Genomic DNA, 144179 nt, shown 5'->3' on the forward strand with positions numbered 1-144179 from the left:
CCACGGAGAACAGCCGAGCTCCATCCTCTTTGGAACCCCCTTCAGGTAGTTGAAGGCTGCTATCAAATCCTCCCTCACTCTTCTCTTCTGCAGACTAAACAAGCCCAGTTCCCTCAGCTTCTCCTCGTAAGTCATGTGCCCCAGCCCCCGATCATTTTCGTTGCCCTCTGCTGGACTCTCTCCAATTTTTCGACATCCTTTCTTTAGCGGGGAGCCCAAAACTGGACGCAATACTCCTGATGTGACCTCGTCAGTGCCGAATAGAGGGGAATAATCCCTTCCCTCGATCTACTGGCAATGCTCCTACTAATGCAGCCCAATATGCCGTTAGCCTTCTTGGCAACAAGGACAAACTGCTGACTCATATCCAGCTTCTCATCCACTGTAATCCCCAGATCCTTTTCTGCAGAACTGCCGCTTAGCCAGTCAGTCCCCAGCCTGTAGCGGTGCATGGGATTCTTCTGTCCTAAGTGCAGGACTCTGCAATTGTCCTTGTTGAACCTCATCAGATTTCTTTTAGCCCAATCCTCCAATTTGTCTAGGTCTCTCTGGACCCTATTCCTACCCTCCAGCATATCTACCTCTCCCCCCAGCTTAGTGTCATCTGCGAACTTGCTGAGGGTGCAATCTATCCCATCATCCAGATCATTAATAAAGATGTTTAACAAAACTAGCCACAGGATCGACCCCTGCGGGACTCCGTTTGATACGGGCTGCCAACTAGACATTGAGCTGTTAATCACTACACACTGAGCCCGACAATCTAGCCAGCTTTCTATCCACCTTATAGTCCATTCATCCAATCCATACTTTTTTAACTTGCTGGCAAGAATACTGTGGGAGACCGTACAAAAGTTTTGCTAAAGTCAAGATATATCACATCCACTGCTTTCCCCATATCCACAGAGCCAGTTCTCTCATCATAGAAGGCAATCAGGTTGGTCAGGCATGACTTGCCCTTGGTGAATCCGTGTTGACTGTTTCTGATCACCTTCCTCTCCTCCAAGTGCTTCAAAATGGTTTCCTTGAGGACCTGCTCCATGATTTTTCCAGGAACTGAGGTGAGGCTGACCAGTCTGTTGTTTTCCAGGTTCTCCTTCTTCCCTTTTTTAAATATGGGCTCTATATTTGCCTTTTTCCAGTCGTCCAGGACCTCCCCCAACCACCATGAGTTTTCAAAGATAATGGCCAATGGCTCTGCAATCACATCAGCCAATTCCCTCAGCACCCTCGGTGCTACTAACCACTCTTTCACTGACTTTACATAAGTCACATACCTCTCAGTAGCCTCCATTTTCAGACGAGTTTAGCTTCACCTTATCAGGCCCTCAGCCCCCACACCTGTGGCGATTTTTTCAGAACTGCTCAGCGTCCAACATGCCAAGCTGTTTTGAAAATCTATCCACAACGGTGGTGCTGAACATTTCTGAAAATACCGGCCTGCGGTTCAATTGAAGCACATGTAATGTGGCTACAGTAATCCCTGCCTTTAATTGAAACGTTAAAAACAAACTGCGAGAAAGGCGGCAGTACGAACCATCGCAATGCCAGAAAACACCAATACGTTTGACGGTGCAGCTTTAGTTCACAGACTTTTATGGGAAAGGGTTTTTATTTATAGTACCAGCCACACACAGAAATTAAAGGACAGATGAAAGGCAATACACAAATAGATAAGGACACAATGCTTCCTCTGTGTGTATGTGTACACAAACTCAATTTTAAGGTGAATTAACATAGATTTTTAGATCCTGGAATGCAGCTAGACAGCATAGAACACTGGTGGCATGGGGGGATACAAAATTATCTTAAAGTTCACCGTGCACTTCCCTAATCCTTCAGCAGCTTTGAACATGCCAAGCACCTGTGCCATGTTAGAATCGCCTCAGGGCTGCCCTAACATAGCCTAGGTTGCAATTTATATTTGCATATGCAAATCAAGGACTCAATCCTCCAGACCTTATTCATATAAAACTTCAATGAGAGCTTTATGTGTATAAGTACTTTCTGGATCAGGCCCCGGTTACACAAGCACAAATTTAAAATGTTGGCCCCTGAGAGAAGCTGAGATGCAATCTGGTCTGGTACATGATCGGACAAGACTAGGATCCAGGAACTCCTGAGTTCAGTCTGAACCCAGCCATGGTTAATTTGCATTGAATTTCCCAGCTCAGGTCAGTTGGATTCATATGATTAAATAAGGGAAAGCTATCTGGGTTTGGAAGAGCATTTAATTTGCACCTAACAGTAAATCTGCCTGTCAACACGAGTTTCAACAACCACAAAAAAATTAAATGTAACAATGTCAAAAGTTCCAAGTAAAACATTTAATTGTAACCCTATGTTTTCAAAATAATTATGATTGTTTTCACACAAAAAGAGAGTACAAAGTAAAATCTGAAGCGAGTCATTCATACGTTAACTCCCTTTGTACTGCACTTACTCTAAATAGCAGCAAGTGTTGGAGTTTATGCAGTAAATCACCCAGCCTTGAATAAGTACTGCAACTCTGGGGAGAAATGTATTGCTATTATTTTTAACCGGCACAGCCTGCTTGGATTAGGATTTTGGGGATGAAATAGCTGGACAAGAGGGAATTGTGGCAGGGGGGAGGGGGAACCAAATATAGAGTTTTTCCAGCAGAGGGGAAAAGGGGATCTCCCTGGCTTTACTGCTACCCGAGCTTGCTCTAACAATTACATTGAATGTATCATTCAGAAATCACCCTGTGAAATTGCATTCTCAAGAGGGAATTTCCGTTCCCCTATAAAGTAAGCAATGACATAAAATCAGATGGGTTCCTAGGAGGTTAAAATTAAGGAACTGGCATTGGTTCTTTGGAAGATTATGATAATCTTGGTTCAAATCTGGTTTAGGTTACTGAAATGATTTTTGTGGGTTGACCTCAATCCCAAAGAGATGACTGTTTATATTACAAATCCTCTGCCACCTCCACCTCTTTACTCTGCTTGAAAAGTACAAAGACTATATTATCTTTTCACCCCATGACAAGAAGCAAAGACATTAATACATTGGTGTCAAAGGCTGAGAGGTGCTGAGAACCTGCAGGTCCTATTGATGTGAATGGGGGATCTGAAGATGTTCCACACATAGTTTTGGACTTAGATGTTTAGGCCAAAATTTGCAGGAATAGCCACTGATCTGAGGTCCCACAGAGGTTCTGTATGGCCAATTTGATACCCCTTAAGGCTACCTTTCAACCTCTGTCCTTCACTAGTGACTAGTCCAGGGTTTATGGGTCTGGTGTTGGCCTCAAGCTAGCAGATTCCATCCTTTAGCTCTACTAGTAGAAGATCATACCAAAGAGCCCATGTTCAGTCCTGGAAGAAGACGGAAAGAGGGACATCAGCGCATAAAAATCTCAATGTGTTTTACAAACATTAGTGGAGTGACCACTGGAATATGCCAATGAATAGATAAGTATAATTTTACCCATGTTAGAGGTGAGAATTCCTGTGTATAGCAAGAGTTCAACATCATACAGATCACACGTTAGCAAGTAGTCCCATGTGCTTAAAGTTAGGCACATGCTCAAGTATCTTGCCAAACCAGGGCGATAGTGAGGTTGTAATTGAGTTGGGAATAGAACCTAGGAGTCATGTGTCTTAGTCCCCAGTGCTAACCACTAGAGCATATATTATGGGGAAAAAAACAAAAACAAATTAGCTGCATTGTCCCCCCGGTGCTCCACCATCACAGAACAAGAAGACACAAAGACATCAGTCCTGCTAGTATCTAGATTCTACTCAGATTGGAACTATGTAAATAAGACAGAGAGTATCATAAAAAATGACGCTGTCATGAGAAGAACTCCCCCTGAGTATGGCTCTCTCTTTTGGAAAGAGGAGTGAAGACTTACAAGCCCAACTCAATCTAGACAAGATAGCCCTCATTTTAAACGATGTCCTTATATGATTAGTAGTGTTACAGTAGCACCTAACTGCCATCAGGGTTCCACTGTGCTAAGCATGGTACATACACATAGTAAGAGACATCCCTCGGCCTGAAAAGATTAAAATCCAAATAGACCAGATAGACAAAGGGTAGGAGAGGAAACAGAAGCAAAGTGATTTGGCCAAGGTCACGTAGCAGAGATAGAAATAAAACCTAGGGTTCTCAAGTCCTACTCCAGTGACAAGACTGTATCTCACATAATATCAATCTTCTCCATTTTTGTACCAAAGGAAAGAAGATCTGTAGAACTGCAGCAAATGACGTGCAATGACATCTGAGCTATCCTTCCACAATGGAGCAATCTTGAATGCTGAGCGATTTTTAGCTTACCGTGGATTGTTGTTTGTTTGTTTGTTTGTTTTTAAAAAAAAGACAAAACACAACAATGTGGGAAGGATTTTGTCAAGAGCATTAGAATTTAGAGGGCCTCGTTTGGTATATTGTTCAATATTGTGAAATCCATTAAACAGCCTGCATGTTGTCATAGGCTCAATAATTCCCATCCTCACCCCACCCCTTTTCTGCAGTCTAGCAGGTTATCAGCTTGCCATGCTCTGTGCTTTAGATTCAGTCATTGCTGGCACGCAAGGAAAGCCTGCAGCAACCAAGCAGGGCATTCCTTCAATCTGTATTTAACAGTTAATTGCAAACCTGTTCCTTGAAGTACTGCCACAATTCCTTGCTTCACTGCAAAGTCTTTGATATCAACCTACTGCTTTTGGAAAGATTACAACTTGTGCACTTGGATACTTCTGGTCAGATGTGCACAAGAACATCAAGTATGAAAGTAAAATTGCTTTTTGAGCCATATGCAACCCCAACAAACCTCTCAATTGGCATGTTAGATATGCTTTAAACCAGTACAGACCTGTCCTGGAGCCCACTCAGCACAACTGAAATTTCCAGGGGAAAGAGATGGCTTTCTGAAAAATGGGCCAGATATTGATGTAAATTGGCATAACTCCACTTACTTCAATGGAGTTACACTGATTTACATCAGCTGAGGATCTGGCCCAAAAAATCTCAAATCCAAATTCTTACCTCAGTTACAGTGATATACATCCAGAATAACTCCATAGAAAATCATTCATTTATATCAGTGTGACAGAGAAAGGAATCTGATGCTCAATATCTGGTGTCTTAGTTTTTTTGAAGAACCTGGGTAAAGTGATTTAAACACATTTCACACATTGGAGATTTTTGGTGCTCCACACCCAGAAATGTTACTCCCAACTAGAGCTGGACAACGTTTCTTGGATGAATAGTTCATTCACTGAAACATGCAGTTTTGTCTCAACCAAAAGCATCCTCAGATTTGACTGCTTGGTGTGAAAAGAGGATAAAAACACTCCAAAATGAAACAAAATGTTTTCTTTCAAGGCAAACGAAACATTTTGTTCTACCCAAAATGATTTGTTTTCTATTTTTGTTGTTGCTATTGTGGCGATGGTGAGAAAACCAAAAAAAAAAAAAGTTCTGTTTTGAGTTGACATTAAATGATTCTTTTCTGGATTTTTCAGTTTGTCTACCAAACCAATAAATTAATTCTTTGCTCATTTCTAATCCCAACCCCACATAAAGCATACTCAAAAGTTCTGTGCCTATGGGATCTAAAAGAGATTGGGGGGAAAGGAACCCTCCCCTCTCCCTAAAATCTGGTGGCTTGGTGGAGAGTCAGTTTGTAGCTATTCCATTGCCACTGTTATAGTCTACAGGTTTTACCCATAGGCTGTAGCAGAGGCTGAGAACCCTGCATGCACGCTAAGGCCAAGTTTAGCCTTGTGGTCACTGCAGGCCCACTAGCTTCTACCTCAGCCCCCTTAGCAACATCACACTGGAAAGCTCTTCTCCATTCTACCGTGGAGAGACACACAATGTTGCTCTGTGCTTACACACTCAAGGATTTTCAGAGTTCTATGTATGATTTTCAATCCACCGTCAGCCCCGCCCTGAGCATCAGACCCACGGTGTTTTGGTTTGGCCATTATAAAGTTACACATTTCAGAGCCTTATCTTGAGCCAAATGTTCTTGGTGATCTCTCTTTTTGACCCCTGATTTTATTAGGTATGATATTGTGTCTTCTCCAGGAGTGATTCTGCACTGCTGACTCCACCTACCAGGAAATCTCAGGGAGTATTATAATGAAATAGTGATACTTTGCAGTACACAGTGTAACAACCATAAATTGGTTATCACCAGAGATTGAACCTGTGCCTTCAGAGGGAATAACAGGAGCTGCTACAGCTGTAGCTAAAGGAGAAGATCCCCTAGGTGGTAGCTGTAGCAGACTTATAACTACAAATGTGTGAATTCAGTTCAGTGGCCAACCCCTGCCCCCTGCAAAATTCATTTCAGATTGACGCAAAACAAACATTTTCTGAGTTTTCTGGTAAGAAGAAAAATTGAAAACACTTCATTTAGAGTTGAACAAAACATTTTGTTTGACCCAAAATGGAACATAGTTTGAGATATTTTAACCTTATTAAAAAAATATTTTTGAAGCAAAATTCCAAATGGAAAGACATTTAATTGTCATTTTTTTCAGAATTTTTTCCCAACTGAAACAATTTGGTAAATTCAACATAAATTTGTGAAATGTTTCAATTCACTCAAATCTACATTTCTTAGGAAAACAAAATTTCTGGCCAAAAGTTTTCCCCCAGCACTATTTATAAACTCTGTGGATCAAGCACAGAGGGTTGATGCATAATACACATCGGACAGTGGCTTAATGACATGTTCAAATGAAGTAGCTCAAACTAATGCTCAAGCACTCATGAATTAAGACACACAACACCCCAGTGAGGTAAAGTAGTATTGTCCATATTTTAGAGCTAGGGAAAGGTACAGAGGCACAGAAAGGTAATATGACTTGGGTTCTATATTCCATTAAATGTATATATACACAAAACTGTTCTTCAGCATAGACATTCAAATGCATATGAATTAGTTAGAACAGCTATCCAGTGGTTTCTTTGTAGCTTATTATTGTTCTTCCATTTTTACATAGTATTTATTGTCCGGGATTTATACATATTTTCACAATCAAAGATCACATGTTTTAGAGTTGTCAATCTAGTTAATTATTGACCCATTCAAGCTTTCCTTTTTTTGGAAGAGGAGGTTGAGGATCTTAGAGGCAGACAATTCTGACCGTATCTGGTTTTCAGATATCCTGTCAATCTTATCTCAGACCTGGGTATGGTACAGAAATTGCACTGCATGTCTGTGAATAAAGACTATTTGTCTGTGTTGATTCTTTTAGATCTGCCATCTGATTTTGATATCACAAACCACAAGGATTGGGTTACAAGTTTGTAATCCCTAGCAGGGTTTGACAATGCTTCTTCAGTGTAACCTCACTCCATTTTACCTGAGAGAACCCAGAAGTAATGGGCATTTACTTGTCTGTCCGTACAGTCTGCTACGAGGTTCCAACTTGTTGCCTCTCCTATCCAACATTATATGACACACTAGCAAGAGTTAGTGAGGAAAAGTCATGGATACTTTGGTGCCTTCATTGTGCTCATGGTGCACAGATATATTTCTCCCCTTGTCAAGCATGGCTAGTGAAATTAAGTGATTTACCGATGTCTAAGTTAGATTCGGGCTTAGATTAGGGCCTGTTGGCTGAGACTCAACCCACAGAAGAATGAATTAATACAAGCAGGTTATAGGAGAATCAACTGGAAGGACTGCTGGAATGCCCCTGCCATATGTTAGTCACCTTCTTCACCAACAGGGGCAAGATGACAGATCCGTGTAGTTGATAGTGGGTGTTTGTTTTAATATTCATGATTCATAGATTTTAAGGCCAGAAGAGGCCATTAGGATCATCTAGTCTGACCTCCTGCATAACACAGGCCAAAGAATCTCACCCAGCAGTGTCTGCATCAAGCCCATCACTCCTGTTTGAACTATGGCATATATTTTAGAAAGACATCCAGTCTTGATGTAAATACTGCAAGTGGTGGAGAATCCACCATGTCCCTAGGTAGATTGTTCCAGTGGCTAATTATTACCTACACTTTAAAATTTGCATCTGAACCCTACTCTGACTTCAGCTTCCAACCATTGGACCTCAGTGTCTTTTTCTGCGAGATTAAAGAGTCGTCTCGTATCAGAAATCGCTTCCCGACGTAGGCATTTGCAGGTGGTGATCAAATCACCTCTTTACCTTCACTTGGATAAACTAAGTAGATGGAGCTTCTTTAGTCACTCACAGATCTTCCACACTTTGAATCATTCTTGTAGTAGCTCTTTCCGATTTTTCAACATCCTTTTTGAACTGTGGGGACCAGAACTGGAAATAATAATCCAGCATTGGTCTCACCAATGCCACCGACAGAGGAAACAGCACCACCAGACGCCTCCTTAACATTCCTCTGCTTATGCAGCCAAGGATCATTTTTACTGCACTGGAAGCTCCAGTTCGGCTGCTTCTCTACAATGACCGCTAAGTCCTTTTCAGTGTCCTGCTTTCCAGGATATAGTCTCCCATCTTGTGATATTGACCTACATTCTTCATTCCTCAGGGATTGCATTTCTCCTTGTTAAAACACCTGTTGTCCAAATGAGCCCAGCTTACAAAGTGATACAGATCAGTCTGCATCACTGACGTCTCCCCATCATTGTTTATCACACCATTCATTTTTGTGTCCTCTGCAAATTTGACCAGATGATGTAATGTTTTTCCCCAGATCATTGATAATGGTATTTAATGGCATTGGGCTGAGAACAGACTTCTGTGGGACTCCACGAGAAACACCTCCAAGGGATGACGATTCCCCATTTACAATTGCTTTTTGAGATCCGTCAGCTAACCAGTACTGTCCAATTAAAACATGGGCTGCATTGATTATGTATAACACTTCCATGATTTTGACTGGGATCGATGTCAGCTTAGCTGATCTATGGTTTCCCCAAAAAGTTCTGCTTCACCTTTTTAAAATATTGGAACATTAGCTTGCTCCCCTCCCCAGGCCCTCTGGAACTTTTCCAATGTTCCAAGATTTGTTAAAAATCAACATTAATAGTTCAGAGAGCTCCTTGGCCACTTTTTTTTCTTTTTTAATATCCACGGGTGCAAATTATCTGGTCCTGAAGATTTCAATATGTCTAACTTTAACAGTGCTTGTTTAACATCCTCCCTAGTTACTAATGAAAAAGAAAGTATTTCATCATCACCGTAAGGTACGAATACATCACCCTGTTTCTTTGTGAATACAGAATACTTTGAATATTATTGTTTTTTCTTCATCGTGACTAATGGCTAGTAGCCTACCTATACCATTACTAGGATTTCATTTTTCCTGATATATTTAAAGAATGCCTTCTTCTTGTCTTTAACTCTGCAGTCCATAGATTTCTCACTGATACCTTTAGCTTCCCTAGCTAACTCTCTGTAATGTCTAATTGACAATTTATACTCATGGCTTCCGCATTTTTCCATTTGGTATTTCTATTATTATTATTTTATTGATGCCTTCACCTCTGCTCTTAACCAGGATGGATTTTTAACCAAAAAAACCTTATCTGAGATCCTCAAATATTACTGATCTATTTGGGTTATCGATACATTGTGAAGAATCTCTGGATAGTGAAATCTCTGGAACAGGCCCTTAACTGTTGTAAATTGACATATTTAGAGTTACAGGAACTGTTACACCAGCTGAGGAAATAAAGTAATCTTTGATTATAACATATCAGATAAGCATCTAGGATTTGGACAGATGCTTTTGAAAAGTCAAAGGAACTAATAAATAACCCAACACACTGCTTGTTCTGTACACAGATATTTTAATTCCAGTTAAACCATTTTTCCCCGGTGCTCAGGGCTGAATTTATATGAATAGTGATACTCACTGCATTGCGAGAAAAGAGTAATATTTCTTCCCTGCTTCTTATTCTCATGGATGAAACCACAATTGGAGTAACACCAAAGAATGTTTCCACAGGACCGCATGCACATTCATCATGTTAAAGACTTCAAACAATTACCCAATTTTATAATTAAGTACATGTAAGAGAGGGACCTGCATCAAAACTTTGGAGCTCAATAACCCCAAACTTTAGGGGTGGTGGAAATATGAAACTGGATCCACATCAAAAATGTACAAACTGCATCATTTTAGCTTTATAAGGGGCAGAACCTAAAGCCCAGAACCAAATCCAACCGAAACTTTGTGGTGTTCAAATTCCATGTCCAAATGTTGTGGCTTGGGCCATTTAGGGAATTCATAAATAAGAGGGTGGATATTATAGTTAAAGGAATTATGTCTTTGACTATAATGAAAGCAGGTTTGTTGCAAGGTTACCTCTGAGATCAATAAGACTACAGCAAACCAACTTACCTATTGTGGATTTGGAAGTTTGATTCAGAATTGATTGCTCTTGGATTTGCCTTCTGTCCAGGAAAGACTGTGGCTAATGGAGAAGAGAGAGAAAAAGATAATGAAAATATTACGGAAAATGGAGCAGAGAGTGGGCAGAGGGAAAACAAACAGAAAGGCTGAGCGGAAAACAGCAGAAGGGAGTAAAAATATGTAATGAAAAATTAGATTCATACTATATACCTTATACAAGGACCTGAACTGTATCTGACCCTAACTTTAGGATGTTGGACTGGAATCCCTAAGAGAGATAATATTTTTTTTTCAGATGAATCTCCCCGATAAGTTTAATTTTAGTAAAAAAAAAAAAAAGATTTTGTAACTGCAAAAAATGACTTCATGAAATTAGTGCATCACTGAACTCAGAGAGTTCTGAGAACATCATCTGTGTGGCTGTTTCTGCACCGCTTCATAACTCATTGTGGTCGCCTTAGCTATATTTTCTAAACTGGCCTCTGTACCTGGGTGCCTTCATTTTGCGGGGGTTCAAACTGAGATATTGAAGCCTGAATTTTCAAGAGCGGCTGGCCACCGATTTGGGGTCTCTCAGGCTTTAGGTGGCTGACTTGAGACACCCTCAAGATATAGCAAATTGGCCACCCAAAAATTGAGGCACCTACGTTTGAAAATGTTGGACACAAAGGACCGAGCTCTGCTCCCAACTAAGTAACTTAAAAATTTGCTACTGATGCCATTTTAATTCCAATGTCTGTCTCCGACTCTGTTTTCGCATAGTATGTGTGTCATTAGTGTATACCAGGCAAGAGGTATCTTCCATTACACTTCACTAAAGAATGGATTGTTTCCACACTGTGATGGACTTTCCAATTTTCCACATCAGGACCTTATTCTCTTTATTGCCTAGTTGACCATACAAAGTCACAAACACATTTATTTCTTTTTTTCTAGCAATTAGTTTTTCAATATGTGGGCAGATGTTACTTCTTAGCTGTAGCCTAAATATATGCGCTTCTATGTGCCGTAATATGTAATAGATCATGTTCCACATACAATTTTAAATGACTTCAAGACTTGAATCATAATAAGGGTTCAAGAGTTAACATTTCTTTCATCCACAGATTATATCTGAACATTTCTAACAATCTGGTTAAGTTGTATGAAAAGCAGAGAAATGGACATGAAACATGCTCCAGATTTTGCTTCTCATCTTCCTCAACACCAGAGGGGACGGGGACCTCAACAACAAAATGTCCCTCTCTCTCTTTTTGCTTTAACACCAGGAATAAATTTCTATAGACCAAAATGGCTGGCAGCCGGTTATAAAATGTTACAAGTGTTCTTGTTAGGCACCTGTAAAATGCCATATAGGAGATCTTAATCTTTGATCTTTTCCTAACTTTCATATAATCAGCCCCACCGTTCATTCAATGAACCCCAATTCTTTGATCTCACAATTTTTATAGCTTCCTAGTATAGTTAGACTGCGTCTACACTTGGAGCTGGGGTTGTGATTCCCTCTTGAGTAGCATACTCGTGCTCGCTTGCATTGAGCCAGTGTGCTAAAACCGGAAATGAAGCCCTGATAGTACATGCAGCATGGGCTAGCCACCCAGCATACAATCCCATTCAGATCCCGTCAGTACGAACTCAGGGCGGCTAGCCTGTTTTGCCTCTCCCTGCTGCTTGTGCTACCAAAGCCACCCTTCTATTTTTATCATGCTTGTGTGGGTTCGTCTGCTTGAACTGGGGATCACACCCCCCAGCTCCAAGTGTAGATGTAGCCTGAGATGCTCATATAATCAGATCCTTCAGTGATAAGCATGGTATAAAAACCTATATAAAATAGAATAGTTAAAAAAAATCTCTCGGTCTAAAACGTTGTTCATTTAAAAGAAATGGCTGCATTGACAATAAGATGTCATTCCTGATCATCACTTTCCAGTAGTTGCCACTGAAAAGTCAATAGTTACCACATAGTGATATCTCCTAATTTAAGAATGGGGAAAATTGTGATCTGCCATATGCCACTGTGGGCCCAAACTTCACCCATGAGTTGGGAAGGAAAAGGGAGGGGCTTGAACCAGGGGCAGAGAGGGAGAACTTCAACTCCCTAGAAGCACTGGAAGAGCTCAGGCAGATGCTGATTAATGTCAAACTGACCCAAAAAGAAATATTTTCTGACAGGAAATTTTAGGGGAACTTTTGTTCCAACGTTGGGCCTTTTTGTCCTGATTCACACCGAAAACAAATGTGGAAATAGTGGAATTTCCAATGGGATTGCCAATTTTTGCTCCCCTCTGCTAAACACCAACCTTGGTGGGAGCCCCTAGGCCCTACTGTCATATAAATAAAAACATTTTCGGTGGTGCATGCAATTTTCAAACAGCCACAACCATTTTTTTTTCACCATCCCATTCAGGTTTTTGTCAATGTCAAGTGTCAAGTTCCAGTTGTTAGCTCTTTCAGCTGCACACCACTCTGAAAAGTGAAGTTAGCATTTCTAAAAATAGGAAATAAATATTTTCCCACCCTCATGGAACTCAAAGCAGGCTGAAAGAGTTTGTTCACACTTTTTGGGTGGGGGCAGGGGAAGGCAGGTGAAGTCACCTTCAAAGAATGATTGAACAGGTGAATTTTTCATAAAGTTCCAAGCATATGAAAAAGTGGCTGAGATGGAAACCATTTTGCAGCTGTAACAACATTGGTCACTACCAGGCAACTGGTATAATGGGAGAGATGGAGCCTGATTCTTGTCTCACAACAGTGTGACTCAGTCAGTTTTACTGGAGCTACTTTGGACTGACAGAAGTTGTGCCAGGAAAAATCAGGTGGGAATTCCTGGACACTATTTCCATTGTCTTTCAATGGGCATTGGGTACCAAATTGCCCTTTGTGCCTTTGAAGGCTCCCCTTTAATCCCACTTTGTCTCAATTTTCCCTTTTTTTGTAAAATGGGAATAATTAGGCTGACCTACCTCCCAGGGATGATTCCAATGTCTGTAGAGAGCTTGGACGATGAAAAGCAATGTAATTCTTTTTATTCTAAACTTGTCTAGGACCTATCACCAAGTGATCTTAACACGTTTCACAAGCATTATCTGAGCCCTAACACCCACCACCACACACTCTCGTGAGCTAGGCTTCGTTGCTATATGCCCATCTTACAGCTATATATTTCTTGGTAAGTACTATCTTTGTGACTCCCTTGAGAGGAATGATTTTTAATCCACCCTCTGTAATTTAAGGAAACAAGTTAAAAACAACTGAATGTCGGTATGTCTGAAACGTAGGGCCACATTTTGTTCCCAGTTACACCAGAGAAGCATATTTGAAACGAATTGAGTAGCTTCAGCTTTACACTGGTCTGAGATCAGAATGGGGCCCCTGAGGTTGAATGCCAACCTGCCACTGGATAAATAGAATTTCTTCATAATGTTGCTCCACTGATTGGAAAGGCTGCTGGTTAATGACCTTTCATTACAAACTTCCTTTTTTGGCACAGCCTAGCCATTAGGCCCCAGCCATGCTTCACGACCCCTGGCTGTCTCCTTGCTGGCTTTGATCAGAACTTTGTTCACTGACACACATCTAATAACCAGGAGTGGCACCAACTAAACTATCAAAGTCCTGATTTATGACTCGCCTCATATCCTAGGCCAAACAGGGGATGTAATTAGCTATGCTACCAGCTAGCAGTTTGACCTGACCGCCCATTTAGAAGCATTGGGGAAGGGGGAATAAAAAATAAAGTTACCAAAATTACAGTTTCTTCTGTTGAAAAAAAAAAGCGAGAGCCCTCTCACGGTAGTAGCACTTTCTAATAAGAGTGTCAAGTAAACCGAAGCTCAGATTTGCTCTCACACACTTTCGCGGTATAGAGACCATCGCCCATCCCGGAGGCAACTGAATTGATTGTTATTATTACAGCAGCACATAGCGTCTCCAGAGGAGACCGAGGCCCCATTGTGCTAGGCACTGTGCATGCACATAGGGAAGAGACATTTACATTGTAAGATGCCCCAAAGATTTTACCATCTAAATCCACAAAGCAGGAAGAGGGAGGAGAGGAAAGAGACATGCCTGAGGAGGCCAGAGCGCCTAGTTCCTAGTCTAGTCCTACCCACTAGGCTACCTCCCAAGTGACAGGCCTGTACCAAGCGCACCAATTCCTGACATGCAAAAGGAAACTGTTGAATGTATCTTAACTTCCAATAATCCAATTTAGTGAGTAGAAATAGGGAAGGGGAGCCAGCAGCATTAAACAGTCTGCTCATCATCAGGTGCTCCATGGACCATCATACCTGGCGTGGTTACCCGGCAGCAGAGCTGAGCAGTACGACAGGTTTGAAATAAAAATCTTACAAACCATCATGCCAAACTAATTGAACACTGTGGCCCAGTTCCTTAAAGGTACTTTGGCATCTACGTTCACCACCTAGGCACCCCTGACATTGTCAGAGGCACCCACGGGTCCCCTCGGAGCCTACGTTTCTGCCATTTGGCATTGCAAAGCCTCCAAACTGATGCTGCTGCCCCATGGCTAATGAGCTACTCAGAGGACCCAAAGTGGGATTCTCAAAATTGGTTTCTCATCAGCAAGGCCTGATCGCTTAAGCAAGCTCAGGGCATTTTCTAACCCCTGTTGCCTGCCAGCCCCCCACATCAGGAGGGCTGGAGACAGGCCACTGATGGTGCTGTGTAGCCCCCTTGCACCTCACCTCTGAGCACGAGACAGAGGCATGGCTTTGGCTGCTAGGGCATGGGTACATACACGACTGATCTGGCCTAGGTGCAGAACTCTCAGTTAGGGTTTGCATCTGAAGATCCCAAGTAGAGGGAGGTGCCTAGTTCTGGCCTGTCAGCCAGGTGCAGCAGGTCAGCCAATCAGGAGCCAAAGCCTCTCTCCACAGCTAGCTTAGGTGGCTCCCTGTTCAGTTGGCTGGCTGTGGAAATCCCTTCCTTAGGTACCTACCTCTCCCCAGGCATGGTACATGGAGCCGGGGCGCCTAGCTCAGTGCCCTAAATTCCATGGGGTGACAGACTGCAGAGGCTTGGACATTGCAACACTAGCAGAGCAATAGCCGAGTGCCTTTAAGGATCTGGACCTCCTTGCCTTAATTTAGCAGCACATGATTCTTGCACAATTAAGGGCTAGTCTATACTAGAAGCACTCCATCAGCTCAGCTGCACCACGGTAGCACGTCTGGTGAAGATGCTCTGTGTCGACGGGAAAACTCTCCCATCGGCATAGTAAATCCACCTCCATGAGAGGCAGTAGCTAAATCAGCAGGAGAAGATGTCAGCTGTCCACATCAGCGCTTAGGTCACTGTAAATTACATCACTCAGCGAGCTGGCTTATTCACACTCCTGAGCGACCTACATTATACCAAAGTAAGTGGTAAGTGTAGACCTGGTCTTACTTCACAGCCTGTCCATCAGACAGGTAAGAAATGAAAACAACAGCCATGTGTATCAACATACTCAGAAATGCAGGTCATAATTATCATTGCAGCTGTACAGCCAGCTAATGGGGAATCCTTGAGGGTTTCTCCCCTGGGAAGTTCTAAAATCATCTAATTTGAAAACACTGATATGTTAGATACTTTGAGGTATCTAAGTTTGCATTCCTTTTTATAAAAATATCTATTCACATTTTACAGAGTTTTTTTGAAGAAATATTTTAAAGGTGAAATATCATTTGTAGAGCAGGTTTGAAAAGTTCTGAATTTTGAAAAAAAAAACAATGTAAATGTCAATATTTGAAATTTAAATTCAAATCAAAATACTCATTAAAATTTAGGTTAAAAATGTCCTTCCATCATTTGCAGGTAAATTTTCAAAAACAGTCTCTAATTTTCAGCATCCAGCCTGCATTCTATAACAGAGATAAGGAGCGACCGTAAAGTTCAGATCTGAACTTCTCCATCACATGATGGCATCTTGATCTGGGGTTCTGGATTGGGCCCATCTCTGTAAAATTATTTTTAGCATAACTCTAACTAAATGTTTGAAAATTCACCATTTTCATAAAATCAGCAAGCAACTGCATCTCTCTGAATTGTTGTACAAGGCAATTTGTGTTAATATCAAGACCGTGCTGTAACATTGGATGAAATGTTCTGGACTCCACGAGGTGGTAATCTCCTCTTCTTTTACTCCACAAGAGGGTAAACTGTGAGATTTTGACTGTGTTAGAACTGATCAGGAGAGTCAAACCTAGCTATTTGCCCTCTGGGCCCTAATTACCCACCAGTTCCAACTCAGCTGAAACTGATTACACAGACAAACCAGAGGCATGTGCATCTTAATAGAAAAGTGTTAACAGGGAGAATCTGATGATGTAGCTTGCAGAGGTGAGGCAAAAGTTATTCTATATGTGGGCACTTGTAAAGGTCTAGTATTTCAGCATGTGGTTGACTTCAAATGTTTTCTCATATCAGCATTTTTATATCTGTTTTCCACCCATCTCCGTGAAATGTCCTTTGAAGGTTAAATGTTATCAATATTCTTTAGCCTTTGGGCCTTATTTACAGTTACTCTGTTCCTGTGCTTGGGGCAGGGACTGTGGGCAGGTGGGAGGAAAGCAAAATTGACTTTAAGCCTCCTTTGAACTTCCTAAGTTCTGGGGTCAGACCTCAGGGCTGCTCTAACATACTATCTGATTCCTATACAGAGCATTCTGTCAATGCCCTGACACCAGGGGCTAGGAGCAGGGCTCACAGACTCCTTCTGACAATTCTTCATTATCTGGGGATGCCCGCTGCACAGGGAATAGTCTCAAGGGTCCATTTCCACCCCCTTTAAGGCCCTCGACACTGCAAGAATGGCTTAATCAGATATTGGTGTAACTGACAATTGGGCCCTTCATTTGGATTGTACTACACACACTGGTGTAGGACAGGATCCGGCTGGCTTTTGTGAATGCTTTATTTGGATTTTAAATCACAACAATCCCTGCAACAAGAAAATTTTCAACCTAAAACTGGTCCTGCTCATTGTCTGAGAAATCTGTGGGAAAAGACAGTACCAAACCTCTACAAGGTTCTCCTTGCTGCATTTTCTCTTCCTCTTCTCCTCAAGGAGGAATGTCATGGAGTGGACTGACCCTCAGGGAGATGGGCTCAGACCCACCCATGTCTAATTATCTTTCCTAGCAGATGGTTTTGGCCTTGAGTCAGCTGACCAGGATCACCTGATAGTAGCCTGTGCTAGTCAGTGGCCAGACTAATGATCACAATGGCCCCTTCTGAGCTTAGAGTCTATGAAACTATGAATAAGGAAGGAAGGAAGGAAAGAAATGACCAAATAACCAAAGAGAGTGAAAACCATAGAGGAGGCTTGCCAATTCATAGCCGCCAGAGACAAGATATTCTATGCTACTGGAGTCAGAGGATGGGGAGGCTGTGACTGCCAGAGAGAAGAAGTGCAGGAGGAATTCTACACAGCTAAAAGCATCCGGTCATTGCAAATGCAGAAAACATCTCTGAAGATCCAGCTGGCCAAATGGAATGGAGAAGTGACCAGGACATTCTGGAGGATGTTCACTCAATCCAACCTACAAGGTTACCAAGTATGACATAAAAAGACCTTCAAGCATCCAAAGAAGACAGACAATCCTTGTCAGGGATTCTACACTAGGAAAAATGAAGAGAATGTTCTGCAAGGGACAGGCAAATAAGAAGATGGTGCAGTTTTCCCAGACCCAAGACTGAGATGTGACTGCAACGTTGGATAGGTTTCTGAAGTTGGCAGGCAAGAGTTGGCACTAACAATAGTGCTTCATGTCATACATCACAGATTATAGATGATTTTCAGGAAACTCAGAAGAGTACTGAAGGAAAGGAATGGCCAAGTGATCATCATGAAGATCTTTCCTGTCCCACAAGTGAAGAAAGACGGAAGGGGGAAGATTTTGGAAGTGAACTGGTGACTAGAAAAGTGGTGTAAAGTAGCGAGGGTTTTGTTTTGTGGAACACTGGGCCATGTCCTATAGGGAGAGGGAAGCTGTATAGTTTGGATTCCCTCCATTCCCAGTAGAAGGGAAATCAGCTTCCCCAGGACAGGCTGGCTAGATTATTCAAGAGGGTATTAAATGAACAACAAACAGAGGGATTAAAAGGGGGAACAAATGAGCACTTATTTACCACAAAATCAAGATGCTGAGAACAAAATTTTCACGGCAACAAAGGGAAATTCCTCTCCACTAATGGTAGGCGCCTGAGTAACAAACAAGAGGAACTGGAACTACTCATTTATGAGTACAGATTTGACCTAGTTGATATTATTTAAACCTGGTGGGAAGTTTCAATTGATTGGAATGTTAAAATCACTAGTTATAACCTGTTCAAGAAGGATCAAGTAGGCAAAAGGGATGGGGAGGTGGCATACTATGCTAAAAATGGTATTATCTGTTTTGGAGTCACAGACAACTCAGAGGCAAATGGTCTTGAATGCTTATGGTTCAGTGTTCTAGCACACAAAGCACAGGATGGTGTATTAGTTGATGTCTGCTATAGACAGCCAAATTGCACTAGAGAAGATAATGACCTGCTTCTTAAGCACTTATCTATGTGTAGGAGAAAACTGTGTCATCATGTGAGACTTCCATCTATCCTTAGTCTTCTGGAAGACATCTGACTAGGTATTGCATAACATTTTGATTAAGAAACTAGAATGATATAAAATCAACACGGTACACATTAAATGGATTAAAAACTGGCTAATAGGACTCAAAATATAATTGTAAACGGGGAATCATCATCAAGGTATGTTGCTACTGGACATCCCGCGGGGATTGATTCTTGGCCATATGCCTTATGTTATTGAATATATTTATCAATAACCTGGAGAAAAAAAACTAAATCATTACTAGTAAAGCCTGCAGGTGACACAAGGGTTGGCAGAGTGGTAAATAACAAAAAGGACAGGTCACTGATATAGAGAAATATGGATCAATTAGTAAACTGGGCACAATCAACTGTATACCCTTCCATATAGCCAAATATAAGATCATACCTCTAGGAACAAAGAAGGACGCTCATACTTATTCTGGGAAGCAGTGACTCTGGAAAAAGTCTTGGGGGTCATGGTATATAATCAGCTGGACATGAACACCCAGTGCGACACTGTGGTCAAAAGGACTAATTCAAACCTTAGATTATAAACAGGGACATAGTGAGAAGGTGGGAGCAGAGAGGTGATTTTATGTTGGTATCTGGCACTGGACTAGAATTCTGTGTTCAGTGCTGGTGTCCACACTTCAAGAAGGATGTTGAGAAACCAGAGAGGGTTAAGAGAAGGGCCATGAGAATGAGTAAACAATTGGAAAACAGGCCTTATAATGAGAGATTCAAAGAGGTCAAGCTATTTAGCTTTTCTGTAAGTTCCTTCATGGGGAACTTGACAATAAAAGGCAAAAGTTTAACAAGATCCAGGGGCTCGGAGTTGAAGCCAGATAGTTTCAGACTAGAAATAAGGTGCAATTTTTTTTAACACTGAGGAACATCTTACCAAAGATTGTGGTGGATTCTCCATCACTGGCAATTTTTCAATCTATGAGAGACACTTCAGTTCAACCACAGCTATTGGACACGAAGCAGGAATTAATTCAAAGAAGTCCTATGTCCTGTGGTAACCAGGTGACCATATTAGATGATTGGTCTTAATATCTGTAAATAGTTTCTTACAGCAAAAGGCCAATTCCTGAATGAGCTTGAAGGCCGAACTATCCTCACTCCTCTAGTTATGTTCCCTCCAGCTCAATTTTGACACTCTGTTGGGACACAGGTACTGGTCCTGTAATTTAGTCATCAACGCTTTTGGCTAGCATCTTGTTCAAATATTACAAGAAATGTATCTTTAAATGCACACTCTTTCACATGAAAAACAGGCCTTTGGCTTAGCAAAAACTAGGGCAACATGATGTAAAAGAATCTCACACCACAGATGATGGTGTATATTAGGAAGTAACTCGTTGCACCACATAATAAAACCACAGTAAACAACTCACTATTTATGGTGAGGTTCTAGCTAAAGGAATGTGACCTTTTTATTGTCAAGACTTGTAGGCAAAAAAACTGCAATGATTTTAAATGTAAAATGTGGCCATTACACAAAATCAATGAAACTAAAAAGTAGCCCATTTTAAAATGAATTAAAGGTTTTTTTAAAAATATACAATGTATAATTATCCTGTGGAATTTGTTGCCACAGGTTGTTACTGAGGTAAATATCTTAGATTTGAGAAAAGATTAGACACCCATTTGAATAAGACTAGAAACTGTAATTATATTGCTAGGATGAAATTGACAGTCTATTGAATTTTCATGTTTCAGGTTGTAAGCTAATCATTAATTAAAGCCAGGCAGATATTTCCCCCCTATTGGCATAAGATGGCACAACTGGCCAGGTATATTCTGTGGGGTGAATGAGGATGTGCTCCTTCCTCTGAGACCTGTTATAGGCCCCCTGCCGCTTGGTCTGCTCTGGCATGGCAATTCCGTAAATCCTAACATGGCAGACACTAGCATGCTGGTCACAGCTTTATTTACATTAGGAGCTAAGAAGGTCCTGTGCTTCTTTGCTTTTAATGGCTGATTTCAAAGGACTTTGGACCAGGCCCTAAATGCTGAGTGTAGAACACCTTGAGAAAATAGCTTTAAAGCAAAAACACACCGCAACAGAAACAAGGGGGCGGCCTCCACTGCCTCAGAATCAAAACCCTGAGACTACGGTGTGAAGAAGCTGCCTTCTATGAAAAAGGTAACCAGTTCCGAGCCTGACTTATTTCTGTTTCAGGAGGCACTGAGTTTCTCTGCTCATAATCCTCTAATCAAAAAGAACAGGAGGACTTGTGGCACCTTAGAGACTAACAAATTTATTAGAGCATAAGCTTTCGTGGGCTACAGCTCACTTCATCGGATGCATGAAGTGGGCTGTAGCCCACAAAAACTTATGCTCTAATAAATGTGTTAGTCCTTAAGGTGGCACAAGTCCTCCTGTTCTTTTTGCGGATACAGACTAACACGGCTGCTACTCTGAGTCCTCTAATCGTATCTTACATCTAATTTTAGCACTCATGCTTTTCTGCTTTACTGTTCATAATTTTTCTGAGTTTTGTGTGCTGCTTTGCCTGCTCTTTAAGTTGAGGCAGTATGAAAATGGCATAGTTTAATAATCAATCATTTGCCGGAGCCAAAGGCATTCTTGAAATAAACCATCAGTCAGGAAGCAGTACCTACAGTAGAGATAGAGGCAATCGTTTGACCGATATTTTCCTGAAGAAACATGGGGTTTGGTTAAAAAAAAAAAAGTGTGAGAAAATTGTCAGTGTTGAGAATTTTCTGATTTTCAGTGGGAAAATTCAAAATTTAATGTTGCATTTTGAATTGCCTTTTCAAAACGTCAGAAGTTACCATTTTTTACAAATCTCATCTGAAATTTTTCTGACCTTTTCATCCTTTGATATTTTGACTTTTTGTCGCATTTCGGGGAGACAAATGCCAATTTTCTAGCTGGAAATTCTGGTTTCTAAACAGCTCGAGTATTTAGGGAACGAAGCAACTTTTCTAAGACCAAGTATCAGGAAAAGAAGCAGAAAGGTCTTTGCCACAAATCAAGGTTTAATAAAACAATAATATACCTGCAGCCACAGATCTCAAAGTGGTTTACAAAGGAGGTAACTATCATTGTCCCATTTTACAAATAAGGAATTTGAGGCACCGAAAGGGGATGACCCAGCAGGCCAGCTCAAGGAAAAGAACTTATTTTTCCTGTGTCACATGCTAGAGCTTTATCCACACTGCCTCCCTAGATACATTGTCAAAGGAGCTCTGCACCTGTGACTGGGCCCAGATTTGGCCAATACATTTTAGGTGCTTAGGTCTTTTGAAAACCCTGCCCCTAACCTGGTATAGGACATGTACCCTCCTGCTTCCTGGATTGACACCTGCTCTAAGAGAAGTCTTCCTCCTTCAGTGGCCTTGAGCGCTAGTGAGAATTAGGTCCAGCTTCTGCAAAGTATTAAATTGTGTCCCACCGTTGCCTGAACTAACTCCAGGGGATCAAAAATGCTAAGACCAGATTCTGATCTCATATCACCTTTATACTAATGTAACTCAGTGGAGTTATACCTCTGGGACTGAGAGCAGTAATTGCCCTTATTTCAATCAAAGAAAATGCTGATTTAAAAATATATATAGACGGTAATGAGGGGGGAAATGTGGTGAAATAAAGCTGAGAGGGACTGATCTTGCCAACAGAGAATACTTATCAAGATGGAGAATAAAGAACCTTTCCTCTTTTCGTTGTGTTCCAGACTAGCCTAAGAGGGAGAGGCAATCTCTTTGGTGTTATTAAAATCCTGCCTCAGCTGGAAGCCATTTGATGCGTGTGAAGATGTGATTATCCTTATGAAGCAGAGATACCATAGCAGTGGTCAGACTGGGGCTAAGTGCTGAGTCAGCTGCTCCACTGAATTTGACAGTTGCATGGATTGCAAACATCCAATCCACACATCTTTACAGCTATCAGTCTGGATGCTGTGGGCAAGAAAGACGTTGCAGGGATTAGCAAGTGCACGAGGCTGATATATTAAACAGTATGGAAACTTCACAGTTCAGGTGAATTCCCCTGCTTTTGTGAATCTCTTAGAACAGAGCGATTTTCCTCAGTCTGTAGCTTTATTAGGATTAGTATCCTAACAGCACCTACAGCCAACCAAGAATAGGAACCCATTTAGCTAAGTGCTATGCAAATATAACCCCTGGTGAGCAAGTGTTACAGGTCTCCCTCTAGGCTGATCCACAGAGGGTAGGTGTTGTTTCAGTCCTTCGAGCTGCAATAGCTCATTCTGGTAGTTCCCCAGTTCAGTCCCTGGTGAGTCAGCTAAAAGGCTAGCTATCGCACAGATACATAGTCCCTGCCCCAAAGAGATTGCAATCTAAACAGACAAAGAGAGTATTAGGCTAATTTCACAGATGGGAAACTGAAACACAGAGATGAAGACTATCTGCATAGGGAAGTTGTACCAGTTTAACTTAATGTTTTGAAACCAATATAGTTACACCAGGGAAAACCCCTGCGTGGACATTTAATTCAGTTTAAAAGTGACTTATTTCAGTTTAATTTAAACCTGTTCCTGATCGATTTAAACTAAACTGGAAAAATCCACTCTTATGCGGAAATAAGACTATCCACATGGGGGTTAGCACTGGTTTAACTGTATGCATTAAATTCACACCTTAGGTTATAATAGTTTGATTTTTTTTCTCATGCAGATAAGGCCTAAGTGACTTGCCCAAGGTCACACAAGAAATCCGGGGAAAAACTAGGAACTGAAACTAAATCTCTTGCGTCTCAATTCAGTGTCTTAACAACAAGGCCATGCATGTATGAACATACTCTGGGCTGGGGGGCTCAGGAACAAGGGAGGAATGTGGAAGTTGCAACTCTGGGGCAGGGGGCAGAGACTGGTATATGTACCCTAAGGTGTGGGAGCTAGGGAGGAGGGCAGATCCATGCCTAGGGAGAAAGCAGAGTCTGGTGCACACATCCCCTGAGCATGCACCACTGGGAGTTGTGTTGCTGCGTACACTCTAGGATATGGGAAATGGGAGTCTGGGTAGTTTTGAGATGTTCACGGAGTCATGTGGACATTCACACTCTCTTTTGCACCAATGCTTCCCTGTACTCTTTGGCCAGCTTACTCCTGAAAACCGAAACATGGATCTGCAGAAAGACAGATGCAAAAGCCACCGTCACCTACTACTTTTCATCTCTTGATCCAATCTACTGTACCGTGCATCTCTTCAGTGACGGAGCTGGATTAAGTCTCCATGACAGAACGTCAGGAATGCAGATTTACTCCAACTTGTTAAAACAGTGGCACGCATCCCAAAGAAGACAAGGAAACTTTCCTGAGATTATCTGCTAGCATTCTCTTCCACTCTAAAATGTATCTGTCCGATTATTGTATGACTAATGTGAACATCAGCTTCCACACTTTAACAGACCTGCATATATATATCTGCCTGTTCTGTGTGTCCCTTAGATGGGTGGAAAAGAAGAGCAACTCAAATTAAGCCAATGGACTTATACTCAGGTAAAATTTGTGTGAGATCAGAATCTGGTGCATATTTGGATTCACTATGCATGAACTTTAAGTTCATATGAAGGTTTGCAGAAAGGCTGTTTGTACAAATTTTTCTAGTCACATACGAACAAGGGTACTAGTGAGAGAACTGATGAGCTTTGTCTCCCGCTAATCAAGCCCTCATCCCTTCCTCTTATGCCGGAGAGTGTAGGTAATAGAGCTGGTCAGGGAAACTTTGACAAAACCCTGCACGCCAACCTAAGTTCTCCTTCTCTCCTGCACAGACAGGTGTGTGGGACAGGACATGCTGTGGACCAAAGTTTAAATCCAAGAGTCTCAGCTCTGGATGTATGGTTAAGCTCACACAGAAATAGGGGTAGTGTGACCAGATAGCAAGTGTGAAAAATCAGGACACCTTTTTTTTCCTGGGGAGGGGAAGAGTTCTATGTGTAAGACAAAGCCCCTAATATCGGGATGTCTGGTCATCCTAAATAGGGGTCACACTTACAGTTTGAATCCAGACCCCAGATTCAATTTGCCCAAAGTCCAATCAGTTTTGAGAGATTGGTCCCGGCCCATCTACAAGACGTAATTATTTTGTTTCAACTATTTTATTTATTTATTTAACTAAATCTAACAGTTATTCACCTTTTTTATCTCCATGATGCAAGTTTTTTTTGTTGTTTTATTTTAACCTGTGCTACATAATACATTTCTTTAGGAGAGTGACAGATTATTTTGTCACTGAGAACAAGTGAAACCTTTCATGATAAAATAAAACACAATGAAATAAAATAAACCTAGCTGTTAGTATTCGTTCATATTCCATTAAAACAAAAAGAAGAAATCACAGTTCATAATTTTAGTGTCCAACATATTTTAGAATCTATTAGAACTTCAGTGGACTTTCCAGAAATACTGGACCTGATTCTCATTTACACCAGTACAAGTCATTAGTGACTTTAGTGAAGTCATTAGGCCTGATTCTCTTGTCCCTTAAATGGGTTTAAATCAGGAGAAACGCCACTGCAATCAATGGAATTATGCAAAACCAGTCTGCGTTGGAGGAGAACCAAGCCCACTGACTCTGCATGGCTGCATAGTACGCAGCAGTGACAGCTTTGAACAAATTTAAGAGGGTTGATACTGAGCAGAAGTGATTATTTTGGGCATAGGATAAATTGGAAAACGAGCTCTTCCAAATACTATGCACACTTTCCAGCTACTGTACTCTGGTAGGTGATGTGAATTTTCACCATTAATTATAAATCACTTCAGGAGAACAGGTTGGAGGTATTGTGGTGGGGGTGTTAATTATTCCTTCGATCATTGTGGAGTAATTAGTAGGTTTTTAGTGGGATGGCCCTGATGTAGTGAACATACTAAAATGCAGTCCGGTGGCCTTAAATGCAATGCACAGATGAAAGCCGATATAGAGGAGAGATTTGCTGCAAAATGCAGTAACTGCTCTCAGTTCAACTGTACAGTCTTTAATTCACTTTTATTTTCTTTAAAATTCCTCTTTGCACATCTATAAAGCCATGCAGAATGCATGTACATTAAAATACTTTTGTGGCAAGGTATGGGGTGAGCTTTTTTCTTTTCTAAGATCAACCCTTCCTCAGTGACTCTATGGGAAAATAGGCAGCAAGCGACACCGGGTGGGTTTTTCCAAAGCACGTAGGGTTGGCCCAACTCTGCTCCCACTGAAACCAACGGAAGCAGAGATAGACCAACACTAAGGACTTTTGAAAATCCCACCAGAGTACCAGAAATGATGGCTGACCTTGAAGCATTCACTAGAAAGGTGAGCAGACATAAGAAGTCCTGCCCAGATGGGTATATGTGGTTAGGATGGAGTCCTGGCCCTAACTCTTTGTGCAAAGCTGTACCGGGAAGGGAAGAGCCATGTACATCCTTTGTGCTGCGAATGCCTTAGAGGGCAGCAAGGGATTCCCCGCTCTGACAGCTTCCCCCCCGAAGAGATCTGTGGAAGACAGAAGCTCAGTTTTGCAAAGGATTTCAAGTTTTTCAAATCCGGATTCATTCTGAATTGGAGCCAAAAAGGGAAAACTTCAAAATTCTCCATGAAGGGAAATTCCCAGGGGAAAAAATAGTTTCCAGTCACTCAAGACATTTGAGGTTTCTTAGCTTGCATTGTATTATATATAATATAATGCACAATTAAAAAAAAAATTAACAAAAACTTGTTTCAAAACAAATAAGTGAAACAGGCTGTTTTAACATTAATGGGGCTACATTTTCTGTTTCTTTCTAAACAAAATTCCACCAAAATCTACCCAGGTTCATGTTGCATTTTGATTTCAGCAGAACTGCATAGGCCAACAGAATATGGTTCCATCAAAGTTTCTCTGACCAGCATCATTATGTGTACTTTCAGGCATAAAGGGAAGGAATGAGGGGCTGATTAGTTATAGCCAGAGTGTCATGCACTCTGGTGATGCTCAACCAGCAGAGAAGTCCCACAATTTAGAGATACCCTGGGGCAGCTCTAAATTATACAGGGGGCTATTGTGGTCTCCAGCCAGCTGAGAATCAGGACAGTGGAAAGGTGACTTAGAGCCTTTCTATCCACTCCCCATGTCTTGTATTGAGTGCAACTTGACTTGACCTGGGGATCTGGCTCAAGATTTCTCAAATGCATTTCTCTCAAATACAGTCCTTAAAAATCAAAGGTATTAACAGGTAGAACTAGTTAAAGTAATTAACTCATTTGAATGTGATCTTGAGGAACTAGTGAGCATTGTGGGCGGCTATGTCAGCAACGAAAGGGAGGTAACTGAGGTTGGGAGGGGTCTGTGAGTGCATTTGGTTAAATGGTAAGACACATAACATAAAGTTGATTTGAATGTTCATGCTTCTTTGGCAGGTGATTTCCTTGATTTTTAATGACTAGGGCTGTGAGGAAATGCACTCATGCAAATTTAACCCTCAATGAACAAAAAACGTATTCATATGAGAACTTCCCTGCTTTCATTGTTTTGAATACGAAGCAAGGAGTGACAGGGGATTAGGTTTAAAATCAGGATACCCGCTGTCCTTTGAGAGAACTTCTGAACTCCACTGTTGCAGCCTTCCTTCTGCAGACCTGTCCACATCTGTCCGTAGGGCGCGTGGGAATTAATTATAGCCATGGGAGATATAGGAAGTAGTTGAGTCAAATGGAAGGGGTGATGGACAGGCTTTTATCCAGGCTGAAAATGTAAAAAATGTGACATGTGAAACATGGATAATGGCTCTTTTCTCCCTGCCCCCGCCCCAGGCCCCTACATGCTTTACCATGTCCATCCCCATCATATGCACCCCCGGGACCCATTTGTAATGAGCTGCATAACTCACCCATTGCTTTGCCACTCAAATGTGGCCACTCAGAAGGCACAGTGATAAAACAGTTATATAACATCATCAAACCATCATGTAGTCCCACACGTTAGAGACCAGCGTGTCAAAGAGCTCAGCACCCAATATACACCCAACACATTGACGACTTTTGCAAATCTGGCAGTGTTATACCCCCACACCACTGCATGCACATTTGGCATGGATGTGTATAAATATACACATACAAGTGCACACACATACATTATTGCATAATAATCTGCCTCTGTGTGTATGTAACTGGTCAGATTTGTATGTAACAATGTGCGTGTATGTGTATATAAATATATGTATACATACTCATTACTGCATGTAGATTTGAAGCAAAATATCAATGCGATTGACATATTTGTTCACATCCATTTTGTTTACCAGAAACACTAACTTAAAAGGAAAGATTATTTTCTTTTTCAATGACAAAGCAGCAACAGAAGCTGAGAGGTTTAAGAAAACATACAAATGTGCCATCTAATAGTCCATCAACTAGCCCTTGTCACACAGACAAACCTTTTATCTCTCTCTCCCAGATTCTAATCAGGGGTACAGTCTGCATGCTTCTTGTGTTACTGCAGCAACCAATCCAGCTGGGATTCTCTGTGCCCTGGGAAATAAACTCATTTTGACCCAAATGAAACATTTCAGTGTCTTGTTTTACCTTTTCACATTAACAAACTGGCTTTTATTTGGTATTCAAGTCAACAAAGGTGCATTTCTCTTGAAGGCAGAATGTGTATGCTCTATGGGGGAATTTCTTTAATTGTATTAAGACAGAGAGGCTGATCCTAGAAGACGTGATGATATGTCATAAAAGAAGACATGTTAGCGTGCAGTGTGATAGAGAATATGACATTTAACAGAGAACTCGGTGGAAGAGGACTCAGATATTGGACCCCATTGATGGGATTAACACAAAGAGGAAGAAGAGGGGAGTTTTACTGATAAAAGCAGTGACTTCGGGAAATGCGATCACAGGACTAACTTTATGACTTTTCGTTGTACTTAAATAACCAACTGACATTCACTGAACACTTAGTTTAGAAGAGGAGGGAAAGCTCCAGTTTTTCATTGCTTCTGTTGTATTTAAACACCTAGATTCAAAGAATTACAATGTCTATTGATATTTTCCATGATCATCAATATATGCCCATAATGCTGTAAGAGAAACTCTTAGTTCGAATTCAGTGCTCGTTTCATTGTGGTTGAATAACTGTAAGTTAGAGCGGAATTTGGCTGTACATGTTAGGCACAGTTTCCTGGGTTTACATTCATTACTTACCACCACAATATAAGATTAAAAAGGGAGGAACAAATAAATAATTTGTTAAACTGAATATTGAATTCTAAAAATATAGATAACTGATATTCCATGTAATCATGGATGCAATAACATATCCAGATATTCATGGATACAAATAACAAGCAAGCACGCCCAAACCCTCAGTCCGAACATCTAAAACTATGGAGGGGGGAGGGGGGCCAAAAAAAAAAGAAAGAAAAAAAGCACATCTGTGAAATTCTTTCACCAAAATCTTCCCATGCCTGCTGCACTATTTTCAAATAGCCAATTGAAGGAGGGCAACAAGTATCCACAGTCTCTCAGAGATTAGTTGAGACAGGCATCGTGGATGTCTGCCACTAAATCATAGCAAAGCTCAAGTATTCTTAAAACACACACACACACACACACACACACACTATGCCAAGCAACTGAATTCAGTTGCCCATAGTTTCCAGGAGAGACCGTCAACAAAGCATGTCTAGCTCATGGTCTCTCGCCAGTTGTAGGTTTATGTATTTGGCCTGACTTCCCAGCATGTCTTGCCCCAAGCCCAGGACTTGACTGTCCTGAGAAAGTACATTTCCTAGCAAACCTGCTCCCCTGGATCTCAGAAAGAGACTATCTGGGAACTATTCAGTTTATTCCCAATTCAAAACTGATGAGCCCGCCCCCCCCCCCCCCCCCAAATCATGAGAATGACTCTAAAAATATACAAATTTGGGGTTATTTTTATTTGCCTGCTGGCATTTGAGCTTTTAGGGTGCACTCAGGTCACATTTTCAAGCTCTTCTTTGCAACCAAAGGGGGCTAGAAACTTACTTAAAAGAGAGAGAGAGAGAGACAGACAGACAGACAGACAGACAGAAAGTTGAGATTCTCATATAATCACATGACTCCAGGAAATGGGTCTTTACCTTCTCTCTTGCTATTGAGAAGAGAGAGGAGTCCTAGTCCACTCTCCTTATGGAACTCAGGGTCAACAGAATGGGCCTTATTAAATTCCAGACTGGTTCCCCTCTGTAACCACAACCTTTTTCCAATAGAGATGGATGAGGCAAATGGGGATCATGAAAGGAAGGATTGTCAAGCGGTTAGGGCACGAGCTGGTGACATGGGTTCCAGTCCCTACTCTACCACCTTGGGCAAGTCACTGGGGCACCAAGGCCCAGATCCAATCATTACAATTTAGGAGCCTAAGTGGCTTTGAGGATCTGAGCCTTAATTTCTCTGTGTCTCAGTTCCCCATCTGTAACCCGGGATAATTCCTACCTCACAAGGGTGTTCTGAGCGTGAAACAGGGAAAAAGTTTGTGTGGTGATTATGTATTATGGCAATGAGGGCCATGTCAGTGAGTACTTAAGAGAGATAAGTAGTGTTGGCCAAGTAGCCTTCCCTCACAGTTCTTATGGGGTCTACACACCCCATTGCAGAGGAATGGATGCACACGCCCAAATTCCCAGTTGGTTCTCTTCTCTCCAACAGGCCAAATCGAAACCCTAGAACCAAACAGGCCTGAGCGTGGCATCGTTTTGAAACACGGGTTCAAAAAATTGTGCAACTTGGACCTATCCTCTGATGTCCCAGTGAAACAAAACTCTTGCTTTGCTTGATTTTACCCTTGCTTCCAGGGCTGGATGTTAGAGGGCCATGAAGCTCTGGCTGCTCCAGAAAAAAAAAAACAATCGGAAAAAATCATCCTGTCTGTTATTTTCTATTATACATAAACTCAAAGATGAACGTGATGTGGCAGAGACATGGAAATGGCTCTGCCTCTGCCATGCCAAAACATTGGACAAGGAAACTAAAAGCTGTCTAACTAAAAATGCCAACTCTGTGCATAATATGAATTATATTTAATAATATATTTTAAATTATGGTTTGAAGAGGAGGGGGCAGAACGGAGTTCATGGATTTGCCTCCCTCCCCCCTTTTAAGTATGTCGAAGAGGGTGGTTTTTTTCATGTGAATCATTATTATTATTAGAAATAATTCAGTGCCTTAGCCCATAAAAGAAATCCTCTTCTGATCAGGGCTTGCGCCTTGAATGAGTAAATAAATAGCATCCGTTTGATGTCACAAACGTGGCAGCCGCATGTTTATTTCTTCACTTTGAAATAAAAAATAAAATAAGAGCAGCTACTCTCCCCCCGCACCCCCCACCCCCGCTTCCTGAGGTTTGTGTTGCTGTGAAATAAACAGATGCTGCTGGCGGGGAGAGGGGGAGAGGAATGTGAACACTCTGAATGTTTAAAATAATCCCAGTTGCTGTGATTAGCAAGCATAACAAAAGAGGGGTGATAAGGAAATAGAAGGCATCAGAAATGACTGGGTTTGTTTTTGTTTTGTGTTTTCTACTGTAAAATGTCTGACATTGCCAAAAAAAAATGAAAAAATAGAACCTGCCCTTGAAAACAGACATCTGTTTTCAGTGCCTTTGAGACTTCGAGCATGAAATGGAGGAACCATATAAGAAAAGAACCTAGCAAAGAGTTTTACCCCCTACCCTCAAAACATGGAAAGCTACAACAAAGTCAAAGCAAAATAACAAACATGAGCACTAGCAGCCATTTTATGGACCATGGTTCTTTTTTTCTTTTTTAAATGAAAATTTTCTGTGAATTAACACATGAACCTCAAGTTTCAAACATGAGCCCTGGAGTAGCGTATTAAAATCCCCCATCTGGACTCCCAGATCAGCACTCGGGAACAGAAATGCTTGTTTCCTGCATCTAAATACTCATGTGAGCATCCACATGTAGAATTTGTATTATTTATTTCATTGTTATTTGACAAGAACCGACAACATCCACAGCCCTATACAAGAAACAAAGTCCAGACAATCGAGTCTACAACTCAAGAGGACTATAATCCAGAGTTAAACTTTACTGACTGCAAAGTAATTATACTGATTCACATCCAATGAAGGGCATCTGACCCAAAGAGACCAAGTTCGACAAATGTATCCACTTATCCCCCTGGTACTAAGTGATCTCAACTCCTGGGGAGCCAATGGGAGTTCAGGACGCTTAGCACTTGGCAGGATTGGGCCCTGAGAGCGCATGAAAGCACCTGATGATTTGGACAGATGGAGAGATGAATTGAACCTGATTCTCAAGTTATCCTCAGGTCAGGATGGGCAATGGTAGTGCAAGTTTCCTCTCCAAAGTGCCTCATCTCTGGAAGGGCTATGTCTGAGAAGGAGAGAGAAGTAGCCTGGGGAGGCGGGGGGGGGGGGGCGGGGGGGAGGGGGGAGAGTGCTGGTCTGGGACTCAGGAGACCTGGAATCTATTCCTGGCTGTACTTGTGGCTGCTTGTGCAAATCGCTTTACCTTGCTGTGCCTCAGTTTCCCCATCTGTAAAATGGATGACATGCTGACCTCCTTTGTAAAGCACTTTGAGATCTACTGATGAAAAGTACTGTATATCAGTTTGGTGTTATTAATCTCTATACACATTCAGTCCTTGGCCTCTCAGCTGAGGCTGGCAACAAGCATGCTGCGTCAATTCTTAAGAGAGATTTTTGTGAGGTGGACATCTGACCACGAACAGTGAGGACTTTGTGTCATGCTGATGTGCAGCAGATTTGGAATGAAGAGATAGGGAGTAAAAAGGTGCCATATCCCACGGCCAGTCCCCATTTCTCTTTATGTGGTTAATTACATATGCCCAGGTCACACATTCAACCACCAGTTCGAGTCCGTGGGCCTTCAGGGCGCTCAGCAGCTTGCAAGATCGTGCAAGTCATTCATCCCCTCTCCCCCTCTCTGGCCCAATGGCTCTTTAAGTATTTATCCACAATGGAAGAGTCATCGGGCCAGAAAGTGAGAGGATAAATGTAGTCCAGTGGTCAGGGCACCCGCCTGGGAGGTGGGAAAACCCAGGATCCAGTCCCCTTGCTCCAATCACTCTCTCGTAATTTATCCACAGTGGAACAGCTCCCACAAGAGAGGCTGAAGAAACCCCACATCAGAACATCCCATCGCACCTCTTCCTCCTCTGGCTGTTTCCTGGGGAGAGAGGCAGGCACCTATCTCATTCCAGCAAGAAACACTTTAGGAGCCTAAGCTATCTGACTCTCAGCGACGGGTTCTGATTCGTGGATCGCTAAACTGACATAGGCATGTAAGTCCGGGACGCAGCTATCTATTGGGGGGGGGGGGGGGGGGCCTTAGCACACACCCCTCTGGTGGCCTCTCCCATTAGCTAGCTTGGGCAGCTCCCCGCCCAGCATGCTGGCCTTTGTGGATCACATTCTAAGGCACCATATCTCTCCATTCATTGTATGGGGAGCCTAGGAGCCTAACGCAGGCTTTGCAGATGGCAGGGTTGTTTCTGTGCCTTTCTAGGCACCCCAAAGTTAGGCACCATGACACTCAGTGTTGCAGTTCCTAAGTCCCTCTGTGGATCTGGGCCTTATTGTTCATGGCTCATTTAATCCTTAGTCTCTTATTATTTATTTGTATTGCAGTAGTGCCCAGCGGCTCCAATTAGGCTTGTGATCTAAAGAGACAAGAAAGACAAAATGTAACAGAGGAAATGACTTGCCCAGCCTTGCATAGCTGAGAACAGAACACGGATTTCCTGACTGTAAAGCCAATTCCCCTATCCATTAAACCACGCTGCCTCCTGTGTGGAATTGACAAGCTTATCAATCAGGGTCATTTGTGCTGGTGATATATATATATATATATATATATATATATATATATATATATATATATATATATATATATATATATATATATATATATATATATATATTAATGTGGCCACGTGGCCACAGGGAACTACCAAATTTCTTTCACCAAACAGCCCTCAAATGGTGACAACTTTCAGCAGTTAGCAACCAGGATCTAAGCTGGTGATATCGAAGCAAAAGGCTCAGAAATGGTTCTCTGTGTGTTAGAAAAGTGCTACCTAGTCCTGCTGAAGTTGTCAGCATTTCCATGTAAGCCCTTATTTTTAGCAGTTTGTAACTCAGCTATAACATCAGAGATCTCATTGGGGAACCACCTCTCCCCACACACTCACACACACCCTGCTGCCCATGGTTACCTACATAATAGACACAAGCGTCTGAGACTTAAAGATAAATGCAAATCGTGTGTTCAGATCATGAAAAATAACTTGGGTCTGGGGAGAGGAGGAGGAGGTGGTGGTGGAAGGCCTTAATTGATTCCTCCTCATTTTGAAGTGGAAGGCACTTAAATCTCATAGCTGTCTTCTGGGAGAGTTTGAATGAAACAGAAGGAGTGGGGTGCTGAGGAATGTGGAGGGTGGGGGGTCTGCTGCTTTACCTAACTGTTCATATTTTTCATCATACACGATAAATAATATAAAAATATATTACCAGATATATAGTCACCAGTATGTATGACTCATGTTTCATGAGTATGATTCTCTTTGAATACCCATAGATTTTGGGCCAGATCCTCAGCTGGTGTAAATTGACTTCAGTAGCAATATACTGATTTACACCATGTGAGGATCTGGTCCAGTTTGTGTCTCCATGGATCAATGGCCAGGACTAAGCTGTGAGTTTGTATCATACTACATACCCTTCCCTACTGTTAGAACTCATTTTACACTTTTTTATAGTAAACACAGCATTGGAAACGTATCAAGAAGCAAAAAGCTATCTAATTTTTGTCCTTAAAAGCTTTGATATATTTTAAAAGGCTTTCATGTGTTTAAAATTTGCTAAGAAGCTAAGGTTTTGGCACATGAATAATTGTTTTAAAGTGGAACAGTCTCTTTAATAAGAAACCTACCTCAAGCAAGTACTTTAGGGTTAGAAGACTGGGCTACAAAGGAATTTGGTATGCCTTATTCACCTTTTCAGACTCAAACACTGGAGCCAGGATTGAAAACCAGGTATTTCAGGTGTCTGCATTTAAAAGACTTTGTTTATGTTAAGGCTTAGGTCACCTTAACAGGTATGTTTTAATGAAAACATTACCTCTCAATGACCTTTGGGGTTTGAAGGTGAAAATGCAGTCACTGGAAAAAGGAATCCTAATTGTCATGGATGAAATCTTCAGCATTAAAGACATTGTTTCTCATCCTTGCAATGTCTTGCTGCGGTACCCAAATACACTCACACTACAGAGCAGAGGACAAAGTGGACTCTGATGGCTGTAAGTGAACTGAAAAAACACAGGGTTTCAACATGTTAAAAATTAAAGCCCTTCCAAATCTTTTCAGCGGGCATTCAAGACAGGCCTACAAAAGCAATTCTAAATCCTTTACTATACAAACCAAACACTTTGCCAACATGGCTCAAATGGGAGAAGGATCTGTGCTGGTATCAGTGTCCTATAGGACATTAATTGGTTAATGGCAATTTATTCCCAGCTACTCAAAGAATAATATCTAGTCATTATAGCAAACTAAAGTAAAGTGAACTAGCAAGAGCACACTTTATGTAGCATAGTCATTATAAATTGTCTGGGCATCTGGGACAAAGGTTCTTTATGACAGATATTAAATCTATTCAGTCGTTTATTCGTAACATATTTGTGGCTTCAAAAAGAAAGGACAAAAGAAAAAGTTTTCCTAAGGTTGTTGCATTAACAAAACTGACAGATCTTGTACGTTTTCAATAAGTCGTTTGAAGCAAGCTACATTTTGCAAACCGTGTTAAGTTCACTTGTCACTGGAATGTCATCAACAAGACATTCATTGCCGTTCCAACTGGATCTTTTATGTATAATTGCCATATGCAGTGCTGAAATCTAAAACTTGGGGGGGGGGGGACAGAGGGGAGGGAAGAGAGGGCGGATGGGACCTGTCAAATTCCTAAGTTCAGGTCAAGACAAAATGAAAAAAGCTTACGTTTCAACATCACCATTTTACTCTAGTTTAGAAACATGAAATACATCATATTCATGCTCAATTCTTGCAGAGGATAAACATAAAAAATAGCATTGTGGGTCCTTCTCATGTTACTTACTTAACTAATGGGATTCACCACCACAGGGCTTTTGACACACAATGGAAAACTTGTGTGGCTGGTGGGTGTCCAGGCTGGAAAGGAGGTGGGCATTGAGGGAAAAAAATCTTCTGAACTATCCTGGAGTGTATCAATACCAATTTTAAACATCTAAATGCTGCCTTGAGCCTCCAAATACAGGGTTTGGGCACCCAGTTGTGGCTTCCACATCTGAAAGATTCTCAATATCATTATTTTGATAAGTAGTAACTTGGGTAGGAAATGTTATAGGGCTGGACAACATGATTTGAAAGTTCTGTAACCATCTTTTATGATGCAAGGGGAAAGAGTTATTTGCTTTTGGCTGAAGAACAACAAAAGCATGCTCTTAAAAAGCATGCTAATAATATGTAATATTACATATATTTGGCTGGTAAAGTGCATCATAAATGGCTTTCATGTAGCATTCAGAACAAAAGTTATGAGGAAGAAAGCCCAAGTGCTTGGCAAAATATGCAATTAGCTACCTCCATAAAGCAGGATTAGAGATCAAATTGCTATCCTTTCAAGATTAAAGAGATGTCAAAAAAAAATAATTACCTGCAATAGAAAAGGTTATTGAGTTTATGGTGGAACTCATCACATGACACATGCACTACACAGCCCAGCAGTTACAAGAAAAGAGAGAAGAAAACAGCAATGGATTTGAGTATGTACTAAATTAGGCCCTGAACCTGCAATTGACTGCATCTGCATAGGCAGACCCCTGGGCCCACATGCACCCTTACTAATGACAAAGGGGTTCTGCCCACAGTAAGTGCTTGTCCAGACAGAGTTCGTGCATGGCAAACTGGAGTGTAAATCTACAGCACTCCAGCATGCCGCGCACTAACTAGCCGTGCAAACCCTGCTACTATGCACTAAAAGTTGTGTGGTGAGCTCTGACATACTGGTGTTTCAACCAGCCCTAGGTCAGAGCGCACTACGGAAGTTTTAGTGCATGATGTGAACAGCCAGTTAGTGCTTGGCAGGCTAGTGAGAGGTGGATTCACACCCCGGCTTGCCATCCACTAACTCTCCATATAGACAGGTGTCAAGGGTATGTCGACACCACTAATCAAGGTGAGATTTAGGCTAGCGAGATAACAATAGCCCTGAAGATACAGCAGAATGGATCCTCGTTCAGGTCTACAACCCAAGTACGGACTCACGGTCACAGAGCTTACCTAGACAGCTAGCCCATGCGGCCATATTTTCACTCCTATTGTTTCCCACGCTAGGTGGATTAAAGCTAGTGCAGGTATGCCTACTTGTGCTACAATTACACTTTAATTTGCAGTGCAGATGTACCCTCAGTCACGAATGCACTAGATTCGTAACTGAAGGCCTAATCCAATTCCTACTAAAGTCGACTTCCAAGCTCCTATTGACTTCAGTGGGAGTCAGGATGGGCTCTAAGCACAAAGACCTACTCCATTGACTGCCATGGGATCAGAACGAGGACCTAAACTCTTGGGGGGCAGATCCTGAGGTAGCATAAATTGTCCTAGTTCCACTGAAACCAATGCAGCTCTGACTATTTACACCACTTGGACAGCCTGATTTAAAAACCAAGTATTCATGCTGAGTTAGCATCCAAATGAATGTGAGCCTTCCACTGGTCCCACTGAAGTCAGTGGATGGAGAAGGCATGGATGCGTTTTCCACTGGTGTCAACGGGAGTAGCATTCAGCCCTTAATCAGATCATGGGAAAAACAGATACATGAACTCATCTGAGAAAAGGAGGACTTGTGGCACCTTAGAGACTAACCAATTTATTTGAGCATAAGCTTTCGTGAGCTACAGCTCACTTCATCGGTTGCATTCATCCACTGAATGCATCCGATGAAGTGAGCTGTAGCTCACGAAAGCTTATGCTCAAATAAATTTGTTAGTCTCTAAGGTGCCACGAGTACTCCTTTTCTCTTTGCGAATACAGACTAACACGGCTGCTGCTCTGAAACATGAACTCATCTGTATTTAAAAGAAAATAAATAATGGGTCCATATCATTGCCTAGGAAAAGTTACCGATCCATTTTTACTTTCCTTTTATATCTAATGATTGCTACAGTGCATAGGAAAAGTTTAGTAGATACCATAAAATAACATTCACATCTCCTACTTGTTTTATCAACTACATATAAAAGCTGAGAAACATAGAAAAATGATACAGAGACTTGTATTCCAAAAACCTCTGCCAAATGAGGATCCTGCCTAGATCAAGCAAAGGCTGATGTCTGACAAATTTCATTTAAAAGGAGATTTACAAACTTGATGTAACTTTGACAAGTTGTACTTCGTAACTTGGCAAAGGGTAAGTTTTTAAAAAAGATACAGACACATAGATATAAATATTATATGTTGTATTGTGGGTGTAAAATTTTATTGCACTGGAAACTTCTTAAAAGGGATAATTTGTCTCATCTTGTCTCTTGCAAATGCCTATTTAAAAATAGAGAATTTATTGGCACCTATTGTTAGCTGGTTTGTTACCTTATGCCTGGCCAAAATATTTTAACACTTCACTATAGTCACTAATCTGTTTACTAAGTGCAGTGTGAAAATAACTACACAACTTACCAAAATCAAAAACGTAGTTTATGGCAGCTTCATCATGCAGTTTGAAGAAAACTAAGCACATAGGAAGCCGAATTCTGCAATGACTTACAGCCTCACCTTACAGCTGAACCTGATCGTTATATGTTTTTTCTGAATAAATATAGTTAATTATCTTAAATATCTCTGCCACAAGGCTTACCTGCCCTGTAGCACTCCCTTCTGGCCAAGCCTGGCACTCCAGGTGCTCCCTGCCCTGGTTTCCTTCTTCCTAGGATTTTCCTTCTCTTCCAGGCGGGTCACATGGCTCAGCCCTCCAGCTGTGTCACCCTGAGTTCAATCCCCTCACAGGGTAACAAAAGTCCAAACAAAATTCCCACTTAGGCTCTTCTTCAGTCCACACTTCAGAGTTAACTTTTAACCTCTGGATCTTGTAAGCCCTGACTCCCAGGCTCCTTCCCTGAAGTCCTCTGGCACATCACAGCCCCTCTGGGCTACCTTTATTTTCTATGACCTTGACATAGAGCACTGACTCCCAGGCTCCTTCCCTGGAAGCCCCTCACAGTCTCCTGCAGACCCTCATTCAGGGCCTTCCACAGAAAACTGAGTTTTCTCAGCTCTTTTTAAAGAAATCGCCCAGCTGCTCAAGACCAGTTGGGGAGGGTGGATCTAGCACAGGTGTGGCACAGGTGTGGTTAAGCCCAGCTACCCTTAAAGGGCCAACCAACCTGTGCCCATCTCACTTTCATTTGCTTGGTTGATGTTTCTCTAACCTTCTCTTTTGTTGCTTGATTATAGGACTAATCCAAAACCCAGTGAGTTCAATCAGTCTTTCCATTGAATTTACTAGGCATTTGGTAGGAAGGAACTTGAGCCCTGATCCAGAAAAGCACAGAAGTGCCTGCTTAATTGTAAATTAATCATGTGAATAGTTCTATGTGATTCAGTGCTTCACGTCACTTAATGAACTGAGGGAAGGTTTTCAGATAATACAGTGATGAGAGCAGTATAAGAACCTGTATAGAATAGAATGGAATAGAATTTGTCAGACTGAGGCCAGTGACCGGCCTGATCTAGCTGAGGTTTTTTCCATCAAAGGTCAGAACTCTTGCGTTCTCACTTAGGCACTCCGATTTGAAAAATGTTGGCCTTAAACTCTGGGGTTCAGTTTACCCATGCGTGAAACGGGGGATAAAAACACTTTGCTAACTTCACAGGGTCTTGTAAGGTTTAATTAATGTGCAAAATGCAATCTAAGACCTTCAGAAAAAGGGTAAACCTTTCACAAATGAAGTGACTTAGGAGCTAATGGATATGTCTATACTGCAAAGAAAAATCTACAACGCCAAGTCTCAGAGCCCAGGTCAACTGACTTGAGCTCATGGGGCTGCGGCTTCAGGGTTAAAAATAGCAGTGTAGACATTCCTGCTCCGGCTGAAGCCCAGGCTCGGAAACCCAGTGATGGGGGAATCATAGAATCATAGAATCATAGAATATCAGGGTTGGAAGGGACCCCAGAAGGTCATCTAGTCCAACCCCCTGCTCGAAGCAGGACCAAGTCCCAGTTAAATCATCCCAGCCAGGGCTTTGTCAAGCCTGACATTAAAAACCTCTAAGGAAGGAGATTCTACCACCTCCCTAGGTAACGCATTCCAGTGTTTCACCACCCTCTTAGTGAAAAAGTTTTTCCTAATATCCAATCTAAACCTCCCCCATTGCAACTTGAGACCATTACTCCTCGTTCTGTCATCTGCTACCATTGAGAACAGTCTAGAGCCATCCTCTTTGGAACCCCCCTTCAGGTAGTTGAAAGCAGCTATCAAATCCCCCCTCATTCTTCTCTTCTGCAGACTAAACAATCCCAGCTCCCTCAGCCTCTCCTCATAAGTCATGTGCTCTAGACCCCTAATCATTTTTGTTGCCCTTCGCTGGACTCTCTCCAATTTATCCACATCCTTCTTGTAGTGTGGGGCCCAAAACTGGACACAGTACTCCAGATGAGGCCTCACCAGTGTCGAATAGAGGGGAACGATCACGTCCCTCGATCTGCTCGCTATGCCCCTACTTATACGTCCCAAAATGCCATTGGCCTTCTTGGCAACAAGGGCACATTGCTGACTCATATCCAGCTTCTCGTCCACTGTCACCCCTAGGTCCTTTTCCGCAGAACTGCTGCCTAGCCATTCGGTCCCTAGTCTGTAGCGGTGCATTGGGAGGGTCTTGGAGCCCCATCTCCAGCCTGAGCAGAAACATCTACACTGTTATTTTTAGCCCCGCAGCCTGACCCCATGAGCCCAAGTCAATTGACAGGGCTCTCAAACTCAGCCCAGTGGGTTTTTCTTTGCAGTATAGACATACCCAGAATTCCAACAATGGGATTTGGGCTTTTAAGGTACTTAGGAATTTTTGCAAATGTTACCCAAAGTATCCATAAAAACCCAAATCATTCTTATCCTATACACATTATATTGACTTACTCAGCAGGCTGCTTATTATTTTCACTATTTCACTTAAATATATTATTATTTTTGTTAGACCTCTTTTGAAATTCAGAATTTCCATCCCACAGGAAATTCCAAGACTCCAAAATTTAGTTTCATCCTGAATCAGGACAGAAAGTAGAAATCTTGGAATTTTTTGCAAAAAGAAAGATTCTGGAAAAAAACTGTTTCAAACTTATTGAAATGTTTCATTTTGTGGCAAAATTTTTGACCAGGTCTAATTATTGCTATCCTATATCCGTCTAGAACATCGCTTATTAAAGATCCAACCCCAAACCTAATGAAGTCAGTGTAAGGGCTCCCACTGACTTCCTTTGAGAGGAAGGATACTGTAGTTTGGGAACTGGAGCAGGACTCAGGAGTTGAATATTTTTGCTCTAGTACAGACTTCTTCTGTGATCTTGGGCAAATCACTTAACATCTCCTTGCCACAGTTCCCCATCTGTAAAATAATTGGGGCAATAATACTGCCATTTCTCATCTTGGCTGTTCACACAATAAGATCTTTGTAGTAGGACTGTCTATAAACATGTGTATAAACAGTACCTCGCAGAATAGGGCCCGGATCCCAGTTTGTCCTTCTAGGAGCAACCATAACACAAATATTAAATTCACAGCCATCACTTGGCCAAAGGATGAATCCAATCCTAATGAAACAAAAGAATTAGAAATACACTCGTTACTTACACATCTCGTACAATGCAACCATCATGCTACCACCAAAGTCAACTAACTATTCACAACAATGACGCCGCAAAACTAACCGAAAACTTTATCTAGCCCCAATAATCATACTCTCCACCACTCTTCAGGGGAAAGAATGGGCAATATAAAAGGGGGGGGGGAGTGGAGTCATTAACCTATTCTAATAATAAATCCTTATCGCCTGCTCTATGCATTCCAGCTTTTCTAAAATCTCCACACTCTATATTTAAATATCTGCATCCTATGCACTTTGCCAATTAACTACTGATATTAACAGCTCAACACTCTCTCTTAATACACGACACCACTGAGTTTCATGAGAGAGAAGCTTGACCAGGAGAGGTCATTGCTAAGGAAGCACACTTTTCTCCTTTATAACTCAGGAAGCAGTAAGCTAGTCAAGTAGCAGAGCAATTGACCTAGGCAGTATATCAAGGCTAAATAGACACAGAGTAAATTATAGAAATGTTGGCTAGACAAGCTACTAACTGTCCCTTTAGCAGCCCATAATGTCGGTAATTCTATTAGCATTATTGCCTATTATGCAATACGATGCCCATATAAAATCCCGCTTTTTTAGTTATTATAAAATGTGTAGCCCTGCCGTTTATTTCTATTTAAAGGATGCCATTTGTTTTATGCTTAAGAAGAACTGAGCACTGGTTTCAAAGGAGATCAGGGACCCAGTCCTTTCTGCCACGCCTCACTGACTTCAATAGTAGATTTGGATGCAGGACTGGATCCCAAATATGTTATTTTGTGGTTCAATCCCGGTCAACGTGATCAGCTCAGTTCAGACATAATGTTACACTTGGGGAAAGAGTTGTTAGTATCTATCCTGGCTGTAACCACAGGGTGGGGCTTTTTCTCCCTCTGTGTCTGTGCAGTGCCTAGAACATCATGGCCTCTCAGTACTACTGTCATACAAATAATAGATAATAATGAGGCTAATTTGGGAGGGGGCTGAAGCTAGAGCCCAGATTCTTCCTGATTGATTCAGCACTGTGAGTGATCAAGTCAGCACTGGCACATGGAGAATTTCCCTTAATATATCTACTCTCTGCTCACACCGTGGCATTCTTTTTCCTGGTACGTCGGATATAGCAGGCAAGCTCCGAGCAAGCCCTGAATATAGGATGTGGAGTGTCATAAACATACAGCTAAGGGTAGCATAAAATCCCTCCTTTACCTATAAAGGGTTCAGAAGCTCAGATAACCTGGTTGGCACCTGACCAAAAGGACCAATAAGGGGAGAAGATACTTTCAAATCTGTGGGGGAAGGTTTTTGTTTTGGGCTTTTGTTCTCTCTGGAGACAGAGAGACCAAGCAAGTAATCCAACTCCTACTGAATGGTACATCTAAAATCAGAAATAGTAAGTAATAGCAAGGAAATGCGTTAGAGTATCTTTTGTTTTAGCTTGTGAATTTTCCCTATGCTAAGAGGAAGGTTTATTCCTGTTTTTTTTTTGTAACTTTAAAGTTTTGCCTAGAGGGGAATCCTCTGTGTTTTAAATCTTATTACCCTGTAAAATTATCTTCCATCCGGATTTTACAGAGGTGTTTCTTTTACTTTTTTTTTCTTCATAATAAAAGTTTTGTTTTTAAGAATCTGATTGGAGTTTTTAGTGTCCTAAAAACCCAAGGGTCTAGTCTGTGCTCACCGTGTTTACTCTCAAGCCTCCCCAGGAAAGGGGGTGAAGGGGCTTGGGGGGATATTTTGGGGAAACAGGAACTCCAAGTGGTCCTTTTCCTAAATCTTTGTCTAACTCACTTGGTGGTGTCAGCAATACCATTCCAAGGACAAGGAAGAATTTGTGCCTTGGGTAAGTTTTTAACCTAAGCTGGAAGAAATAAGCTTAGGGGGTCTTTCATGCGGGTCCCCACATCTGTACCCTAGAGTTCAGAGTGGGGAGGGAACCCTGACATGGAGTAAGTGGTATTTCACAGGGCATTTGGCCAGTGTGGCGTAACTGTGTGCCAGATTTAGTCTTCAGGAGGAAGAGTGCTAATTAAGGAACCAAATCAGGCCTACCTCTTCTTAACTTACGAGTGGTATAACTGCTGCTAATGGCACAAACACAACCTCTATTGTTTAGACCCTGACTAGGCAAAATATTTACACACCCATCTGACTTTAACTGACATGCTTAACTTTATGTATGAGCAGACGTCAATAGGAATTTAGCAAGTGCTTACAGTAAATAATAACAGTACCCTTAGACAGCGGTGGTCCAATGCACCCAATGTCCATGACCTCAATGTACAGCTTTATTCCAAGCATCTAAGAGCTCCACAGGGTTATGACTGATCTGGTGCAACCAGATTATTCATGGGCAACCGCGCGGCTGCCACCAGTCCATGAGCAGCTAGTGTCTTCGCCTAGCCTTAACTCTGATCTTCAGAGCCCGACGTGCAAAGACTTTGTCTCTGAGGCAGGTTACATGACTGAAAAAGGGCAGCGGTAGTGGCCAGTGATGACTCCAGTCCTCCCGATGCCAGCTCTCAATGATACATCCCTATTACTGATAAATTCAACCCACCTTATAACCTGTGGTCGCTGCTGGCAATGCATATGTAATGCCTCCAGCCTTCTGATGTCTTGTCTAAGCAATGTCCATGTCTCAGATCCACATAAGAGAGCATGCAGGTTTGACAAATGCATACATTGTATCAATATTGAGAAGACAAAAGTTCTCTATCAACCTGCTTCAGGCCTAGCACATGACCTACCACAAAACACCATCAAGGGTCAGATTTTGGAGACAGTTGGGCACTTTTGCTACCTTGGTAGCCAACTTTCTCAAAATGCAAAAATCAACAGTGATATCCAGCACAGGATCCAGTGCGCAAGTGCTTCCTTTGGGAAATTGCTTGGACACGTTTTCCCAGACCATGACCGCAGCAGGACACCAAGTGAGCTGTAGCTCACGAAAGCTTATGCTCAGATAAATTGGTTAGTCTCTAAGGTGCCACTAGTACTCCTTTTCTTTTTGCGAATACAGACTAACACGGCTGCTACTCTGAAACCTATAAGACAATTGTTGTTCCAATACTCCTCTGTGGATGCAAAACCTGGGTGACCTATCGACAGCACCTCAAGAGTCTGGAGAGGTACCACTAACGATGCCTCTGGAAGATCCTTTGCATCAAGTGGCAAGATCACCGCACTAATGCCATCATCCTCGCTGAAGCCAATATCACTAACACTGAAGCAATGACCATCCTGTACCAACTTCATTGGGTTGGACATTGTGTGCAGATGCCAGACTCTTGCCTCCCAAAACAAGTCCTCTACTCTCAGCTCACCCATGGTCAGAGGAAACGCCACAAAGAGACACTGAAAGCGTATCTTAAGAAAACCGATGTGGACATCACAAGCTGGGAAGAGCAAGCCACCAACCAACCCCAGTGGCACCATTTCCTCTTTCAGGCTGTGGCCCACTTTGAGGAGAAGCGCCTTGCCCTCGAAGCTGAAAAGAGAGAGAGGAGAAAGGAAAAAGAAATAACTTTCTCCCAGCAGGCCGCTGGCCTGCCACAAAATGTCTGTACCTGTGGGCAGATTTGCGGTTCCAGGATCGGACTCCTGAGTCATCTCAGGACCCATATGTAAATCTATGGTAGAGATCAGCCTCGAATCGAGGGATCGCCAATCAATCACATTTGTACATAGATTCATATGCTTAAAGTAAAGCACATGTTAAAATATTTTTCAGAATCAGGGGCTTAATTTCTTAAAGCATCACCATGAGAATTTTGCAGGGAGGTTGGTGTAATGACAGAAAAACAGTGACGCCAATCAAATTCTGAAATTTAGCAAAAACAATTGGGTGACCTTTAATGTTCAAAACAATTTTCTATAATTGTGTTGATGTTTCCGGCTTCAGAGTTAATATTTTGTAGAGCTATTTGCTGTTGCTTGAGCATTTGGCAAGTAATAGCCAAGAGCAGTGGATAACCTTAAGCACGTAGCTGCAGAGTTGCAGTGGCAAAAGGGAAATCGGATGGCAGAATTATCCATCTTCTGCCAGTTTTTGAAACACTGACTCTTCACTGGGCCAAATATTTTTAGATATTTTGTGACCTGAGCACGGAGCACGGATATGGGAACTGAATCCTAATCCCAGACCTGACATTACGCTTTCTGTGGCTTTGGGAAATTTACTTAACCTCTCTGCCTCTCTTTGCTCATTTGGAAAACAGAGATAATAATACTTAACTCATAATAATACTGTCTTGAACAGGTGCTCTAAGGATTAGCTATATAATGCCTATAAATCTCTTTGAAGATGAAAAAATTGTCATAAAAGTGCTAAGTAGTATTATTAATTAAATGATCGTGGAGTTTGGTGTAAGGGAGTAATTGCTCATAACTTCTAAAAATATACCCTGGAGAATGCATTGCCTATTCCGTGTGTGAATCATGTAACCCTAGGTGAATTGGTCAGCAATGGAAATTCTATATGTATATATTCAAATGTCCCAAAGTCTGTGAACACAAAACATATGGACGTGTTCATCTTGAGGTGGCTCATACATAAATATGTGTCTGAGAGTACCTAATTTATTCACACTCATTGGGTGTTATGTGCAAAAGTACATAAGTACTGGTGCACATATAATTCTGGCAATTTGGGCCACAGCTGTTAAATTAATATGGGAAAATTCCAGTGGACTTCACTTATTATTGAATGGAAAGAAAGAAAGAAAGAAAGAAAGAAAGAAAGAAAGAAAGAAAGAAAGAAAGAAAGAAAGAACTTCCATAAACAAAATTATATTTTTGCATTCTGCATATAGCTATACAGGAGAACATGTCGCTATATAAATATTTTGCACTACAAACTGGGTTGTTTTTAATAAGGACGGTCGACAGATAGTGTCTTTTTCCATATTTAGGGATTTCAGCTGGTCAAGCTCAGAAATCTATTTAGTTCTTCTATACCATCCCCGTAGTATTCCAACACTGTAGTAGCTGAGCACCTCATGGACAGAAATGGCCTTAGTTCCTTAGCTGTTGTAAACAGGCGTAAGTCTCTGGCTCTCGATGCAACTAAGCCAATTTGCACGAGAGGAGGCCCAAAGTATTTGTCTATAGAACACCCCCAGGGTGGAGGGGAGTATAATCCCCATTTTACAGATCAGGAGTGAATCCTCAAAGCATTAAGTGCTCAAAGTCACACGGGAAGTCTGTTTCAGAAGCAGGAACAGAACCCGAGTCTCCTGAGTTCCAGATGAGAAGTGCACAAAAATTAAAATGAAAATAATAATAACAACTGATCCCCAAAACTGTTTGGTTTCTCTTCAAGTGGAGGGTAAAACCTTGGGCTCTGCTTTATTTTTATGCAAGTTAGGTCACCCGCCCCCTAGGAAGGGTCCCAGTACGGAGCCTAATCCAAAGCGCCTGATGTGAATGGAAGCCTTTGGATCAATGAGCTTTGGACCTGACCCCTGGTGGTGTTGAGTGCCCTCCTCTGCCCTTGACTTCCACGTGATCTGGGAAAGCTGAGCACCTTGCAGGGGAGGTTGCGCTCCTCACAGGATGCAGCCCAAGGATATTTGTAATTATATGTTTCGCACAGTGGGTTTTGAAACTTTGCCTGTGTTAATTAAATGCCCTGAAAGATCCTCCCTGATCTTTATGCTACAGCACCCCAGCCATACCAACCTCCCCAACTATGATTTATTAGTAAACACACTATTCATTAAAATTTGCTTTATTATTTAGTAATGTTAACCTGAACTATGGAGTGTTTGCACTCCTTCACACGGGGAAACTGCACAAATGTTAATTAAGTTTCCTCACAACGAACACCTGTGAAGGAGGTAAAGTTTCTTATAAACCTCATTTGAATAAAAAATTTAATCAAAAAATATTTGTTGGGTTCTCCCCTCCTTTTCTTTTCCTTGAAGGCACAGAGTGATGAAACAACCGCGATCAATATTATGAAATTAGAATGCAATTATTGCTTTAAGTAAAACAAAGCTCAGCCTCACACAAAAGGTGTGGAAACTCAAATTGCTAAATGATCCCATCTCAGTCACGCTCTCCAGTGTTTTTTTGGCAAAGCCATGCTGTGAATTATTATGGGAAAATTAGAAGACATGTCCCGTCCCATGCGGTTGCCATGTAAATATATGATTCGTAATTAGGTAATAACACTGGAAGAAGCTTAAGTTACACCACACATGAGTAATTACAGTCCCGGTAAGCATGCCATTTTGAATTGTAAAAATAGGAAAATGATGCCTTTTGTTTAAGATATGACTATTTGCAAGAGTTCTGCCAGACCTGTCTTGTTTAATCATGTTAGCTCAACAGATACCGTCTTTTAACTAGGCCCTTTCAGAGACTGAAATTCAATGCATTCTCACCAGTAAACCAGTAGCACTATTACCCAGTTAGTGTTAATATTCTTGAATGAACTCTGTGCTGTCTCATTAGTTATAAGGAACATGTTTCAAATACACACAAGGCTGCTTATTTATTGAATATTAATATTAGCCCAATTATTGTTATGTGCGTTAAAGTCCTAGAGGATCCAACTCAAATGAGGGCCTGTCTTGCTAGGTGCTGTAGACATACATAGTAAACAACAGTCTTCATCATCAGCGTCATCATTTTACAGAACTGAGACACTGAGATTAAATGATTAAGTGAGTTGTCTAAGGTCACACAGAGAATCTGTGGTGGAGATTGGAATTAAACCTAGCTATTCTGAGTCCCAGTCCAGTACCTTAAACCCGTGACCATCCTTTGTCTCAGAACAGCTCAGGTTTGTCACTGATTCATTTAGAAAACTTCCAAGGCCATTAGTGGGCAAAAGCTATCCATCAATGACATCACAGCATCTCATTGTCAAGGACAGGTCATGGGTACCCAGACCTAGTGGTCAGAGCCAGAGTCCACAGTCAGGAGTCAAGAGTCAGATGAGTCAAGATAGCAGGAGATTAGAAGCAGGAGACAAACCAGAGATCAGAACCATAAGTCAGAGATAAAGAGCCATGCCAGGTCAGGTCAGGACACCAGGAAGTCAAGCTTGGGATGGGGAGCGAGAACAGGAGGCATAATTTCTCAGCTTAAGTAGGGCCAGTGGGCCAATCAGCTGCTCTGGGACTCCACCACTGGGACGTTGGGACAGAGCCTCAAACTGGTGCTGGACTTCATTGCTTCTTGGTCAGCAGTTATCAGCACGCTGCCAAGTGGAAGGTTGAAGCATGGCTGCTCTTGTGGACCTGGGTTCAAGGCCCATGGGTCATGAAACTTGTGGTCTAGATAATACTTAGTCCTGCCATGAGTGCGGGGACTGGACTAGATGATCTCTCGAGGTCCCTTCCAATTCTATGATTTGTTCTCTTGCGGCTGTTTAGTCTGATCTGTGCAGAGCTAGATCACAAATAGATATGACATAGGAATGTATAGACTCCTGCTGAAGATTTGGCATGAAGCGTTGGGCCCCTTTTCAGTCATTTTGTGTCCATCTTTCTCAAAGTGTTTACAAACTTTGTTGATAGTTCCTCTCCATTCAGATCTGTCCTTTGCTGTGTCTTTGAAATGATCAATATTTACGCCCCATGAGATAAGATTCTACGTAACAGTGTCTGTGCAGCATTTATGTTTACCACTGTACCTGCACTTTCCAAGTTTCAGCTCACCATAGAGGGCTTCTTTTTGTGAGTTTGTCATCACTCATTCTGATAACGTGACCTGTCCATGTATGCTGAGCTTTGACAATCATTTCTTCAACGCTAGTTGTTTTTGCTATTTCTGGGATGTTAATATTTGACACTGTATTGTCAGCAGACTCCCCGAATAGACAGAAGGCAGTTCTTGTGAAATTTTTCAAGTTGCTTGATGCGTCTGTGGTAAACTGTTCAAGTTTCACACGATAGAAAAGGGACGCTAGCACTGTTGCATTGTATATCATCCGTTTTGTTGACAGTTTGATGGAATGCTGGTTGAGTAGCCTATGGCAAAATCTTCTGAAAGCCCGGCTTGCCTTTTTATTCTGTTTGATATTTCTTGATCCAGGAACCAGTGCATGAGATGGTACTACCAAGCAGAGGTGAAAGTGAGCCGATACGGGCTGGTACAGCATACCGGTAAGAAGCAGCTGCCCCAGGGCCGGCAATTTAAAAGGGGCCGGGCTTCTGACCACTGCTACCGCGGCAGCGACCGGAGCCCTGGGCCCTTTTAAATCCCCTCAGCCATGTCCCTTCTTCCCAAGGCCCTGCCCCTTCTGCCCGAGGCCTTGCCCCTTCTGGGGGCCGGAGCTGGCCCCTGTACCGGTAAGAATTTATTATTACTTTCACCCCTGCTGCCGAGGTATGTAAAGTGATTAATGTTCTTTAGTTTTGTATCATCTGTGGTGATGTTTGGCTCAATGGTAGTTGTTGATGGTGCTGGTTGGAAGAGGACTTCAGTTTTTCCCAGGCAGATGGTAATTCCAACCTGATTAGTTGCCTCTGAGAACCAGTCCAGGATAAGTAGTAAGTCACTTTCATTTTGACTAAGCAGAGCAAAATCATCCGCAAAAAGAGCTTCACACAGGAGTTCCCCAAGGACTTTTATCTTTGCAGTAATCCCTCAGAGATAAGAGCTTTTCATCAACTCTGTACCCTATGTAGATGTCCTTTGGAAGGTTGTCAGTTGCATAACTCAAAACAGCTGAAGAAAAGACCAAGAGACCAAAGAAGAGACCATTTACAAAACTTTCACAGCCTTTATTGGGTATCTGCTGTGTGGAATGATGAGAAAATAGGGACCTGGACAGAAAGGGGGGTCACCCATTTGACCCTTGTATTGTGCAGCAGAAAACAACTGTTGGGAAAAGAATGCTAGACAAGAATAGAAAGAATGATGCCCAATATTCACAATAAAATCTGCATAATATTTAATTTTATTTATATATTTATTTGGATATTTTTAATTTGACTATCCTCCCCTCCTGATCTTCAGACAAAATATACAACCCAGTGAGAACCATCTTATACATTGAATCAATAGCCAAAGTGAAAACCAGCCTAGCTTATCCAACCACCCACAGACTCTTCCCTTTTCCACACTCAGCCTTTCCTGCCAGGAAAAACATTGTGGGGAGGGGGGGAAGGTGCTTAAGGTCAACAAATGTGGGATCCAACAGACTAATGGGGAACTAAATCTTAGAGTGGATGACCCTTCGCTGGGCCTAACCTGCCTCCCAATTAAATCTGGGGGCTGTTAGCTGAACCTATTCAGTAGAGCTCTGCAATCATGGTATCCAGCAAGAAGAGACCTGGTTTCTGAGTTACCCAGGGCACAAATTGTTTTAGACCTTGTAAACTAAAACAAATACTTTGGATTGCACCCAAAAATGAGCCAGTGCAGATTATGGAGGTCAGGTAGAGTATGTTTCCTGTAGGAGACACTGATAAATGAGGCAGTTGCGTTCTGCACAAAGTTAAGTTTCTGTGTGGTCCTCAAGAATATCTCCATAGAGCATACATTGAGTTCATCCACTCTGGAGGTCTCAGATTATAAAGCCAGAAGGGACCATTGTGATCATCTTGTCCAACCTCCTACATAACACAGCCCATAGAACTTCCAACCATTAATTCTTCTTTGAACAAGAGCATACGTTTTAGAAAAAACATCCAGTCTTGAATTTAAAATTTCCAGCGATGGAGCATTCACCAGAAGGCTTGGAAAGATGTTCCATTGGTTAATTACCATCTCTGTTAAAAAATAAATGCTTTATTGCCAGTCTGAATTTGTCTAGCTTTCACCTACAGCCATTGGATCATGTTATATCATTATCTGCTCGACTGAAGCTCTCTGTTAACAAACTTCTGTTCCCCAGATAGGTACTTACAGGCTGTGATAAAGTCACCTCTTAACCTTCTCTTTGTTAACCTAAACAGATCAAGCCCCTTGAATCTATCACTTTAGGGCAGGGGTAATCAATTATTTTTTATCAAGGTCCAAATTTCGTGGTCAAAGTAGAGGCAAGGTCCAAACTCCAGTGAAAATAATACAAAAATAATAACAATCATGATAATAATAAGTAAATAAAAAGATGTCACAGTCCATTCAAAAGCATCTGGGGGTCCGGAGTTGGCCTGCGAGCCGCTTATTGACTACCCCCGCTGTATGGTATGTTTTTTAATCCTTTAATCATTCTCATGGCTGACTAAACTGTGTATAAAGATGTTTACATCTGAGAGGAAAACTCAGAACCTACAAGCAGTACTAAGCACTCTTAGCTACCTTCACACACACCTGCCGCCCTATATGAGCTAACCTTTATTTGTCCACTCTTCAAACATCCCCAGTAGGGAATAGCCTAAATTGGTTCCGCTGGCTGAAGGCAATAACCACTGACTGCAGAGGGACAGAAGAAAAAGAAAGTAATAGAAGGGAAGAAGGAAGAAAGATAGGGAGGAAAGTGTTTTGCAAACTCCCTATTATTGCTCTCTTTCTCCCTCTCACTTAGTTTCCAGCTGCTGTTGGGTATTTTTGCTGCTTTATCTTATTTTGTCCTTCATTTTCTTCTCTGTGGCCATTCAGTCTGAGATTAGCTAACTTTATGATCTCTGTCCCAAGCCTGTGTTATGTTCTGACCATTATAGCATGGCCAAGATGTACAGCAGGGTTAAATTGAACCAAATTTCACCAATTTCCATCCAAAATTAAGGGGGGATATGTGGACATCCCAACAGACCTGCTAAAAGAAACATGTCAGGTTTGCATAGTGTTAAGAGAGAGACCCACCCAGAACTAATGAGATGCCGAGCCTCAAGTGAGTTGTAAATTATTCACACATCACAACAGAGTGGAATACACTGTACTGTTGCTCAATGCTGTCTTCTCCATTCACATAGCAAGCGTGCACAAATGATGCAAGTTTCTTCTTTGCAGCCTATTCTTCTTGCTCCCAGAAGACTGAAAACAGGTTTACTGAAGAAGTCACTCAAGCACGGGGTTGAGAGGAAAGTTTCAGAATAAGAACTCGTGTGAGTTCAAGAACCACAAAGCATCCACTTGAATTTCTGGTCCTGATATTGTGGTAAGCAACTAAGATCAAGGTTCCATTGTGCTAGGTGCTGTACATACACATAGTAAAACAGTCCCTGCCCTGCTAACAGAATGGTTAACGTTTATTAAACAAAGAATAGTTGCCAGGAGACTAGAGAGCTCCAAACAACAGTATAGTGATCTCCCAGACAACTCTCCATCACTTCAGAAGCAATTCTAAACACAGCTCTGTGTGGAGACTGCAGCTTGTTGGGAAACGTTTTTTTAAATAAAAAATGCTGATTTGTGAAAACCGAAACTGGTCGCGAATCAGGGTCAGTTCGGCTAAATCTCCTGACCTGAAAAAATGTTGGGGGTGGGGGGGTTCCATATGGTTGAAACATTTTGTTTTCACACTCTTGAAACTAAAAATTCTGGTGTTCCAATTCTAAATGACTTTCGGTTCTGGAAATTTAAGCTAATGAGACTAAAGGTTTTTAAAAGAAAACAGGGTCAAAATCAAAATGAAACATTCCTAAATTTATGAAACAAAACTTTTTGGTTGACCCGAGCTGAATTTTTTTTCCATTTTTTCAGTTGGCAATCTGGTTTTTGGAGATTTTGACTTTTTCTCCCAATTCAAGATGAGAAAAAAAAATTAACTCTTGAAAATAGTCAAGGGACTAGAAAACTGATTCCTACCCAGGTCTGGCTGAGGCTAGTTAATTAAGCCAAAAAGTAAGCTAGAACATTAGGTGGAACCAAAATCACATTTCAAGAGTTGCAGGCTCTTCTAGCCAAAAGAAATACGGCAAGTCAACAATGACTTGAGATTATCCCCTCTGAACACACTGTGAAAGAAGTAACCCATGAGTGAGAGAATTATCATACTGTGTAGCGCTCACATCTGAACCAAGAGCAAATTTCATTCATTCCTGAAACCAAATCCAAATGGAAGGCTTGGTTCTCCAGCATCTTATATTTTGACTAGTCATTTACACCTGTGCAAGTTGTGTATAAACTACTATTCTTCGGAATTGGCAGTGTTTTCGTTATCCGCTTTGCATAGGTGTAAAAGACCATACAACATGGAAGGCAGCTGGGGAATCTGTTTCGGAGATTAAAACAAATTGGCTCTACTCTTTTTCTCTCTTTGTTTTCATGCCCCTCTGCACATCCTGAATCCCACTGGTATGAATGAAGTCTCACAAGCAAATCATAACTGTTCCTTCGATATCCACAGACTGATTTTCAAGCTGGATCACTGCAATGCATTCTACCTGGAACCACTCTTAAAGATCACCTGGAAACCCTAGTTGGAACGTAATGGTGTTCCTCATCTCTGAATTAAAATTCTGTAGCAGAGTCATTAGGACTAGGAACTCCATTGATGCAGCAGAAAGAGGGTCTTCCCTGACTTTCCAACTTTCTCCAGCTTTCCTTGTTTATACAGTACCTACTACAGAGGGTCTCTGGTCCTTAATTGGAGCTGCTAGGCACCACCCCCATATAAATAATAGGTGGAGCTGGTAGCACCACCTACGATTAAAGTTGCCCTATACTTCCCGTTAAAAGAGCCTGTTTTCAGTTGCTTATAATTTTGTCAAACTTTAATTATTTGGCATGAAATTTTGTATGTTGGGTGTCTGCCTATGGCTCTTTTTTGGCGGGCGGGGATGGGGGGGAGAAGGAATTGAGCCATTCCCAGGAATCTGAAGGTGGATTTAAAAATGCCAACTAGAAAAATTGGTCCAACTGGTAGAAGAATTTTGATGACACAGGTTTCCCTTGGAATTCCAGAACAAAAGGCCAAAAAGTCCAGGCAATGTCAGAGCAAATCATTTTGGCTTGTCATTTTGAAACAACTTTTTGTTTTGTTTTGTTTTTTCATTTTGTACACTTAAGGTGCTGGAGCCCTGTGGGGAAAAAATGTATGTGATCATTTAACCAAAGACTGTAACGCATACACCATTTAATGGGGCACAGGCAAACTGAATAAGGGCATTTCCTAACTTTTGAGTGCTTGACTTTGCAACCTTAATAATGTTCTTTTCACGTAGTTTTGTGTATAATAATAAGATTCAGTGGCAATGGCGGTAAGATTTTCAAAAGTGCTCAGCATTGGCCTGACTGAACTCAACGGGAGTTTTAAAATTGTTGTAAATGGGAGCAGAAACAGAGCCGGGCCTATGTTTAAAATCCCTTGCTAGGCACCTTACGGAAAGGCTTTGATCCAACATTGTCTGAAGCCAGTGAGAGTCCTTCCAATTTCTTCAGTGGACGTTGGGGAAAAAATACCTCTCTAACTTCATAAATAATTCAATTAGTGATATTTGTGTTACATAGGAACTTTAGTGACTAGCCAAATCTGGTACTTAACAGAGATGGTGTTTCACTCCAGGTTAAACTAAATTGTAGTGGTAACCGTTCGCTGAAGACGTCCACGCAGTGTGCAGCAGCAGTCAAAAACACAAATGGGATGTTAGGAATCATTAAAAAAGGGATAGAACAATAAGATGGAGAATATCTTATTGCCCTTATATAAATCCATGGCACGCCCACATCTTGAATACTGCGTACAGATGTGGTCCCCTCATCTCAAAAAAGATATACTGGCATTAGAAAAGGTTCAGAAAAGGGCAACTAAAATGATTAGGGGTTTGGAACGAGTCCCATATGAGGAGAGATTGAAGAGGCTAGGACTTTTCAGCTTGGAAACGAGGAGACTAAGGGGGGATATGATAGAGGTCTATAAAATCATGAGTGGTGTGGAGAAAGTGAATAAGGAAAAGTTATTTACTTGTTCCCATAATATAAGAACTGGGAGCCACCAAATGAAATTAATAGGTAGCAGGTTTAAAACAAATAAAAGGAAGTTCTTCTTCAGTCAGTGCACAGTCAACCTGTGGAACTCCTTGCCTGAGGAGGTTGTGAAGGCTAGGACTATAACAGGGTTTAAAAGAGAACTGGATAAATTCATGGAGGTTAAGTCCATTAATGGCTATTAGCCAGGATGGGTAAGGAATGGTATCCCTAGCCTCTGTTTGTCAGAGGGTGGAGATGGATGGCAGGGGAGAGCTCACTAGATCTTTACCTGTTAGGTTCACTCCCTCTGGGGCACCTGGCATTGGCCACTGTCGGTAGACAGGATACTGGGCTGGATGGACCTTTGGTCTGACCCAGTATGGCCATTCTTATATTCTTATGTTCTTAACCTTGGGGTCAGGTTAACGGCATGGGAAGGCCTATTTGAAGTAGTCTGTTCTGCAGGCTTTGCTGTGTAACCCTTTTGCCTGGTGGTGTTCGGGGCAAGAAAGACCAGCTTCAATTTTCTACTGGTTCCTTGTGAAAACTTAAACAGCACCAGCTTACCAAGAAACTATATATGCCATCCTGGGTGCCCTTGATAGGCAATACTTCCCCACTTGCGAGAACGGAGTTCAGGGGGTTAAAACAAGGAGCACTTTGTGGAAGGGGGAGGAAAGAGGAGACAACAGAATGAGGTTGTAAAAGCCAGCAATTAATAAATTAACAATGCCTGTGAAGACCCACCCCCCAGGAGTCTTAGCAACAGTACCAGCCTCAGTGTGCCCCTTGCAGTAGAGAGTGACTAATGCATTCTAGCAATTTCCCAGCTCTCCACTCACAGTTTGTTGTCCAGCGTCGGTGGTATCCAGGGGTGCTGGAACAATGTGTATAGTGGGTGTGCTGAGAGCCATTGAACCAAACTGTAAAACCCTTTATATAATGGAAACCACTTCAAGCCAGGAGGTGCTGCAGAACCCCCCCACGGCCCCCACATAGTTCCAGCACCTATGGTGGTATCCAAGAATTCTGCCAAGTCAGCCTCCAGTCTCTAAGGGAAGTGCTGTCTGGGCTGTTCCAGGGGCTCTACCGCCTGACCCAACTGAGGTGATTTCAGCTTTGATTGCTGATAGGGAGGCCCGCACCAGAGTCTTTCAGGTAGGCTGATGCTCTCTGCTTCTTCAGCCAGAGCCAACTCAGTGCCATTGTCTGCCTTAGCACTGCCTTTGCATTTTTGCCATCTCAAAGCCACTTCTGCTCAGCTCTGTCCACTACCTGGAAGTCATAGATGCCGACTCAGTGGGTGTTCTGGGGCTGGAGAACCCACTAGAAAAAAAAAAGTGGGTGCTCAGCACCCACTGGCCACAGCTGTTCATGGGTGCTTACAATCAGCTGTTTGGTGGCTCAGGGAGAGGTTTGGGGGATGGTGGAGAGCAGTGGCCTCAGGGACCTAGTGGAGCAGGGGCAGGAAGAGTCAGAGCAAGAATAGGGCCTTGGGGGAGTGGTGGAGCAAGGGCAGGGCCTTAGGGGAGGGGGCAGGAAGAGGCAGAGTGAAGGCAGGGCCTTGGGAAAGGGGCAGAGCATCCCTGGAGAAAAATAAAAGTCAGTGCTTATGTGGAAGCTACCTCTATTCACGTCTTCAAAGAGAAATCAGTGGTTTAAGGGACAGAGCCCTTAGAACCAAAGAAATGCTCCCCGCAGAATCCAGCCTCTCTATTCAGGCATGTTTACAGATACCACTACCCAACTCTGCCACAACACAGTCTCAGTCAGGGGGACACCACCCCCAAGACATATTTGGTACAGTCCTCTTATCCTTTTATTTCGCAACAGGGTTAATAGCATTTTGTTGCCCCCAAACTCAAAACTTAACTGCATGTTAACCAAAATGCTTCAAACCATCACAAAACTGAAATGCGAATGAGGCCTAGCCCATTCCGTCATTTCCCCTTGTTACCAGGACATGCTGGTAGAGATCTCTCTCACCAGCGGACACAGGCACTGACTTCCCCTCTTTCCCCTGGGTGCTCCACCCCCTGACTGCCCCCAGCCCCGCCCCCACTCCACCCCTTCCATGAGGCCCTGCCCCTGCCCCGCCCCCAGACCCAGAGCACCCACGGAGTCGGCGCCTATGCCAGTGGAGCCCCTGTCCATCTGGAGTTATCAAGCAGCTCTGAGCTGCTCTTCTCCCTGCTCACCAACAGCGAGCTCACTGCTTTCTTGAGTTTCCGGCCAGGGGGCTTACAGTTGTAATAATCTGATTTTTCTTAGGTTCAGTTTCCCAAAGGAGCATATGGCCAGCTGATTGGTGAAGTGCATTGACACAGAGTTTAATAGTTCTTGGTATAAAATAAATCACACTTGCAAACTGAGATTAATGGTTGGAATAAAAACAAATCCATTTGACTAGTCATCATACGTGAGGCATGGATCAGCTTTCATGTCACACTCCCCATCAGTACCCGGCTTTTGCAAACTTGGATTAAGGGTTGGAATAAAAACAAATCCATTTGACTAGTCATCATATGGATGCACGGATCAGCGTTCACGTCATGCTCCCCATCAGTATACGGCTTGGGCCGGGGAAGCTAATGATCCAACCAGCGGACCAAATTCGGTGCTGAATCCTGGTCACCGGAGGCATGTTGCTCATATGTGAAGGAGAATCGTCATATGACGGCCGCTGAAATCAGCCTGGGCCCTATCCAAAGCTTGTTGGAATCGGAAAAGAATCTCTTTTACTTTGGAAATGTCATCTTACAAAGGCTTGTCTCCTTGCACAGCAGTATCTGGTAATAAACACCAACATTTGACTAACCATTTAATAAATGGTAAAGAAATGGAAGACTTGAGCATCTGACCTCAGTCGTGTTTGACTGTTTAGATATATACTGAGAAAGGAGGAAAGGAAAGAGTGGGATATTTTATCATTCATTCTATTCAATGTTGTCTTTGTTGAATACAAGTGAAATTTGCGGTGGTGTAGAGGATCAGCACAAGTAATATTGTTATTATTATTTGTATGGCAGTAGCAATTAGAAGCCTGATCCGATATTGGGGTCCCCGGTGCGCTAGGCAATACACAAACACATACGAAGAAACAGACTCCGCTTCAAAGAATTCACAATCTAAATGGACAACACAGACAAAAGGGTCCCCATTATTCCCAGCTGGGCAAACGATGCATAGAGAGAAAAAGCATCTGATCCTGTTCCCATTGAACTCAGTCACAAAACTGTCATTGACTTTAACGTCACAGGATCAAGCCCCGAGTGACCTGTGCAAGGTCACAGAAGGAATCTGTGGCAGAACCGGAAACTGAACCCAGATCAGAAACCAGTGCCCTAAATTGTAAGCCCATCCAGGCATGGAATGGGACTTAGTGACACAAAAGCTTTCTCCATGGAAATTGAATTTCACCCAAATAGTGTTTTACACTCTGGACTTGTCTAGTCAAACATTTAGTTCACGGCAAGTTGGGTTGTGAATCTACCCCGCACTAGCCTGCCGCAGACTAATTGTCCACATGGGTCCTGTTGTTGTGCATTAACACTTCGTTAATGCACTTTGATCTAGTCCCATTTCAAAGAGTTGTATTTGGAGCACAGTCTGCATATTTCTAACAAATAGGAGATGCCTTGATGTCCACATTTCACTGCTTCCGTTGTTCTTTGCTGATGCACATTGTTTTAACCACTTCTGTCCTTCGTTCTCCCTGATTCCTTTTATAATCTTCAAATCAGGTGTCTATACTTACCAAGGCATTGCATAGTCCATTGTTAGATTTTCATTGCATTATAAATATGTATTCATGGCTGCTTTGTATCTTCAGCGTGTTGCATAATAAATCCTCTTCCGAGCTTCTTCCTTTATAGGATAATTTTTAAACAATCTTTATTAAAATGCACATACAGGGAATATTGATACCTTGAATTTTAAAAGGCCACCAACTGTATGGCACAGTAAACTCTATGTGCAATTCATATTATTTTGGGGTGGGATTTAAAAGCAACTGCAGATATTCCCATTGAGCAATCTCTTAGGCAGCTTTAAAAATCTCAGTTCTGGGGTCTAACTACCTGTTTATCATATTATGTGCTTACGTATCAATTCGTTGCACCACAGAGAATTATGGGTGAAAACTGTGACCTCAAAATCCAAAGAAACGTCTCCAAATCAGACCCTGAACTGTGAATCAAAATGCTGCTTAAAGTAAGGAAGAAACTTCCTAGTGAATTTACTTAAATTACTACATATGGAATGAAAACACAATCAAGTCAGAGGCTGAATACTGAAAACCTCATATGACCTTCTTCCGGTACTGATTGTTTCTAGCCATTCGATATATAGGAAGGGCTGTCTTATAAAGAAAAGGAGTACTTGTGGCACCTTAGAGACTAACAAATTTATTTGAGCATAAGCCTTCGTGAGCTACAGCTCATGCATCCGATGAAGTGAGCTGTAGCTCACGAAAGCTTACGTTCAAATAAACTTGTTAGTCTCTAAGGTGCCACAAGTCCTCCTTTTCTTTTTGCAAATACAGACTAACACGGCTGCTGCTCTGAAACCTGTCTTATAAAGGTTTGTCTAGTGAAATGGTAGTTTCATATAGGAAAAACAGGCACAAATCAGGCCAAGGATTGTCTTTTCATTGTGTGTTCAGTGCCTAGTATACTGGGCGGCTTGATCCCTGAATAGTCCTTAGCCTAGGGGGAGCCCCAATCGTTGACTGAGATCTCTATGCATTGCTGAACTACACGTTTTATTATTGCATGTATAAAAATACTTTTAAAATGTTTGATTCGCAAAAGAGAAAAAAGGAACAGCTGCAGTCATCTTCCCATCATTCTCACCTCGTGTCTCTTTTTAACTTGGCAAATCTCTTTTGGAACAGGCCAAAAAAACCATAGGTGCCTGAAATCTACGCAAATGCGTCTACTCTTGTTATAACGCAGCTCCCCTGGCAAAACAACTGTGTACAGTGCAGCTGTGTTTGGGAAGCCCCGGTGCTCCTTCAGGCACCAGATCCCTATGCTTTTGTAGATGCAGCCCCAGCGTTTCAGTGTCACTCACCCCTATGCAGGAGTCGTTTTCACGTCTGCATTCTTTGTTGCCGATCCAGTTTTCTTTCTACAGGGAAAGACGCGCTTTGTAGTTCTGGGGGCGGGAGAAGGAGCTGTCCCAAGCGTGAGATGATGGGTCATTTTAACTACTCGACTGCAATATTTTCATCCATTCCAGGCCTAGGGGTAAATGCAAAAGAACACTGGGTCTCTAGTCCTTACCCAACCTGGAGTCAATGGGAATTTTGCCCAGGTAAGGGTGTGGCGAACAGAATGTTGGAAATCATTAAGAAAGGGATAGCTAATGAGATGGAAAATATCATATTGCCTCTGTATAAATCCATGGTGCGCCCACATCTTGAATACTGTGTGCAGAGGTGGTCGCCCCATCTCAAAAAAGATATATTGGAATTGGAAAAGGTTCAGAAAAGGGCAACAAAAATGATTAGGCATATGGAGCATCTGCCATATGAGGAGAGATTAATAAGACTGGGACTTTTCAGCTTGGAAAAAAGATGACTAAGGGAGGATATGACAGAGGTCTATAAAATCATGACTGCTGTGGAGAAAGTGAATAAGGAAGTGTTATTTACTCCTTCTCATAACACAAGAACTAGGGGTCACCATTAATAGGCAGCAGATTTAAAACAAACAAAAGGAAGTATTCACACAACGCACAGTCAACCTGTGGAACTCCTTGCCGGAGGATGTTGTGAAGGCCAAGACTATAACAGGGTTCAAATAAATGCCTAAATAATGCATACTTTGCAGTGGGGCTATATAGTTCAAAGTGCAGTTCTGCTTTGAGAAGTGGCTCTGTAAAAATGTCATTGTAGGGGTCCTCGTTGATTGTCTCTCACTGAATTCCACATCAAATGTACTCAGTTTAAAAGTAAAAAGATTCTGTTTCTGGACTTGTCACAGACTTCCTGTATGACCTTGGGCATGTCACATAATTTTCCTTCATCTTAGACTCACCCTCCCCAAACATGGAAATAATAATGCTTTCTTTCTCCCATGCTTTGTCTAGTCTATTTAGATATTCGCTGACCTGAAGAGATTACAATCTCTTGTTTGCACAAGACCCAGAACAGTGGAGCCCTAGTCTCAGTTAGGTGTGATTGCAATATAAATGATAATAATAAGGAACAGTCAGGTATTTAGGGGTCTAAATGACGTACAAATTGCAAAAAGGGGGAGATTTGTTTTTGGAAGTCTGGATCTTACGTTTCAGCAGATCTCAGTCTCACTCAAAAGGCCAAAAGAAAAGGAGGACTTGTGGCACCTTAGAGACTAACCAATTTATTTGAGCATGAGCTTTCGTGAGCTACAGCTCACTTCAGCTCACGAAAGCTCATGCTCAAATAAATTGGTTAGTCTCTAAGGTGCCACAAGTACTCCTTTTCTTTTTGCGAATACAGACTAACACAGCTGTTACTCTGAAACCTGTCAAAAGGCCAAGGCATTAAACGACATGGAACTCAATCGATCCAGCTTGGAAGGATAAAAGACTGACGCTTCCCTGCTGGGATCTGAACCTGTGTTTCTAGGGAGTATAGATATCTCACAAGAGCTGTTTAGAATATTAAGCCAACACCTCCAGCTGTCATTTAATTGATTAAAGACTACGTTTTAGTTAAAAAAAAACCTCTATCACAGGACCATTGCGACAGAAGGTTGTGTTCAAATAAAATCTCAAACCACCTGGATTTATGAAGCTCAAAATGTGCATGTTGAATCACATCTTTAAACGGAGAACACGTTTCATGAAGGCAGCTCCCGTACATCCCGACCGGACTCCAAGAGCAAATCATGAAGTCAGCTTTACCCACAAGCTCATCCTTCCACCCTACTGATGTTTAGAGACCAAAATGAGTGTGAGCCTGAAGACAGTTTTTAAAGCGGGGGAGGAGAGTGGGGAATAGCAAGGCAGGGCTGAAAATCAAGTCCTAAAGCTCTCATGGCATTTTGACAAGAGCAGGGATTTGTCCTCCCAACACTGTCGATCACAGTTTTGCCCAGCATCCGCCACCCCAAAGGTGGTGGCATTACTGTGTGGCTATCTCTGTACAGCACCTGAAGTGCTTTGCTATGAAAGATACTACGCAAACGCACAATATTAATCAGTGGCCTTTAAAACCATGCAACATCCCTCCGTGCCACTCATCTCAGTAAAGAAAAACTCTTGTGAATTATTAAATTTTTTTTGGCATCATGTCTTTCATTGCTACTGCCCACTCCTCTTGTCTCATGGCAGACACTGCTGTCACTACGCCAATTACCAGCATTCATTTAGTCTTCCTCTGTGACCCAATGGACTCCTTGTTCTCCTTCTTTTGACAGTCTTAGAAGGCTCCAGCCAGAGTGGCCGCTAGCTACTGACCCCTCCACAGACAACCTTATTATGGTAATTACATGACTGGAAGCAGCAGAGACCCGGGGGAGTGGGGGGGGGAGACAATTACACCTGTCCCTGTCCAATTCAGCCAGGGTTTGAATTACTTGGATGGGTCAGGGATGGCAGTGTGCTCAGGTGAACAAAAACTTTTACTCTATTCTTATGGCCTTTGGAGACAGACATTCCTAATTACGCTTGTCATTAGGACATAATAAGCCCAATTTCTTTAAATGGCATCTTTCTTCATCAAGGAAATTGATGCTCCGTATTATCGAACAACACCACTGTACAGCCCATATATGTAGGGGAAGGAAAGGTTATTTGGGGTTTCCTCTCTAGTTGGTTATGCCCTGATTTGCCGTTGTAACTTTTTTTATGTGACTGCATTTCTAATTGCGAGCAACGAAGGCTACTGTTTTGGATAAGTGCTATTTGGTTTTTTAATCGAGTTTTGATGAATTAACTGTTGTATTTTAAGTCCAACACTTTTTTGGGAAGCTGGTCATCCAATACAGCAAGATATACAATGCTAATTGACATATAAAGGCAATGAGCTTCACAAATGGGTCTTCTAGGTCTAAATTTAAACACTTAAATAGGTGGCTTCATTTTCAAAAGCACTAAGCAGTCATTGACATGAATGGGAAATACTCTGGGGGCTCAGCACTTTTGAAAATGAGACCACTAAATATCTACTTGCCCGTTGGCCTGTACCCACCTGGTGGCTCTTGTCTTATACTTAGATTGCAAGCTCTTTGGGGCATGGACTGACTTTATATTCTGTGTCGTACAACGCCGAGCACAATGGGGTTCCGGCTCATGATTAGGGCTTCTAGGCAGAGCCGGTGCAAGGATGTTTTGCGCCCTAAGTGAAACTTCCACCTTGAGCCCGCTCTCCCCAAGCCCTGCAGCAGCTCCCCGCCTCCCGCCCTTGCCCTGAGGTGCCCCCCTGCGGTAGCTATGCACCCCCCCTCCGCCCTGAGGCACCCCCCCCGGTGGCAGCTCCCCGCCGTCCCCTCCCTCCCCCCTCGGCCCGGGGAGCTGTGCGGCAATTCCCCACCGCCCCCTCCCTCGGCCCGGGGAGCCATGTGCGGCAGCTCCCTACCCCAGCTCACCTCTGCTCCACCTCCTCCCCGAGCACGCCACTGCTTCCCCCAGGCTTGCGGCGCCAATCAGCTGTTCGGCGCGCAAACCTGGGAGGGAGAGAAGCACAGCGGGGTGGCGTGCTCAGGGGAGGAGGCGGAGCAGAGGTGAGCTGGGGCGGGGAGCAGTTCTCCTGTCCGCCGCCCACCCCGTTACTTGCTGAAGGCGGCCCTCCCCGCCTTCCCCCGCCCCAGCTCACCTCTGCTCCTCCGCCTCTCCAGAGCCCACTTTTGGCCGCCCCCAAACACTTGGCGCCCTAGGCGACCGCCTAGTTCGCCTAGTGGTTGCACCGGCCCTGCTTCTAGGGGCTACAACGATACAAATAATAAATAATCATATAATACAATTTTAGGCCCTCATTTGAAACCCTGGGCCAGAGTATCTATCTATGTGGTGCAAAATTCTAATCAACCTCATTTAAGGAGGCAAGAGAAAAACGGTTTTATAGATTTAGGTAGAATGCACCTGTAGGCACACACACACACACACACACACCCCTCCCCATATGTGTATTATATAATATTATCGATGGGTAAATTCTAACTATTTTCATTTCTCTTTTCAGCATCATTTATAGAATTGAGTGAATAATATGCAAACAATAGAGCTGGTTAAAAACAAGGAAAACAACTTTACATTTTCGCAAAAAAAAAAGAAAAAAAAGGGAGGTTCAAAATGGATCTGTTTTCCATTGCTTGCAATTTTTCTATAATATTTTTAATCCAAATGATCAGAATTGAGTTTGAAATGATTGAATGGTTTTTTTTTTGCTTACTGAAAATCATTTTATCTTACTTTACAGTTTCAGAGAAGAAACAAAAAGTAATTAATGATTTTGAAAATAATTTTGATAAACAATTTGAAAAAATGATAAAAATATGGAAAACTTGTGATTTTTTTTCCCCCAACAGTTTCATTTGGGGGGGGGAGGGACCATTTTTCAATGAAAAATCTTTTCATTCAAAAGTTTTCACCCAACTCTAGGAAAGAGTAATGTATTCAGTGAATTTTATCTTTCTTCCCCTCTCCCCCCATTCAGCAGTTGTTCATAAACAGAATTCAAATTTCTCATGGTTATTTATTTGAGATTATCCATAACTTTCTTCATTTGGTCAGTAAAACTAGTGTAACAGTCCATTTGAATATTCACAGTTTGCATTCTGCTGGTGCAAGCGGTTGTATTTACCACCATGATGCCCCTTGTCATCAGAGTGGGATGGTGCAGGGATCTTCATCTCCAGTAGCCCTTGTTGACCTGGCAATAGCCTGTCTCTGTCTGCCTCTTTCATGGCCTAGCCCTCCAACCAGTTGACCTTTCAGTTCTGTTCCCTTCTGGGATAACCAAAGTTCAGTTAAACAACCAAATAAAACATCCAAGCAAATTGTGCTTCTGGCCTTCTTGGGCTATTCATGCTGCTTCCCTCAGCTGGTCACAGATTCTATCTTTCCTCTGGTATTTTTCTGCCCTCCCCAAGCTACTTTCTGCCTGCAGGACTTTGTGATGCTTCACACAGCTCCTGCTTATTGTAGAACTGTTCTCCAGGCTCTTCTCCCTGCTCACTCTGAGCTGCCTTTTCTCCTGGTTAGCCTTTGCCAAACCCTTCCCAGAGAAACCCTTCCCACCTCCTCTCTCATGCGTTCTCCACTACTGAGCACTCCACTCCATTCATGTAGCCATCTATGATCCCCTAGCACCGGGCCGTGAGTAATTACAATTAAGTGTCCCTATTCCATCAGATTCAGCTGGGGGATGATAGCTACCAGGTCACATGCAAGGCTGAGCCCCGCTTGCCTGAGAGATCCAGCCAGCCTGTGACAGCTGGGCTATTTAAAAAGGAACATGATATTGTTTCCTATTTTCTGATTGGTTGATTTATGTAACTGTGCAACACGGACCTGAAGTTGCTCATGGTATAAGGACTTGAACAGAAAAGAATAGAGCAAACTGTGTATTGGAGTTAGGTAGCTACGTCACATGGTATTGTGTCTGTTCTGGAATCTGACTGATAAATGTAACTAGCGAAGGTAGTCCGAAGTGTGGTCGGTCAACGTTACCACTGAGTGTACAATTTACAGATCTCAGTCATTATGACTAATATAAGGATAAAGGAATGCAAACACACAAGTCTATTGCCTACGGGCTCGCTTTAAAGCCATCGCTGATCAAATGTTATGTAACTTATGTCATCTTTCTGACTTCAGTAGGACTATTTAGGTAAGTAAAGTTATGGGTCCTTAAGTGCTTTGCAGGATCAGGGCCTGTATCTGTAAATACTTCCTGACAGTGAGAGCAGTTGGCCCATGAAATAATATGCCAAGATTCCTAGTAAAAGACCCAGCATTTGGCACATTTAAAACCAACCAGAACAAAACACAAGTAATTCTGCAACAGGGATCAAACCTACAAAGGCTGCGAGGTGGACATTCTCTATTTGATCTTTCTATCTGCAGGTCCTAGCAACTCAATTCTGGCTTCATTTGCCAATCCAGATTGCCCACACTGAAGTCAGTGGAGCTCCTTGAGGTTTATATAAAATCAGATTCTGGCCCATTGACACCATGATTCTCTGTTTTCCGTGAAACTATGTGTGTTTTATTTTATGTAAATTAATTATGCACCCACCTTGCACTTTATATTAGTAACCCTATGTAACACAGCTCCACTTTAAAAAGTATCTTTATTTAAAAACAAACAAAACCCTAACCCTAACCCAAACAAAACAAAACAATAAGCAAGACATATTTGACCTGGACCTTCAAAGTTATGGGGTTCTGCATGGGCACAAGGGTCTTCCAGACCTTTATTCTACTAAGTAATTGATGGAGAGAGAGAGTGAGAGAGATTGCACACTTTCATACCACCCCCACCAGGCCCCTGACTCCAGAGGCTGCAAAGGAAGCTGATATAAGGGAAATTTCCCGGACAGGGGGATATGGAAAATTTTTGTTCTCTTTGGATATCTGGAACAGTAGCTAGAGTATAGAGCAGGGGGGACCAGACAATCTTAATTCAGCAAATGCTTTACCAGTAAATTACTGGAGCATGTTCTTAAGTCACTCTCATGTGACAGTATCTGTCATCCTGCCTCTATTCCTGGTGGACTCATCACCCTAATATCTAGCTACCATATACACAATTAGGAGGGCACAGTAGATGGGCCAGATCCAGAGTATATTCCTCTCAAATCCATGGATTTCATTTGGATTTACACAGGTGCTGCTGAGATCAGAATCTAGCTGTGTGTGTATGTGAAAATGGATACAACTCTCCTGTAGGGTTGGACCCTATTCCTGGAGGTTCATCACGACATAATCTTTAATTAAGATTAATCTGTAAATTTTGGAGACTCCAGGACAATCCTGGAGGGTTGGCTATCCTACATCTCCTGCCCATTTAAAGCAGCTTGCTCAATGGGATTAAGGGATTATGTTTTATGGTAATTTTCCAGAAGCAATGTTGCTGGGTGGTTGTGCTGTGGAAAGGCTAGTGCTTAGTAAGTGTAAAATGAAGTCTGTGGGCAGTATGAATGCAAAATTATTGTGCCAGAGTCAGAGTATAAAACTAGAGTAATACCATTACAGTCAATGGAGCTACTCTGGATTTACACCCATGCAAATGACAGCAGAATTTGACCTACTAAATTTAAATTGTTGCTGGATTCCCCAGACTTACTTCTTAGAATGTCATCACCATGGTGAGGTAGAGTACGTCTACACTGCAAAGAAAAACCTATGGCACTGAGCCTCAGAGCCCGGATCAATTGATTTGGGCCCATGGGGCTTGGGCAGCAGGGCTAAAAATGTCAGTGTAGACTTCCCACTCAGGCTGGAACCCAGGCTCTGAAACCTGATGAGGTGGGAGAGTCTTGAAGCCCAGGCTCCAGCCCGAACGGGAACATCTACATGGCTATTTTTAGCCCCGGGAGCCTGAGTCAGTGTGGATGGGGCCCCAACAAGAGCTGAATTAAAACAGAACAGAACTGACATAGGCTATGTCAGTACGTCCTGTTCTGTTTTAATTTAGCTCATGTTGGGGGCTCTGCCCACATTTTCTGCATAGAAGCCTCTCCCACATTGGGTGGGAAGTTTCCTCTGTCGCTGGCAGCTGCACGGTTCAGTATTATCTACCCCCAAAGGCTCAGAATGTATGAGTCACCACCTCCTTCTGCTGCCGCACCTTTCTGAGCCTTGCCCCCCTGTGATCTAGCCTGGAACCTGGGAGACATGGATTCAATTCCCCTCCCTACCACAGACATCCTGTATGATCTTGGAAGATTCACTTAGTCTCCCTGGCCCAGATCTTCTGGGGTATTTATGTACCTAACTCATTGATTTGACTCTCTATCTGTAAAACTGGGATAATAGCCACTGCCCTATTTCACAGGGGTCTTGAGAGGGTAAATCACAAGAGACAGTGAGGCATTCTGCTATTATGGTGACAGGGGCCATATTTGTATCTTAAATAAACTGGTAATCCCATTCCAGTAGCTCTTCGTTCTCTCACAGAGGTAATATCTTTCATTGGACCAATTCCTGTTGGTGAGAGAAGCAAGCTTTCCAGTTTACACAGAGCTCTTCTTCAGGAGATTTTTAAAAATAATATGTTTGGGGTTCCTTTTGTTTGCCTTCTGGTTTCTGAGCTTTGGGTCAAAGCTTCAAGCTTCTCTCTGCAAATACAAAGGCTAGAAACTTACATTTAAAAAGAATACAAGCTGAGATTCTCACAAAAATCACAGGATTCCAGGAGCTCAGTCTTTAAGGAAAACATCAAATATTATGAGAGGTGGTCTCATTGCAGAAAGTGCCTTTGCTCCCAACCCTGGGCACCTATTCAAGGTCTCAGCTAAATATTGACTACTAGTGCCTCCTGAGTGCTAGGAAGAGGCTAGCTACACACTCAGCAGCAGAGCTAGTCAAGAATTTTTCATCAAAATGGTTTTTTTGTCAGAAAATGCCAATGCATCAGAAGAACACTTTTTACAAGAGGGTGCAATCCCAGACAAGTCAATAACCTGGTGGCCAGGGCACTCACATGGAATGTGGAAGGCCCAGGTTCAAGTCTGCAGTCTGTCTGATTCAGAGCAAGGGCTTGAACTTGGGCCTTTTACAACCCACAGGTGTGTCCTAACCAGTGAGTTTACTAGCAATTCTGGGGGGAAAGGGATGTCTCTCAATCTCTGCTGTTGGAGCTCTTCCACTTGGTATAAAGAATTAAGTAGTTTTGGGGCCAGAGAGACACTGTCTCTATAGCCAGGACAGTCACCTGTGATCCAATTTCAATTCCATGCTCCAATGACTATTTCATTATTAGAATAGCAGAGACTGACCCAGCCTCGACCCAACAACAGCCAGTGGTCAAGGTGCACACCTAAGATATGAGAGAACAGCAGACAGAGCTCTGACCCTGGCTTTTCCACATCCCATATGAGCGCCCGAATCACCAAACTGTTCATTCCTGTGTGTGCATGCGTAAAACTTCACATGGTCTCGGTTTCATCCCATTGCGTAATGTGAAAAGTTTTGAAATCTCCAAAAGTTTCATGTGATGGGAAAACCATTTCCCACTCAGCTCTCCGCCATGACCTTAAGGATACGTAACCAGCTTGGTCAGAGAAGCTCTGCTGTGTTGTACCCCTGTGGCACTGTGGAGAAAGCATGCCACACCTTTCCCCAGCAGAAGTAATGTATGATCCACACCACTGCTGCCTTGAGCATTTTGCCTGCCTCTGTCATACAAGCAGAATGGCTCAGAGCACCTCTACTTGACTGCTAAAACTCCATGCCTTCAGAGAGGAACAATGGCACAACGTGGCCCTTAGCTTGCAAAGCATAAGCTAGTAACGTTCATACCTCGTTTACAGGTATTTTTCTAATACCCTCCCCCGCAGAATAATGTGATTACAATGTTCCAAGAGGTATTTGTGATTGCATTATGTCTTGCTCATGTCTCAGATGGTGAGAGAACTGTGAATCGAAGCTGAATGTAGTGAATGTTCTCTTCCTCGCTGCAAAGCCTAAGTTGAACGTGTTCCCTATCGTTAATAGTTTGCGGCGCCAAGGGAAACATTTTCTACTCAGAGTTGAGCAGGACATGCTTTTCAGAGTGATTTCGCCTGGGTTTGATCTAAGCACATGCATGCTAGACTTAGCTCTCTACTGACATGGAGACGCAAGTGCAATCAGTGACTTACACAGGATTGGAATTTTGGTTTCCTGGCATTGCCTTTGACATCTTCCTGTTCCCTTTTCCTTCCCCATCCCCTGGGCTTTACTCCTGGAGATCCCTTAGGACCAAGTGGTCTTGAAAGGTGAGCCTAGCCAAAGGCCCTTCTTTTATTCAGCTACTCTGCAATATGAAGGAACCCAAAGACAGGTTTTACAGCCCACCCAGACAAATGAGAGTGATTCAGCCTACGCTGTTCCCTTAACGACTGTCCAGATCCAGTTACTACCTGGGATAACTTGTTCCATGGAAAGTTTTATAGAGACTGTTTATGCAACAACAATTCTGAATGCACCTGACCTAGCTCCTTTTGACATACCAATACGTACTTACCTACTTCACACAGGAGCTACTTACCTACCTCAAGGGAGTTATGATGACTGGTCAATTCAATAAGGTTTGTAGAGTGTTTTGAAGATGAAACAACCTGCTTCCTGTAAGTGCTAAGTATCATTATTTGACTACCCTGAGTCACACTTTCATCAAAGAAATAAAGACACTATGGCAAAGAGCTTTCATGAGTCTATTGTAAAAAAAACTTTTGCAAAACTATCTTAAACATACCCAAATCATGATTATAAGTACTTTCTGGAATTCTGTCAGATAAGTTTCACAGTGAGGCTCACGAGAATTCCCCTTTGGGCAATGCTGAGACAATGATATTCACCTTATAATTTTCCCTTCGGCTGCCTACTGGTTTTGCTTGTGACAATAATGGGGTTCAGATAATCTTTGTCTCCTCCTAACTAGTATCAGTCCATTACTCAACACACTATGCGGATCGGTTTCATTTGTTGTACCATGTAGCATGCAATATCTTCCAGTCATTTAAAAAATGACAACATGTCAACAACCAGAAAACTACATTTTCTTCTCTGCAGGGTAATAACTCCTAATGCACACAGATTAAAAAACATCCTCACTGCGGACAGGCACTTCAGAGCTACTGAAAAATTGGCAATTTTAAGCTTTTTAAAGACCACCCAATTAACCCACTTGGTACTGCCCTCCGTAAATCTTTTTAATAACATGACATGATTAAGGTATTCCCTGCGTTTTGATCTATGAAGATTTATGAAAAGTTACTCAGAAACACCTGTGTGGAAAAAAAATCCCCAATCCATCACTGTCTTCTCTTTGCCCACGAGCAATTCTCTTCAGCTGAACTAATGGCACAATGTCAGGTGAGAGCCGTATCTTCACACCGCAGAACTATTTTGCCTTTGGGAATAGAAGGATTTTTTTTATGCCTAGTTGTTACCTTTGTGGCAATGTATTTCTGCAACAGATGACGTTCTGAAGGCAAGAAGTGAGTCCACCAGTAAAGTGCATTTTGGTTAAAGAATTTCCTCCTGTTCATTTTCTGATTGATTACCCTTTGTACTTGCAGATTGGGGCCTTCCTCCCTAAGAGCTCAAAGGACTTTGCAGGTGATCACAAAAAGCAGCCTCAGACCATCCTTGCAAAGTCAGGGAGTATTACTAGACCCATTTTACAGGTGGGAACAGAGGCCACATTTGTCTAGAGTGTCTTCTAATTTTGTGTGCTTCCATTTTGGAAGTCCCATGTTAAGTCCCAAAGAGCTCAAACCCCTTAGGGTTTGTCTTCCCTGTAGAGATAACCTGAACTCTTACCTGGGTGTTGTCTCTAGCCCCCCTCCCATCCACATGTGATTTTGGTGAGTGTATGTTATGAGTCCCTTCCTCTGCTGATCCCCAGAAGATATGGGTTATTATAACCCCTATCTACACCATATTGCCTCTTTAGCTCACGTTTTAACCACTCAGGCTTTTAGCTCTGGAGGTCCCCAGTTCAGTCCCCGATGTGTCAGCTAAGTTAGCAGCCATCTCATGCATACACACACAAAACCCCGCTAGCCCAAGTATGGTGGTGTTTTACACCTGGCTGGCTAGGAGGGTGGGTTAGAGCCCTGTTCTGCTTTCACTCAGGCTGGTAAGCTGCCCACTTTGTAGTGATGATTCAGGCTAAATCACCAAAATGCCAATAGTCCTCCAGTGCCTTCCAACCATTTCCCCCCATGTGCCCAGAAGGACAGACAAGTTCTCCCACAATTCACTGGGAAGGACTCGTAGAGTGGCTCAGTCAACTGCAGCGCGAAGAATAATGGGATATGCCCCCAGAAGTCCTAGCAACACACACAAGCAAGCGCTGCACCAGTGAGGATACAATAACTTGAATATGGCTTTGCAGAGTGGCAGCTCACACCGGGTCTAGCTTAACTGGGCTCTGATCACCCAGACTTACCCTGCAGTGAAGACATACCCTTTCTAAAAATCAGTGCCCATTATTGAAAATGCACATTCAAGTCACATGGCCAAAGTCATGCAGAAAAATCTGTACCAAAGCCTAGAACAGAAGCTAGGTAACCTGAGTCCTGGCCCTATTCTTGAACCACAGGACCGTCAATACCCACATATACATCTCCCCAAATACAGTATCCGTGCAACAAGTGCATTATAATTTACCATGTGTGTACAGATTAAATATTATCAGAGCAGCTACTCACAGTCATTTCTGAAGTTTCCAGTGCATGAGGGTTGAGTAGTACAACTCTATTCCAGTCATGAGCTGGCAGAAATGACTAAACAGTTACAGAGGAATATAAGAATCTCCACACACACAGACTAAATGGTCCTTCAAATCAGCAGTTTGTCTCTAACAGTGATCAGGACAGATATTTTAAAGAAAGGTTAAAAACACCCATATCTAATTATACAACAAGGCACCATTTAAGAAGATGTCTTCTACACTCCAGGTGGTGGCCTGAAATAAAAGGATTGATAGCCTGTAACTGAGTGAACTCACCAGCCAATGTGTTCCCTCCTGGCCAAGCATTATGTTGCAGTGACCCTGCCTCAGTTTCCCCTGCCTCAGTTTCCCCTGCCTGATGACTGTTTGGCGCTGCAACAGTCAGTTTCTTCTCACAACTCTAGCTCTCTGTCCAGGTGGGTCATAATCTCTCTGCTTGTGGGGTATTAAAGAGACTCACAGGCCAAAAGTCCCACGACCCTGTATCGGGTCATCAGCCCCTATCCCAGCCTTGGTTCTACAGCCCTTTCCCCTTCTTCCTCAAGGAGGCTTTCCTATGCCCCTTTGCTAGGGGTAACAGGGAAACCCAGGCCCACCCACACTTGGTTCCAGATCAGGGCCCCTGTATGAAGATGCTGGAATCAATCTCTCCCAACCCCTTACTGATTCCCCGACCTGCTTCCTACCATGGACCTCCTGCTGCTATTGCTCAGACTCAGGTTCGGAGGCTGGGATCCTCCCCTTCTGGTAGCCTGGATTGTACCTCATAACTTTACCTAATCTCAAGAAGACTAATGATGCCCAGGGTAGTAACAGTATCACCATTTTACAGACTGAGACACTGAGGCAGGGAGTGATTAAGGCCTACATTTTCAAACCTGACTATCTAACCATCTATCCAGTTCTAACCTGTTCTAAATCAATATTTAGGCACCAAGACAAGTGGACTGAGTTTTATTTCACTGGCAGCTGCAAGTGTCTGGCATCTTTTGATCACTTATTGATAGAGTCAGTTGGTATTTTTTTAATTTGAATTTGACAAACAATTTCTTCCATTATTTGTCTAATCCCCCATTGCACGCACTGAAAAATGAAGCCTCAAGCCTCTCTATATTTCTTATTTCAGTTGAATGGGTTTGCCCAACCCTTCCATGGAACAGAAGAATGAAGAGAGAAATCCCAGTAACCTAGAGAAGTCCTAGCAATCAACTCAAAGATTCATAAAGTCACTGGACAGAAACCAAATCATGCAAGCTGACACAGTCCAGGGGTAAGGAAGAACAGGGCTGTCAAACTGTGTTATCCGATTGCAAAAATAGGTTTGCAAATGCCCACAAAATGACAGCAACGCCATGCTAAAAGAATAAATGCCCATGCAGATGGCAAGATAGCTGCCTAACAAGACATTCATCAGCACACAGAATGTCATGTTGGTGCAGATTAGTAGCAGGTCTATAGCTGAAAGAACTGTGTACAGTCATGGTTATGGTGCACGTAATTGCAAGCGTGTATCTGCATGCAGTTTTGCACCTGGATCATTGCACCTCCCTTTTTGGGACTAGCCTTAAACATCTAATTGAAGCACATACAAGAAGGGAGTAGCTGTTTTACAACGAATCTAAAATGAAGGCATCTCTACACAAATCAGTGAGCTCTGGCAGGCCTGCAGGAAGGAAATGAGGAGGGAAAATATGCTGGTGAGCAGGGAAGGGCAACACTTGTTCTGCTACAGAAAGAAATGGCCTCAAAGCTCGTGGGCTACATGAGATGGCTCACATGGGATGGACATTGAACAAGAAGCATAACATAGTAGTCAAGATTAGGGATGGACGAGCCAGTTAGGATGAAAATCCAGTCTACAGTTTTGACCAGACCTCATGCTGAGTCTTTCTCCTTTGTTTTTCTACAGTTAAAACTAAAACTAACTAACTACTAACTAAAGCCCTTTGAATTACTTATTTTCTCCATCATTTCCTGCAGCTCTTCTTGGTCTGCCCCAGGCCAGAACTGGAGGTGGTAAAATGCTAAAAGAGAGACCGCTAGGATGCAAGTCCGATCCAAATTCTGTAAGAAAAAGTAATTAATAGATTTTAAAGCCAGAAGGGGCCATGATGAACTAATCTAAACTTCTGCATAGAACTGGTCCTAGAATTCCATCTAGTGATTCCTGCATCAAACCCACTAGCTTGTGTTTGAATTCACTGGCAATCATACAGAAACCCCCTCCCCCCTTCCCCAACATGGGTCATCAGCTGTACTTGAACTCAAAAACACACACACACACACACACACACACACATTCTTTTCAAATATTCTTCTGATTGCTAAGAACATGAGACAGAATGAAACCCACAAAACCATAAGATGGGCACTTTAATTAAATGCAACCTGCTTTGGACTACAACATCCCCCTTTTGCTACAGTGGCTCACTGTATAAGCTCTTTTCTGATCTTGAACAGCTGGGTCTTAAAAATGGGGGGCGGGGGGAAGACTGTGAGAGCTGAAAAAGGTTTGAAAGCAACAACCCTATTCTCCGAGGAACCAAGTGTCAGTGGACTGACTAAGTCTCATAATGGGTATGAGTACGTGCCATTGATCACAGACAATCACAGTAAATTTCCCTTAGCAATATCCAGCAGACCAAACGGTGATCAGTGATAACTGAGCCCCAAGGGATTTACTTGCAGCCCATTCAAGACTAAAGCTGCCCTCAAAGGAAGGGTTAGTCTGGTTTGCCTGAGGAAATTAAATACATTGTTTATGGAATTAGCAGGAATCCACATTAGTCCATATTTTCCAGAGACTTTTGTGACAATAGTTCAATAGCAGGCTTTAAGATAATGTGTATCATGTGGCCTGATTTTCCTCTCACACTGAAGTAACTTCAATGACATTAATGAGTGACTCCTGATTTACAGCAGTGTAAGTTAGAGGAGAACCAAGCCCATGGTGTCCAAAATATCATCTTCAGAACAGCTAGATGCATGCAACAGTCGTGTCCCAGGCTCTGTGTCTTGGTTATATGTGACACAATAACAGCTCTTAGCATCCTGTGATGTTCAGCTTTATAACTTCCAAGTACCTCTACAAGTGCTAGAATAGTTCCTGAAACAGTTACTCGCTTATGACTTCGGTAAGAATTTCCCCTGAGTAAGGAACAAGGAGAACTCTCAAGGTTTGATTCAGTCTAATTGTAATTATTTATGTAGTCCCAGTGTCCTTTACGGATATCAAATGAGACAAGGGGTAAAAGTTTTACAAGCACCTATATGATTTAGGAACCTGAGTCCCACTGACTTTCATTAATGAACACTTTTGCAAAAAAACCCAAACAACCCAAAAACCCTCACATCAAGTATATGTATATGAATGAAAGGGGTTGTGGTTTTCCAGTTGAAATATTTCATTGTGCAGCTGAAAAGTTTTCAATTTGGGGGTGTTTGGATTTTCAACAACAAGTCAAAATTTCCCATAGAAAATAAACTCTTTTAAGGAAAAAAATTGTTTCGTTGAAAAGCTAATTTCTGACAGAAAAATTGCATCCAGCCCTAATTAGAGCTTCTGCATGCCTGTCTTCAGCCTCATGCTTAATCCACTAGCCCAGACTTCCCAAATTCTGGTTTGTGGACTGTGGACCATCTGTAGAGTGCCAGTTAGTCACATGACGTTGGCTTCTCCTCCTTGTTTTCAGCTTCCAAATTGCATTAAAAGAAGGTAAAAATTCATTAATATGTTCTTAATGTAGCTTTCTATTTTGCTGCCCCAGGGATGTAATGGGACCACAAATGGGAGAGGAGCTAGGGTGTGATTGTGTTTGGGAAGGAGATTGATCTACACAACTGAGCACGGAAGAGAGGCATTCGTGGGACAAAAGCCAAGTCACGAGTGATTTTGGGTGCTTAACTTGAGATACCTTAAAGGGACCCTGATTTTCAGAAAGTGACCTCTAAAAATCAAGCCCCTTTAAAGTATCTCAAGTTGGGCACCCAAAATCACTCGTGACTTGGCTTTCGCCCCACGGATGCCTCTTCTCCCAGGCCTGATTGTGCGGATCAACTTCTGAGGCACCCAAAATTCCCCACCCGCTTTTGAGCATCCTGGCTGTCCTCTCCAGAAAGATGTGCTCGATGCTGTGTCAAAGCCCGAGGACCCTTTCACTAGAGCACCCGGCCTCCCCGAACAGATGCAGAAAACATCCCTGATTGTCATTAGCGAAAATGCTGCAGCTAGCTCCTTCCCTGCTTTCCACATCACTGGAGCAGTAATCTGACCTTTTCTTTTTGGTACCTCTCTTAAGAATACACACTGTGGAGCAAATCACGTCCACCTATTATATAAAGGAGAAGGGATGTAGCTAATTAAGAACAAGGCAATGCAAACTTTTTTTCCTGAGCCCTCCGGAGGAATTCCCAGGTGTGCTGAGGAAGATATGCTTGGAAAAAAAAGAAAAGAACTGTTCTGCAGTCAATCTAACAGCACTAGGTCTCCTTTCATGAATTGATTTACCCACTAGGTGACATATTGGCAATTTTCTGTTACCTTCCCAGTGATACGACTAAGTAGATGAAGCTTAAAGGCAGGTCAGATAAAAAGGGTTTAATCTAACAAAGGCAGCCTGAATTTCACATGTCAGGGAAGATGATTTAACAGGGACTAGCAGGTTAAGTGTGATACTGTATCAGGATGGAGAGTCCCTAATTAATATTATGCTGCAGAAATGTTTACTAGAAAACTGAATGACAGAAAGAGCCTGATTCTCCACTCATCGAGCTGGCAGTGTACCCAAGGAAGCAGGAGCGGAGGCATGGCTTAGCTGTGTCGAGTACAACCCCCCATGAAACCAGTACTAGCTTGTAGCATAGGTGTAACTTGAGAGACAGTCCAAGCCCCAGCAAGTATGCAGTGTAAATGGACAAACGGTAGGAAGGGAAACCGACATTAAGTGACTTGCTCAAGGTCATACAACACTGGTGCCCCTTCTGCAAAGCACACGAGCACATATTGAAAATACGTACATAATTAGATACTTTGCTGAATGAGGTCCTAAATCAGCAGGAATTTCTTCAGCTTCTGTGGTGTAAAACCAGTGTAACTGAGAGAAGACTCAGGCCTGATGACTTGTTTGTGAAGCAAAAGACAGTACTGCAGGAAGTTTTATGAATATACCAGGCCAGAGAGATCTGTGAGAAATGCCATTCAGGGAGTTCATTGCAATTGTTTTGTTTGATGAAGTCTGAAAAAATGTTTTGGAATGCGCAGTAATATTGCAGGAAAATGACACAAGACTAAAATGTGTTTTAAAACCTATCAATGAGAAGCCCTAAGAAACAGCTGCTGCTTTTTCTTCTTCTTGAATCTGGTTAGAAATTTTCAGATTTGTGATGTTAGATTTTCTTTTTTTGCAGTAGTCACTCTTTTCTCACCAGCTCTTGTTATTATTATGACTTTGCAACACAAAATGGATTGTCACCTGAACACTGTAGGGTGGGATGGAGCCAGGGACCGGGATGGCCCAGATTGTGTTCTCTCTCTCTCTCTCACCAAGACTTTAAATCTCTTCTTTCTTTTCTTGTTGTTTTCCTTGATCTTTAAAATAAAGTCAAGTACATGGTTATTCTTTGCCTACTGGGGAAAAAAAAGTCAATACACTACCAGCATAAGCATTAGCTTTCAAATGCATGATTGCTCTGCTTACACATTCATCCTTCCATGAGGTAGTGTGGTCTAGAGGTTAGGACACCAGCATGGCGACTCAGGTGACCTGGGTTCTAATTCTGCCTCTACCACTGATGTGATGCCTGACCCTGAGTGAGTCTGCTTGCCTTCCTTCTATTCAGACTGCTGGCTTGCTGGGGCATGGGCTGTCTCTCAGCCTACGTCTACACTGTAAGCCAGGGGTGTAATTCCCCGGCTTGTGTTCACGTACCTCACGCTGGCTCTGATCGAGCTAGCACAAGTATAAATAGCAGGACAGTTGTGAATGGGCGGCGCCTGAACCGCCGGCTTGGGGGAGGCTAGCCCACAGCCCCGCCCCTTCTGCCCAAGGCCCCGCCCCTTCCTCCCCCCCGCCAGAGCCCCGCCACCATGACCGCTGGCGCTAGGCCCCTCGGTGCACCGGGAGGATGGGCGGCGTGCCAGGCCGTAGCCGTAGAGCAGAAGCAGAGGGCCTGGGGGCGGAGCATGGGCGGGGCCATGCCTGGCTGTTTGGGGAGGCACGGCCACTTCCAGCCTCTGGTGCCCACTGCCCATGCAGCCGTGGTAGCACAGTGCTGGGTCTGGACCCACCGGTTTCGGGAGGGTTTGTACTCCGCACAGCTAAGCCATGCCGCTGCTACCTGGGTGACTGTGGCTACACCGCTGTTCATCGAGTGAGTGGAAGTATGTGTACCCGAGCAGGGGACTCACCTTCCTAGCGTGTAGTGTAGACATACATCGCCTCAGGCCCAGAGCCGCAAAGGTATTTAGGCACCGAATTCCCATTAGGGGCCTCGCTGCCCAGGTGTACTGCTGCTAGGGCAATGCTGGGACTGTAACACCACGGCTGCCAGTAATCTTGAATGACCTGATCCGGGCTGAAAATGCAGCTACTCATCTGGGGCCCGAAGCGGTGGATCCTGAAATGTGCCGGGCACCCACTTCAGAGCACTGCGCGCCCGCAGCTGCCGCTGACTCACGCTGAGGCTGCTCAACACCCTCCTAGGAACATTTATGGGGGAAAAAAATCCGCAGAAGGCTCTTGATTAATGATCAGCATTACTCAATCGTTGAACCCATCTTGTCAGCCCTTCCCACTGTGCCTTGCAGGAGGAATAAAACTTCCAATGTGCCTGGAGCTAACGGCAAAGGGAAAACCACACACAGACCAAGCTGCTGACGAGAGCTAAAACCTGCCATTGAGCTCAGCATCTCTGAGTTCTAGAAATACATGCCTGGCTTCTGGCCACTCTCTAGTCCTGGGATTAAAAATCAACCGGAGGCTTTATTTTTGGACCGTGACTAGGGATTTGGTAGGGACGTCCTTTGCGAGGGTCACTTCCGGGTTCTCGTGTTGGTGATGTCCTCCGTCTGAACAACTGACTCACTCGGAGTGTTTCCCTTCATCTCTGTGTGCAATTTACTTCCAATGCTGCGTTCTGGAATGATACAGCAAAGTGATGTGCCCCCAAGCAGGTCATGAGTCATGGCTGATGTTTAGTTTAAATCTAGTTTTGCATTTCTTTAAGGGAGCGCTGAGTGCCTGCATCGTAAATTAAGTTCATTGATCTTAAGCATGAGAAAAAGAACCATGAGACAGACACACAAATCCCTCTGTGTATCTCTCTGGATACCTGGGTTCAACCTCTGATTCAGGTCCTGAGCATTAAGAGAAATATGCTCTTGGGGTTAGCTGCACTGGACTGTCATATTGGGTCAATCTCTGGCTCTTTCACAGGTTTGTTGTCTGAATTTGAGTAAATCTCTTTAATTTCTCGAGGCTGGTCTACATTGAAAACTTACACTGGCTTAGCTATATCTCTCAGGAGTGTGAAAAATCCACCCCCCTGAGTGACACAGCTGTCCTGACCTAATCCCCAGTGTAGACAGCACTATACTGACGGAAGAATTCTTCCATCGACCTGGCTACCACCTCTCAGGGAGGTGGATTAACTACAGTGACAGGAGAACCCCTCCCATCACCGTAGTGAATGTCTATACTGAAGTACTACAGCAATGCAGCTGCAATGTTTTAAGTGTAGACTTAGCCTCAGTTCCCCTGTCTGTAAAATGGGGATACTAATACTCCCTTTCTCCTGCAACTTCATCTGTCTTGTCTCTTTATAATGCAAACTCTTCAGGGTAGAGACAGTCTCTTTTTCTTTGTAGATACAGCACCCAGCACAGGGCCTGTCTTCAAATCACTATAGGGGAGGAAGCTTAGCCAGTAGATACCTGCACTGTTCTTGGATCTAATTAGTGCTAATAGACCCTCGATTTCATGGGCACCAGACTCACTCCTACGAATTCGAAGCACACACACACACACAGGGATGACGATCAGGGATTCTAACATTCCTGGCCTGACATTTCATTCTGTTTCAATTGCCACAATGTTCTCTCTAAACTAGGAGGCAATTGAGACTTTCAGGGTTATTTTAATGAAATTAATGTAATGAATTTCATGGAGCCTGCTGATTATTGGCTGTGCCATTTAAGCACATGAGCCAATGAAAAATTCTAATGGGAAGCCCATGACAGCCCAAGCAAACCTACACTCTCCCTACAGCCTAAGCTGGGACTGGAGAAAACTTTTCTGTGAAAACTGGTTTTCAATTGAATATTGGGGTTTTTAACTAAATGAAAGTTTTCGCAAAAAGTGTTTGCTTTCTCGGACAAAATGGAAACCCCCTAATTGAAAAGTTTGTGGTCCAAAACTGAAAACTTTTTGGTCGAAAGCCAGTTTTCAACAGGAAGATTTGGCGTTCTGTTTTTTTGATGAAAAATCAACATGTTCCAAGGAACAGAAATCCAACCAGCTCTACCCTTCAATCCAACCAATCAGAACGTATGTCACAAAGAGGGAACCTTCTATGAACTACTCACCTTTGCAAGGCTCCGTCAGAAGGAAACACCCCACCGCATTGTTCCTTTTAAAACCCTCACCCTGCAAAAGGGAAAGGGTGGTCTTTTTAAAAAATCCACCATGCAAAGAGAAGGGGAAGAGGAAGCCCTTTGAAGGTGAGGAGAGAACGTCATCTAGTTCTGCTTCTATGAGCCCTCCCTACCCTTTGTGCCCAACACAAAAGAACAGTTGCAAGCCCACTTCCCCCTCTACCAGACACAGAAGTTCTAAGAGTTATATGTAAAGAGAACGTGGCTTTCCAGCATTCAGCACAGTCAGGGCAGAAGCCCACATTCATGGATATTTTTGCTTCCAGGGGATACGTGGAAGGTGCTTGCACCAACAAGAAATTGACCCAGTTGCTAACGCACTCTAGTAAGTCCATGGCCACACAGGTCTTCCTAATTATCTGTCAGGGACAACAGGCCTTGAACACAGCTCTACAAGACTCTTGAGTAGTGGCACGTTCCAACCCATCTCCCAGTGACCTGGTAGCAGGGACCAGCATAGAAGCTGAACTCTGACAGAGGTCTCAAGTCCTGGGCTCTGATTGGTGGAACACTGGGCCCTGACTCATTCCCAGCTCTTATTTAAATGAAGCACAAGAACAGGAAGTTGTCCATGCAATGGGGTTCCCCTGTTTTGGACTGCTTCGCCTGCAATACTTGCTCCTACTGCCTGACTGGTCTCCTGGCAACCTGACGCCTGACACTTGACTCTCAGTTTGCCTCTGGCCTGTCTCAGACCCTGACCTCCTGGTATCTGACCTGGCCTGACTCCTCGTCTGACCACGAGGTCAGACTGCGCATGTCCCAGTGGTGACATTATCAGTACACTGTATGGCTTGATGCTTGGATCTTGGATTCCAAGTTCTTGAGTCGGGAAAGCATTTCTATTCAGGAAAGGACTTAAGAACCTGCTTAACTTAAAGCACAGGCAAAAGTGTCACTGAAGTCAAGAAAAAGAATACTTGTGGCACCTTAGAGACTAACAAATTTATTTGAGCATAAGCTTTCGTGAGCTACAGCTCACTTCATCGGATGCATTCAGTGGACAGAACAGGAATGGAGTCTTAGAACTTAGTAAGTAATCTAGCGAGATATGCGTTAGATTCTGATTTCTTTAAATGGCTGAGAGAATAAGCTGTGCTAAATGGAATGGATATTCCTGTTTTTGTGTCTTTTTGTAACTTAAGGTTTTGCCTAGAGGGATTCTCTGTGTTTTGAATCTAATTACCCTGTAAGGTATTTATCATCCTGATTTTACAGAGGTGATTCTTTTTACTTTTTTTTCTATTAAAATTCTTCTTTTAAGAAACTGATTGGTTTTTCATTGTTCTTAAGATCCAAGGGTTTGGGTCTGTGTTCACTTATGCAAATTGGTGAGGATTTTTATCAAACCTTCCCCAGGAAAGGGGGTGTAAGATTTGGGAGGATTTTGGGGGGAAAGACGTTTCCAAATGGACTTGTTCCCAGTAACCGGTGTTAGACGTTTGGTGGTGGCAGCGAAAGTCCAAGGGCCAAAGGTAAAATAGTTTGTACCTTGGGGAAGTTTTAACCTAAGCTGGTAAAAGTAAGCATAGGAGGTTTTCATGCAGGTCCCCACATCTGTACCCTAGAGTTCAGAGTGGGGAAGGAACCTTCCACTGAATGCATCCGATGAAGTGAGCTGTAGCTCATGAAAGCTTATGCTCAAATAAATTTGTTAGTCTCTAAGGTGCCACAAGTCCTCCTTTTTTTTTTGCAAATACAGACTAACATGGCTGCTACTCTGAAAACTGAAGTCAAGGACATTCTTAAGCTCTTTCTTGCATCAGTATGGACTTAAATGCATGCTTAAGTGCCTTTCTGATTTAGGGCCTTAAAGCACAGGTCCCACTAGTTGAGCTAAAGAAGAATCTTTGTAAGCGGCTGGGGCAAATTATTTACAAAGGGCACCTTATCCAACGTGCTGAGCCCTTCTTTGCAAAATATCAAAGAGCAGATTTCTGTTGTTAAAATGTTTTGCAGTGCCCAATAAGCTCAAGCACTGACCTTTGTCCAACTGACCAGATGTGACCTCTGGGGCCTGTGGTTTGCCAGAGGATGACAAAGAGATGACAGGCAATGTGTCTGCCAACTGGTGGTTGACTTTCCCCATGCATGGAGTCCCCTTTTGCAGTGGCCTGGCTCATGCAACAGCTGAGACTCAAACAAAGAATTCTTGTGGCCTGCCTGCTGACTTGCCTCCTGACAGAGCTGGTAGAATTAGGTTTGTCTCACCTGGAGGACGCTCTCTGCATGTATTAAAGTGGGGACACGTGAATGTGCTCAGGGCTGACTCATTTGGCAAATGGGAACGCTTTTGTGTGAGTTGCAGCTAGTCTGCTGAGCTGTGTAGCTACCTGTCACAACAGGCTGGAAGGGATACACAGCTCTGGCATACTCTGTGCATACACCCCTCCCCCCCTCCCCCTCCCCCAAAAATCATCACCCTAAAATTCCAGCACTCTGTGAAGGGAGACATTGGGTATGTCTACATGGCACTCGAGAAGTGAGATTTGAGAATGTGTAGTCATTAGCTAGCTCATTAAAAATAGCAGAGAAGTCACAGTGGCTAGCCACTCAAGTCCAAGCCTGCCTGGGACCCTGGATACATACTTGAGTGGCTAGCTCATGCTGCCACAGCTTCATCGCTAATTACCACTACCTCAGTTATGCCCATGTGCGCTGCAATCACACCTCCCAATTGCAGCACAGACATATCCATTGTACCTGTTCAAATGCACTGTCTACATTCATTGCCTTGGAAAGCTTTGCAGGAGGATCTAAATCCAGCTTCAATTGTTGTGGGTTGAATTTTGCACCTGTAGTTAATTGTGGGCACAAAAATTAATAGTCAAACTTCGAAGTACCTGATTTACAAGCACAAACAGGTAGATGGATATCCCATGAGAGAGGAGTCAGTTAGCAAAGCAGTCTCACTTCCCCCCTTGGTACAAACCAGATCTGGTTTATTAACCTAACTGTAAAAGCCCTAGTTTGGACAGAATGGTGGGGGAATGGTAAAATGCTTTCGCTTTTGGTAGTTTGTTATGTTGATTAACAATCAAAGGGCACTTAAGAGCTAATTTGTTAGTCTCTAAGGTGCCACAAGTCCTCCTTTTCTTTTTGCGGATACAGACTAACACGGCTGCTACTCTGAAACCTCTTTTATAATGGCATTTTGAAAGAGCAGCTAGAACAATGGATTGCCTCTGATTTTAGGAGAACACCTATCAACCTACGTAAATATTTGTACCCACAATTTATGACTGGTGCAAAAATGCAAGTGAAAAATTGCCCCCTGCAAAAATGGAGTCTGGTGAAGAAAATCTGCCTCTCTATGTCCTCTTCACTCTTCTACACATCCACTGTCTGTTGATTTCAGAGAATTAGGGAATCAATAGCTTTGCAAGCATCAGCGTTAGCAATATGGTTTAATAAAAAGTTCTGACATTCTTTCCCGTAATCATTAGCTGTGGCGCTTTGCTTTTCATCACCAATCAAAAAAGAATTTTGGACGAGCAACCTGTTTTCAGTGTCAAACATTTGACCCTTCATGGCTAGATACCTAGTTATGTCCCCTTTCATCAATGCAAAAAAAAAAAAGAAAAAAAAACACCCTCCTTCTCCAGTGTCACTTTACTTTAAACACTAAACCAGTGAAAAAGTTGTCTTTAGAGTATATAACACCAAGTTTTGGCATTAATAGAATGTGAGATATTCCCAAACAAGGAAAACACTTACTTACATTTCCACTAATGGCAGACAAAAGTCTGTTCCTTTGCTGTTAATTATTTTCCCAGACTGCCAGCCAAATGAATGTGGGAGTGGAGGTGATTACACAGGACCACAGGTTGCAAAGGGTTAAGCATCCATCAAATCTCATGTAAAGAGAGGGCCAGGCTGTGGCTTGTCTGATTCTACCATACAGAGGAGTAATAGAAGCTGCAGGTAGCAGCAGCCTATTCAGAGCTGCTAATGACATGATGCAGCCCTGTGCAGGTTGTCAGCAGCAGGGACTGAAGCTAGAATCTCTGGATCTAAATGCACAAGCTGCTACTCCCTGAGCTCTAAGATCCAACCCTACTAGCAGTCTGTTGCAGGGTCATCATCCTCTAGTGTGGCCCACCCACCACTAGAGGGAGACAAAGTACCACAAAGAGTGGGTGTGACTTACACATATACCCTAGCTGGCAACGTTTTTTCTTGCATAGGTAGATGGGGAGTTGGCAGGCGAGGAAAGTAATTGGAGCCAGATACAGGGCTGGTGCTGATTATTCACCCTCTCCAAAGCAACAGGGAGATCCAGGAAGCCAATGGCGACTTTGAGCCACAATCTGGTTCTTGGTCCGCTCCTGGCACAGAACCAAATGCACTGCCCCGTCCTCAGGGTAAAACCATAACTGAGCCCCATTTATTCAGATGCCACTGTTTGAACACAGAAATAAAGTGACTTTTCTAATGTTTTAGGCCTGCTTCCATCAATGCAAGCTTAACTCTGCCCTCTTTGGGCGATAGCCCAAGATGCCAGTCACTCACAGACTAGCTCTCTGCCATGACAGATGCTCCTTCAGAATGAAGCACTTGAAGATATCGCTTAGAGCCCAATGAGGAACAGCAATTTTTCAAGACAACCCATGTGGACTAGAGGGTACTTTGAAAAATGGTCCGTTAAACAGTAAGCGACTCTCAAATTTAATTGTGTCAGAACTACTTTGAAGGAGCTTGATTTTCAGAGGGTGGATGCTCACCACTTTCCCAACATCAGGCCCTATTGAGCTGTCTCAAGTTGGCCCCACCAAAAATTGTGGTACCCAAAAACACATAGGACCCAGTCAATTTTCGGAGCATAACTGCACTTTAAAATACTAATAACTAGATCTGTTTAAAATGCTGGAGATGAGATCCAAAGCTGCATGAAACTCGCTTAGGTTTGGGTTTATTTTTAGACTCAGAACTAAGGTTAGGTTAATCAAATCTGCAGAGTGTTAACTTTTGGAGCCCAGTTTCAGGGGGCAATCTGGTTTCGCATCAAAACCACGCACAATTTGTGGTTTCACATAGTTATGACAGGAGATGGTTTCTTGACAGAGATTTGCTTTCATTTTTGGGACTAAAGCCAAAGTTCATGACAGTCTGACCCCTAAGAAAGAAAGCCCTATAGTTTTGTGAGGCTTTGCCTTATAACATATCCAGGACTGCCCTTAAAGAAATGTCTGGCTTTATTAGGGAAAATCTTCCTGAGAAAAGTTGGTTTATTTCTTGCCATGTTCACGCACCATTCCTGTTACGGAATGTCAGCAATGTTGCCCCAAGCAAACTGACATAACAATAAATGTATCCACTGGAATATTAAACAGTAAAAGGGCTCACGGTGGCAAAGGGACTGATCGTTTCTGCCTTGTGACTCGGTTGTCAAATCTGTTTGGTCCATTTTTTTTTCAAGTGCATTTTGTTGCATGTTTTGTGCTGAGATTTATGACAATTAGTAGTTGAATCTGTAATTAGCAAGTGGTAACAGATGGGCAGATATATCCAGTTCTGATGACACCTCTGACAGATTGACTTCTTCTCCAAAAATACCTGTGAAGCTTCGTGTTTTAACTGTAACCATTCTTAGACAAAGTCTTGGCAAGCCTGTCTTGGTGGGGGGGAAGTAGTGCGGGGGGAGGCAGCTCTGAAGGAACAAGTTCTCACAAGCATGACAAGACCCATGTATAACCATTTGGCTTTGCAATTAAAAACATGTTCTGTCTTCCTCCGCATCATTGAGGAAAATGTCTAAATAACATTCCCTCTGAACATTTTTCCTTCTGAATTCAAATGAACTGTGAGGTTCAAGTTTCTATCAGTCGGTTGGTTGTTTTTTCCTTTCTCCCCAGAGAGGCATTTCAGGGGTTTTGCATCTGTAAAGGGCATTGTGTTAACCATTCACTGCATAGTGCAGGTAGGGGAATTACCGCCTAATCTGTTTTGAATCAGATTCCTTATGATCTTTTACTTGCTGCTATAAACTGGCTCTGAAGTCACCTTGACTTGTCAATTCACCTATCCACGTTCAGATGGCAGCACCTTCCAGCGTCACTGGGCTACATAAATGCGCTCTCTCTCTCTCTCTCTCATTCCTTTTGCAAATCCTCAGTGGTTGTTTTGAGGTTTCATCATTTTAAAGCAAAGACCAGAAGATTGCTGACCTGGCTTTTTCTATTCTGACCCCTTAACCTTGTCTCTTTCTATGTCTTGCTATTCCAATCTCTCCCCTTCTCTAGCCCACACTGTCCCTCCAGACAATCTAGCCGCAGCAGTTGCAAGAACCCTCCCATCTGCCTGGAAGAGGCTACCTGTGTGTCTTTCTCTGTGAAATCATCTTTCCTTGCCTGCCATTATTTATCTAGGGTCTTACACAGCACTCACCTCCAGAGCAGCTGAGCACATCACAGTCATCAGCGGATTTTATCCTCACAACACTGCCTTGTAATAGGGAGGTGTTATACCCACTTTAGAAATGGGGAACTAAAACACAGGATAGATAGTGTCATGCTCAAAGTCATTAAGGGAGTCTATGGCTGAGCCCAGGTCTCCTGACTCCCAAGTCACTGCCTCATCCACAAAACCATCCGTAGCTTTCTCTACCTCTGCTCTGATTTGTTATTTCAATTTGTTTCCTGGTTTGGGATGCAGTTTGTCTGAAGGCTCTCACACAAAATAAAGCTGTGGTGTATTGTTCTCTGAGAAGGATAAATCAATGATGCTAAGTGCGTTGAGATGTTACCGGGCATACAAAGTCTCAGGCTGTGAGAGAATTTGGATCTAATTTTAATTGTTAGAGCAGAAGGAGGAGTAAAAATAACAATTCAATGGTTTATGAAAAGCAGAGGGAGTGGTGATGGGAATTCAGCAGGAGGCACTGTGCCCACTGTGCCCACTGAAGCAGCACCAAATTTAAACCTCAGCATGGTGCTAGGCAGAACCGTGCTGCTAAGGGTGCCAACTTGGACGCGATGCAGAATCCACCCCCTAATCGCTAGTGGTCCTCAAAGGCTCCTTGACACGTGTAAGGAGGTGGGCGCTGATACTGTGGTCAAATTCCAATTGCATTCTGCCTACGTAAGCAAATATAATAGAATCTGTAGAAAATTCCATTAAAAAAAAAAAACACAGCGAAAACAGGTTTTTGTTGGAATTGAGGGGCGAATCCTGCCTACTTTAACTATGGAAGTGGTCCATTTTTTGAATGGGGGCCTAATCCTGCAGCAAAATTCCCATCTCTCTGCTGAGTGAAGGTAGGACCAGGCCCTTAGAGAGTTGTTTGCAACCCAAACATTACAGCATTCTGTTAATATATGAGAACCAGAACTGGAAACTGACTAGCCATCAAAGTGAAACTGACTAATCTATTTTAAAAGTGAAAACAAATAGCAAACAAACAGTTTTCAAGGTGACAAAGTATATTTTAAAAAATCTCAGATTTTGAACCATCAAAGGTGTTAGGAATAATAACAGATTTGAAGGTTTAAACCTGAACAGATTGTCTCAACACGTTGCCAGTTGTGTGGCAGCATGTTCTGCTGGAGCTCGGCTGTTCTCAGTGGTGGCAGATGACAGAACAAGGAGTAAGGGTCTCAAATTGCAGTGGGGGAGGTCTAGATTGGATATTAAGAAACACCATTTCACTAGGAGGGTGGTGAAGCACTGGAATGGGTTCCCTAAGGAGGTGGTGGAATCTTCATCGTTAGAGGTTTTTAAGGCCCAGCTTGACAAAGCCCTGCCTGGGATGATTTAGTTGGGGTTGGTCCTGCTTTGAGCAGGGGGTTGGACTAGATGACCTCCTGAGGTCCCTTCCAACTCTAATCTTCTATGATTCTATGACTCTGTGATAAAGTAGTAGACTGGGAGTCAACAGGCTTGGAGTCCAGTCCTAGCTCTGTCATTGACCTACTGCATGAACTTGGGCAACTCACTTCCTCAATCTGCCTTGTCTGGTTAGACCAGGGCTGGGCAAACTTTTTGGCCCAAGGCCCACATCAGGGTGCAAAACGGTATGGAGGGCCGGGTAGGGAAGGCTGTGCCTTCCCAAAGAGCCTGGCCCCCGCCCCCTATCTGCCCCCTCCCACTTCCTGCCCTGACTGCCCCCCTCCGAACCACCCCCCAGCCAACTCCTCCCCCCGCTCCTTATCCCCGACTGCCTCCTCCCGGGACCCTAGCCCATAACTGCCCCCAGGGACATCTAACACCCCCATCTAACACCCCCACCCATTCCCCATCCCCTGCCCCCCCCAGAACCTCAGCCCCATCCAACCGCCCCCTGCTCCCTGTCCCCTGACTGCCCCCCAGGATCCCCTGCCCCTTACCCAACCCCCCACCCCCTTACCATGATGCTCAGAGCAGCATGTCTGGCAACCGTACCGCCAGGCCAGAGCTAGACACGCTGCCGCTCTGCGCTGCAGGAGCGCACAGCCCCGCTGCCCAGAGTGCTGCCCATGCGGCGGTGTGGCTGCGGGGCAGAGGGGACAGCAGGGGAGGGGCGGGGACAAGGTTCCCCGGCCAGGAGCTCAAGGACGAGGCAGGACGGTCCTGCGGGCCAGATGTGGCCCGCGGGCCGTACTTTGCCCACCTCTGGGTTAGACTATCAGCACTGTTGGGCAGGGGGTGTTGTACAGTAGCTACCACAGTGGGGCCCCGATCTCAGTTGAGACCCGTAGGTGCTACTTCCACAATATAAATAACAGTCAGTACAAAATAAATGGACGATATTTTTTTAAATAGATACCCAAAGAAAGGCACGATCCTAAATCCATATTTAAGCCTCAGTTTGAAGAGTGAGCAGGTCCTGTTCATGTCAGAAGGTGTTCGTAACTTCTGAAAATAAGGCCACTTATTTAGGTGCCTCAGTATGGATTTAGCACTAGGGCCAAGATCCTCAAAGGGGTTTAGGTACCCAACGCCCACTGATTTCAATAGGAGTTAGGAGCCTAAGTCCCTTTGACGATCCAAACCAGGAGCCTAATGGTAAGCACCCATCTTTGACAATCTTAGCCTTAACGCTTGTTTGAAAACGATCTTTAGAAGGGGAGTTAGCAGAAATATTTAGCAGTAGCTTCTATATAATCAGCACTGAAAAAAAAAACAAAACCCATAACACTTTGGTAATATGAAGTATCTGCCTTAAAGCCATGCGAGCACATACAGTCAGAGCTAAGCCTAAAATACAATTGTGCTTTGATATCTCACCGTGGTCGGGCCATTATATGACATTACTGATATGCTATGTTACCCAGCTAACGCACCACTACTGTGCATTCCTTACTCAACAGACTGGACTGGAAATACGGTGTACATTTTTAAGGGTGCTAGTAATTAACCACTGGAACAATTTACCAAGGAGCAGGGGGGATTTTTAAACCGAGATTGGATGTTCTTCTCAAAGGTCTGCTCTCGGAATTATTCTGGGGAAGTTTTATGGCCTGTGTTATACAGGAAGTCAGATTACTAGATGATCACAGTGGTCCCTACAGTGGCCTTGGAATCCATGTCACCCTACCTATTTATTACCACATCATAGTAAAGTATTTTAAAAAATAATAAAATACAATGTAACTCTTTTTTTTTTTTTGCAAAGCATATTCTTTCACAGAAACAAAAACCACCGGTTGGTTGAAGCAGTTGTTTGCAAGATGGCTAGATTAAATTAATTAGTTAATGTTTGTAAAGTACTTTGAAGATTAAAAACACCATATAAGTGCTATGTATTGTATTTATTTTTATTAGTATACATAGTGAAGGTAGACAGCCAAATAGGTAAAAGGATACGGGCAGGCAGATAAAAATAATTATAATACTTAGCATTTATATATGGCTTTACATCACCAAAGTGATTTACAAACATTCACTAATTAACAGAGTTAAGCAGACAGAAAATAGATACGTTTAGAGTAAGTAGGAGGTAGATTAATAGATAGGAACAAATTCTGCCTTTGGAGATACACACATCACTCTCACTGAAGTTAATGGGGATCACACTCAGGTATATGAGAGCAGAATTTGGTTCACACATATCTTTAAAGGGATGTTACTTACACCTCTGATAATTTAAATGGAGCAATTACTTTGCCTGTTTCTTCACAATCACTATATGTTCCCATAAGCAAACTCCCATGCAGGAAAAGAAAGGAATATGAGAAGTCAGAATGAATGAGCTGAAGATGTGAACACCTAGCATTCCATATGAGGGATGGCTGTGTGACCCAGTATCTCTAAAGTATGGGACGAGAGCTGCGTGACTGTAGGATTTTTCAGTACGTTGGCAATTCTGAAAAATCAGGAGGAAAAAATTCATTCGATGGTTTTCATTTTTTCATCCAACCACCAAAATCCAAAAATTGTTTTCAGTTAAAAAAAATGTAGGACTTTGGTAAACATTTTTGGGTTACCGAAAAATTATTATTATTATTATTAATTTATTTTTGTACCAAAAGCAAAAAACCTTATGATTTTGATGTCTGGGTTTCTTTCAGTGAAAAATCTTCTCAAAACGTAAATTTTTCAATGATAATTTTGACTAAAAGACCTCTTTTTTTTTTACTAATTGCTTTTCAACGAAAAAAAAAATCTAACTATCTTTAGCTCTACAGAAAGATTTCATTCTTTGTGTGTCATGTCTTTTCAGATTGTAAACTCTTGCATGGGCAGTGACTGTCTCTTACTGTGTGTGTGTATCCAGTGGGATGCCTGACATTGGTAGGTCCTACCATAATACAAATAACAAATACTAATCATATGTATAGAATGCGGTAAGGCATAAGACAGAGTTGAATAACAGCAGGCAGGCTGAGGAAATAATATATAATATTGTGTCAGAGAGGATGCAGTGCGAACGTGGGAATATGATATTAAAGACACTGCTTCTGAAATTACTTTGCCTGTGACATTGCTGTGCCTACCACACATGGGTGTTGTGAGGATTAATTAATACATGCATAAGGCCGTGAGAACTTCTGAGGGAAGATGCCGTATGTACGCAAAGCACTGTTGTCATTCCACAGGGGTTGCGATACACCTATGCCTGTTGCAGCATGGGCTGCCCATGATGGACAGTGCTGCAACAAGGACCCCGTGCAAAATAGGTAAGGGGCCCCCTTCCCAATTCCAAAATCTGCCCCCCTTTCAGTTCCCCCACAGCCCCAATCCAGCCTCCCCATCCCCTAGCTTGGCTGCTCTCCAGCCCCTCCTACGGCCCTCATCCAGCCCCACAGCTCCTGCTTAGCTCTCCCATAGCCCCAGTCCAGCCCTCCTGTCCCTCCAGTTCCCCCCATGATCCCCTCACTCCCCTCCAATTCTGATCCAGCCCCCCCCAGTTCTCCCTTAACCCCCCACCAGCCTTTTTAGCTCCCCTCCGCCCCCCCCCCCACTTCCTTAACCCACCCCCAGTCCCATTTCAGGCCCCTACAAGCCCTCCCCCAGATCCCCCCTCAGTCCCCTCCAGTTCCACTCCAATTTCCTCCCACACTCTCCCCATCTCTCCAAGTTGAATCCAGACCCCCCCGCTCTGCTTCAATCCCCTTCCCCTGCCCTCAACAGCTCCAATCCAGCCCCCAGGCTCAACCCTGTTGGCCTCCAGCCTCCTTCCCCCACCCCCCAGCTCTGATCTATTCCCCAGCTTCCCCTCTCCCCTCCCAGGCAAAGTTGTCAGTGTTTTCACCTTGCGCTCAGTCTCCGGGCCCCTGCTCCCCCCACATGCCACAGAACTGCAATCCCCCCATGTCTTCTCCGTGTGTCCTTGCCAGCTGCTCAGGCCCAGGGCCTGGGGTCACCCCAGCCAAACAGGCCCCTCATCCCAGTCATCCCGTGCCCTGGTGGGGACGGTGGGCAGCCACCCTGCTCTCCCCTAGTCAGGTCTCTGCTCTGGCACACTGCAGCTCAACTTCTGCCAGGCTGGCAGTGGCACGAAGGGGTAGATGCCTTGTGGCTAAATCCAAGCACTCCCATGGTAGCAGTGCCAGAAGGAATAGCCCTCCACCCCGATCTCCAGACAGCTGGAGGGAATTCGTATATACCGTCCGGGTACATCTCCAGACAATGGCTATACACTCTTGGATGGCTGGGTCCTATCCACAGTACCAGTGAGGACACAAGCCTCTTCTATCTCCAGAGAGAGGATGGTACGCCCTCCCATTTCTCTCCAGACTACCAGGTTCGATATCAAAATCGTTCTCTGGTTACACCCCCATCACCTTGAGGGCCTTGGCGCGACTGCACCCCTTGCACCATTGTAGTTATGCCCCTGTGGACGGGGTGACACCACACTCGCTGTGCAGGTCTGTCTTCCGCATGAGTGAGCGTCGGGTTTGGGTGCTGCTGATGCGGTCGGCTGGGAGCCTGCCCGCCCGTGCTGCCGCACCGTCAGCCCTTCCCTCCAGCGTCGCTCTCACTCTCCCATCTCTCTGATTGCAGTTGCCCAGAGACAATCCACCTTCCAACGCGGAGCTCTTTTCCATGGCGTCCCTCTGCCTGCGGACTCCCCATCGTTTACAGGGACATATTTCCTACTGCCCACGACTACTGAGAGCCTTTGTTCATTCAGGTCTGTAACTCACTTTGAGAGCCTCAGATGAAAGGGGCTAGAGCCAGGTATGTGCTTATTATGAGCCCTATTCATGACTAGTTATAGCTGGGTGAAATGTCCAGCTTGCACTGCAAATAGTCTCCGTGCTTGGGGAGCAGGGAGTAGCAGGGGGCAAAGAGGAGGCAGCGGGGTAGGACAGCTCCCCTTGTGGTTTTGGACTGATTTAACTCAAATCTCTGAGGGCTAGATGGTGCCTGGAGGCCCAGCCCGGGACAAGGGGTGGCGTACTTGAGGCACAATTACTTCCCCGGCCCCAGCTGCTGCAGGACAATAGCAATCAGCTGCTGGATGATACCATCAGCAAATTTTAACACTCATCTACCCTGCTTTGGCTCAGCTGCACTGGACCATGTGTTGGAAGAGTCCAGGGTCCAGGCCACCTGCTGCAGGGCCTCACAGCCCAGCTTATTCCTGCATCTCTAGGGTGCGGCGTAAGTGCGGAGTCCAAGACGCAACCTACCAGAAATGGTGGGAGGTCAGACACTGAGATAACAGCAATGTTCACGGTGTAACCCCTGTGACAGAGGGAGAGAGAGAGAGCTCAGTTTATTAACCCCTTCACAAAACCCAACCCCTCCAGCTTCACCAACTCCTGCTTAAGAAAAGCTGTGCTTTTTGGTTTCATTGGTTTTGTGCAGTGCGCCTGTATCATTACAACCTCCACTGGCCCCACTGTGGAATGCACTATAATTACACTGTTGTGTTTTTCTAGCATTGTGACAGCACACATAAGAACATAAGAATGGCCACATTGGGTCAGACCAAAGGTCCATCTAGCCCAATATCCTGTCTTCCAACAGTGGCCAATGCCAGGTGCCCCAGAGGGAATGAACAGAACAGGTAATTATCAAGTGATCCATTCCTTGTCGCCCATTCCCAGCCTCTCGCAAACGGAGGCTAAGGACACCATGCCTGCCCATCCTGGCTAATGGCCATTGATGGACCTACCTCTATGAACTTATCTAGTTCTTTTTTGATCCCTGTTACAGTCTTGGCCTTCACAACATCCCCTGACAAGGAGTTCCACAGGTTGACTGTGCATTGTGTGAAAAAATACTTCCTTTTGTTTGTTTTAAAACTTCTGCCTATTAATTTAATTTGGTGATCCCTAGTTCTTGCATTATGAGAAGGAGTAAATAACACTTCCTTATTCACTTTCTCCACACCAGTCTTGATTTTATAGACCTCTATCATATCCCCCCTTAGTCATCTCTTTTCCAGGCTGAAAAGTCCACGTCTTATTAATCTCTCCTCATATGGAAGCTGTTCCGTACCCCTGATCATTTTTCTGAACCTTTTCCAATTCCAATATGTCTTTTTGAGATGGGGCGACCAGATCCGCACACAGTATTCAAGATGTGGGCGTACCATGGATTTATATAGAGCCAATATGATATTTTCTGTCTTATTATCTATCCCTTCCCTAATGATGCCCAACATTCTGTTTGCTTTTTTGACTGCCCCTGGACATTGAGTGGATGTTTTCAGAGAACTATCCACAATGGCTCCAAGATCTCTTTCTTGAGTGGTAACAGTAATTTAGACCCCATCATTTTATATGCATACACTGTGCACTTACTACATTTGGCTAATATAACAGTGAGGCAAGTGGAATGATGGCATGGGGGAAAGGTGGGTTTGTCGCCAAGGCACCTGCAGGCGATTCAGGAGACCTATGTTCAGTTCTCTGCTTTTCTACTAACCTTACCTGCAGAGCTGGTTGGAAAATGGCTTTGTTTGGCATGGGACATTTTGATATTTTTTTCTGGCAGAAACTCTAACATTCCAAAATTCCAGCTGACAATCAAAATATTTCAGTTTTGGGCATTCCATCTTTTGACAAAAACTAAAACAAAAAAAGCCACAGCAAACAGACTTTTCTTGCAAAACATTTTGCTGCGTTGAAAGGCCAATTTTCCATGAAAAGACAGTTTTGACCAGCAACATTTCTGTGTGACCTTGGATTTAGTCTCTCTGGCCCAGTCCTTCCAAGGTATCCAGGTGCCCAACTCCCTTTGGGGATCTGGGCCTCATTTCCACCTACACAAAGGAATAAGGACACTTCCCTACCTCACAGGAGGGTTGTGAGAACAATCGTATTGGAGACTGTGGGGTGGTCAGATAACAGTGGCAGAGGCCAGAGAAGTCCATAAATAGAAACTCATTGAGCACAACAACAAGCTCCCACATGACCTTGCCATTCAGATTCCTTTGCATTCCTTTTCCTTGCTTTGTCTTTGTGCATGTGCTTTGCCTCCTTACAGAAGCCCCAGTTCCGTCATCCTGTACAGCCAACTAATAAGGTCAATTTCAGATGCAATGCAAGAGGACAATGCATTAGCCCTGGCCACTCCTCTTATTCCCTCTCGCAGGTTCTGCAGGTTCTTCTGGTTTCTCTGCCAAGCTTCAAGTACAAGGGACACAGTGATCCCTTCACCATCCCTTCTGCTGCTCTTCAATAGCCCCGTCCTTTGAAGAGCTGTATAGCAATCATGCTACTGAAAAATACCAAAGGACACATTTCTTTTTGACTCCCTCCTCCCCACTTGAAAGCAAGGCCATGAATTGTTACTGAGTAAACAAGAACCCAATAGCTTGCCCAGTGACACACTGAGGCTCGGGGTGACGTAGTACCTGCATCTGACTGGTCTACTCCAGCCAAAACCATCACTTATCAAGTTCAAAAGGATCGTGAGTCTGCAACATATAATGGGCAGGGGGGTAGCTCTGGAACAAAGCATGTTGCTGTTTAGGGGTCTGTTCTTTAAAACAACTTACTATAAAATAGCCATGTAGGATTCACCCTGTAAAAAACCAGGCTACTGCTGAAAAAGCCCAGCCTTTCCCCACCAACATGCGTAGCTGGAGGTGTGAAACTGTTAATGCATGTACAGATCACATCCCATGCGGTGTAGCCAATCACGTGACTTGGGCTTGTGGGTGAGAGGGGTGTCTACAGGCCATTGTGCTCCCTGTATGCTGAACCTGCCCACCCCCGTGTATAAGTTAGAGCACCCCCTGGGCTGCTCTAACATATGCTCTGCTTCCTGTGGCCTCTTTATGGGCCCTGGCTCTTCCTTACCCTTTCTGATCCCTGTGCAACTAAACTGGAGCAGGGAGAGAGCAGCATCTTGGTCCTCTGAGGACAGAGACTTCAAGTTCTCCTGACTATTATATGTGCCATGCAGCTACCCCATTCCCAACAACAGTGCACCCCTATAAAGATTGGATAGAATCTGGCCTTTGAGAAATATGTTTGCTGGATGTTATGCCAAGCAAGGTGGTCTGATGGAAATAAAGAGCATTATTGTTAATGAAAGATAAGGAATTTCCCAGAAAGATAATCATTTACCTGGGAGCTGAATTTATTTTCATTATTACGTTTCTATTGAAGTCAAATTTTCACCGTTAAAACTATAACATGCCTGGTTTATTTTTTTAATTCATTTATTTATTTTCCTCTTGTTTCACAAGCAGGGCATTTGATTCATTTCTCCATGCAAAGGTAAGTGCGTAGCATTTGTTTAAACATAATTTGACTACTTTAGAATTTTAATCAAAATGAGTAACAAGAGATAAAAGGTTAGAAACATCAAGATAAACTTTCCAGAACCTCATAGGTCTGGAAAAGGGACTTTCCCACTGAAGTCTTACTCCTAGGAAAGTCCATGGTAGACCAGTGTCCCTAAGGCAATTTGGTGGCTCAGCAGGTTGCTCCAGCAGGTTGAAAAGGGCCCGATTTTGATACTATTGTTTGTACTGCAGTGGTGCCTAGGAAACCTAGGCATGGCCCAGGACCCCACATTTTCAGACTAGAAATAAGGTGTAAATATTTAGCAGTGAGGCTAATTAGCCACTGGAACCTCTTACCCAGGGTTGTAGTGGATTCTCCATCACGAGTAATTTTTAAAGCAAGACTGGATTTTTTTTCATTAAAGATGTGCCCTAGTTCAAATAGAAATTATTTTGCGGAAGTTCTCTGGCCTGTGCTACACAGGAGGTCAGACTAGAGGATCACAGTGGTCACTTCTGGCCTCAGAATCTACGAATTTATGGATTGAGCTGGGTGCTGTACAAACACAAAACAAAAAAAAAAGATCTCTGCCCCAAGGATCTTACAATTTCAGTATAAGACAAGAGGCAACAGGGGGATCCAGACCAATGGGGAGTACAAGGAAACAAGGAGACAGTGTTGGTCGGCATGACAGGCAGTGGTCTCAGCACCCCAACAACCAAGTCACCGTCATGTTTTTGTAGGCCTCACAGACGGTAGCACTTTGTTCCACAAATGGGACCCCTTGAGGTATTATCTTGTCCCCTATACTGATCCCAAGTGGAAAATTAAGCAGACTACAGCTGTTATGTAAATGAGGACTAAGTACAAAATTCTACAGGTAAAATGGAGATGAGTCAGAACTAAAGCCCATGGCTGTATCTGAGATCTGGAACCGGCTGAACATGGGTACAGAGCTGAATTTCAAAAATAACCTTGAAGCTAAACTATGGCTTTTATGGGCATGTGATGAACAGCAATGCTGGATTCTAAAGGAAGTTGTAGCCAGCCTTCCTTGCCCAGGGAGGGATGTTACAGCTCTGGGAGAGCAAAGACAAAGGGAGGTACATGTCCCTCTCCCAGACCATGTCTTTCTCACCTCATACATGCCTATAACATACCACAGGGCCACCCTTTCCTGCCTCGTACAGCTCTGTGATCCCATTGGAGCATAAAGTATGATGTGACATGTCTGTCTGTATTATCACTTGTGGTTACTACATCACTGCCTTCTTTTCTCCTCTTGCTCTGCAACCTCACTTTACCACTGACTGTCAGGTGTCTGATATGGCATTCTGCTGGTAGAAGGGTCTTATCAGTAGCATCCGTTCAGATATGGTAGAGGAATGCAAGAGTAAACCACCTGTGGTGAAGAGTTAAATCCCTTTTTAAAAAACTAGTTAGAAGAAAAGGGCGTGGGGGGAAGGAAACCACATTTAGATGCAATACAGCAGTATCACCACATGGTGGAGTCATCAGCAGATTGCACATGCTCACAAGCAATCCATTACTAGTCTACTCTGTCTCAAATGAAAATCCCACAGATCACACATGCGCGTAATTACATGGGGGCATATAAAAAGGAATCCATGAGTAGTCTGTTTTTGGTTTGGAGTTTTTGCTCAGCTACAGAGAGTCTGTAGGTAGAAAAACTCAGTGAAGCACAAGCTCATGCCTCATACAATGATGTTTGCAGCTCTGAGGCAGGAGTACAGGTTAGGTAGGCCTACAACTGGATCTAAATCCAAACCCCATATCAGAATATCTCTGAGCTTTGGGGGCACCCAAATGTTGTTTCTGGCCCCTATCTCTATAAAGGACTAAGCTATGCCCTTAATACAAACATCATTCCAGGATGGCGCTGAATTTTGCAGCTCTGGCTGGGAATCTCTCTGTTTGCATAATTACTGATTCTCCAATAAAGGTCAAACATCAGGGCTGATTGAATTCTTTTTAAAATTTGAAATGTGGATGAAGATTTTCAATGGACTTTTGACAAATGAAATGAGGGTGGGAGGAGTTTGGATTCAATTTTCTCAGTTCTCCCCCTGTACCGCATGACTACCATCCGCTTTCCAATGAGAAATAGAACTGGTCAAAACTTTATCAAAAAATGTTCCCAGAGATTCAAATGTTGATTTAAAGAAATGAATTTTGATTGAAAAAAAAAAAACACAGAAGAAAGCTGGGTGAAAATGTTCACAATTTTATAAGCATTTGGAACCAGTGTGGTCCTAGAGGAAAAGGGGCCAGGTGGGCAGATGCTGTATCATTGCCAGCAGAAAGGTCCCTCATCTGGAGACACGGAGCCAGATTTTCACCTAACTCCCATTGATCTGAATTTTGATCTGATTGCTTGCATTGATCTGATCCCAGATCTGAACTTTGCATCTGGTTCCTAATTGCCATGAAAGGTAGAACTAAAACTCTAGCTCTAAACACCCGGAAATCTGGAATAATTTGGATCCAGATTCAAATGTGAGCAGTTCCAAATTTATCTCAAATCCCTCTCTATTTTTTTCTGAACCTCAGAATGCATGAGCACACCAGCTGTTATTCAGGTAGGCCCCAATCCAGCAAACCTCCTAAGCACATAATTAAAACCCAGGAGTCAACCTATTGATTTCAGTGGGACCTTTCACATGCTTAAAGTTAAGCACTTGTCTGAATGCTTTGCTGGATTGAGGCCTCAGTGGGGATTATTTGTTTTCCAGGGATACCTTATTTCCTTCTCTCTCCCCTTAGCAAATCCTTCAGGTATTTTTTGTTTCGCTTTCTGTGCTTTCAGTTTATCCATCCAGAGTAGTGATTTTTGGCACACCTAGTACATTAGATAATTATATGTCAGTTGCAAAACTCTCGGCTCCTTGTCACTAGTCTACAAAGCCCTCTATAATGTTGTAATACAGTGTCACTGATATCTCAATGAGATAACACATAAGTGTCTACTGGCTATATAATTTGAACCTAAAGTTAACAAAGAGAACTGATCTTTTAATAAACATACCGTCTATTTTTTGTCAGCTCTTCCTGATAGTGGTTTCGATAAGCAGATTTAGATGTTATCCTCCGATTGCTTCAACAGTATGTTTTCAAGACAGCTAACCACCTCATAATTCCTGAGACATGGCATTCCCAAGCACTCACTGATCGATCACTCGCCCCATGAATTGGTTATGGTCACTGACACTACTAAACCACCCAGTCACTTCTTCTTCACTTTAAAAATCTCAGATCATTATTATGGCCCTTGGATTCCAATTAAGGTAGGAAAAGCAATCAGGTACAATAGCGATGGCTCAGACAGTTGCTCAAAGAGGGTTAGTGTGTGCCCGTACCTCTAGCCATGAGCAAGGGGTAACACATCACACCACCATTCCAGGAGCAGACCTGGAAAGGAACTTCAGCTGTCAATCATTCTTTCCCTGATTCCTCTTTTCCTCCGGGGGCCAGTAATCTGCAACAGACTCACCCCAGAAGCAAACTACTTCCCCTCCATGCACTGGCTAATGCATGCAGGGATCAAAATCAAGGCTGTATTTCCTGCTCATCTCCCCTGGACCTGTGAGGGGAAGAAACAGCTTTGGGAGGAAGAAGGAACAGCTCCGAAGAGCCTTTTCTCCCCTCCGTGCTAGTGATGCAGGCAGCCTGTGCAAAGAGGGCCTGGTTCACTGCTTTACTGCCCTGCACAGACAGGTAGGGCCAGTGACAAACCCACCCCACATATTCCGGGGCTCAGGTTTCTTTAGTAGAATACTCATATGTGTGGATGTTCAGCCAAAGAGTTCAATGAATGATCCAAATTTATTGGATCTTTGAACACTGGCTGGAAATCCTTCAAGAAAGCCTTTCGTTTCTGGTACAACTTGCTTTTGGCAGAGCTAGACATACTGCAACCAGCCTTTCCTACCACAGCTTAGCAGTAGGGTGCATGAAAATGAGGCAACACGGTGGAAAAAAACAGGCTTAGAACCCAGATATCCCAAGCCAGTTTGCTATCCCCTGGGAAGCACTGCCTGCATTTGAAGAAATGCAACTGGGAATATTTTCCCCTTTCTTCCCGCCCCTCCCACCCCACCCCTCTACATTTTCTGACAGCTGGCTCTGAAGCTAGCTAATGTGGCAAACAAGTTCCAGCCTGCACTGCTGTTCTCCCACATCTGCATAGGCTGGAAGCCTCGTTAGCCAATCCCCTGGTCCTTCAGGCTTCCTCATTTCATGGGATAAATTAACTCGGTGGTGCCAGAGTCAGAGCTGCCTGCACAATTCAATCTGATGGAGTGAGTGATATACACCCATGGGATAGAAAAGCTGAGTTTAGCTTCAGGTGTCTCGAGTCGGGCAACACAAAAAAACTGGGGGTGCCCAAAACGAATGTCTCAGCGGCACAGTTGGTACCTTGGTTCTAATCCTGCTGCAGTTTCCCCTCCCTTCCCAATAAAAAGCCCTTGGGGCAAAATACAACTTTCCATAACCTCTCCAGGTTCCACGGTGTTATTATATCGAGTCCTGGGCTATTATCAGGTCTGGCTGCCTCAGCCCACTTAGGTTAGCCCTGGTCTGAATGTGTGTGCATAGTACAGCATGTGCTTCATAGCTACCGTAGGTGGAGAGGGAGGAAGCTGTGTTCCAAGCTCTGGGAATTTCTGGAGGGAGTTGTCTTGCCAGTGGAATGCTGTAACTATGCCAATAAGTGAGAACAAGAGTTGTTCAAAGTCCAGGGAGCGTTCAATCTGAAAAAAAAAATACAAATATAAATACAATCACCACATGAAAGAAGGAATTCAGGTCAGACAAGTGAAATTAGTCCAACGGTCAGCCTCAAGCCAGACTTAATGGATGTTTGGGCACATCACAGAAGGACGAGGCAGTATGGCGCAATACTCCACGGTCTTTCCCCATGAGAAAGAGCACTGTAGCTGGGATGGTGCAAAACAGAGCTGGGGGGGTGTCGATGGATCAAATTCCATTCAATCTGCCCAGTTCAGGAGTAATCACTACTATGGGGTACTTGCTTTTCATGAGCACCAAAATAGTAAGAGACTATTGAGTCCCTAAAAAAAACACCCACAAAAAGTCCCTTTTTGTAATGCGATTCCTGATTCTGAGCGTCACTCAAAGTAATATCAGCGTGCAACAGGGGTATGATGGCTGAACCAAAGAAATCGCAAGCCTTCTGTCGGTGTGCAGATTAACAGGGACTAAGTCAGCTCACGAGCACCATTAGGAATGGGATATTCTGTACTGATTCTTGAACAAAGAAGGCCAGATCCTGAGCTTTTGTAAAAAATCAATGGAGCTATGCCAATTACACCAATTACACCATCTGGTCCAGCTTTTCCGAAGTTGTTATTATTAATTATTGTTATTAATTATTATTATTAATAATTATTTGTATTGCCGTAGCATCTAGGAACTCCAGTCATGGACCAGGACCCCTGGTCTACAAACAGAAGTTAACTCATTGAGCCAGCTGCCTTACCACAGTTCCCCATAGAACTCCTGGTCCAGCACTCCTCCACATCTTAGATCAAAATTCAGTGTTTTTAAACCACAAAGCTAAAATAAGCTTGCATCTGTCTCCTCCACTGGACAGGAGTGGCATGCTGGCATCTCAGTAGTCCATCTTGACACACGCTTTTCAAGGTGGACCATTTACATGCAAGATTGTTACTCTAATGTGGTAAAGGAAAGGCACTAGGAAAGGAATCTTCAGGTATACTTTAGAGCAGCTTATTTGGAGAAGTGAAAAATCAAATTATTTGAACCAAAACACATGGTTAAAATCAGTGCTGGTCAAATACTAGGAAAATAATCATGCATGCTAGATGCTAGTCACCTAACTTAATGAACTCCAGGAAGGAACTTCAATGTCATCGTGATGGGTGAAGTATAAGAACCTGCATAGAATACAGTAGAATCCAGCTTCAGTCCTATTCATCTGTAGGCAGGACCTTTGGTATTTGCAAATGTGTGAACCTTCACAACTGGTCCAGCTTATTGAACAGTGAACACATGTGGTTGATCCACTAGTGCTGCTCCAGAAGCATGTTGCTTCTTTCTTATCTCCTGCTGACTCTCTCTCTCTCTCTCTCCCTTTCCCCTGAGTCCTTCCTTTCCCTATGACAAACTGGATGAGGTGTATTCAGACCTTCCTCCTCTTTATCCATTCAGGTACCATAAACAAAACCATGTGACCTGGGTGACCAATCTCTAAATTTGACTACCAAATACTAATATTAGATATTTAGTGAATAATCCATAGGTTGCCATTGGTCACCGTAGCAAGGCAAAGTGGCTTCCCTCTGGACTGCAGAGCGAGGGGTCACTACACTTCCCTTGGTGGGTGGAGCCAAACCCACCCCGCCCCACTCACCAGAAGTACTAGGGCAGGACAGGAAATATAAAGGGAGCTCAGGTTTCAGAGTAGCAGCCGTGTTAGTCTGTATCCGCAAAAAGAACAGGAGTACTAGTGGCACCTTAGAGACTAACCAATTTATTTGAGCATAAGCTTTCGTGAGCTACAGCTCACTTCATCGGATGCATTCAGTGCAAAAAAAAAGAGAGCTCAGTTGATCAGGAGTCAGGGAAGGAAACGAGCCGGGAGCTGAATCTGTGCTCTGCAACACCCTGCCCCTGGAGGAGATGGACCCAGAAGGGGAGTTGCCAGGACTACCATATGCTGTGTACCCAGAGGAGCCAGAGGACCTATGAATCCCAGAGGTACCAAACCCTGGGGAGGTAGGAAGTAGCCCTGGGACAGCCGACGACTGTCCGGCTACGTAGCTGACTGCTTCTAGGTCAGTGTGTTGCAGCTGAATCCCTGCTGATCCAGTAGTGGACCACTCCGCTGCTGTTAGGACCCTGGGCTGGGAGGCGGTGGAGTTGGGCGGGCCCGCATCCCCCTTCCCCAGCCACCCTATCCCTTGGATGGCCGATTCCACACTGTAGGCCAGGAGGCCTGCATCAATCTACCGTCTGCCAAGCTAGGACACTAGACTCGGCTGGGGCTCTCACCCCTAGTGGATCCCTATCAAGGTTCATTCCCCACTCTGAACTCTAGGGTACAGATGTGGGGACCTGCATGAAAAACCCCCCTAAGCTTATTTTTACCAGCTTAGGTTAAAACTTTCCCAAGGTACAAAGTATTTTACCTTTTGCCCCTGGACCTTATTGCTGCCACCACCAAGCGTCTTAACAAATATATAACAGGGAAAGAGCCCGCTTGGAAATGTCTTTCCCCCGAAAATCATCCCAAACCCAACACCCCCTTTCCTGGGGAAGGCTTGATAAAAATCCTCACCAATTTGCATAAGTGAACACAGACCCAAACCTTTGGATCTTAAGAACAATGAAAAAGCAATCAGGTTCTTAAAAGAAGAATTTTGATTGAAGAAAAAGTAAAAGAATCACCTCTGTAAAATCAGGATGGTAAATACTTTACAGGATAATCAGATTCAAAACATAGAGAATCCCTCTAGGCAAAACCTTAAGTTACAAAAAGACACAAAAACAGGAATATACATTCCATTCAGCACAGCTTATTTTATCAGCCATTTAAACAAAACAGAATCTAACGCATTTCTAACTAGATTGCTTATTAGCCCTTTACAGGAGTTCTGACCTGCATTCCTGCTCTGGTCCCGGCAAAAGCAACACACATACTGAGAGAACCTTTGTTTCTCCCCCCCTCCAGCTTTGAGAGTATCTTGTCTCCTCATTGGTTATTTTGGTCAGGTGCCAGTGAGGTTATCCTAGCTTCTTAACCCTTTACAGGTGAAAGGGTTTTTCCTCCGGCCAGGAGGGATTTAAAGGTGTTTACCCTTCCCTTTATATTTATGACAATCCCCTAGACTGTGTGGGTGCTCATCCTTTCTGGAGCCCCTAGACTGTGTGGGTGCTCATCTCTACCTGAATTCAGAACTGAGCGTTTGCTGGCTGCCTTAGCCAGGAGGCTTAGGCTACAGCCTGCTCCCTGCTTGTCCCCACCCAAAGGGCTAGAGCTCCAGACTCTTGTTGTTTGTTTGCCTCTGTCAGACAGACCCAGAACTATAGACTACTTACGGCTTGGCCCCGCGACCCGAGCCCGAAGGTTCCACTCAATACGACAAGTCAGAGTGGCCTCCATCCCCACTGGAGAGCGAGGGACCACTACAGTCACCTTGTGATATTTACTGAGGCCCAGATCCTCAAAAGTATTTCAATGGGAGTTAGGCACCTAAATACCGATGAGGATCTGGGCTCGAGTGTCATCAATACCAAACAGATGAATAAGGCACACACACCCCCAAACATACCTCAAATTTGTCAAATTTTGTATTCAATAAAAACTGTTACACTGTGGGGGGGAGGACACTAAATAGATTGAGTCTTTTAAATAATTTTCATTTAATTTACAACTTCAAACACTATATCACACTACTAATGGTATGTTTATTTCTTGGTGTCACTATAGGACAGAGTTAAGATTGTTTAGGTGCCTTAACTGTACATTTCCATACCTTAATACATTAAATTTTTTAAAAGTTTAATCTTAACTCTGAATTTCCTGATTTTACAGTTCTTGATTTGGGCATAAGTATAACATCCCTGCAGTGTTTTTATCCTTAACTTATCCCAACCTTAACTTCAGTTCAACATAGTTTTTATTTGGTCAAGGCATGTTGCTATGCCAAGTGGAATTTTTGCCATTGTTGCCAGGGTTAAATAGTCCAGTGGGACATAGGTGCAGTGTGATGAACAATTAGAATGAAAAGAAAATCGAAAGAGTACAGTCACTGTCCCAAAGCTGGTGAATATTAGCGACACTTGTTCAGTGTTTCATGATCCTCAAAAGGATTTAAGACTTAACTCCAATCTATGGAATTAGGAACCTTAATACCTTGAGGGTCAGGACCTAATTTACTAGAAAAACTGCCTGATTGCAAGAAACATGAACAGGTCATTGCTGAGTCAGAAGCTGGCAGGAGTGTCACCAGCAAATGTTTTTTTTAAATGCACTTTTGGCATTTGGATGGGCATTTCTCAGCCATTTGTTAGGGTTTCTGGAGAAGGGTATGCTTCCCATAATGATGAAGAAGTAGAAAGGAATTTGGTAGGTGGCTGGCTAAGTTCCTGTTGAACTAATCTTTTAATGCTGTTGAGATTTAATCACATTGTTCATTTAATTACATTGTCGAGGGTGCCTAGAGCCTTGGTCTTTTAATTTTTATTGAAATTGAAATACATAAATAAACCCTAAAAAGTGCTCAATTTGAAGCTATGGTTCACATTACTCTGAAGCCCTCAGAAGCAGGAAGTGACACTGACTAGAAATTGATTAATTCATTTTCAGTCTCCAAAAAGAAAAGCAAGATATAAAGCAGGCAGCACATACAATGAAAACTGAACTGGATTTTGAGAAATTCTTTCAGTTTGGGTAATCTAAGGTATTATTTGGAACAAAGATATGAACCATTGGAGGGTTGTTTTTTTCTTTTTCTTTTCTTTCTTTTTCTTTTTAACTCCCTTACTTATTAACCTGTTAGTATCCCTTTAAGTGTTTATATACTGTACTCATTCTTTTTGCCTAATGTTCAAAATTAAGCCCTCATATATGCTTTCCATACTGAAGTTTATAACCTCGGCCTACACAAGTCCAGCACAGAAAGATCTACTGCCTCCAGGCAGAACGAGGAAGCTCTTTAAAGATGAATCATTTTCATAAATGAGTGCAGAGGGAGGTCAAGCCAGGGGACACAGAAGGTTACATGTGCGTCTGAGATAAGGCCTCATTCATCCTCCTCTTACTGTCAGGTCTTGATGGGTGAACATTGCCTTGAGCTCCCATAAAACATGTTGTTTGCAGAAAACTTGCAGGTGGTTCATAAAAAAGTCCAAACTGTTACCACAAAATTTATCTCCCAAGTGCTGGATCTGTTTGTAATAGAAGTGAAGGATCTCAGATAGAAATTAAGTATTGTAGACTGACTTATATGGGCACGGAGGACTGAAAAATCCAACCTGCAATCCAAACACTGCACTAAAAATGTCAAAGTATTTGTAGTGCTGACATCTTGACAAGATACGGTACGAGACTGTTAAAGATAAAACAACAACAACACAAGAATGTGAGCTGTTTACAGGGAACGTCTCCCTGGGGTAAGGATGTGGCTAGTTGATGAGAGACTTTTATTGAGGAAATCCAATTTGTACTTGCTGTAACACTGTTTCAAAAAAGTTTCAAGCGTCTTTCACTGCCCTGGTACCCATTTGCACTGCTGCTTTGAAAAGGGTGTCACTGTTTTTCCCTGTTTTTCAAACAGAGCAAGACATTCAGACATAAACAGGCCTGTGTGTTGGAGGGAGGAGAGAGGAAGGTTAAACTGAATGCATCAGATTGACAGCAAATAGCATCAGGTTGACAGCAAATAGCATCAGACTGACAGTTTGATTCTGATTGGATGCTTATCCACTAAGGCCCAGATCCTTATAGGTATTTAGGCAGCTAACGCCCATGGGGAGTTAGGCAACTAATACCTTTGAGGATCTGGGCCTAAAGGCCTAATCCAAAGCCTGTTGAAGTCAATGGAAATTTCTTCAACAGGCTTTGGGTCAGGCCCTAAGAAGACTCAACTGAGATCACCTACTGCTTTCATATAAGGTCCCCAAGAGCCATCAGATGGTAACAGCTTTTGGTCACTACCAACCTGCACAGCTAGAAATGGAAGGCTCTGTACCTCATTACGGTTCCCTGCATGATCCTGTCTCCTCCTGAACGAAATGCAAAGTTAGTGCACAAGGCTTATCTTCAACTTGTTTTCTTATGCTTTGGTGTTCATAGATTTTAAGGCCAGAAGGCACTGTCATCCTCTAGTCTGACCCTCTGTATAACCCAGGCCATAGATTTCAGAGTAACAGCTGTGTTAGTCTGTATTCGCAAAAAGAAAAGGAGGACTTGTGGCACCTTAGAGACTAACCAATTTATTTGAGCATGAGCTTTCGTGAACTACAGCTCACTTCATCGGATGCATACTGTGGAAATCGCAGAAGACATTATATACACAGACACCATGAAACAATACCTCCTCCCACCCCACTCTCCTGCTGGTAATAGCTTATCTAAAGTGATCATCAAGTTGGGCCATTTCCAGCACAAATCCAGGTTTTCTCACCCTCCGCCCTCCCACAAACAAATTCACTCTCTTGAATTTCCCCCAGCGATTCCTGCACTGAACCTGTAATTTCACTGGAACATATATTGCAGGGGTCATGCTGACCAATATTACCTCACTGGTTTCCTGTACTCCCCAATCTGTCTGTCTGTATACATCTGTTATCTCTTCTATTGTACTTAGACTGTAAACTCTTTGGGGCAGGGACTGTCTTTGTTGGTGGTGTTCTATGTTTGTACAGTACCTAGCAAATGGGGTCCTGGCCTATGACTGGGATTCTTAGGTGCTACCATCATACAAATAATAATCAATAATAATAGTAATAGATCAATGATGTTATGCGAACATGTTGGGCCTGATTGTGCCACCGGTGACACTTGTGTCCCTTGGAATCAAAGCATCCATGGGATTGCACCAACATCACTGAGGACAGAATTTGGCCTCTAGCTATTCCTGAAGACATAGACAATGCAGGGTGAGTTAAGAATGGGATGGAAATATTAATCATGGAACTATTTGCTTTGGGGGCCACAACTATACTTTAGGGGGGATATTTTGTTTTGTTTTTACAGTAATTTTAAAAAGAGGCTCTCCAGGCAAGTGTGCGTTATTGCCACACTTGCTGTAGTATTCCTGAGCAAGCAGGGACTCTGAAGTTTCAGTGAATTACACTATTACACTATTGTATCAGGAACATAATGGATGCGACTGGATTTAGTTGTTCCCTCAGACAGTTCCCATTCCCTGTCTGTTTCCATGTCTCTTTCTAGCCTACTTCCGCTGACCTCTCTGGACCTTCCTTTTAGATATATTTGGTGCCCAGAAGATGGCGCTATGCCATAATAACCACTGGGCCTATTGCAGTAGCACCATTCCCAACGGGAAGACTCATAGCAGCTTCCAGCTGTTGTGAATGGTTCTCAGGGGTCCTCCTTCTGATCCTGAGGCATGATCCAGCAAAGGGCAGGACACCTCTCAGGACAGAGCCTATTGGTTTTAATGCGCTCTGAGGGCACATAATATCTTGCAGCATGCATTTGGCACCTCTCAGATCAGACCTGGAACTGGACACCCTGCTAAACACCCAGTGCCTCACTGCAGCCATTTCCAGGAGAGGTATGTGTGCTCTCACCAACCTTGGCTTGTTTTTGCAGCCCCTTATCCCATCATGTAGCTCACAAGACTGGAATTGGAGCAGCGTTCCACAGCTCGATGAATGGGAAATGAGGAGCCCCAGTCTAATGCCATCAACTGGTGCAAAATCACAAGGCAACTGGGAACCACCAGTCTGTCGTGTCGTTTGTGTCTAGGGAGATTTAATCCCCCAATGGCTGCAGTGTCCCCTTTGGGGATCCAGGGCAGCTTTCATTCTCAATAAATGTCAGTGGCGATTTAAGTGGCGGAACGCAGGATAGCAGGTAACTACTGTTTAATGACATGGTATGTAATGAGGCTGACTGGTAAATAAATGCAGGGTGATTACAGAGTGATGACATCTCCCTGCAGATTTCTGAGTAATTGCATTTAGTAGCCCCAAAAGGAATTTCCATATCACCTGCAATGAAGCTTAGATGACGGAGATAATTAGGTCTCTACTCTCAGCAACTTTATAGGTACTTATTTTTTAATTTGCCTTCCCACTATATAGTAATTATCAGAAGCATGATCAGCCCTCCCACGTTAAAACCTGCTGGCAATAGCTAAGGGGAGGAGAACTCCACAAGGTCCCCCTTGCTGAGTCCCTCAACTGCTGCCAGGGCTTTCTCTTTTAGTGCAAAACTACACCAGGGTGGTGAAAGGTGTAACATCCCGTGACGTCAAATGGTTTGGTCCCTCTGCACTTAGTCGCACAGCCTCACTTTCGTTCAATTTCTGTCTGCTGCCAGAACAATCAAGCCACCACGGCAGACACCTGGGCTTAAATCAGCTCCTCCTGCCTCTGTCTCCTCCGCTGGATCCAAATAGAACATGCGTTCCTCCGGCTGCTGCTTTGCTCACTGCACCATGGGCCTACTGCCCACCTGCGTTCCACCCCGTGATGATCCTGCCTTGGGTGGAGCCCTCAACAACCCCAGAAGGGGTTGGAATGGGGCCACAAAGGCAATCTCCCACCCTGCTGCTTCCATGCAGGAAAAGTGAGATTACCCTGATGGGGCGAGATGACTTTTCTCTATGTAATTAAGTGCTTGGCACTGATTATGTATGTAAAGAGGGACATTTGAATGACGCGGGTTTGTACAGGACCTTGAGTTTTGTAATTTGCACACTTGCAAATACCTAGCACTTATATAGCACTTTTCATCCATAGATCACAAGGCGTTTTGCAAAGGAGGTAGGTAGCGTTATTCAGTGGGGGAAACTGGGGCACGGGGAGATGAAAGGCCCAAGGTCACTCCCCAAGCTGGTGGCAGAACCAGGAATAGATCCCCGGTCTGAGCCCCAGTCTAGTGCTCTATCCACTAGGCAGCACTGCCTCCAATAAAAAAAGAGGTAGGACAAACTCAGATGCTTGAAACATGCAAGCACACACACCGCACACATTCTGAATTAGGGGACTCTGTGTGGGGAGCTGTACCCTTCGGAGCCCCTGTGGGAAGGGCCTGGGGCAGCTCCACAGCCCTTCCATGGCTGCTGTGCTAGCCCCTGGGATAAAATAGTAGCTCAGGTAATGACACAGGAGATTGTGGCTCCTGAATCTCCTCCATCCCCATCCCCTCGCGCAGGTTTATGCAGAGCCCAACTACTGCATATGTAAGGACCGCAGATTCCTCCCACAAGCACGCCGTGTGCCCATCAGTTTCTGCGCCACTGAGATCGGTCCGCATCCCCTATCAACCATCACAGACCATAAAGAAGAGGAGGCAGAGGGATAGCTCAGTGGTTTGAGCATTGGCCTGCTAAATCCAAGGTTGTGAGTTCAATCCTTGAAGGGGCCATTAAAGGATCTGGGGCAAAACTTGGGGATTGGTCCTGCTTTGAGCAGGGGGTTGAACTAGATGACCTCCTGAGGTCCCTTCCAACTCTGATATTCTGTGATGCAGAGGCATCTGCTTTCTCCGTCCATGCAGCTACTCAGGTTAAAGGAAAGCGAGACGCTGTTTGGGTTACTTGCGTCACATTTCTCCTGTCCTACGCAGAGTAGTCTCTGTCTGTGCCCGAGCAGAGGGAGGGGGTTATTTCAGCAGAGAAATATGAAGAAACAGCAATGTGGGTAAGTGTCAGGATATACATTTGGAGAAATACCGACGGTTCCTCTGTTGGTGGAATCAAATCGAACGGGTCTGAGCCAGAGTGAGAAACTGTCTAACATTACTTTTGAGGAAGTCCCTTCCTCTCCCAACAGGCTGAGTTAAACAAGACACTCATGTGGGTATTAAAACATAACGAAAATATCGGTCTGACTGGAAGGGGTCCTGAACTTTGTGAAATACTTTTTACTACTGTCATTTCCTCCACTGTAGCAACGGAGCCTGCTTCCGCGATTAACTCTTTGGGCTCAAAAACCCCAGGCTGCGTCTCTCCTTTAAACAGCGAAGCCAACAGGTTTTTGCCAGTTTACATCAGCTCAGGATCTGGCACCCTTTTTTTGAAATATCAGGCCAGAGTGTGATTCCCTGAAGCTCTGTGCCAACCTGGTGGATTGGTCCACAAGCAAAAAGACCCCGAGAAAACAATGCCGGTGAAAAGCGGTTTCATTTCTGACTTAGTGAAAGGTACAGAGTGGGTTTCTTTGTACATCTCTCTCCCCTAGCCTGCTGCTCATGACTGAGCCAAGCAGTCTGGGTGCATTTGAAAACTCCTAATGGGGGCTCTGCTCTGCTGTGCCCTGAGTTACAGAGGTGTAAATCCGGAGGGGCCAAATTCTGATCTCATTGAGGCTGGTGTAAATCTGGAGTCACTTTACCTAAGTCGATGAAGTTACTTTGCATTTGGCTTGGTGTGAGAGCAGCATTTCACCCCTTGCCTGTAAACCAACAGCCAGATTCTCCCCTTACTCCAGTTCAGAATCAATGTAACTCCATTGACTTACTTTTGATCAATTCCTCTCAGGGAGCCAGCTGCAAAAAGTCAGTCTCCTAGCAAAGTACTGGGCTCAGCCGATCCTGGCTCGGGCTGCCTGATTGACTGCACTTCCTCATTGGTGAGGGGGAAAGCTAAGCTGCCACTTCAGCCAGCAGCAGCTAGAGCTTCCGGGCTGCTCAGTGTGCTTCATGCTGCTGCTAGACTTGATCTTGCTTCCTGTTCCTGCTCCAGTTCCGGCCCTTTGCCATCCGTACCACCGCTGGCTTGGACCCTCTGCGGTGTTTCCTGACCATGGCTCTAGCTCACCCTTGGCTCTGGCCTTTGGCTTCTGAGCCCTGGCTCTGACCCCCTGCTCTGCTCTGCTCTCAGCTACGCTGCCGGGTGACCCATGGCCCTGATTCTTGACTCTGGCTGTGCTCCGATCTAACCGCTAGGCCTGGCTACCCCACTGGTTCTGACCATTAGACCTGAGTGCCCACATCTAGGTCATGATCCTGGTCCTTCAAACTGTACCATGCAGGTGGACCTGTAGAGCCCTGTTAACTTCAGTGCATTTGTCTACATACTCCAGGTTGCAGGATCAGGCCATAGACAAAGGTAAGAAATGCAACCTTGCTTGCTGATAAGGGCCAAATTCTGCCTTCCTTCCTCAAAGTAATACCTCATTCCATGAGCAGAGCCACTGGCTTCATTTAGACTGGTTGCAGAATCAGGTACTACTCCAGGTGAATAATGATGGGAGAATCTGGTTGTATATTAACAGATGCTGGTGTAAATGATGAGCTCATAAGCAGGGAGTTGGAGCCAGTGAGTGGGTGACCTGAACAGAAAGGGGAAGGATTTTTAGACTACTGGAATTATATATTGTGACAGGGTCAGGCCAGATGGCTACAGGAGAGTGTTCGAAGGTAGACATATTAGTCCCAGATTAAGCAGGTCCATTTTCCCTGGGTAAGATAACAGGGGCAGTTTTAGAACAAAAAGAAACTTGCTGGAACAAATTCAGGCAGGCAGGCTAATTAGGACACCTGGAGCCAATTAAGAAGCTGCTAGAATCAGTTAGGGCAAGCTGGCTAATCAGGGCACCTGAGTTTAAAAAGGAGCTCACTTCAGTTTGTGGTGTGTGTGTGGGGAGCTGGGAACAAGAGGCACTAGGAGCTGAGAGTGAGAAGGTGTACTGCTGGAGGACTGAGGAGTACAAGCATTATCAGACACCAGAAGGAAGGTCCTGTGGTGAAGATAAAGAAGGTGTTGGGAGGAGGCCATGGGGAAATAGCCCAGGGAGTTGTAGCTGTCACACAGCTGTTCCAGGAGGCACTCTAGACAGCTGCATTCCACAGGGCCCTGGGCTGGAACCCTGGGCTGGAACAGTCCGGGTTCCCCCCAAATCTCCCAACTCCTGATCAGACACAGGAGGAGTTGACCTGGACTGTGGGTTCCACCAGAGGGGAAGGTCTCTGGGCTGTTCCCTGACCCACATGATGGATCAGCAGAGACTGCGGAGATTGTTCTCCTTTCTTTTTCCCATGCTGGCCAGTGATGAGGTTAGCTGAGTGAATGGCAGGTCTGAGCCACTAGCAAAAGTGGCCAAGCTAAGGGCTGCCGTGAATCTCTGAGGCAAGCAAATCTGTCAATAAGCACAGGACCCGCCAAGGCAGAGGAGGAACTTTGTCACAATATTTTTGGGAAATATGAAGTGTCCGTGAGAGATGAGCTGCCTCTCTACTGGACACAAGCAAAGAGGTGCTGACATGGGAAATTACCTGGACATTTCCCAACATTTCTTTAAATAGAGAGGATTTTTGAGGGAAATTCCTGAATCTTAGGGTAATGTGTTTACTGGCTATTGTCACAAAGGTTAGCAAGACACAATAAATCAAAGGAGATGTTAAAAATATATTTATAAAGCTGAATATCTTGTATTCATGTGATAAGGACCTATTTAACAGTGCAGCTCAGTGTTACACGTCTGAGGAAAATAAAAGCAGATAAAGGGCATGGATGAACCAAACGAAATGGGTGCAGCGAAAAAGACACCAAGATACTTAGTTTACCAGGTTTACTAATATAGAAAGCCTGGGCATTACAGGGATTTTCCTACAAGGGGAATTTTCAGAAGCTCTTAGCTCCTGTTGAAGTTGGAGTTTTTCCATTGGTTTCAAAGGGAGCAGAGTTAGGCTAATGCTAAGTACTTTTAACACTCCCATCCTACATATGCAGCCATGTCACAGGACCCAAGTACAGCACACTTGTCCCCTGTTCCGCTTATAACATGGTTCCAGTTGGTAGTGGAGGGAGGGACCCCCAGCTGTTTTCAGTAAGGAGGCTAATGTGCTGGATGTGGCCCAGTGAGAGGCAGCCATTTGGTGAAGCCTGGGGGGGATCTGGCTGCAGGGAGTTGTGTGAGCAGTGCCTTTCGTTTCGATCCACGGAGGCTTGTGGGACGCAAATGTCACATAAAGTTTGGGGCCTGACCTAATCTTAAATCACCAACCGAGCCCCATTTGAAGCCAAGTTTCTCCTGCTTTGAATAGAATTTTACACGATTTGGGGGCAGTTCCCATAGTAAAAAAGCCCCAGGTTCATTCATGATTGGGCCCAGGTTGGTGAAATGAGCCAACCCACTGATGGCCATAACAATGCCTTGTACTTCCATCCAGTATCTTACAGCACTTAGTGAATGCTAATAAATTGAGTCTCCCCACCCCCCTCGCCCTGTTGAGAAGACAAGTATTATTATGGATCCCCTTTTTAACAGACAGAACTGTAAGCAGAGGGAGGTTGGGGCCAAGAGTTACAGAAGTGACTTTCAGAGTAAGAGCCGTGTTAGTCTGTATTCGCAAAAAGAAAAGGAGGACTTGTGGCACCTTAGAGACTAACCAATTTATTTGAGCATAAGCTTTCGTGAGCTACAGCTCACTTCATCGGATGCATACTGTGGAAAATGTAGAAGATCTTATTATATACACAGAAAGCATGAAAAAATACCTCCTCCCACCCCACTCTCCTGCTGGTAATAGCTTATCTAAAGTGATCACTCTCCTTACAATGTGTATGATAATCAAGTTGGGCCATTTCCAGCACAAATCCAGGTTTTCTCAACCCCCCCCCCCCCCACACACACACACACAAACTCACTCTCCTGCTGGTAATAGCTTATCTAAAGTGACCACTCTCCTTACAATGTGTATGATAATCAAGGTGGGCAATTTCCAACACAAATCCAGGTTTTCTCACCAGTGACTTTGGCCGCCTCCATTTTTTTGGCTGTTCAACGACTTAAAAGCATGATTGTTGGAGTGAGAATGTTCAGCATTTTTTGTTAAGTCAGGCCCCCTGTTGGTCTCCGCACTATGCCAGAATCACTAGTTGCTTTAGGGAAAATTGTCCAACCATTGCAAAAGCATCTGCTGATATTGGGTGCCCAGCTGGAGTTGGTGGTGTCCCAGCCAGAGGCCTGACTATTTGGCTACTGCACTGGACTGGAACTCAGGAGACCTGGGCTCTATTCCCAGCTTGGTCGCTGGCTGGCTTGGTGACCTTGGGCAAATCACTTCCCCTCTCTGCACCTCAGTTTGCCCATCTTTAAAAGGGGGATGATACTGACCTTCTTTGTGGAGAGCTTTGAGATCTACTGATGAAAGGTGCTGTGTAAGAGCTGGGTGTTGTTGTTTACTAGAACAAATCCCTAGCAGAGCCAAGGGAGAGCTCCTGGCTTTAACCATTTCCTTTCCAGCCTTCAAACTTGTCTGACTTCTTAGTTTGAAGTCAGATGGATGTGGCTAGTGGCGGGATTTTGCTGCAAACATTTCACGCCGTTCTACAGCTTTAAAACTCTCCCCTCCCTTCCTTGCAGCTTCAATTTGCCTAGCACCTGCTCCATGCCCATCCTGACTATTTTGGTGTCAGAGCCCTCTCGATCGCACCTCTTGTCTGCTGAACACCCTGTTATCTCTCTCCTCATCATTACCTGCCTGCCTCTCTACAACCCTCATCTGACAATCCCTCTTTTCTCCCTTGTTTATGCTTCTTAATGTCATAAAATCATAGAATATCAGAGTTGGAAGGGACCTCAGGAGGTCATCTAGTCCAACCCCCTGCTCAAAGCAGGACCAATCCCCAATTTTTGCCCCAGATCCCTCAATGGTCCCCTCAAAGATTGAACTCACAACCCTGGGTTTAGCAGGCCAATGCTCAAACCACTGAGCTACCCCTCCCCACCAGACTCACTGGAAGACAGCCACACTCCACAATGCACCACTTTCTGTCCTTCTCCTGCTGTTCCATTCTAATTCCCCTGGATATAACGGGCCAGATCTTCGGCTTGTGTACCTTGTCATAGCTCCAGCCAGGTCAATGGCACTACCCCAAGTCCCAGCACTTGAGGACCAGGCCTCACATGCCATATAAATAACTACATGACATAATTTTGAAACTACCCGCAAAAGGTCCATTGTTATATGTCGGTAGGAGTGACACTATATAAAATAACATCTATGGACTGTAGATCCCATGTGCTGTAAATCAGAGCAGCTGCTCTGGTTTATCAATGGAGTGATGCTTATTTACACCAGCTGAGGATCTGGATCTGGCCATACTATTACTAATATGCCCTGACTGTTTTGCTTGTTCATGTTATTGGAGAACCAGCCGAGATGATAGAGAAGAAGCTGCATGTTCAGTAATGTCTCATCGTCCCTCCGGTTAACAATTCACAGTATCAGAAAGGTGAGCAGGAAATCAGGCGCTTTCAAAATGCCAAACAACATCTGTTCCTCATTGAGGAGAATTACAGTGTCTTCTTCAGCCCCTTAACCCTTTAGCCCGCTTTGTAGCGGTGCCGGCTCAGTTTACGAGCTTTATCTCCAGAAGGCTTTCAGCGAATGACACTTGATATGGAAAGTGAATCTCTCATTCTGACCCCCTCCAAGAAGCAGTGGAGAGATTTATTCCAGCAACCCCCGCATTCCCCGAGACACTCCGGCTGACGGTCATGTCAACTTTTCCATTGTAAACCCCTCTTTTCCGAGGATGTCTTTCCTCCCGCCTGGAATCGGATGGACGAGGCCTCAGCTTGGAAACAATTTTGTTTCTGAGACCAGATTTGGACAGTTGCTCATTGCCAGTTTTTATAGAATCAAAGAGATTGTGAGGAAAGTTCTGCCAAGTTTTTCCCAGAGATTCGGAGTGTCTCAGTTGTTAGGGTGTCCAGCGTGAGATGGCTGTCTTTCCAAAAGTGCTCAGCATCCACAAGGCAGGGCAGGAGCTCCCTGAGAATAGTGGGAGGCGGCGGGATAAGAGGGGGACTGAAGGGAGGTGCTGAGACCCAGTGATGGGGGAGGGACTGGGGGGCTGGGACAATTTTTATAGTTGGGGAGCTGAGAGCCATTGAAACAAACTGTAAACCCTGGATAGAATTATATTGGGATCGCCAAAGGTTCAGAAAAGGGCAACAAAAATGATTAGGGGTCTGGAATGGCTTCCATATGAGGAGAGATTAATAAGACTGGGACTTTTCAGCTTGGAAAAGAGACAACTAAGGTGGCGATATGACAGAGGTCTATAAAATCATGCCTGGTGTGGAGAAAGTAAATAAGGAAGTGTTATTTACATCTCATAACACAAGAACTAGGGGTTACCCAATGAAAATAATAGGCAGCAGGTTTAAAACAAACAAAAGGAAGTATTTTTTCACACAACGCACAGTCAACCTCTCGAACTCCTTGCCAGAGGATGTTGTGAAGGCCAAGACTATAGCAGGGTTCAAAAAAGAACTAGATAAGTTCATGGAGGATAGGTCCATCCATGGCTATTAGCCAGGATGGGCAGAGATGGCGTCCTCAGTCTCTGTTGCCCAGCAGCTGGGAATGGGCGACAGGGGATGGATCACCTGATGATTATCTATTCTGTTCATTCCCTCTCAAGTTCCTGGCATTGGCCACTGTTGGAAAACAGGATGTAGGGCTAGATGGACCTTTGGTCTGACCCAGTATAGCCATTCTTATGTTCTTATAATGGAATCCACTTCAAGCCAGGGGGTGTGGCTGCACCCCCAGCATCCCTAGTTCCAGCACCTATGAGGGTGGGAAGGAAACCAGCTGGCTCTAGGTTGGAACAGATGGTCCCGGGGTTCCTAACTGTCTTTAGACCCATTTCAGCCACTCTGGGTCCTGCTGTCTGCTCTCCAGACCAATTCTTGGCCACATGATAGCTGCTCCAGCCCCTCTGGTTCTGACCCTCACCTCCATCCTGGGTGTGCACAAGAGTACATGGGGCAGAGCCCCCACAATATTTCCTTTACTGGAGCACTAGCTCTCCCTGCCCTGTCCCCCCCACCCCACCCCACCCCTCTTCTACCACCCCTGGGCACCTGACCTCCAGAGATCAGGTTCCTTCTAAGATGTTTCAGGCTGGACACCCAAATACTAAGGCACTATAGTCATTCTGGAAAATCTTAGCTCTTGTTTAGATAGATAGACAGATAGATCTTACCCAAGCAGACTAAAAATTCAGTTGACATTGACCTGGCCATTAGTCTGAAATATGGGACAGAATCTCAGGATTTCTGGGGGGAGGGACTTTAAACAAGACTCATCCTTTCATTTAGTAAAGTAGCCCCTGCCCATCCTGAATATGGTGAGTTGAAATAAAGAACAGAGGATTCTTTGCTGAGCCCAGCTGGGTCGGGTGTAAAAAGGTGGCAGCGTTCCCGCTCCTGGTGTGTGCTCCTCTTGTGTTCATGGAGTAATTCTAGCTGAGTCAGGAATTCCACACCCCTCCCTCCTCCACCCCTCTGTAGGCTGCACTTTACAAGCCACAAGATAGCCCCGAGTGCTCTCAGTCATTCAACAGGAACAAAAGCACTCATATAATAGGCCTAAATTCTGCGCTCAGTTGCAAGCACAGAATGAATGGGATTACACAAGGGAAAGTGAGAGCAGAATTTTGTCCCCTGTATTTTTTGCCAAGAGCTCACAGCGCTGTTCGGGGAGGGCTTGTCTGTAATACACTCTATGGTGGCGTGATTTCTAAAGCGCACGAACGTGTTGCACGTTAACTGGTCCCCTAGTGCCTTTCAGCCTAGCGCTGTTTCCACCGCCGGCTCCAGGCACCAGCATTCCAAGCAGGTGCTCGGGGCAGCAGTTCAAAAGGGGCGGCAGTTCCTCCGGCCGCGGCAGCAATTCGGCGGCCGCTTCTCTGTTCCGCCAGCCGCGGCCGCAAATCGGCGGCAGCTTCCCCCTTTTGCCGTCCACAGCGGCAGGTTTTTTTCACTGCTTGGGCGGCAAAAACTGTAGAGCCGGCCCCGGCTGTTTCAAACAGCACAACATTAAAGCCCACCTGTAGAAGCTACACACACCAGTTAATGTGCAACAATACCTTAAGGCCTGATCCAAAACCCAGTGAAGTTAATGGAAAAGACTCCTTCACTGGGCTTTGGATCAGGCTCTTAAACAATATGGCCTAACTGTAGAGCCCTCTCTCAAATAATTAAGAACAGTGAGCTGCAGGAAACAGAGTCATAGATTCTAAGGCTAGAAGGGACCAATAATCTGACCACGTGCATAAACAGGTCAGGGAATAATTCCCGTTTGAACTAGAGCATATCTTTTAGAAACGTATTCAGAACCTTTGCCAAATGTTAAATGTTGGCAGCACGGACTGGGGCAGCACAGATAGTAATGGAAATCAAGTTACATAATCAAAGCATATCAGGATAAAATCTGTTCCCAATCAAATCAGTGGAGATTTTTCCATCAGCATCAGTGTGACTAGCAGGATGTTCTCCATAATTATTAGTAAGGCATGAATCTGTTTGGACAACTCACCGCTGCAAAAGCTGCATCAATGAGCTGGAGCAGAAGGGAAACGGATTCAGCAGGACAAAGGCATTATAACAAATAACAGCTCTCCGGAGAATAGTGATTCTGGTTCATGACAGCTTCCAAAGTTTGGAAATTTGTTTTCGTTCCACATTGGAGCAAAACCGAAACCTTTTGAATGTTCTCATGAAATGGAATTGTGTCAAAATTGTGGTTTCCAAATCGAAAACGTGAACTTTTCGACTTGGGTTTCTGTCTCTCTCTTTCTTTATCTGACCAGGGAGCCCTGGACCGCAACAAAATATTGTTGAAGCTCATATGTCTTCACAGAATGTTTTGGCATCAATGAATAAATGGTATTAGATAGCAGGAACCCCCACGGATCTGTACTAAGACGTGTGCTGTTCAACATCTTCTGGAAAAGAGAGTGAACAGTGAGGTAGCAAAATTTGCAGACTATACGAATAGTATATTATTCAAAATAGTTGAGTCCAAAGCTGTCTGAGAAGAGCTAGAAAGAGATTTCACTATAGTGGGTAACAAAATGTCAGATGAAATTCAATGCTGATAAGTACAAAGTAATGCGCATTGGGAAAAATAATCCCAACTGTATGTACAAAATGAAGAGGCCTAAATTAGCTGTTGCCACTCAAATCTTGGAGTCATCATGGATCGTTCTCTGAAAAGATCTGCTTAATGTACAGCAATAAAAAACTAACAGAATGTTAGGAACCATTAGGAAAGTGATACATAATAAGACTGAAAATATCATAATGCCACAATATTAATCCATGGTACACCCACACCTTGAACACTGTGTGCAGTTCTGGTCACCCTATTTCAAAAAAGATATATTAGAATTGAAGAAAGAGAAGGGCAATAAACATGGTTAGGGGTATGGAACAGCTTCTGTGTGAGGAGAGACTGAAAAGACTGGGACTGTCCAGCTTGGAAAAGAGCTGATTAAGGGGGTATACAATAGAGGTCTATAAAATCATGAATGGTGGGGAGAAAGAGAATAGGGAAATGTTATTTACCCCTTCACATAACAAAAAAAAATTACTTCTTCATACACTGTACAGTCAACCTGTGGAACTTGTGGCTGGGGAGGCTGTGAAGGCCAAAAGTATAACTAGGTTTAAAAAAAATTAGATAGGTTCATAGAGGAGAGGTCCATCAATGGCTACACTTCAGTTAAAAACCTGAGGCGGGCCGGTACCAGTTAGTCGGGCTCATGGGGCCCAAGCTGCCGGGCTGTTTAATTGCAGTGTAGACTTCCAGGCTTGGGCTGTAGTCCGAGCTCTGGGACTCTCCCACCACACAGGATCCTAGAGCCCAAGTTCGAGCCCTAACCAATCAGCTGATTTTCTAAAAAGCTAGAGTAATTTAGGAGGAGAATCATAGGACTGGAAGGAAGCTCTAGAGGTCATCTGCCGTGAGTGCAGAGGACTGGACTAGGCCTAAGTATACATGCCTGACAGGTGTTTGTCTAACCTGCTCCTAAACATCTCCAACAATGGAGATTCCACAACCTCCCTGGGCAATTCATTCCAGTGCTTAACCACGCTGACAGAAATTTTTCCTAATGTTCAGCCTAAACTGCCCTTGCTGCAATTTAAGCCCATTGCTCCTTGTCCTATCTTCAGGCATTAAGGAGAATATTTTTTCTCCCGCCTCCTTGTAACAACCTTTTTTGCACTTGAAAACTGTTATCGTGTCCCCACCATTCTTCTCTTCTCCAGACTAAACAAGCCCAACTTTTTCAGTCTTCCCTCATACGTCATGTTTTCTAGACCTTTAATCATTTTTGTTGCTTTTCTCTGGACTCTCTCTAATTTGTCCATATCCTTCCTGAAATGTAGTGCTCGGAACTGGACACAGTACTCCAGTTGAGGCCTTATCAGATCGGAGTCTTACTTACAACACTCCTGCTAATACATCCCAGAATGATATTTGCTTTTTTTGCAACAGTGTTACACTGTTGATTCATATTTAGCTTGTGATCCACTATGACCCCCAGATCTCTTTCCGCAGTACTCCTTCCTAGGCAGTCATTTCCCATTTTGTTTGTGTGCAACTGATTATTTCTTCCTAAGTGGAGTACTTTGCATTTGCCCTTATTGAATTTCATCCTAACCATTTCTCCAGTTTGTCCAGATCATTTTGAATATTGATCCTATCCTCCAAAGCACTTTCAACCCCTCCCAGCTTGGTATCGTCCACAAACTTTATACGTGTACTCTCTATGCCATTATCTAAATCATTGATGAAGATGTTGAACAGAACCGGATCTAGAACTGATCCCTGCAGGACCCCACTCAGTATGCCTTTCCAGCTTGACTGTGAACCACTGATAACTACTCGCTGGGAATGGTTTTCCAACCTACCTTACAGTAGCTCCATCTAGGTCAGTAGTGGGCAACCTTGCGACCCATCACAGTAATAAACTTGCGGGCCGTGAGACAATTTGTTTACATTCACCATCGGCAGGCATGGCTGCCCGCAGCTCCCAGTGGCAGAGGCCACAGAGGCCCGCAGGCTGCAGGTTGCCCACCACTGATCTAGGCTGTATTTCCCTACTTTGTTTATGAGGAGGTTATGTGAAGCAGTATCAGCCTTACTAACATCAAGATATACCACATCTACTGCTTCCTCCCATCCACAAGGGTTACCCTCTCAAAGAAAGCTATTAGGTTGGTTTGAAATGATTTGTTTTTGACAAATCCATGCTGACTGTTACTTATCACCTTATTATCTTCTAGGTGTCTGCAAACTGATTGCTTAATTATTTGCTCTATTATCTTTCTAGGTACAGAAGTTAAGCTGACTGGTCTGTAATTCCCTGAGTTGTCCTTATTCCCCTTTTTCTAGATTGGCACTATATTTGCCCCTTTCCAGTCCTCTGGAATCTCTTTTTTTCTTGTATATGGTGTTGGGTATGTGATAGGAGAGCAAGATCATCTGCGAAATCCAGGTCTTCAAGGAATGAGAAGAGTGTCCATTTAATGCCTCTTGGCATGTCTTCTATTGTACGCTGCATTACCCAGTCGATGGCAATGTTGAAGAGGATTGCAGACATGACACACCCCTGATGTACTCCTGTTTTGACTTCAAAACTGAGCTCACTATGATCAACACTGCATGTAAAGTTGAAATAAAAGCTTTTGATGATGTTGATTATACGGAGAGGGATTCCATGTGCCCTCAGAATGCGCAATAGGCTGGTCCCGTGAATGCTATCAAAAGCCTTCTCAAAGTCTATGAAGTTTATGTGGAGTTGCCATTGACATTCTAAGCATTGTTCTATTATGTTTTGTAGAGTGAAGATCTGGTCTGTGCATCCACGCTCTTTCCGGAAACCGGCTTGCTCTTTTCTGAGAATGCTATCAACTGTCTTTGATATACACTGGACTATGATCTTACACAATACTTTGCTTGGCACAGATAAAAGTGTGATACCACGGCAGTTATTACAATCATTGAGCGTTCCTTTCTTTGGTATCTTCACTATAACCCCACTGGTCCACTCATCTGGCACTTTTTCCCTTTTCCAGACTGATGTAAATAGAGGGGCCGGGATAGATGCTGCTAACTCAGGATTTACCTTGAACAATTCTGCATTCAAGTTATCCTGTATAAAAATTATATTCTATTATGGATCCTATTTATTTTTTTAAAATACATATTGGATTTTGGAATGTACGGACAATGTACAAAACAGGGAAGCTAGCTCAGGTCACAGCAGAGATGAGATGCTACAGCTTACACATCCTGGGTGTCAGCGAGAGCAGAGAGCAAAATATATCATATTTATAATATAAATCCTATTATATTTATAAAATATAAAGAAGGGGAAATAAATCAAATATATGGGCTACAGCCATTGAAAACAACAAGATTTTAAATGCAGTGAACATGACAGGAAGTCAAAGTGTGAATTTAGAAATGGTGAAGAGGCCGTGTTGCCTGTCAGGATTCTCTTTCCAGGAAGGATTTGAAACACCTCTGTTGTCTCTTGGGAATGGTTGAAGTTGACCTCACTTGTAGAGTCAGAGTTGGGCAATTTTGGGAAGTGGCAACTAAGGGGTTAAAAATATTCCCTTGTTCATTTTCCTCCATGCTGTTTTCAGAGCAGGGCACAATGAGATCACTTGCAAAACTCCAAACACACCTGTTGTGCCTACACAAAAAACCCTGCATTCAACATCTGGGCATGCAACAAGCCCTTAGACACGAATGAATTAATCCTTGCTACAATGCCTCTATGAGTCAGCTACGTGTTGTTAGCCCCATTAACAGATGGGAAACTGCACCGAGAGGTTAAATAACTCACCCAGGACCACAGCGTGAGTCCGGAGCTAACCCAAGATCAGGACCCAATCCTGACACGTGCTGAAGGAAATCAATGAGAGTAGAGGAGACTCAGGGTCAAATTTTTAAAAGTATTTAGGCACTTGAAGATGCAGATGGATGGCATGGCTTTTGAAAATGTCACAAGGTGCTTTGCTGCATCTTTACACAGTTAAATGCCTTTAAAAATCTGGCCTCGGGACCTTGCAAGTGTTATTCAGCTCCTTGCCAGACAGGGTACTTGAAACTTAGGGGTTCCTCACTCTTAGTCCTTCAAGCCAGGCTAAAGGCAGCCAACCCAGACTGCTTGCACAGATGCTCTAGCCCTGTTCCCTTGGGCACAGCATCATGCTCCAGGTTTCTTTGTTTGTTTGTTTGTTTGGCCAACCAATTGTTCCCTTGTTTGCAAAGTGTGGCCCCAAGGCCTGATCCTGCGAGGCACAGAGGGGGCCTCCTCAGGTGAACATCACTCACAATGGAGCCAATAATACCTCTCATGGTTTCTAGTCAGAAGGCGCACTAACGGCTTGTCTACACTTCAAACGCGACCGTGGCACAGCTACGCCCCTGTAGCACTTCAGTGTTGATATTACCCATGCTAACGAGAGGGATTCGCCCCTCAGCGTAGATAACCCACTTCCCCACGATGCACCAGCTAGGCTGATGGAAAATTTTTTCAACTGGCATAGCGCTGTCTAAGCAGGGTCAGCTTAACTACCCCACTCAGGGTGTAGTGGATTTTTCACACCCCTGACCAATGTAATTAAACCGACTTAATTTTCTAGTGTAGACTAGGCTTAAGGCTCAGCATTAGGGGCCTGATTCAAAGCCGATGGAAAGCCTTCCACTGATTTCAAGGGGCTATAGATCAGGCCCTAAAGCCTTGAATAACTTGTTTAAAAGCATGTTTCAGAGTAACAGCCGTGTTAGTCTGTATTCGCAAAAAGAAAAGGAGGACTTGTGGCACCTTAGAGACTAACCAATTTATTTGAGCATAAGCTTTCGTGAGCTACAGCTCACTTCATGGGATGCATACTAGCATCTATCCCCAAAATGAATCAAGGATAGGGAGCTCTGCAAACACACAGCTGGCTACATTCCCAGCTCCCTCCCCCAAACCTTCAACCGGTGATTTCTGGTGGGGTGTTTTTTAATTTTATTACTATTTGATTTTATTGCAATTAATTTTAATTGCTTGTTTAATTGAAGTGAAATGCCATGGAGATTAAATGTGCACATGATGGGGTGTAATTAACGCGATGGCGTTGGCACAATCTGGCTGGAGTGGAGCAGAGGCTTGCGCACCCTGTCAGTGACTCACCCCTTTTCTTTTTTGCCTGCGCTCAGTGGCACGAGTCTGGAAGACCTATGCAGAGGGGGCTGGTTTTGCAAGAGGCACTGCCCAATGGCAGGCTGAGCTGAGTTTCAGGTGGCATTGCTGAATCTTGCTTTGCTTTGGAGGGTTTAATTGTGCTACCTTGTTGAATTAGTGGTGGGCCCTGAGCTAATAAAATTACTAGCGAGGAAAACAGCCTTTGAATCAGGGGCGGTAAAATGAATCCATTCACATAAAGTTCCCTTTTGCAAGTGCATGTGAAGCTGTCTGATGCGTTCTATCAAGCAATCATATTAGGATAGGGGCAAATTCAACCCATCCATTGTACCAGAAAAACAGCGAATGTTTTCACATCATCATTTTAAAAGCTGATTAAAGCGTTTTGATTTTCCTAACCCCGGGCCTTCTTATTAGCAGGAGGGTGCATGGACCTCTCCAAGTTTAAACTCCCTTCCTCCCCCAAAGTGGAGTGTCTAATTGCAGTCTGTGTGAAAGGTGAGGGCGTGTTAGTCAAGACAATGAAATGTTCTGCATATTCAGGCACTCTGGAAAAAGCTCAAGGCTTTGTTTGTCCCTCACTGCTCCACCCTGACACTCCCTAGGAGCAACACAACGTGATCTGTGAGATAATCCCTCCAAGGGAGAAATAATAATAATAATAAAAATTTAAAAAAATCAGCCACACACAGGGCAATTTTAGCATCTCTGTATATGGAAAGTGGGTCAGATTTGTGCAACCACAGATTTCTGTAGAGGTGCCAAGTTGCAGGACTGGATCCGATAAGATCTTTCAGATTTCAGCTGTTAAGATCAGGGAGACTCCCTTTTATAAACTTTATGGGACAGATGCAAATAGGTAAGTTGGGCCAGTTTCTTATCTCATTTATAGCCCTGCTAATCCACAGTAACTCTTCGATTTGGATGGAATTAACTGGATTTACACTGACCAAGTGAGTGGGACATGCTAGCCAGAGTAGGAGTGTTTTACACTCACTTTGCACACAAGGAGCAGAGCAATGGAGAGGCAGGCCCCATGGCTGTGATTTTTAAGGGCCTAGTCCTGCAAGTTGCTGCATGGTAATATGCATCCTCATCCCCCGGTCAGCTAACTGGGAATTGAGAAAAAAGAAAAGGAGTACTTGTGGGACCTTAGAGACTAACCAATTTATTTGAGCATAAGCTTTCGTGAGCTACAGCTCACTTATGCATCCGATGAAGTGAGCTGTAGCTCACGAAAGCTTATGCTCAAATAAATTGGTTAGTCTCTAAGGTGCCACAAGTCCTCCTTTTCTTTTTGCGAATACAGACTAACACGGCTGTTACTCTGAAACCTGGGAATTGAGAGCGATCAGTATGTTGCTAGTATGGGTGATGTGGACTAAAGGAGGCAGAAACTCATAAAGAGGCTGATTCAAAGCCAGTGGAAGTCTTTGGGGAGACTTCTGCAGGTCTTGGATCAAGCCCCCTCTATTAGCACTAAGTCCATTATTTGAAAACCAGAGCTTTGAACTCCAGCCACATGCCATTGCAACAGGGGAAAGAGCAGTGAGGCGTGTGAATCCATCCTGCCCACCACCAATTGTAATCTCGCTGCTGCTGTCAGCGTAAATTGCAGGCAACTGTGGCTCGGTCAATTGAGAGAGATTGCTTCATGTTTCCTTCTTATTTTTTACCCAGTGAAATAATATGAACTCAGGAGTATGCTGACAAAGTTACAAGGCAGGCAGAAATGCCCTCTAACTCCTCCAGACAACTCCCCTGCTTCCCAAAGAACCCAACCCAGGGTGTTGCAGGGCACTTCAAAGGACTGTGCTGCCATATAAACAGCGACAAATTATAGATTAAGAAAAAGCCTATTGGTGTGACAGATGCAGTCCTCACCGCCAAATGGATTCATCTGTCATTGGTACATGATTGCTCCCTTTCCGTTAAAAGTCCCCTAAGAAAAATGTAAATCCTATGTAAATCCTTTGTTATCAGCCGACAATGTGTGCGTCACAAGCTGTATTGGTTAGTACACAAGTCCATTTGTCTCCAGTCTGCGCAACTCCTCTTGCAAATTTCAAGGTCTTAGCATTTCAGGAGCGAGGGGGCAGGAGCAATTGAAAGCCCCCTGGGACAGGTTGTGTGAGGAAAGGCGCTGGAGGGGGAGAAGGAGCCAGAATCTCTCTAATGAGGAGCTGGTTTTACTGCTTGAAATCATACCAGCTTCAGTTTGAAATAAGTTCACTCCAGGTTCACAAATACTTTGTCATTAACAGAGCATGCATGGAGTCATTATAACATACCGGTAGCTCCCATAAATGTGGACATTCTTAGAGTACATACCTATTGCATATTTTTGAAATATGTACAGCACTTGTATGTTAGAGACATTATTTGGTAGCGTATTGCACTTATTCCTAACTCCTTTACATTGTGAATATCAAAGCACTTTTAGAAGTTTCCCTTAAGCCCTGCAAAACACTCCAGTCTAAGGGCCTGATCCTGAGAGGTGCTTTGCATCTGCAGTTCTCTTGGGCTTCAGGACCTGTCACAGGCGCTCAGCATCTCTCAGGATGAGGGTTAGACCAATAACTCATTTTACAGATGAGTAAACTGAGGCACAAATCAGCTATATTTGTTTAATTGTTAGATGGCTTGCCCAAGGATTCACAGCAGCATGTTTGTGGCAGGCAGAGATGGAAATAGAACCCAGGAGTCCTGATTGCCAGACCTGGGTTCTACCCACTGGATTTGCCGTCAAAATTTCAATAAAAATCAACAACCTTTACTTTCTCTTTGTGGTTTATATCCCTGTAGGCTGATTATAGTAAGCAAGAATCAATTCTTATTCTCCTCTCTTGTGTAGGAGGTATGTAGAAGTATGTATGCTGGGTATGGTTGGCTTGCCTACTGGGTGATAAACCAAAGATGGCTGAATAAAATAAAGACAGTGTTCACCGCCAGGCCAACTCTTCCTTGTTTCCTTCTTCTATCCAGTATGCTTTGCATTCATCTTTTTCAGCTTAGTAATCAGGCTTTGTGATTAGAGATGGACAGAGATATGGCTGAATGGAGAGTGAGACACTGCCCAACAGCCAGGAGCGGAAAAGAGAATTTATTTCACCAAGTTTAGGAAGATTATGTAAGGGTGGAGTAAAGCTGAGCCACAAGGGACTTGTGTTAAATTACCCTCAGCTCAGGAAATTCAATAGTCTATTCCATTCTTCACCCTTGAGTGTCCTATTCATACCACATAAGCACAGGATTTATGAGCAGAAAATTTTCAATGGAGATTTTATTGGTCAGATGTGGCAGCCTTTATTCACATGAATAGCCATTGACTTCAGCAAGGCTAATCACACGCTGCAGGACTGGGACCTTCTTGATGGAAAGATTTTTTTAAAAAACAGTGTTTATTGAGCACTGTACAAAGTACCTGTCTGGTTGTCCCAACCAGAACCAGGCACACAAGTTCAGAAGTACACAGCCGTGGTCAGCCATGGCTCATAAAGCTATGTGATCTTTTCTAAAATCAGGAACAATTCAAGAGTAGGGTAAAGGTTGACTTCATCTTTAATCCAAAGTGGTTGCACCCATCCCTAGCCAAGGCAAGCTCTATTCTGATTAAGTTGGTGCTTGAACGCAATTGTTCATTTGAAAGCAGTATTGGCTTCTATCACTTTCAGCTGACATAGTAGGGACTGTAAAACGTGGCCCAAATTCTACCCTGAATGCTCTGATGTGGCTCAAGCTCAAGGCGATGGGAGCTACATAGCTGTATCCGAGGGCAAAAGTCAACTCCATGAAGAGAAAGTTTGTAATAAAATTAACCTAGCTAAAATCTATCACCTAGACATCATTTGGGTACTTCCGGTGCTCGCTCTACCCTTTGAAAAAAAATTTCTTTCCGCAGAAATTTTCAAACCTGCCTAAAATATTTGGATTCTCAGCTCCCATCCAAAATAATAGGAAATAGGGCCAAGATTCTCAAAGGTATTTAGGCACCTAATGCCTTTGAGGGCCTTGGTGGTGTTCAAGTCCCCTTGGCTTTGAAATCTCAGCCTTAATTTTTGGCTAGTCATTTACAATGACATAATGCTGTATGGAGATCTAGACACACATAGATCATGGGAAACCAGCTATTCACTTGGGCCCAGGTTCTACTCTCAGCTGTGTGCACGTAACTGCTGCTCAAGCCAATGGGAGTTGCACGCAGAGCATATACCATTGAAAACCCGGCACATGCTAACACTGCAGCAGAGCAGTACTCGAGACGCCATGCTTTCCTCCTATCCCTAGGTCAGGAAAGAGCGCCGATCCCTCTGCTATCGCTGGGTGCCATCACTAGGTAAACGATGAATTTTTTGAAAGAACTGCATCTGAAGGAAAAATATTGACCCTTTGTGTTAGCTGGCTAATTCCACCAAGGGCTTCTGTATTCCAGTTTGCCTGGAGCAGTGAAAGACGCCAACCCCTGACTCTTTATATTGTCCTCCCGTCTCCCCAATTGCCCCCTATTGTTTTGCCATACTCGGGTGTCTCGCATATGGCCAAGGTAAGTTGTAAACTGTTAGCCTGGGTTCCTAACTGGGAGTCGGTGGGAAGGTGCTTTAGAAAACCCCACTAGGTGTGTATCTGCATCTTTAGGTGCCTAAATACACTTAACAATCTGATCCAAAGTGGCTTGCCCAAGGTTATACAGGAAATCTGGGGCAGAGCAGGGAACTAAACACAGCCCAAGTCCAAGGCTAGTCGCCTAACCACCGGACCATCCGTCCTTTCTCACCTGATGCCTTCTCAGCAACTGGAGACGTAGGGATAGCCCCAGCCATGCTGCTGCCAGATACCTCTAAGTTACCCCCCTACCTAATGGAAATCCAGGCCAGTGGAGGATGGGAGCAGCAGACTGGAGACCTGACGCTTCTCCTGTGCTGTGAGGGAGGTGAGGCAGGTGGTGTAAGACCCAGACCCAACTCACTTGCAAAAGCAAGTAGTTCTCCTTTTCATTTCTGCCAGCCTCGTTGTCCTAGACGGGCCCCAGCCAAGGCCTCAATCCTTCCTGAGTGCTCCTATAGCTCCCTTTGTGGCTCTGCTGCTACAGAAAACTAGGGGAACAAGGTAGGGGGACCCAGGCCCACTCACTCCATCAGGGCCCAACCCAGGGCCTTAGGGGTTTCTCAAAGTGTCCAGACCAGTTATTGTTACATTTTCCCCGGGTCACTTCCTACCAGACTGGAGCTCTTCTGTCTGGGGCATGGCCAGTGGCTTATAAGCCTCCCCTGGTCTGCTAAGGCCCCATTCAAAGCAGCCCTCTTTTAGGGCTTGCCGCTTCCCACGGTGGGGGTGGGGCAGGAGGGAATCCAGATCTCCGCTGCTAGAGAAGCCTTAACAAAGCTGTAACCACTCCTATCCCAGCTCCCAGGATCAACCTTGCTCCCTGGTACAGCCCACATCACCTTCCCTCTCTTTTCCTGGGCTGCCAGTGTCCTTCCACCTGAAGCATGCCCTGCACCTGCTGAGGGGTGGGGGCCCCCCCTAGCCTCGTATTTCGCTCCTCCTTGCCCTGTTTCAGTGTGGGGGTCTGTAAACCCCATCACAAACTCTTATGTACCACCTTTAATGGCAGTGATTGAAAGCCCCAATACTCTGCATCTGCACGTAGGGAGTTCACATGTGCAACTATAATGGTAACATACTTTTGTAATGACAACATTTGAAATGTCCTAATGAAGCCTCTGGCCATGTTATTCCTCCACTAGACATTTAGGCACTGATAAGATAGCAAGGCTAGTCTCTTGCGACATCCCATCAATGGTACAACATGCCCAGACAACTCCTGGCCCAAAAGCTGGAACTTGCATTGACCATTCCTGCATTTGCAGGGCTCTTTGCCTCGCTTTCGGAAATGAAACAGGTCTTGCCGGGCCCTTCAAAGTCCTCACTGTATAATTTAGAAAACTCTCCTAGTCACATTTTCCCCCCGCCCTCGCATCCCAATATTTGAATCTATCACCTCTCATCTCGCAAATTTAACTATTTCTGCATGACACTCTCACACATGGGGGGAGAGGAGGAGGGGAGGAAAAAACACACACACAAAACCTTTCTCAGAGTAACAGAACTACAGAGCTTTTCAAACTTCCTGTTTCATAGCCCTGATAGAAAAAGTACGCCGAGTTCCCATGAAGCACCCTCCTGACATTTCCAGACTTATTAGCCATTTTTCACACTGACTTCAATCAACCTCTTTAATCCTCCCTGGAAAGAGCATTTTTAATTCACCGATTGGCTGATAAGCTTGAAGCCAAAAAAATGATTTACACGTAGATGAATTGTGCTTACAAGATGGAACTTGGAGCATTAGAAGCGGATCTGAATTTCCTATCTGTCATTTTATTTGCCACATTCATTTTTGCTCTGCCATTACCCTTGCTGATTATGATCTTTCAGCGCTATTGGGCTCCTGCTTCCACAGTTTTTAATCTGCCTTTAATCCCATAGATTTTAAATATTCCCCGGCACCGAGAGACTGGAGGCAATTAACTGCCCTTCTGATGCTCTCCTTATCAGTTGCCTCCTTGTATCTCTCAGAAGCAGCCTCAAGACACTTCCAGGCTGACAAATACTACCAGCATTTCTGATGAAGCAGCCGCAGCAAATGCAATGTGAAGTCCAGCTGTGTAACCTGCCTCTAAAAAAATCTAGTCGTTCGAAACTAAATAAATAAATGCAGCGCAGGCCCCTGAATTGCTGTTGCATTTTAACTCAGCCTGAACTGCAACGAACAGATCCCCCCCGCATGGTTTTAGACAGTTGTGGGTCGTTTCGAAGGGTATTTTCAGTCTATTCCCATCCGATTGCTTTGTCAAGTAGAAACAATATGGCTGGTGTCCTAGACCCATCGGGGCATTTATGCTGCCCCCAGTGAATGGTTTCATGGAACGCAATGGGATCTTTGGATCTGGATGGTATGTCCATTTTTCTACATGTCTAAGTGATTTCCATTCATACTTGAACTAGTTTAGACTGTGCAAACTCAACTCTGTCCAAGCTCTGATAGTAAAAATGAAGAATCAAATCAGTATAACACAGCTCATCAAAGGGAGGTGTTTTCCATGAAAGATCATCTGTTTATTGGCTCGCAAATACATTTACATAACCCGCCAGGACTGCTTTTTGCTCAACCAGGCCACAGGCCCTTAGTTGGGAGGATGTATTGAACTAAATTCCAAAGATCCAATTTTTCCACTCCCTTGCGTTTTGTGTAGTCATTTACACCTGTGCAAAATAAATGCACAGGTGTAAGTGGCCACACACACTGCAAAGCAGTAGAGAATCCAGCCCTGTACCTGTCTCTGATGCAGTAACATGTACAGTCAGCTTTAGCGTTAAGACTTTGATCAAAGCAATTCTCTACATGATTCATAAAATTCACTTTATTGCTATTCTAGGCTCTGAAAGTGTTACACAGGGGGACAAGTTCACACTCGTTAATGATCCCAGTCTTAGCCTGTTCCCAAGGATAGTTGTGGGGAAGTCCTACTCTTCCATTTAAAAAAATATGGAACAGCTGTATACATCAGATTTCAAATAGACGGAGAGGCTCAGATCCTCAGCTGGTGTAACTCCACGGACTTTAACGGAGGTAGACTGATTTGCACTAGCTGACTAACTCAATAGATATCAATGAAGCTCTGTCCATTCATACTGGATGAGTAGTTCCATTGAGTTCAACAGAGCTATGCACATTTACACCAGCTGAGGATCTGGCTCCGAAAGTTTATTTATTGGTTTGTGTTACAACATTATGCATTCCGTTCTAGCCACTTTGCTATATTATGCCCATTTCTGTGACAGGTGAGCACCTGGTTGACGTTAGTGGGGAAGAAAAAAATCTATTTGATTTGTCTGTCAAAACAGGGCGGTAGAATTTTGGAGGACGTACTAGTGTCTCCCAGTGTTCCACTGGATCTATCGCTCCATTCCAAAGGGAATGCCATCAGAGTGCAATTAACATATTTGCATTGTTATCAGGCAATAATTTATAGCTTGCAGTCTTCAGGGCAGGTAGAGTAGAGGGAGCAACCGGGTAAGCTTTCCTGTCTTCATGCTTCAGTCTGAAATGATTATCTCTAAGGGTAAAGAGCACAGCTCAATGGGTTTGTTCAGTCAGTCCTTGTCTCTCTGCAAAGAAGTCCAAATGTGGTGGCAGTTTTGGAACACGTGTCACCTAGGAATTAGACTGAGACCACACATTTATTTCCCAGGCATCATCAAAAAAGGGGTAACAGAAGGAAATAACTTTGGGGCACTGCTGGACTAAAGGTTAGATTTACAAGTATCCTATTATAAAGCCCTTCACTTCCTAGGCTGTTTTTCATTCCGGATTTGTCCCCAGTTGGAGTGAAGAAAGCCACCAAACTGCCGTCTAAGGGCCTGATCCACATTCCATTGAAGTCAGTGGAAAGACTTACATCGATTTCAATGCTACTGGAGCGTGCTGTATACGGGGGAAGTGTGAGGTCTCACATTGACTTAGACGGTTCTTTATTCCATCTTCAGCCAAGCTGTGCATATTTACAGATGGGATGAAACAAATGGAATAATTGTTCTTCTTTCGTATAAATTTGTACAGTGCCCAACACAATGATTGGGGCATTGAATACTAATGTAATAAATAATTCATAGATTCCAAGGTCAGAAGGAACCACTGTGATCATCTTGTCTCCCCTCCTGTATACCACAGGCCATGGAATTTCTCCCAAACAATTCCCAGAGCCTCTCTTTTACAGAAACACCTAATCCTGATTTAAAAATCCACCACAACCCTTGGTAAGTTGTTCTACTAGTTAGTAACCTTCACCATTAAAAATGGACACCTTATTTCCCATCTGATTTGTCTAGCTTCAACTTCCAGCCACTGGATGTTATAATAAATAACCATAATCAGCAGAAGAAGAATTAATATAATTAATCGCAATGCATATTCAACCGGTTCATTTTATATAGGTGGTGATAGGCATCACTTTCTGTAGTAGAAAGTAATGGTAACTTGGATTAATTAGTGTTATTAAAATATTGTATATTGTATTTAGTGCCTTGTGATCGCAAATGTGCCCACAACACTTTACAAACTAATATACAAACTATTCATATGGGTCCTTTGATCCACCACTGAAGAGCAGCCACCTCTGGGATGAAATACAATTTGGGGCAGTTTCCCAGTCATTTTAAAATGATACCAAAATCATTTTAAAACGATAAGGGAGACTTTTAAGTAATCAAAACAGAATTGCTTTCAGTCATCATGTACATTGAATTCACACCACAGCAGATGTGTTGTGCAGAAATGGGTCATTTTTCACAGGGAGGTAATTATATGTTACAAGTTTTTTATTTCTCTGTCCTTTTTGTTAATGAAACATAAGCAAGTACGCTGAGAACCCAGCAAAATAGCAAATGGCGGTAGTGTCAAGTGGAGCGGAGTAAGAAACTTTGTTATATAATGTGAGGAACCTGTGGTAACCATGCTCAGTGTGTGTTGTTTGCTGTGACTTACAGCTTTGCTTAAGCATTTTAAAGATTCTTGCAGGTCTTTTTCAAGCTGCCAGCTCTAGCCTAGGAATTATGGTAATGTGCCACTTCTGAGCCCTCGGCAGGATTTGCAACAGAGAAATCACATCAGCCTATGCTGATTAACAATTCCATTCCATCCAGAGATTTATATAAAAAAACTATCTTACATTTTGCTTTTTAATAAGAACGATCGCTATCTCAAATTGAGTCCCAGCAAATTTTAATAAAGGCCCAAGGTTGAGTGGCATTTTGCATGCTGATTTAGCTGTGATTGCTTGCTTTTGATGAGCACCAGCCTGGCATGTATAGCTTTCCTCAGAGCAGGTTTAAAGACCAGTAGTAAGGAAAAGGATAAAAATAAAAACTTCCAACTGCAATTCGAGGTCTTTTCTCTCTGTGATTGATTACTGAATAAATACCTACACATCTCTTCGCATTCAGCCCACAAGTAAAATTCCCTACAGCAAAACAGCTGTTTTTAATAGCTTTTAATATACTCTCCTGTCAAACTATGTTAAGTTTGACGGCTACAATTATTTAAAAAAAGATATGATCGATCTATTTATCTATCTATCTTCATGACATCTCATCAATTTAACTAATCTGCTTTCATTCTGGGAATAATGTATTTATAGAAGGGATTCTGTTTTGCAAATTCTTTTGTATTGTGTTGGATAGTACCATTAGTGTTCTGAACCATAGTGGTACATAAGTATGACAAGCTTCCAGATCTCTGTCATTGTGAGACAGAGACTGTCTCCATCACTGGGACGGTAAAGAGAGGAACAAATAGACAAAGTATTAGCTCTTGAATGCAACACTCTTTGTGTTTGGGGCAAAAATACGCATTAGAAATATGTACAGGGGACAAAAATGATCTTCTTTGAAGTTATGGGGGCGGGAAATGGAGGTTGGCAAAATAGTTTAAGCAAAGCTGGCTCTGTCTGTGTGCGTGTGTGTGTGTGGCTTACAAAAAACAGCAACACCCAAAAGTCATCAAGAAAAGAATTCCATTTGTTTTGATTTAGCTTTCCTGGTTCTTCTGTGTCATCACTTTCAATATATGCATTTCAACTTTGCTCATAAAAAATTAACCCCTTCTTGCTCCAGCTGAGGTCACAATGGAGGCAAGAAAGCCTTTTCACATATTTAACCATCAGTCACTAGAAATACTGATCCTCCCCTGCAGTAGCTAGCGCAATGTTCATGAAATAGCGACTAATTCACACACAGTTTCCTTTGCCTCCTTCCCTTTGTGGTACTGCAAATGCTCATTTAAAGAAACAGTGTGCAAAAGATGCATTAATATATGGGAAGGTTATTTACATCTTCTAACATGGGAATTACAGAATTGGAGGCGTCTGAGCTAGAAATGATTCTGTCTTCCATTAATAGAGAAAGGATCTTGTTTTTCAGAGACATTCTGAATATTGCCCTGATTGCCAGTGTGGGACACTATTTTTAAACAAATATTGGTGTTTAATAAATAGCAATTTACAACAAAAAGAAGAAACAACAACAAAATGTGGAATTCCCAATACGTAAGTCAGCCTTCACCCTGACTATTCTACCTGTATATTACAGTCGCTTCTCCCACTCTTTATTTGGTTTGCGTCAGTCAGGTTGTAAAGTTCTTTGGGGCAAGGACTGTGTCTTCTCCCGTGTTTGGAAGAGCCTAGTGCATTGTGGATCATTTAGGCTCCAGTTCAGCAAAGCATTTGCGCATGTGCTTAAACCCGTCCCTACTGCACAAAGCACTTCTTAAGCCCATGTATCACTTGTAGTTAGTGAGACTTAAGCATGTGCCTACAGTTACACTTTGCGCTTAAGTGCTTTGCTGAATTGGGGTGGGCTGCTGAATCGGGGTCTTATGGTGCAGACAAAACCTTCTCAGCAGCTGGTCCAAGGTGGTGGGACTCACAGTGCCGCCTCCAACATCATCCATTTCTGTTCCTGGGGCCAGGTGCGTTACTCCAAACTTGCCTCCACAAATAGAAGTATATAGGACTTTTCATCCAGCTAAGTATTTAAGCACATGCTTGACACTAAGGACATGAACAATCCCATCCTTAAGCTTATGCTCAACTAAATGTGTTAGTCTCTAAGGTGCCACAAGGACTCCTCGTTGTTTTTGCTGATACAGACTAACACGGCTACCACTCTGAAAACCATCCTTAAAGTGGATCACGTGCTGGATCAGGTGTTAATGACAAGAAATTAAATTCATACATAATTTTCCCATCCAAAGACAGAAGAGGAATAGAGGGGGCACAACACAATACTGACACCAGTCTCCACCCTTTGATGTATCTTTGGAAGGTACTCAGAAACAATGGTGATGAGGGCAGTATTGGTTGGATTCTGCATGGTGCTGAGCAGATCAGTTATTCATGGTGCTGTGTGAATAACTGATTTTTCAGTTTCCTGGTAGCAAAAGTTCAAGTTCGCCCTGAACTGACGGTGAAGTTTGGGGGAATTTTTAATGAATTAAAGAAGTTAGAGAAAGTGTGCTTTGGCCCCTCATACCAAATGGTCCAGTGGCTAGAGCACTCACCTGAGATGTGGGAAATCTGGATTCAAGTGTCTGCTCCAGAGTGGGGATTCAAACCTCTGCCTCCCCCACCCCAGATGAGTGCCCTAAACAGAGGATGACTGGCTTGAAGTGGGGGGAGGGGGAGATTCTCCTCAGTTTTGTGAATGACGTCTAAATCCCCTTGTGAATCTAGCCCCAAAATGGAACCGTTTCATTCTGGAAATGCTGAAACAGTTTGTTTCCGCATCTCTGAAATGTCGTGGGCTTTTTGTTTTGACTGAAACAATTTGCCAAAATCGACCCAGGTTCACCAAATGTTTCAGTTGGCCCAAATCTGGATTTTTTGGGTGAAAAAAGTTTCACCCCCAAAAATTCACCCAGCTCTGGTGCTGAGTACTCTGGCTGCGATCCAGCAAAGCAATTAAGCATGTGCCTGATTTCAGCTGGACTATTCACAAGCTTAAAGTTCATCTGGAGTTTACGTGCATTGCTGGATTGCCAGGATGCTCAGCACCTTACAGGATCAAGCCTTATGGGAACATATATAGAATGGGATAGAACCGAACAGAGCTATTACTGCAGTAGAAGTGCAAGTACCATTGCATACTGATGTTGGTGCTGATAATATTATTAATTATAATAATAACTTCTGATAAATCCTGGATGATTGCATAGTAAAAGGAGGAAAAATGTCCCTAAATATGCATAAATACATAGGTATGAAATGAATTGATATCCTTTTCTTTATTCAAGGGGAAAAGCTCTTCCGATATCACTGCATCATCCCGTCTCACTGCAGTAATGTGCCATGTGAGAATAAGACACCACTTTCCGTTTCTTGCCTTTTGAAGTTAATTTGCAATCCTAATAGTAAATCACAGTTGTGTAATCTTGCTGATACATTACAGGGCAATGAAAATTTAATTTTTAATAAGATCTCTACTTGAAAAAAACATTTTTTTTTTAAAAAAAAAGCAGAAAGCCATATTCAATCAAAATTGGGTCTTCTGTATGTGATGGCTAAGTTTAGAATGAAAAGCAACATCAAAGAAATGTCTTTTAGTATAATTTCAAATAGCACATGCCACCTTGGAAGGGATAAATTCTGGAACATTTCTGTAAAATCTAGAAAATGCAGTTGAAGCCTAAGGAAATCTAAATAATAAGCAAGATATAACGTTTTATAGTGAGAGAACACATATATGCCACTGAACATTGCATCTGAGCCTCACTAGAATTGAGTAAAGATTACGCAGATGAGTAAGATTTTCCAGGTTATGGCCATAACACACACCTGGGGTGCTTATTAATTATCTGGTTGGAAACATTAACTCCTTCATCTCCAAACAGTGGCATCAAGGTTGGAATGTACTGTGGGGATTAGAAGATAGTGAAGCCCCAGTCGCCAAAAAACGTAAACACATGCTTAAAATTGGCACACCTAGATAAATCTTTGCAGCACGGGGGCTTCAGCAAGTGCACTTCAAAAGTGTTGTGTATGATTTCTATGTTAAGGGCCAAATTTTGAAAGACACATGCTCCCATTTTTCTGTCTATCTACATGTTTACATGGCATTCACCCAATAGTATTTTGCACGTCTTTATTTTGCACGACTCTATATCTTGTATATGCAATTTTAGTGCACTCGGAACGATATATTATAAATTGGCACAGTCACATGCAAACAGATCATTGTCTATGCAGAGTCTTACAATTGTGTAAGTCACACTTCACACAGAATTACGTGTTTTACACGGATGTTTTGCACGGGCTACCCAGAGCATTTTGTTCATGCAATACCCATTTGTGTTCATGGGCATTTTTTTTTGCACACACAAGCTGCCTGCCTTTTGACAGTTTGATTCAAAGCCCATTAAAGTCAGTGATTGACTTCGAAGAGCTTTGGATCAGACTCAAAATATCTTCCAAAGGTAACAACTCTGGGCCTGATTCACATCTGTGGTGACTGGTTTTATGCCAATTTAACTCCCACTTTTATTCTTTTAAAGTGGAGGAAGCATAAACTCTGCAGCTCATGCTGTAACCTGTGGGAAGTCAAGTGACACCCTGGAGCATGGAGCATGTGATTCCCAACAAGTCTATTATAAGTAGCAAGTGAAGTTAGGGCCCATTTTGTTTCAATGAATCCTTAAAACCTTTGCGGAGGAAAACCTACCTCACCTAGAACTGAACGACAGAGAGGATAGTCAGCAAAAGGCTTAGGGGCTCTCAGATGAAAGAAACATGAAGGGAGCAGATACAAAGTGATACCTTTGACACTGAAGTACCCTTTGTCAAATTAAACGGCAAATTCTAAAGACCACATTTTTCTCAAAATAGGCCACAGCCCCTGGTTGTGCTTTGACACCACCCGCTTTGAGACCTGATAAGATGCTATCAACAGGCCCTTTAAGTACTTGAGAACCACTTTAAGGGGACCACTGGGGCAATTACCATAAAAAGTGAAAGATATGGCATTTACTGATGGGCGCTTAATCTTGCCCACAATGCAATTGATTTTTCCGTGCAATGTTACCCTGGGATTCCAACAGCGTTTTGTGGCCTGCTGTGCTCATTCAGGTTTCTTTTAGTTTTATACATCTGTTTATTTTTAAACTATCATTCTGATTGGTTGGAGTTCTTCCAATAAACAGGCTGGATTTTACTTTTAGGGTCTCCAACATACAATGTCTTTCTTTAGTTAACAAGAGGTCTTGGGGTGAAGAACTGGATTGGGACTCAGGAGATCTGGCTCTGCTGGAGACTTATGGTATGTATCTACACTGCACACTAAGCCTGGGCTCTGACTCAGGTTTCAACCCAAGCCCCCAGTTCCGTCCACACACAAATGAGTCTGACTCTGGTCAGCAAGTATTCAGGACCCAAGTCCTAGGCCCCTGCTAGGGTGGTGGGTCAGAGCCCAAGTTCTGCTTTGACTTGGGTCCAAGCCGTGTCAGTTTTCAAGGTGGATGCAGCTCAAGCCACTGGAAACCTGTGCAGTGCAGTATGGATGTGTATAGCACAGCCATGTACAGTTGAGTGGAAGCTTGCAAATATGGAGTCCACAAGCCTGGATCCTGTAGACCCAGGCTTAGCGTGCCGTGTAAACATACCCTTCCTGTATGCTGTTGTGCAGACCTCTTTGGACCTAAGGGTACAATTTTCAAAAGCACCTGAGTGGTTTGGGAGCCTAAGCCCCATTTTCAAAAGTATCTTAGGCCCATAGGAATCTAAGGTCTTGTCTACATAGGTAAGTTTCAACAATATAATCTAAAGTGTGAATTTAAACTGGTGCAACCCCACTGCCTCTGTGCCTTATAAACGCCTAAATGTATGGAAATAAGCTACCCTGGTATAAGCACCTTTACACCAGTATAACTGCACCCACACTAAGAGACTGTAGACCCAGATCCTCAAAGGTATTTAGGAGTCTAAATCCCATTGATTTGAATGGGAGTTAGGTGTCTAAATACCTTTCGTGATCTGGCCAAACTGCTTTAACTAGACTAGTATTGTTACAGTGGTACAGTGCTTGTGTGTAGACAAAGCACCAAGAACATCTCCCCGAAGGTTTGCATTTGGGTTTAACGATATCGTTTTAACAACCGATGTAAATTAAATCAGTGCAACTTTCCCATGTAGACATAGCGCTTTTGAAAAGTTTACCCTAATTCTTCATTGCCCTACACCTTGTGTGGTCTTCTACATCAGTGTCAATCAGATCTCAAATGTGCAATGCTCAGGCAGTGCTGGTGACTGGGGATAGCAGCAGATTGGGAGTGAACACATCTAGATTTCATTCTTGCCTGCCGTTCATTGTGTGCTCTCTGGAGAGTCTGCTAAGCTGTCTGTGTTTATGTTTATTTAGCTTAAAGGTGACCTGTTTTTAAAAATTGGGTTTGTGCCCTTCTCTGATTCTTTATGACCAATAAAGAAGGCATAAAAAGGTTAATTATTGTTTTAAAGGCTTTTTGTCTGCTTGTGTTTTACATTAGAAATTCAGGTCTTGCCTAGCCTGGAACACTCAATGTTGACTAGAGAATGAGTGAAATGATGATATCACAAGAATCAAGTGACTAAATTTTCAGCAATGGCTCATTAATTTGGGTGCCTCTAGCTTTGAATGCCCAGCCTGAGACACCTTAGAGGGGACTGATTTTCAGTGGTTGGTGTGCAGCACATCTGAAAGTCAAGGTTTTTCAAGGTGTCTCTAGATAGCACCCATAAAGGGAGAGTCTTGTAATCACTGATCACTTTGAAAAATGTAGGTCAAGAAAACAAAAGTTCAGCAATTGAGAAAGGAAGATATTTTTAGCCAAAGTGTTTAAAAATCTTTTTTTTTTTTTTGGAAATAATATTAGCACATGTAATTCTCATATGTAATAAACATCATGGAGAAAAGAAGCCTTTGTTAAAGATTACACACAAACACACACCCATGCAAACCACATCTTCTTCGTGAGTCATTAGAACCAGGGAAGAACAGAACTGGCATTCCTGGAATTTCTAAGTTTAGACAAAGGAGAAAAATCTTTAAAATAGCAAAACAAAATCCACTCAGATGCTCTTTATAATCATAAAGAATCAAAAACAGTCACAACCTCAGTATTTTTTGCCAGTCGCCATTAAGTGTTTCCTCAGCTGGGCTTGTCTTTGTTTGAAAATACAAAACATTCTAGGGCCTGCCAAATAGCCCCTTGTGGCAAGCACAGTGCATTTGCTGGCCAGCGTGCTAATGTATTACTTGCCAATCCCGCGTGCCTTCCACAAACAAAAGCTCCCATGGATTTTAATAGAAACTTGCCGCAGGACTGGGTCCTTAGAGTAACACACAAAACATGGAAGGGAATTAAGTTCCTCCTGTACTGCACATATGATTAATCTGAATTTGTTTTTATCGCAGCTGGCCCAGCAGTAAACGAAGTTACTCCCATAAACGGCTCTTTACTTGTGGTTAAAGTGAAGCTACTCGTTCCGGAGTAGAATTTGGAAGTGGATATTATTAGTAAAGTTCAATTTGATGAAGGGAATATTTTTAATGCCCTAAAATCTTAAGATGACCGATGCCCACTCAAAGAATGGAATGCAATTAATTGTTTTAATAAACTTGCCATATTGATTATAGTCAATGTCTGCACAAAATTTTGAAAATTTAAACTGCTCCTGCACATATGTACTGAGAAGCATTCTGATCTTCATACTATTGCATTTGATTCTGGATGTGAAGATGGCTATTTGAAGAAGAAGAATTACTCTTACAGAGCACTTTTTATCCATAGATTTCAAAGCACTTTACAAAGGAGGTCAGTAATATCATTATCCTCATTTCACAGATGGGGAAACTGAGGCACAGAGCTGTGATGTGACTTGCCTGAGGTCACCCAGAAATCCAGTGGAAATAGAAGGTAGATCGTCAGAATCCCAGGCCAGTGCTCTAGCCACTAGGCCCCACATTTGTGGAAAATGCTTCTGCAACATGGTTACAATACAGCTTGGTCCCATCAGTACAGGCAAGACCAAAATATGCTTTAATATGACAAAGGTATTGTCATGTTGATAGCATGTACCCCCCACATAGTAAATTTGCCCATATAGACAGGC

General features: G+C 43.4%; 2 long non-coding RNA genes across 2 annotated transcripts; one reads left to right on the plus strand and one right to left on the minus strand.

The window, feature by feature from the left end:
• Window positions 1-32976: 32976 nt before the first annotated feature.
• LOC122466857 lies at window positions 32977-55294 on the plus strand. The gene is made up of 3 exons (XR_006292751.1): window positions 32977-33222; window positions 52726-52873; window positions 54025-55294. It is a non-coding gene; the product is annotated as an uncharacterized LOC122466857 (long non-coding RNA).
• A 2647-nt stretch (window positions 55295-57941) lies between these two features.
• On the minus strand, window positions 57942-113165 carry LOC114018676. Its single transcript, XR_006292749.1, has 7 exons — window positions 112985-113165; window positions 102403-102534; window positions 94709-94763; window positions 79410-81645; window positions 78475-78590; window positions 60700-60869; window positions 57942-59493 (listed from the first exon to the last, which is right to left on the minus strand). It is a non-coding gene; the product is annotated as an uncharacterized LOC114018676 (long non-coding RNA).
• Window positions 113166-144179: the final 31014 nt, after the last annotated feature.

Source organism: Chelonia mydas, chromosome 1 (genome assembly GCF_015237465.2).
Source record: "Chelonia mydas isolate rCheMyd1 chromosome 1, rCheMyd1.pri.v2, whole genome shotgun sequence".
NCBI lineage: Eukaryota > Metazoa > Chordata > Testudines > Cheloniidae > Chelonia > Chelonia mydas.